Source organism: Coregonus clupeaformis, chromosome 1, assembly GCF_020615455.1.
Source record: "Coregonus clupeaformis isolate EN_2021a chromosome 1, ASM2061545v1, whole genome shotgun sequence".
NCBI lineage: Eukaryota > Metazoa > Chordata > Actinopteri > Salmoniformes > Salmonidae > Coregonus > Coregonus clupeaformis.
Window position 1 is genome coordinate 52,347,194 of NC_059192.1, and position 121,896 is coordinate 52,469,089.

General features: G+C 42.3%; 2 protein-coding genes across 3 annotated transcripts; both read right to left on the reverse strand.

Moving 5' to 3' along the window:
* Window positions 1-14,006: 14,006 nt before the first annotated feature.
* Window positions 14,007-31,909, reverse strand: LOC121570550 (sialin-like). The gene is made up of 11 exons (XM_041882027.2): window positions 31,533-31,909; window positions 24,534-24,727; window positions 23,814-24,047; window positions 23,551-23,638; window positions 23,023-23,109; window positions 22,516-22,634; window positions 18,633-18,794; window positions 18,412-18,541; window positions 18,021-18,168; window positions 17,735-17,825; window positions 14,007-16,007 (listed from the first exon to the last, which is right to left on the reverse strand). Exons 1-11 carry the CDS (start codon window positions 31,609-31,611, stop codon window positions 15,855-15,857), a joined length of 1,485 nt encoding a protein of 494 aa, XP_041737961.1. The 5' UTR covers window positions 31,612-31,909; the 3' UTR covers window positions 14,007-15,854.
* A 13,317-nt stretch (window positions 31,910-45,226) lies between these two features.
* On the reverse strand, window positions 45,227-118,665 carry LOC121585973 (ras and Rab interactor 2). Of its 2 annotated transcripts, XM_045221844.1 has the most exons (12): window positions 118,326-118,665; window positions 105,938-106,024; window positions 84,522-84,622; window positions 81,916-82,126; window positions 80,091-80,202; window positions 78,113-78,185; window positions 66,832-66,923; window positions 58,718-60,274; window positions 52,447-52,755; window positions 47,272-47,403; window positions 46,774-46,937; window positions 45,227-46,674 (listed from the first exon to the last, which is right to left on the reverse strand). In XM_045221844.1, the coding sequence occupies exons 2-12, from the start codon at window positions 105,983-105,985 to the stop codon at window positions 46,219-46,221; spliced, it is 3,255 nt and encodes a 1,084-aa protein (XP_045077779.1). In that variant the 5' UTR covers window positions 105,986-106,024; window positions 118,326-118,665; the 3' UTR covers window positions 45,227-46,218. The 2 variants fall into 2 exon arrangements, with proteins under 2 accessions (XP_045077779.1, XP_045077771.1); XM_045221836.1 differs by lacking the exons at window positions 105,938-106,024; window positions 118,326-118,665 and adding an exon at window positions 94,566-94,648.
* Window positions 118,666-121,896: the final 3,231 nt, after the last annotated feature.

Genomic DNA, 121,896 nt, shown 5'->3' on the forward strand with positions numbered 1-121,896 from the left:
TTACTATCCTTAGGTAGGGGAATAACTTTTGCTTCCCTCCAGGCCTGCGGGCACACACTTTCTAGTACGCTTAAATTGAAGATATGGCAAATAGGAGTGGCAATATCGTCCGCTATTATCCTCAGTAATTTTCCATCCAAGTTGTCAGACCCTGGTGGCTTGTCATTGTTGATAGACAAATCGCCTTACAGCATGTTAGTAATACAATTAGCCAGACTAAGCAAAAAACATACGCTGCAGCCCATTGGTCAATTTGGGATCCCCAACTTCCAAACAGGGATTTCAACCAAGTTGCAAGCGTCCACTCTAGCTGTGGGGAATTGTTCTTAGCCACAGTAGCAAAGTATTCGGCAAGATCAGCAACATTAGAGTACCGATCTGGGACAAAAGTGCAACACATCTCCAATTATTGCACAAGTTACCCCTTGACCTGCCAAAAGATAGTCAAGAACCTCTCTATTTTGCAGAGCCAACTTACGCAAATCTTTTAGGTCCCCATTCAATTGTTCCAGGTCATTTCGAGTAGCATTGCCAATTTTCTCTATGTGTTTAGAGATATCACGAATTTGGTCTAGGGCACATGCAACTCCATACCCAGGGAAAAACACACCAAAGAACCTGGAGGCAGGTGCTTGAGTGTGAGTGATGTCAGCCAGAGACCTCTTATCTCTCCTCATTACATGAGGTTTGTAGTCTCTAAACAGAGCCTTTAGATTCTTGTCATTGTTTGAAACAGTTCTCATAGCTGCCACCACAAACCCAACAGTACAAGTACCAATTCAGGGTAAGGCTATAGAAAGCCATCTTACCACACAACCAATAGGTGCCATTTGGGGCTCCTCTCAAAGGGATAAGAACATTATAGACTGAAATACCAGAAGTAACAGGTATTCACCCAAATGATGATCTCCTTCTCCTCTAATACACCAAATGGCTGTCATCACTACTGCTACTGAAATGGGTGTGAGTAAACTATTATCTGGCCTAGCAAAAGATGGTGGGCCTGTGTGGTTGTATAATGCAAAAAAACGTCATGGGGTCAGGGTTACGTGGTATCTCTACTACGAATGGTACATCCATTTGCATAGTCAATTTTTACCCCTATGGGGAACTCCCACAAGTGGTAAACCTGCTCCTACCTTAACTGCGCCACTCGGGAGAGTGGAACAGATTGTCCTCATGGTTATGAGGGCCCAGCAGGGCTCTCCTTCTCCGATGACCATCTACTTCTGGGCTACTACTCTGGGCCTGTGTTGGTCCCTTTGGCTCAGGACTCATCTCACCCTCTGTCAGGTTTCCTACAAGAGGACAACCTACTGTTCTTATTAGCCCTCCTGTGCTAATGCACAGGAGGGCCACACTGCACCACCGTAACTGGCGAGGCCCCATCTTCTCCTGGATCAGGAACTCGTCTGCAGTGCGACACGTGGATCCAGGTATCTCTCTCAGCATTGTTCTGCAAACACAGTAAAACCTACTGTACACCTATATTTATTTACAAGATCCACCATCCCTCTTGACTCATGGTCTTGAGCATGTGACAATTTGGCAAGGAATTGGAAAGTACAACGGGGCATGGCAGGTCCCTCTATTCTTCCACAATGTTCCAAAATCATGCACTACACTAAACGCATATCTACTTTCAGTGTAAATGTTAACAGAGCTGTCCTTTCCCAAAATGCAAGCTCTAGTCAAGCCAAATAGTTCTGCAGCCTGGGCAGATAAGTGTGAGGGGAGTCTAGCACTCTCCACAATGGTTCCCCTTTTTCATTTCTCTGAGCAGACACATCTACAAAAAACTCAAAGTCTGAATTGTCTAATGGGTTGTCTCTCAAGTCCAATCTAGGGCTACAGTCAACTTCAATAGCTAAGCGACAGTCATGGTCTTCACCAGCATCTGCTGTAGGGAGATGAGTTGAAGGGTTAAGAATTTGACATTGTTTCAGAGTAACATGGGACATTGTCAACAGAATGTTCTGATAGTCTAGCACTCGCAGTTGTCAAATGAGCCGTTCTTGCCTGTGTAATAATTGCGTACACAGCATGTGGCACATGTACGGTTAGAGGAAATATTGCCACAATATCAAAACATGCCAAAACAGCCTCAGTAGCAGCCGCTACCGATCTCAAACAGGAAACCATTCCCCTGATCACAGTATCCAGTCTTTTAGAATAATAACCAACAGGTCTATATCCCACCCCATGATACTGTGTCAAAACTGCGGACATAAACCCACCCGTCTCCGAAACAAAGAGATGGAAGTGTTTAGTATGGTCTGGCAAACCCAAGCAAGGGGTAGACATGAATGTTTGTTTCAATTTTACCAATGCCACCTCAGCCTCATCAGTCCAGACCACAACTTCACTCGCCTCCATCTTTCTCCCATAAATACAATCCTACAGCGGTTGAACGATCTCTGCATAGTCTTTCAACCACGGACGACAGTAACCAGCCACACCCAACAAAGACATCATGTGCTACTTGGTAACAGGTTCAGGCAAAGGTTTAATTGCCTCTAATCTATCTTTGGAGAGGGCGCAAACCGCAGAAGTAATGTCATGACCGAAATATTTAACGGAGCTCCGGCATAATTGCATCGTACTGGGGGAAACTTTGTGACAATTTTCTGCCATAAAAATCAACAATGCCCGAGTGTCCTCGGGACATTGTCCTGCCCTCACTCTAGCCTTCTTCTAAGCCTAGTTCTATCCTTCTTCTAAGACTATGGTACATTTCTAAATTTTTAGGTTTAGTTTTATTTCTTTATTTTTTTATACAAATTCATTTAAATTGACTAACTGAAATTCAGTAGACGTGTCCCTCAGAGGTTCGCAGATCAGGTATCTGTCTTTGGTCAGATTGGAATTTCCCTCACGCCTTTACACGGAATGCGCCACCGGTGTTCCCTCGCAGACCTTCACTGGGATGCTCCACAGGTGGAATCACTGATCCTGTTCGTTGATGCCAAGAATGTGGTGGAAATTCAACACCAGGGACACCTCTTTATTATCAGTCAACTGGAGAGGTTACAACAAACACACATACAAAGTACAAGTCTGCCACAAGCTCCGCCAGGGCGGTCCCTTGAGTCCTCTTATATACTGCTACACAAAAAAGCTACATAGGCATGCATGTTTCATAGGGTTGGTTCCTGCAGATGACTGGCTGTTATCGTGCAGCCTCAGAAACTGAGCAATGTCTCCGATCTTAACTTCCACAACATATTCTGGGCGTTCTGCCAATTGGTCTGAGGAAGAAGTCACCTGCACGAACCAAGATAGGGTGAGAGAAGATGCATACCGTGTACATTCAAGGCTATCTCTTCAGACTATAAAATGTTCCCTTACACCCTCTTTATACTTCTATTGCTAAATTTTTAAGCTAGGACAGCCGGGAGGTGTGGTGCCCCAGTACAGTAGGTGGTGGTAATGCACCATAACGTTGGATGCCAACCTCTGATAAAACCCACAGAAGAAGAAACGGTGAGGGTGAGGTGCTTTGAAGAGCCAGGGGAGAGCAATGGCGGAAGGGGAAGTATTGTGCGATTCTGTTGGCGTGAGTCAAGTTGGTGAGAATGAGTGGACGACGGTGAAGAAGAATGGAGCTAAAAAGGCTAAAGTTGGAAATGAACAGCAGTTTATTGTTGGAGTGCGATTCACGAGCAAGGATGATTTTTTTGTGACCCGTTGTCAAAGATAGTGAAGGACGAATTGGGAAAAGTGGAATCGGTCAGAGTGAACAGGAGTGGTATGATGCTGATTTTGTGTTTGTCAAAAGAGCAAAAGGAGAAAGCTCCGTGGCTCTACAAGCTACAAAAACCACTGCAGTGTTTCAATTGTAAAAGGTTTGGACACATGGCAAGTGTTTGCAAAAGGAATACATAAAGTGCCATGCAAAAGTATTCATCCCCTTTGGCGTTTTTCCTTTTTTTGTTGCATTACAACCTACAATTTAAATTGATATTTATTTGGATTTCATGTAATAGTCCAAATTGGTGAAGTGAAATGAAAAAAATAACTTGTTTCAAGAAATTCTAGAAAATAAATAACGGAAAAGAGGTGCGTGCATATGTATTCGCCCCCTTTGCTATGAAGCCCCTAAATAAGATCTGGGGCAACCAATTACCTTCAGAAGTCAAATAATTAGTTAAATAAAGTCCACCTGCGTGCAATCTAAGTGTCACATGATCTGTCACATGATCTCAGTATATATACACCTGTTCTGAAAGGCCCCAGAGTCTGCAACACCACTAAGCAAGGGGCACCACCAAGCAAGCGGCGCCATGAAGAACAAGGAGCTCTCCAAACAGATCAGGGACAAAGTTGTAGAGAAGTACAGATCAGTGTTGGGTTACAAAAAAATATCAGAAACTTTGAACATCCCACGGAGCACCATTAAAATTGAAAGAATATGGCACCACAACAAACCTGCCAAGAGAGGGCCGCCCACCAAAACCCACGGACCAGGCATGGAGGGCATTAATCAGAGAGGCAACAAAGACACCAAAGATAACCCTGAAGGAGCTGCAAAGCTCCACAGCAGAGATTGGAGTATCTGTCCATAGGACCACTTTAAGCCGTACACTCCACAGAGCTGGGCTTTACAGAAGAGTGGCCAGTAAAAAGCCATTGCTTAAAGAAAAAAATAAGCAAACACGTTTGGTGTTCACCAAACGGCATGTGGGAGACTCCCCAAACATATGTAAGAAGGTACTCTGGTCAGATGAGACTAAAATGGAGCTTTTTGGCCATCAAGGAAAACGCTATGTCTGGCGCAAACCCAACACCTCTCATCACCCCGAGAACACCATTCCCACAGTGAAACATGGTGGTGGCAGCATCATGCTGTGGGGATGTTTTTCATCGGCAGGGACTGGGAAACTGGTCAGAATTGAAGGAATGATGGATGGCGCTAAATACAGGGAAATTCTTAAGGGAAACCTGTTTCAGTCTTCCAGAGATTTGAGACTGGGACGAAGGTTCACCTTCCAGCAGGAGAATGACCCTAAGCATACTGCTAAAGCAACACTCAAGTGGTTTAAGGGGAAACATTTAAATGTCTTGGAATGGCCTAGTCAAAGCCCAGACCTCAATCCAATTGAGAATCTGTGGTATGACTTAAAGATTGCTGTACACCAGCGGAACCCATCCAACTTGAAGGAGCTGGAGCAGTTTTGGCTTGAAGAATGGGCAAAAATCCCAGTGGCTAGATGTGTCAAGCTTATAGAGACATACCCCAAGAGTGCAGGTTAAGTGTATAAAACATTTTTCTTTTCGAGGTGAAGAGGATTATTTAAGATACTGTTTGAAGAAGTAGGGTTTCAGATGTTTTCGGAAGATGGGCATGGACTCTGCTGTCCTAGCTTCAGGGGGAAGCTGGTTACACCATTGGCATGCCAGGACAGAGAAGAGCTTAGACTGGGCTGAGCGGGAGGGCAAAGAGACCTGAGGTGGTAGAACGGAGTGCTCGGGTTGGGGTGTAGGTTTGAGCATAGCCTGAAGGTAGGGAGGGGCAGTTCCTCTTGCTGTTCCGTAGGTAAGCACCATGGTCTTGTAATGATTGCGAGCTTCAACTGGATGCCAGTGGAGTGTGTGGAGAAGCGGGGTGACATGAGAGAACTTGGGAAGGTTGAACACCAGGCAGGCTGCTGCGTTCTGGATAAGTTGCATGGGTTTGATGGCACAAGCGGGCAGCCCAGCCAACAGCGAGTTGCAGTAGTCCAGATGGGAGAGGACAAGTGCCTGGATTAGGACCTGCGCCGCTTCCTGTGTGAGGTAGGTTTGTACTCTACGGATGTTGTAGAGCATGAACCTGCAGGAGCGGGTCACTGCTTTGATGTTTGCAGAGAACGACAGGGTGTTGTCTAGGGTCACGCCAAGGTTCTTTGCACTCTGGGAGGGTGACACTGTGGAATTGTCAACCGTGATGGAGAGGTCTTTGAGTGGGCAGGCCTTACCCGGGAAGAAGAGCAGTTCCGTCTTGTCGAGGTTGAGCTTGAGGTGGTGGGCCGACATCCAAGTTGAGATATGACAGAGCCGAGTGACTTGGTGTATAGAGAGAAGAGGAGAGGGCCTAGAACCGAGCCATGGTGGACACCATTAGTGAGAGTATGTGATGCAGACACAGATCCTCTCCCCGTCACCTGGTAGGAGCAGCCTGACAGGTAGGATGCAATCCAAGAGTGTGCATAGCCTGAGACGCCCAGCCCTGAGAAGGTGGAGAGGAGGATCTGATGGTTCACGGTGTCAAAGGCAGAGGATAGATCTAGGAGGATGAGAACAGAGGAGAGAGAGTCAGCTTTGGCAGTGCGGAGAGCCTCCGTGACACAGAGAAGAGCAGTCTCGGTTGAGTGACCCATTTTGAAGCCTGACTGGTTAGTGTCAAGAAGATCGTTCTGAGAGAGATAACAAGAAAGTTTTGGAAAGAAAGTGTTTTGGAAAGAAAAGAAAGAAGGGATACAGATCTATATTATTCGACGTCAGATGAGTCGAGTGTTGGTTTCTTGAGGAGGGGAGCAACTCGGCCATTTTGAAGTCAGAGGGGACGCAACCAGTGGTCAGGGATGAGTTGATAAGGGAAATGAGGAATGGGAGAAGGTCTCCAGAGATGGTCTGGAGAAAGGAGGAGGGGATGGGGTCGAGCGGGCAGGTTGTCGGGCGGCCAGACCTCACTAGTCGCAGGATGTCATCTGGAGAGAGAGGGGAGAAAGAGGTCAAGGCGTAGGGTAGTTCTGTGTGAGTGAGACCAGTGGACTCAATAGGCTGAGTGAAAGAGTAGCGGATGTCGTCAACCTTTTTTTCAAAGAGGTTGACAAAGTCATCCGCAGAGAGGGAGGAGGGAGGGGGTGGATGATAAAAGAGGGAGGAGAAGGTGGAAAATAGTTTCCTAGGGTTAGAGGCAGACGCTTGAAATGTAGAGTGGTAGAAAGTGGCTTTAGCAGCGGATACAGAGGAAGAGAAAGTAGAGAGGAGGGAGTGAAGGGATGATGGGTCCTCCAGAAGTTTAGTTTTCCTCAATTTTCGCTCAGCTGCCTGCAGCCCTGTTCTGTAAGCTCGCAATGAGTCACTCAGCCACGGAGCAGGAGGGGAGGGCCGAGCCGGCCGGGAGGAAAGGGGACAGTGAGAGTCATAGGATGCGGAAAGGGAGGAGAGTAGGGTCGAAGAGGCAGAATCAGGAGACAGAAGGGAGAAGGATTTAGCAGAAGGGAGCAATGATAGGATAGAAGAGGAGAGAGAGAGCGAAGATTGCGACGGCGCATGACCATCTGGGTAGGGGCTGAGTGGTTAGGGTTGGAGGAAAGGGAGACAGAAAAGGAAACAAAGTAGTGATCAGAGACCTGGAGGGGAGTTGTAGTGAAATTAGTAGGTGAGCAGCCTCTAGTAAAGATGAGGTCAAGCATATTGCCTGCCTTGTGAGTTGGAGGGGATTGGGAAAGGGTGAGGTCAAAAGAGGCAAGGAGGGGAAAGAGAGAGTTGGAAAGAAATTAATCGAAGGCAGACGTCGGGAGGTTGAAGTCGGCAAGTACGAAGAGTGGTGAGCGATCCTCAGATAATTAGCTTATCAAGGTGTCAAGCTCATTGAAGAACTCTCCAAGGGCACCTGGTAGGCGATAGATGACAATAATGTTAAGCTTGAGTGGACAAGTGACAGTGACAGCATGGAATTCAAATGAGGAGATGGACAGGTGAGAGAAAATAGAAAATCTCCACTTAGGAGAAATGAGTGTGCCACCACCACGACGACCAGATGCTCTCGGACTATGAGAGAAAACATAGTCAGATGAAGAAAGAGCAGCAGGAATAGCAGTGTTCTCTGGGGTATTCCATGTCTCCGTCAGGGCCAAAAAGTCAAGGGACTGAAGGGTAGCATAGGCTGAGATGAACTCAGTGTTCTTGACTGCAGATCGGCAGTTCCAAACACTGCCAGAGTGTCACGCCCTGGCTCTGGGGACTCTTAAATGTTGAGCCAGGGTGTGGAGTTTCTATGTCATATTTTCTATGTTGTGTTTTCTAGATCGTGTAGATCTATGTTGGCCAGGGTGGTTCCCAATCAGAGGCAGCTGTAGCTCGTTGTCTCTGATTGGACACCATACTTAGGCAGCCGTTTGGCACCAGTCTGGGTGGGATCTTGTTCCGTTAAGGTTTGTTTTGTGTAACCTAGGACTTCACGTTTCGTTTGTTTGTTGTTTTGTCGTGAGTCAAGTACTTAATAAAATGTACGCTTATAACGCTGTGCCTTGGTCCGTATCTTCCATAAACGATCGTGACACAGAGACCGGAATTCCACATGGGTTGTGCGCACAGGGTACACTAAATTAGAAGGGTTGCAGCCAAGGGGTGGGGAGCGTCTGTAAAGCCTACAGGGAGAGGTGCGAACAGGTATAGAAAACACACACATAGTAGACAAAGCTACAATAGAGCAAAATTAGATAATCAGTAAATAACTAGGTAAGATACTCAAGTGAGAGTATCTTGTGGGGGGAACAACATTCCCAAGTTCCCTGTAAGGGTGAAGGAGGTCATAGTAGCTAGGATCAGGGCTATCGAGCAGGTCTTTTATGTGGAGGCAGTACAAATAGCTGAAGGAGCGAGTGGAGTAGAGATGGTAGTGGATGCCCCACAGCCTGTAGTGAATGTCGTTCATAAAAGGGATCCTGAAATACTACTAGTTAAGATGGACTTTGTTGCGTTTATTGCACAAGTGATAAATTGCAAAGGACAAATTAATAAAAAATTGAAGAAACTTTATTGTGAAGGCGTAGAAAATATTTTGGTATCTCCAGGACTTCACGGCTGAAACAAAGATGAAGATGTTCCCCCTCTCATGCTCCTGAGCCTGTGTAGGGATGTGAGTAGACATTTGAAATCCGACTGAAGGAGTACATTTTTTTGTTTCCATGTTTGCTTTTGGAATATTTGGAGTATGATTTTTCACCCTTCCCCTGTAAAAATGTTAAAGTTTCTCAGTTTTCACCCCATCCAGTAGGTGGCGGCATGCACCTCTAACGTTTGTTTGCGGACCGCCATAATAACATAGAAGAAGAAGAAGGCGAAGAAGAAGAGGCGGTGAGGACGACAACAGTAGACATGCAGGAACAAATGGGATGCTCAATGGGCGTGAACCTATTCAAGTAAGTCTATACATCTTGAAAATGTTTTAAAAAACAATGTACAGCAGGCCACTGTGTGTAGGCTAATGAGCTGCTAGCTAGCTAGCCAACTTTACATATTATAGCTAAGTGAAATATCATCAGCTACCTAACTTCATATTATTAGCTTGTTATCTTGATGTAGGCCTATTTATCATTGTAAATTAAAAACACATGTTCCATATGCATTTGTAGATAAAAGCAATGGAAGAGGGTGAAAGGATTTGCTGCTCCAGCTGTCAGAAAAGGGGAGTAGGTGTACTAGTTAGATAGGGTTGTGGGATGACATTATGAAAATATTCTCCAGTTCTAGTCCTTAGAGAGGAAAACTATGAAGACAAAGAGAGATATAATAGTCAGGGTTGTCTAATTGTAATATAATGAAGCCTGTTTCTTTGTGATGTTGTCTGTCCACAGATATGGAGAGCTGCGAAAGCCTGTCTGAACATGAAGAGGTCCCAGTGAATGTCCCAAGAGACATCCTTGTATGCCATGGGTTGTATGTGTACTTATGTTAGCAAATGTTGTTTACAACAAGACAGTTAAAAGTCACACACAATGTAGGCTACAAACTTATTACAACTGGAGCAAGCCGATCCTGCTCCTGGAGGTATGCTGGGTGTGCAGGCTTCTGTTCCAGCCCAAAACTAACACACCTGATTTAACTTATCAAACCTAATACGTTGATAATAATGTGTATTATTGCCGGGCAGGAATAGGTCTGCTCACCTAGTAGATCAGGGAGTGGAGCGAGGTTGGCCACCTCTGGTATTGACTATTTTTTGTTCACCCGAAATTATGCTTTAGTAATAATAGCTTACTTACTAACATTTTACATTTTAGTCATTTAGCAGACGCTCTAATCCAGAGCGATTTACAGGAGCAATTAGGGTTAAGTGCCTTGCTCAAGGGCACATCGACAGATTTTTTCACCTAGTCGGCTCGGGGATTAGAACCAGCGACCTTTCGGTTACTGGCACAACGCTCTTAACCACTAAGCTACCTGTCTAACATTTACAAACGAGTTAGCTTATTTGTACATTTTGAAATTATATGTTGATTAATTGAAGTGTTCAAATATGTTTTAAAATGAACTAGTGTTAACCCTGTCAGTCCCGAGACCCCAGCAATAATCGGCTTTTCATTTATCTGCATGTCCATCCCTTATATTTAGCCTCACAATGAAGTGTTTTACCATTTTCTTTTCAGGACAACCAGGGCTACAAGTAGAATACAAAACAATTTGACATGAATAGTTATATTCATGAGTTCTATTGACAAATGTCAATAAATAAGGTCCGCCAAAGCAAAAACCTGAGCTAGCTATATGGTCTCAATTTAAAATGATACCAGTAGATATGAGGCTAACCGTAAGCCAGATTTTTTTGGACATTAAATTGTTCAGTGCAAATCCAACCCTTGTATTCTAGGTACAGTACTGTAAATAAATATAAGGAGCTGACAATTTATAGGGTAAATAAAAATGTTGAAAAGGAGCTTGGGGCGCGTAATTCTAACTCGTTTATTTGCTGAGAATGATTTTAGAATACAAGGTCAATGGCATGGAGGAGGATTGCAGAGATTTTTGGTGTTGACAATGGGTGAAGAGAGCTTTGCACAATGTTTGCAAGTCAAAGCCACAATTTCCATCACCTAAAGTACCCATTAATGTGCATTTTACATGTAGGCCTATTTATTTTACAGGAAGTGAGCTATAACACAGGTATCATGAAAGAGCCATAAGCTATAATATATGAGAATCATGATGTTAAGATACCATAATTCAATTGCTAGCATATTACATTGGAAATTCATGCCCGGTGTTTCATTTACAATGTTGTGTGTGTTACTGGTGATTTATATCCTTTGGTGGACTAATTTAATTTAATTTAGTCAACAGATTCACAAATGGTGGCTTTGATCACAGTTTTGAGGTTTAGATTGATTGAGGTTCATAGCTAGCTAATAGCACAAGCAAACATAGTTGTGCAAATCTCTCTTCACCCACCATCAACACCAACAATATCTGCAATCCTCCTCCATGCCATTGACCTTCTGATTTTGTCTGTATTCTAGCAAAGCGACATCATATAGAATTGGAAAACCAGACACAGCAATGATTGGCTTTCCACCATCTTTTTTGGTTTTCCTAATGGCAGGCGGAACTATGTTTCATGAACGTAAGATTTCCAAGCAAACATACAGTACCAGTCAAAGGTTTGGACACACCTACTCATTCAAGGGGTTTTCTTTATTTTTACTATTTTCTACATTGTAGAATATAAGTGAAGACATCAAAACTATGAAATAACACATATGGAATAATGTAGTAATAATAAAAGTGTTAAACAAATCAAAATATATTTTATATTTGAGATTCTTCAAATAGACACCATTTGCCTTGATGACAGCTTTGCACACTCTTGGCATTCTCTCAACCAGCTTCACCTGGAATGCTTTTCCAACAGTCATGAAGGAGTTCCCACATATGCTGATCACTTGTTGGCTGCTTTTCCTTCACTCTGCCGTCCGACTCATCCCAAACCATCTCAATTGGGTTGAGGTTGGAGGATTGTGGAGGCCAGGTAATCTGATGCAGCACTCCATCACTCTCCTTCTTGGTCAAATAGCCCTTAGACAGCCTGGAGGTGTGTTGGGTCATTGTCCTGTTGAAAAACAAATGATAGTCCCACTAAGCCCAAACCAGATGGGATGGCGTATCGCTGTGGTAGCCATGCTGGTTAAGTGTGCCTTGAATTATAAATAAATCACAGACAGTGTCACCAGCAAAGCACCCCCACACCTCCTCCTCAATGCTTTACGGTGGGAAATACACATGCGGAGATCATCTGTTCACCCACACCGCGTCTCACAAAGACACGGCGGTTAGAACCAAAAATCTCAAATTTGGACTCCAGACCAAAGGACACATTTCCAACGGTCTAATGTCCATTGCTCGTGTTTCTTGGCCCAAGCAGGTCTCTTCTTATTATTGGTGTCCTTTAGTAGTGGTTTCTTTGCAGCAATTCGACCATGAAGGCCTGATTCACACAGACCCCTCTGAACAGTTGATGATGAGATGTGTCTGTGACTTGAACTCTATTAAGCATTTATTTGGGCTGCAATTTCTGAGGCTGGTAACTCTAACTTATCCTCTGCAGCAGAGGTAACTCTGGGTCTTTCATTCCTGTGGCGGTCCTCATGAGAGCCAGTTTCATCATAGCGCTTTATGTTTTTTTGCGACTGCACTTGAAGAAACTTTCAAAGTTCTTGAAATGTTCCGTATTGACTGACCTTCATGTCTTAAAGTAATGATGGACTGTCGTTTCACTTTGCTTATTTGAGCTGTTCTTGCCATAATATGGACTTTGTCTTTTACCAAATAGGGCTATCTTCTGTATACCCCCCCTACCTTGTCACAACACAACCGATTGGCTCAAACGCATTAAGGAAAATAAAATCCACAAATTAACTTTTAAGAAGGCACACCTGTTATTTGAAATGCATTCCAGGTGACTACCTCATGAAGCTGGTTGAGAGAATACAAAGATTGTGCAAAGCTGTCATCAAGGCAAAGGGTGGCTATTTGAAAACTCTCAAATATAAAATATATTTTGATTTGTTTAACACTTTTTTGGTGACTACATGATTCCATATGTGTTATTCATAGTTTTGATGTCTTCAGTATTATTCTACAATGTAAAAAAAATAGTAAAAATTAAGAAAAACCCTTGAATGAGTAGGTGTCCAGACTTTTGACTGGTAGTGTATGCTCCTCACCTGATTGGTTAACGGCAGCTGTGGCCACGTGCAATTTGCATTAAGTAGAGCAGAGCTGAACTTGTTCTACTGCTTTGCTAGTAGGGTTCTCACCGCTCGCTGCTCACCTTCCCACAATCCCATGCACATTGTTCCGCGTTCCCCCTTCGAAAATGAATGGGGGCGGGACTTTATCTGACGAATTCAGAAGTGGTGAAAACGATATGTTATCAAGTACCACTTCCTCCCGATTCGGCCCATACCTGGAGCGAACTCGGGACATTTTCCTTACAAGCACACGTGACTGCCCTCCTGAAGCGTCTTACCAGTCGGCACCAAGCAAAAAACTAGCTATTCTCTGGCGCAAGTGGGGACACTTCAGGCTGTGGAGAAGTTTCACACATCCCCATGTGCTACACTTGCATGCAGAGCAACTCTTACAAGCACCATATATTTTTTTTTACAACTACAAAACTTTTGTAGCTAAATTAGTGACAAAAGTCGAGTGCGCAGATTCGACATCGGCAAATGTAGTTCTGCTTCACAGAAGATTCATCAGTCGCAAGTTCAGTGAATGAGTTGCATTCATTCTCAAATTGAGTTGCATTCTTGCAAATCTTATTGAATTTATTCACATATCAAGTGACATGTTTGCAAGTGTTGTTGGATTTATTTCCACATCATGTTGCGTGCTCGCGAGTTCTTGCATTTATTCACAAAAGCAGGAAATGTTCTTTAATAAATGCAAAATACGCTCAGCCTCATTGTAAAATGTGTAGAAGAGCATGATATTAGCTATAAAATTGCACATTTTCCTCTTTGCCCCATGGCAACATTTGGAGAATTGTTGGAAGTTAGCGGTCCCCCCCCCCCCAAAAAAAATCCTAAATTATTATTTTGTATTTTTGGGGTGGGGAGGGGCTGCGAAACTGCGGTATGCCACAGAGTCCAGCAATATATGACTGCTCTCCATGTTTTTGCACAGCAGGTACATGAGCAAACATTATAGCCATACCCTGGTTGGCTTTAGAATGACCCCAAATGAACCACTACCTGCTGTCAGTAATTAAGGGCTAAATGAAGAGTCAAGACACCATGCATATTCAATACGATTTCATTAAAATGTTTTATTAATATAAACTTTTACATTGGTCATTGACTGAAACAAATGGTTGAAATACGTGCTGTTCTTTATTTTGCTTTTTCTTTCTAAAAGATCAAGCATCAAATTCAGCCTGGTATGCCAATATTCACACTTAAATTAAATGTCCCATATTGATTACTTTGAGGTGTACAAACCTTATTCAGAAACAGACCATTTGAGGTCTCTCATAAACATAAGAAGTACAGTTCCTTTAGGTGAGGGAAACAAAGCCTGTGCAATAAATATCGCCCTCACAGAAATTGGCCATAATAGTAATATACCATGATTGACATAGTATGTAGTGTGTAAAGAATGTTGGTGTGCAGAATTTATCTGATGAAAATTTTTTAACATTATCTTAAAAATAAAATAAAAATAAGTAGCTAAGTCCCTTAAACTCCTTCATTGTAGTTGGACCAGCAAGTGACCATAAAACACAATTGATCAGTAACAAAAAACAATTTATGACATTTGCATGGTAGACCGATTCACACAGGGAACACTGCTGTTTGTATCTGTTTTCTGTCACGTATCGATTAGATGAGATATATATTTTTTTTTATATACTGGGTTGATGATGGTCATAGTCCTATACACTCTAGCCCAGTGGTTCTCAACCATTTTTGAACTGTTGCACACCTTGATGGGCAGAAAAATCTGTGGCACAAACTTCTCCTAATAATTTATTGTGTGGTAATGACCTCCATCTCATCTAATCCATACTGTAAATCATCCATTTTCTGTGACAAATATTTTTCATAGATTAAATAAGGTTTATTTAAAATATTTTCATAGTTTCTTACTCATTATGGTTAATTTGTGTGTAAACCTTCAAGAGCGTACCACAAATCTCCAATAGAAACAAAAATGTAGGCTAGCTCTGGTAAAATAGGTCTTACTTTTGAACAAAAAGGTATAGAGACAAGTGGTTTTCTGCATTGTAAAATGTGCAACCACAGACACAAAAGCCACTCTGTTTTTTTCTATGGCAGAGACTGTGGTACTGTTAAGCCTAATCTAATCTAACCTAATGGTTCTCACAGGCTAAGTAAAATGATTCAAATTATAAATGTAAAAACAGATCCATCGCACCAGACTTGAAACAACAATACAGATGTAACCATCTGTGCCATTCAATGGATTTCTGATGGATTTTCTTTGTAACTGCACTGGTGCTCAAGTCAAAATCCCACTTTTTTTTTATCACCAGTTGAAAACCACTGCTGTAGCCATCACAATAAGGCACAAGCGGAAGGCCAAAAAAATGAGTTTCTCACAAGTAGAGAAACCCACCAGTGGATGAACTGCACTTGGATTCTATCCTCAGAGATTGTGCTCTTTCAGTTGGCACTAACTGTGCTACATACAAGATCCTTAATTCATATGGCTTCTTGTTTTTTCTGAGCATCTAGCGGAGGAAGCAACAAATTATGACTAAAAGTGGAAATGGTACTTGTCTGATGTCAGTCCATGTAAGACTTCATCAAATGTAAGTGATTTTAGGCACGAGAGTCCACTAAATCAAGCGCAACCCCCTACCTGTAAACAAAGTAAAGAACTAAAGGGGTTATCATATCACACAAAAAGGCCCCACATAAAGAGTAATATCAATATGATCATTGATAAAAAATGTACTTATCATACCCATTATATTGGTCTACTTACCAAAAATAAACATTAAAATCTTAAAACGTTTTCTTTACAAGGCTGTTTTCCCAATAGCATTGTGCGTAGAGCATCTGGGTTAAGACTGACACAGGAAATTGTGCCATGGCTGTGAGTCCATTTTGGTCCACAGGGGGTCACCCTTTGTCCCCCTCAGCTGCCTTGGGTATGGGGATTGTGGACACCCAGGGTTGAATCTCGCCTCGGCCAAACACAGTATAGAAAGCTGCTCCGAACAGGTTGATCCCAGCAGAGATGTAGAACACTGACTGCCATTCCTCTATAGTGTTCTACAATAGGAAGCAGAGGCATCTGTGAGCCCAATGAAGTAGGTTGAAGTTGCTCCTACCTAAACACTGGTCTAAGGTCAGTGTTGCCTTGTTCCCCATAATACTAGTTAAGGATTTGATGAGGGTATCTGATCTGATCCTAGATATGGGATAACTAGAAACTTCACCCTGGTCTCAGAGCATTTTGTATTATTCTGTACGTAAATCTGAGAACTCCATTTAGTATGGATGTCCATCACCCATTTCGAATGATATGTTACGAATTTCAATTCGTATCATATGTTACGATTTTGCAAAACGTTTCATATATGTTACAAATTCTAGCTAGGTGGCTAACATTAGCTAGCTGGCTAACATTAGCTAGCTGGCTAACATTAGCTCGGCTAAGGATTAGGGGTATGTTTAGAAGTTAGGTAAAAGGGTTAAGGTTAGGGAGGGCATAACATTTACTTTTTGGTCCACCAGCCACTGTGGCAGGTAGATATAAAAAAATCTACCAGCCACTCAGATTTTTTACCAGCCCAAATAAAATAAAATAAAATAAAATAAAATCTGCTAAAATTACACCAACAAAACACCAAAAAAACGGATGAGCATACTTTGTAATGTTTAGAAAACAATACAATGTTTTACTAGTAAGAAGTAATGTGGTACAGTATATTGTTAATTTCATTTTTTGTGACCCGAGTCTTTTAAGCAAAATATCACAGATGAGACAAACATTTTCACCTGCCCCTTTTACTGGCGGGAGGTTACCGTGGTAGCGTGACTCGAGTCATGTTTGTGCCTGTGAGATTGAGTCTGACTAGTAGAAGCGTTGTCTTCTCTTCCCTAGCAGTTGAAACTCAAACATAGAAAAAAACCTAGCTTGTAAACAAAACAATGTAAATAGCCAAGAAACACAAGGACAAAGTCTCACTTCAGAAGAAATTAGTTTCAAGTAAATTAGACCAACTTTTATGCCTGTGCGCAGCGCTTCTAAAAATGAATCTTTCACTCAGCTCTTCATGTGCGCACAGCCCACAGCCAGGCAGTGTTGCAGCGCGAGGTGGAATAGGCTATAAAGGATTTGTACATCTTTGACTTTGTGAGATTAATTTACCAACTATGAAACAAAACGGCAGAAATACCTTTTACTATAAATGTGATCATACTTGACTATTTTTATTCACAAATGTGAGTGAAATGCTCGCACTGTGGAGCCCTGACCACACGCCAATAGACATTTTACCCGCCAATGCCAAAATCTACCCACATTTGGCAGGTGGCGGGTGTTAATTTTAGGCCCTGAGGTTAGGGGAAGGGTTAGCTAACATGCTAAGTAGTTGTAAAGTAGCTAAACATTGGTAAATATTTGAAAAGTTGCTAATTAGCTAAAATGCCAAAGATGTCTGTGAGGACATTCGAACTCGCAACCTGCCATCCACCCCGACCAACCACCCTACTTTCGTTTTTGCCTTAAGTAACCATCTGTCTTATGTAACCATACCAAACGTAACATATCATACTAATTTGAGTGTCACGGATTTACATTTACTATGTTACGTCTAGTCTATGAGACCAGGCTGGCAACTTTTACCTGCATCCTGAGCCCATCATGTCTTAAATTTAACTTTGCTACACTTACAACAATCATGAGTTTTGAAAAGTGTTTTATGATACTGTACTTTCATTATCTGAAAGATATTAAATGAAAACAGATATACGTGATAAAAACAGATTCTTACATGTTTGGTCAGGGCTCTTGCTATGACTGGTCCCACCATACCAGGTATCGTGGCAAAGGAGTTGGTGATTCCCAACAAAATTCCAGCATAACTAAAAGGGAAAAGGAACATTCACACAGATTTTAGACAATTACACACATCTCACAACAAGACAATAATTCAATGGCTATTACTCTGTTATAACCATTTTACTATGCTATTTCTAAGTACATTCCTGGTCATTTCTCTCTCAAAAAATTAAGTGCTACCATAGTAACAGTATCAATAGTGATGAGCAGTATCTTACGGGGGGGCAATGTCGAGGTGATTGATGTTGAAGCCGGAGGCTACGAATCCTCCCAGGGAGGAAGAGATTGTGAGGAAGGCAACTGCCAGGATGTAGTTACAGCCTGTATATCCAGCAGCCACGATGAACACCGCCGGCCCAATCATACCTACATACACCCACCGAATATGGTAAACATAGGATACATGGATGTACTAGATTTATCCAAATATAGAGGTAGAGGTCAAGTGAGATACAGCTAGAAGATAGAGACAGTGTTGGTATTTGAATGTGTTTGAATTTGTGGATTGTGAGCATGTCTTGTGTGAGCATGAATGTATGTGTGGGTGAGTGTGTATGTGTGCTCATCTGTGAGTGTCTCTCTCTATCCCCTTATAATGCTGCTCCTCACCTATGAGACTGAAGGCCTTCCTGACGACCACAGTGCGGTAGAAGTTCTCCCTCAGGTAGTCAGCTAGCTGGCCCCCCAGCACAGCCAGCAGCACACAGCCGATGTAGGGCAGAGCCGACAGGGCACCGTTCTAACAGGGGACCACATACAACAAACAACACTGGGTTAATGACAGAGACTGTGTGGGTGGGTGTGTGACCAGAACAAGCATATAAACTCACCTCTTTGATACTGAAGCCCAATACATCATTCATGTATGTGGGCAGCAGAGTGAGTAGTGTGTAGAAGGTCCAGTTGTAGGAGAAGTGAGCCACCACTATGGCCCACAGCGGCATGGACTTCAAGATGGACCCCCAGGGGATGTGGTCCCCCGTCGGCGACATCTGAAAAAGAGAATATCAAAGATGGCCATCTTAAAATACCACTAGACTTGCACATGTGAAATATCACTTTTATCACAGGCTTATTTGAGTGTGGCTGAGAAAAGCGCTTTGTGGATGTTTGGCTAGAAACACTTTTTTTTTCAATGTCTCAATGTCTGCCAAGTGTTGTACAACAAATGTGAAGTAAAAATATAATACAAGTTATGTGATCGCAGTAAAAGGCTTGCATATAACAGGTTGCATATACAGTGGGGGAAAAAAGTATTTAGTCAGCCACCAATTGTGCAAGTTCTCCCACTTAAAAAGATGAGAGAGGCCTGTAATTTTCATCATAGGTACATGTCAACTATGACAGACAAATTGAGAAAAAAATTCCAGAAAATCACATTGTAGGATTTTGAATGAATTTATTTGCAAATTATGGTGGAAAATAAGTATTTGGTCACCTACAAACAAGCAAGATTTCTGGCTCTCACAGACCTGTAACTTCTTCTTTAAGAGGCTCCTCTGTCCACCACTCGTTACCTGTATTAATGGCACCTGTTTGAACTTGTTATCAGTATAAAAAGACACCTGTCCACAACCTCAAACAGTCACACTCCAAACTCCACTATGGCCAAGACCAAAGAGCTGTCAAAGGACACCAGAAACAAAATTGTAGACCTGCACCAGGCTGGGAAGACTGAATCTGCAATAGGTAAGCAGCTTGGTTTGAAGAAATCAACTGTGGGAGCAATTATTAAGAAATGGAAGACATACAAGACCACTGATAATCTCCCTCGATCTGGGGCTCCACGCAAGATCTCACCCCGTGGGGTCAAAATGATCACAAGAACGGTGAGCAAAAATCCCAGAACCACACGGGGGGACCTAGTAAATGACCTGCAGAGAGCTGGGACCAAAGTAACAAAGCCTACCATCAGTAACACACTATGCCACCAGGGACTCAAATCCTGCAGTGCCAGACGTGTCCCCCTGCTTAAGCCAGTACATGTCCAGGCCCGTTTGAAGTTTCCTAGAGTGCATTTGGATGATCCAGAAGAGGATTGGGAGAATGGCATATAGTCAGATGAAACCAAAATATAACTTTTTGGTAAAAACTCAACTCGTCGTGTTTGGAGGACAAAGAATGCTGAGTTGCATCCAAAGAACACCATACCTACTGTGAAGCATGGGGGTGGAAACATCATGCTTTGGGGCTGTTTTTCTGCAAAGGGACCAGGATGACTGATCCGTGTAAAGGAAAGAATGAATGGGGCCATTTTGAGTGAAAACCTCCTTCCATCAGCAAGGCCACTGAAGATGAAACGTGGCTGGGTCTTTCAGCATGACAATGATCTCAAACACACCGCCCGGGCAACGAAGGAGTGGCTTCGTAAGAAGCATTTCAAGGTCCTGGAGTGAAAGTCCGTGTTGCCCAGCGACAGCCCCAAAACATCACTGCTCTAGAGGAGATCTGCATGGAGGAATGTGCCAAAATACCAGCAACAGTGTGTGAAAACCTTGTGAAGACTTACAGAAAACGTTTGACCTGTGTCATTGCCAACAAAGGGTATATAACAAAGTATTGAGAAACTTTTGTTATTGACCAAATACTTATTTTCCACCATAATTTGCAAATAAATTCATTAAAAATCCTACAATGTGATTTTCTGGATTTTTCTCCTCATTTTGTCTGTCATAGTTGACGTGTACCTATGATGAAAATTACAGGCCTCTCTCATCTTTTTAAGTGGGAGAACTTGCACAATTGGTGGCTGACTAAATACTTTTTTTCCCCACTGTAACAGTGTTCATAAAAAGTTAGTTCCTCCTGTTGAGATTGTTGTAGCACCAAATAGTGTGCCAGTTTACACTGGTACTGTACGGAGGACAAAAATAAATACAAAATTGCTGTACATACATGACCAGTCAAAAGTTTGGACACACCTACTCATTCACAGGTTTTTCTTTATTTGTATTATTTCTACATTGTAGAATAATAGTGAAGACATCAAAACTATGAAATAACACATATGGAATCATGTAGTAACCCAAAAAGTGTTAAACAAATTAAAATATATTTTAGATTCTTCAAATAGCCACCCTTTGCCGTGATGACAGCTTTGCACACTCTTGGCATTCTCTCAACCAGCTTCACCTGGAATGCTTTTCCAACAGCCTTGAAGGAGTTCCCACATATGCTGAGCACTTGCTGGCTGCTTTTCCTTCACTCTGCCGTCCGACTAATCCCAAACCATCTCAATTGGTTTGAGGTCGGGGGACTGTGGAAGCCAGGTAATCTGATGCAGCACTCCATCACTCTCCTTCTTGGTAAAATTGCCCTTACACAGCCTGGAAGTGTGTTGGGTAATTGTCCTGTTGAAAAACAAATGATAGTCCCACTATCACTGTCCTGCTGTGGTAGCCATGCTGGTTAAGTGTGCCTTGAATTCTAAATAAATCACAGACAGTGTCATCAGCAAAACACCCCCACACCATAACACCTCCTCCTCCATGCTTTACGGTGAGATCATCCGTTCACCCACAACGTGTCTCACAAAGACACGGCGGTTGGAACCAAAAATCACCAATTTGGACTCCAGACCAAAGGACATATTTCCAACGGTCTAATGTCCATTGCTCGTGTTTCTTGGTCCAAGCAGGTCTCTTCTTCTTATTGGTGTCCTTTAGTAGTGGTTTCTTTGCAGCAATTCGACCATGAAGAGCATGGCGTTTGCAACGCCAGGTTTGTGGGTTCGATTCCCACGGGGGGCCAGTATAAAAAATAAATAAAATATGTATTCACTAACTGTAAGTCGCTCTGGATAAGAGCGTCTGCTAAATGACTAAAATGTAATGTAAAATGTAAATGAAGGCCAGATTCACACAGTCCCCTCTGAAAAGTTGATGTTGAGATGTGTCTGTGACTTGAACTCTGTTAAGCATTTATTTGGGCTGCAATTTCTGAGGCTGGTAACTCTAATGAACTTATCCTCTGCAGCAGAGGTAACTCTGGGTCTTCCATTCCTATGGTGGTCCTCATGAGAGCCAGTTTCATCATAGCGCTTGATGATTTTTGCGACTGCACTTGAAGAAACGTACAAAGTTCTTCCGATTTTCAGTATTGACTGACCCTCATGTCTTAAAGTAATGATGGACTGCATTTTCTCTTTGCTTATTTGAGCTGTTCTTGCCAAAATATGGACTTGGTCTTTTACCAAATAGGGCTATCTTCTGTATACCCCCCCTACCTTGTCACAACACAACCAGTATGAAAATGTATGCACCCACTAACTGTAAGTCGCTCTGGATAAGAGCGTCTGCTAAATGACTAAAATGTAAAAATGTAAATGTAACTGATTGGCTCACAAATTAACTTTTAAGAAGGCACACCTGTTAATTTAAATGCATTCCAGGTGTCTACCTCATGAAGCTGGTAAAGCTGTCATCAAGGCAAAGGGTGGCTATTTGAAGAATCTCAAATATAAAATACATTTTGATTTGTTTAACACTTTTGGTCACTACATGATTCCATAGTTTTGATTTCTTCATTATTATTCTACAATGTAAAATAGTAGTGTAACTGGTAGTGTAACTTCACCGCGTATATGACCACTGTATTCTACATTTATGTACTTAATGTTCATGAGCCTGACACAACCATAGTCTGTTTACAAAGAGATTGGGCCTTAGAGATAAAGTTCAGACACTACAATTCCCAGCTGCTTTTGCAACATACCTCCTTATTCAGGGTAGAAGTGATGTAGAGTCTCTCCTGTTCTGAGATCCGCGGATGTGTGCTGGGAGTGTTACTGACAAGGAGCGCCCACAGGATGAACCACACAATCCCCACAATACCTAAACACACACACAGACACAGTCAAATAATGCACTAATGGTCAATAATGCACTACCTGTACGTTTCTCTGGATAAGAGCGTCTGCTAAATGACTAAAATGTAAACAGACACACATGGACATGCGCACAAGCTTTGCTTGTGACATGCACTTAAATTCCCCCCAATTATATTTACCACTAACTGTTTTCCACTTTATGTTCCCTAAAAAAGGAATGCATTAAGGAAATAGTGTCTGTATTCATTGCATTGCATGAGCAAAGAAAAAACTGTCTCTCCAGACAAAACTGCACAAAGATGACACTACGGAAAACCTGTGTGTGAAATGGTTCAAATGCTGAAATGCCCAGTTTCACATCTTCTCTGTTTCAAACCCTCTGCCGGCCTTACCAAATATATAAAAGACCCAGGTCCAGTCGAGGTAGAAGCAGATCTGACCAGACAGGGGAAGGGCGACCACGGTACCCAGCTGAGCACCTGGAGAGAGGAGTTTTTTATTAAGTTGCCTTGTGAAGAAAATCACCTCACAGTTCGCCTAATTTCAGTTTATGTGACAAAACAAGCACTGTAGAGAATCATTGTACCATCTAAACCACTGTGAAATATATTTTCAATAACCAACAATATTGTATTTTCAGCTGTTTGAAGCTGGTGTACAAAACCTAAAGTAAAAGTAAAATTAAACTTAAGCACGGGAAGCATCGAAATAGCGCACATATAACAGCTCTACCGCTACTTAGACTTGCTTTCAATGAGAATGACAGATCTATAACTCACATTTCTATGTGAATTTGGTCAGGTCGCCCAAAAAGTTATATATTGTAGCTTTAAGAAAGATAATATGGTACACATGTAAACATGAGTGAGTCCCCAGAATAAGAAATGTTGTGTGTGCAGGGTGGGGTAGGTGTGCAATACCAGTGTAAGCGATGGTGAGCAATCGGCTCCTCTCCATTGGTGGGGCCCAAGATGCCCACATGGCGTGCATGGCTGGAAACGTCACTCCCTGTTGACAAACACAAAAATATCCCTGGTTACGACTGGACACAGACTCAGGACACACTGAGAAGTAATCCGATTAACATTGCAAAGGAACTACTTTAAAACATATATATGTAATTAGAGGTTCTCATGAGTACTTAACAGAGCTTATAGTAGTCTTGCGTGTACAAACACAATACCTCTCCGATGCCCTCTAGCACTCTGACAACGATGAGGTAGCCTGCGCCCATGTCGGCAGCCACGGGGGTGAGGAGGGTGAAGACTACAGTTCCCAGGATTCCTAGGCCCAGCAGCCATTTGGCCCCATACTTGAGTGCCAGGTAGCCCCCTGGGATCTGAGTCAGGATGTAGCCATAGAAGAAGGAGCCCAGGATCCAGCCCTGGGTCTCAGAGTCCCAGTTGTACACACTGGCCTACCAGACACACACAAACACACAGATAATCCTTACGTCTGACAAGAGCAAACAGGAGAGTCAACAGTTATGTATGCTCATTTTAGTCATTTAGCAGACGCTCTTATCCAGAGCAACTTCCAATTAGTGAGTGCATAAATTTTTCATACTGGCCCCCCATGGGAATCGAACCCACAACCCTTGCGTTGCAAGCGCCATGCTCTACCAACTGAGCTACAGGAGGGCCATCATGTGGTGTTGTGATTAAGCGTTACAGTCACAGTGAGGTTGTGTAATGTGTGCAGTCATAGTGGTTGCAGTATTACATTATTACTTACAATGTGGTTGTGTTTAGTGCGAGTAGGGGTGGTGGGACTCACAGTGTGGTTGTGTTTGGGGTGAGCAGGGCTGGGGTGCTCACAGTGTGGTTGTGTTTGGGTTGAGCAGGGCTGGGGTGGTGGTACTCACAGTGTGGTGTTTGGGGCAAGCAGGGCTGGTGGTACTCACAGTGTGGTTGTGCTTGGGGCGAGCAGGGCTGGAGTGTGCAGGACACACTGATGTGCTGGTGTTGCCGCTGGCGTCTGTGTTGTTAAGCATGTCAACCATGGCAACGCTGAGGTTGACCCTAAGGGCATAGGCCACAAAGAAACCATAACAGGAGAGCAGGGACAGACCGTACCTCGACGAGCAGCACGCAGGGGCTGAGGGAGAGAGGGAGGGGAGAGATAGAAGGAGAGGGTGGGGGGGAGACCAGAGAGTTGTAAAATGCCATAATCCATTGGAAATGGACCAGGCACAGTAAAATATCACAATAATCAATTATTATTAAAGATGTTGTATTGTCACATTCACCTAATGTTGATCATAGAGGATCAACATAATACTATATACTCGTTGTTGGGGTGGGATTGGCATGGGGTGTGGGGGGTCTGTGGGTGGCTTTTGACAATTAATTAGGATTCCTCAAGTCTAATTCATATTGTTAGAAAAACAGTTTGGTCCAAATCAAATGTTAGGTACTATATTTATTGAATATTATATGAATCCTATAAAATGGCCAATTTGGGTGCAATTACCTTCACTTCTCACAGGTGAAATTATATTTCAACAAAATAATGTTGCGGGAATGCTAATCTTATCTGTTTCTAACGACAGAAACAATTCCAGCACAATCTGAGATGGCGGGTGTCGAAATCCTCTTTCTTGTGTTTGTTGAGGTGGAACGAACCGTGAACTAATCTTGGCATAAGACCAAGGTATGAAAACATCTGACAAACTTTGATTTCGAAGTGAACTTTGACTTTAAAGTTTCTTAACTAGCCCTAGCTGATGGTGATGCTTTCTTTCCATCAGCTGATTTTTGTCAACAAAAGGTACAGTGGCTTGCGAAAGTATTCACCCCCCTTGGCATTTTTCCTATTTTGTTGCCTTACAACCTGGAATTAAAATGGATGTTGGGGGGGTTTGTATCATTTGATTTACACAACATGCCTACCACTTTGAAGATGCAAAATATGTTTTATTGTGAAACAAACAAGAAATAAGAAAAAAAGAAAAGAAAACTGGAGCGTGCATAACTATTCAACCCCCCAAAGTCAATACTTTGTAGAGCCACCTTTTGCAGCAATTACAGCTGCAAGTGTCTTGGGGTATGTCTCTATAAGCTTGGCACATCTAGCCACCGGGACTTTTGCCCATTCTTCAAGCCAAAACTGCTCCAGCTCCTTCAAGTTGGATGGGTTCCGCTGGTGTACAGCAATATTTAAGTCATACCACAGATTCTCAATTGGATTGAGGTCTGGGCTTTGACTAGGCCATTCTAATACATTTAAATGTTTCCCCTTAAACCACTCGAGTGTTGCTTTAGCAGTATGCTTAGGGTCATTGTCCTGCTGGAAGGTGAACCTCCATCTCAGTCTCAAATCTCTGGAAGACTGAAACAGGTTTCCCTCAATAATTTCCCTGTATTTAGCGCTATCCATCATTCCTTCAATTCTGACCAGTTTCCCAGTCCCTCCCGATGAAAAACATCCCCACAGCATGATGCTGCCACCACCATGCTTCACTGTGGGGATGGTGTTCTTGGGGTGATGAGAGGTGTTGGGTTTGCGCCAGATATAGCGGTTTCCTTGATGGCCAAAAAGCTCAATTTTAGTCTCATCTGACCAGAGTACCTTCTTCCATATGTTTGGGGAGTCTCCCACATGCCTTTTGGAGATCACCAAACGTGTTTGCTTATTTTTTTTCTTTAAGCAATGGCTTTTTTCTGGCCACTCTTCCGTAAAGTCCAGCTCTGTGGAGTGTACGGCTTAAAGTGGTCATATGGACAGATACTCCAATCTCCGCTGTGGAGCTTTGCAGCTCCTTCAGGGTTATCTGTGGTCTCTTTGTTGCCTCTCTGATTAATGCCCTCCTTGCCTTGTCCGTGAGTTTTGGTGGGCGGCCCTCTCTTGGATGGTTTGTTGTGGTGTCATATTCTTTCCATTTTTTTTTATAATGGATTTAAAATGGTGCTCCGTGGGATGTTCAAAGTTTCAGATATTTTTTTATAACCCAACCCCGATCTGTACTTCTCCACAACTTTGTCCCTGACCTGTTTGGAGAGCTCTTTGGTCTTCATGGCGCCGCTTCCTTGGTGGTGCCCCTTGCTTAGTGGTGTTGCAGACTCTGGGGCCTGTGTAGCTCAGTTGGTAGAGCATGGCGTTTGCAATGCCAGGGTTGTGGGTTCGTTTCCCACGGGGGGCCAGTATGAAGAAGAAAAAAAAAAGTATGCACTCACTAACTGTAAGTCGCTCTGGATAAGAGCGTCTGCTAAATGACTCAAATGTACTTTCAGAACAGGTGTATATATACTGAGATCATGTGACAGATCATGTGACACTTAGATTGCACACAGGTGGACTTTATTTAACTAATTATGTGACTCCTGAAGGTAATTGGTTGCACCAGATCTTATTTAGGGGCTTCATAGCAAAGGGGGTGAATACATATGCACGCACCACTTTTTCGTTATTTATTTTTTTGAATTTGTTTTAAACAAGTTATTTTTTTCATTTCACTTCACCAATTTGGACTATTTTGTGTATGTCCATTACAAGAAATCCAAATAAAAATCCATTTAAAATTACAGGTTGTAATGCAACAAAATAGGAAAAACGCCAAGGGGGATGAATACTTTTGCAAGGCACTGTACACCCACATTGCTAAAATAAAATACAGCCACGTTGCTAACTTCACCTAGCACCCAGGCTACTTCATCAGAGCCTTGGGTAAGAAAAGTTGTGAGGCACCTATGTAGCCTCGCAGGGGAGTGTCCCACTAGCCATACCAATAATAAATGTCAATGGGCTGATCAAATAAGTAAATCAGTCGATCCAAAAGGTCTTAACGAACAGCTACAGTGCATTCGGAAAGTATTCAGACCCCTTGACCTTTTCCACATGCTGTTACGTTACAACCTTATTCTAAAATGGATTAAATAGCTTTTTCCCCCTCATCAATCTACACACAATACCCCATAATGACAAAGCAAAAACTGGTTTAGACATTTTTGCAAATGTATATATATATATATATATATATATATATATATTTACATAAGTATTCAGACCCTTTACTCAGTACTTTGTTGAAGCACCTTTTGGCAGCGATTACAGCCTCAAATCTTCTTACGTATGAGGCTACAAGCTTGGCACACCTGTATTTGGGGAGTTTCTCCCATTCCTCTCTGCAGATTCTCTCAAGCTCTGTCAGGTTGGATGGGGAGCATCACAGCCCAGCTATTTTCAGGTCTCTCCAGAGATGTTAGATCGAGTTCAAGTCCGGGCTCTGGCTGGGCCACTCAAGGACATTCAGAGACTTGTCCCGAAGCCACTCATGCGTTGATTTGGCTGTGTGCTTACGGTTGTTGTCCTGTTGGAAGGTGAGCCTTCGCCCCAGTCTGAGGTCCTGAGCGCTCTGGAGCAGGTTTTCATCAAGGATCTCTCTCTACTTTGCTCCGTTCATCTTTCCCTCTATCCTGACTAGTCTACCAGTCCTTGCCGCTGAAAAACATCCCCACAGCATGATGCTGCCACCACCATGCTTCACCATAGGTATGGTGCCAGGTTTCCTCCTGACGTGACACTTGGCATTCAGGCCAAAGAGTTCAATCTTGGTTTCATCAGACCACAGAATCTTCTTTCTCATTGTCTGAGAGTCGTTTAGGTGCCTTTTGGCAAACTCCAAGCAGGCTGTCATGTGCCTTCTGTGGCTTCTGTCTGGCCACTCTACCATAAAGGCCTGATTGGTGGAGTGCTGCAGAGATAGTTGTCCTTCTGGAAGTTTCTCCCATTTCCACAGAGGAACTCTGGAGCTCTGTCAGAGTGACCATCGGGTTCTTGGTCACCTCCCTGACCAAGGCCCTTCTCCCCCGATTTCTCAGTTTTGCCGGGAGGCCAGCTCTAGGAAGAGTCTTGGTGGTTCCAAACTTCTTCCATTTAAGAATGAAGGAAGCCACTGTGTTGTTGGGGACCTTCAATGCTGCATAAATGTTTTGGTACCCTTCCCCAGATCTGTGCCTCGACACAATTCTGTCTTGGAGCTCTACGGACAGCTCTTTCGCCCTCATGGCTTGGTCTTTGCTCTGGCATGCACTGTCAACTGTGGGACCTTATATAGACAGGTGTGTGCCTTTCCGAATCATGTCCAATCAATTTAATTTACCACAGGTGGACTCCAATCAAGTTGTAGAAACATCTCAAGGATGATCAATGGAAACACAATGCAGCTGAGCTCCATTTTGAGTCTCATTGCAAAGGGTCTGAATAGGTACAGTGGGGGAAAAAAGTATTTAGTCAGCCACCAATTGTCCAAGTTCTCCCACTTAAAAAGAAGAGAGAGGCCTGTAATTTTCATCATAGGTACACGTCAACTATGACAGACAAAATGAGAAAAGAAAATCCAGAAAATCACATTGTAGGATTTTTAATGAATATATTTGCAAATTATGGTGGAAAATAAGTATTTGGTCAACAAAAAAAGTTTCTCAATACTTTGTTATATACCCTTTGTTGGCAATGACACAGGTCAAACGTTTTCTGTAAGTCTTCACAAGGTTTTCACACACTGTTGCTGGTATTTTGGCCCATTCCTCCATGCAGATCTCCTCTAGAGCAGTGATGTTTTGGGGCTGTCGCTGGGCAACACGGACTTTCAACTCCCTCCAAAGATTTTCTATGGGGTTGAGATCTGGAGACTGGCTAGGCCACTCCAGGACCTTGAAATGCTTCTTACGAAGCCACTCCTTCGTTGCCCAGGCGGTGTGTTTGGGATCGTTGTCATGCTGAAAGACCCAGCCACGTTTCATCTTCAATGCCCTTGCTGATGGAAAGAGGTTTTCACTCAAAATGTCACGATACATGGCCCCATTCATTCTTTCCTTTACACAGATCAGTCGTCCTGGTCCCTTTGCAGAAAAACAGCCCCAAAGCATGATGTTTCCACACCCATGCTTCACAGTAGGTATGGTGTTCTTTGGATGCAACTCAGCATTCTTTGTCCTCCAAACACGACGAGTTGAGTTTTTTACCAAAAAGTTATATTTTGGTTTCATCTGACCATATGACATTCTCCCAATCCTCTTCTGGATCATCCAAATGCACTCTAGCAAACTTCAGACGGGCCTGGACATGTACTGGCTTAAGCAGGGGGACACGTCTGGCACTGCAGGATTTGAGTCCCTGGCGGCGTAGTGTGTTACTGATGGTAGGCTTTGTTACTTTGGTCCCAGCTCTCTGCAGGTCATTCACTAGGTCCCCCTGTGTGGTTCTGGGATTTTTGCTCACCGTTCTTGTGATCATTTTGACCCCACGGGGTGAGATCTTGCGTGGAGCCCCAGATCGAGGGAGATTATCAGTGGTCTTGTATGTCTTCCATTTCCTAATAATTGCTCCCACAGTTGATTTCTTCAAACCAAGCTGCTTACCTATTGCAGATTCAGTCTTCCCAGCCTGGTGCAGGTCTACAATTTTGTTTCTGGTGTCCTTTGACAGCTCTTTGGTCTTGGCCATAGTGGAGTTTGGAGTGTGACTGTTTGAGGTTGTGGACAGGTGTCTTTTATACTGATAACAAGTTCAAACAGGTTCCATTAATACAGGTAACGGGTGGAGGACAGAGGAGCCTCTTAAAGAAGAAGTTACAGGTCTGTGAGAGCCAGAAATCTTGCTTGTTTGTAGGTGACCAAATACTTATTTGGGGGGGGAGTAGTAAAGGTCCTGCCCTTACAAAAAAGATAGCAGTTTTGAAACTGCAGTAAAAGTGCAGTAACTGCAGTCAACTGTGGCATTTTGGACACAGTAATTGCAGATAAACTGCAGTTGAACTAAAGTTATAATGCAAAATTACTGCATTACATTTTCCATTTTGAACCTAGTATTTTCAACATACTGCAGTTATACTGCACTCTAACTACAGTTATACTGCAGTGTACTGCAGTTATACTGCACTCTGACTGCAATTTGTTTTGTAAGGGTGTGAGCTACTTGTGAAAAAATTATTGTTTTTAATAAAATACATCAGATTTTTCAGGGGGTGCTGCAGCACCCTCAGCACCCCTACATCCCGCTGCTATGTACATAAGGCTCATTCACTCCAGAGCAGCGTTAGTGCCGACTTTTCGGGGTTAGTCCCAGAAACATGATGCCAAAATAGCCAGTGTGAAACTGGGGCAAGAACAACACCTAGAATGCTCACTGTCCAATCAGAAAAGCTGCACTGTCACTTAATTTACATATGCTCGTGATGACTGTAATGCGTTCTGTACATTATTTTGATAAGTAAATGCAGAACTATTTCCAACTGAGGACAAAAAAACAAAATACTTTCATCCTTGCTAAAACGTTCGTTGCTATGAATTACAAAAATGGTTGCTATGCAGGATGGCAAACGTCTTCTCACTTAGCCAACTTGTAAAGCTACAAACTCTTCAACTGGAAGGGCAGCAAACGCGCCATTTTCGTCTGTTTTCATAGCTTTTCTATTGACATTTAATTGGGTATAACCATTATAATAATGTTTAATGATTTCGCCTGGATCATAAAAGTTGTTGTCTCGTTCTTGCACATCATTCTGACAGGAGCGAGGTCGAATTTCAAAAGTGAAACATTGTTTACGATGTCAGACTGGCAGTCAGCAAAGTTTATACAAACCATCACTGTTGGAAATCAAATGCTAGGGCAAGAGGTCATGTGTTAATAAATGTCTTATTGCTTTGCTTATAACATTGGTTGCGTGTCAGAGATAGAATGTTGGTTGCATGTGTTTGTCCGTTAGCCCAGGGCTTTGGAATCAAAGTGTGTATTAGCCCAGTGCTAAACCTTAGCCCAGGGGTAACAAATGGCTAAGCTATTTCAGGGCCAGTCTAGCCTGGGGCTAAGATTAACGATGCAGTGTGAAAAGGCCTATAGACGGCTATTTAGAGAGTACAAAGTCAGATTGCTTCAAGCAGCTGTTTCAGCACGCACTCACCTCTTTCAACTTTATCATCTTGTCGACTGAGCAACAATGGTCGTTCTTGGTCATCGGTCTCCGATGCATATCGGTCCATTGCACATCAGAGTTCAATGTTTGTTGTACGAATGGACGGCAACTACGGAGTTGTCATCCCCTGTTCATTGCAGTCAAGTCAGCATTGAATCACGAGAACTGTGAGCAGTAGTTTTGATGGGAACCCACTGTGGTATGAACCCTTGGCGAAATTTCTGCCTCGTTCATGTGCCTATCGGAACTAGGAAACTGACATTTCCGACTTGGTAACTTGTTGTATTTATACACGTGCTGCGTTCAACAAGTTAGCAAGTCGAAAATGTCCGAGTTTCCTAGTTCCGACTAACACGAGAACGTGGATTTCCTTCCGTAGGAAGGCGGTGCCAAATTTGATGAATATCCATGAGTCTCGACATAGAACCCGTCGGGTGATTAATTGAGCCTTCTTGGGGGTGTGACATCACTCTGAGCCCTTACCAAAACATGGCAGACAATTTCTCTCGCTTCGGATCTGAAATCAGTACAGTAGTAACCACCAACTTCAATGACAGTTAACATAACATTTAAATACGAATCAGAAATTCCTGCGCCCCAATGATATTGTCACAGAGGAGGGCTTGCTAGCTCAATAGTGTACAACTGCAGCCCACAATTCTGGGCGTTCCTGCATGTGGGCATTCCCCCTCACATTCTCAAACATGTAACTGATGAGCTGTGAAAAAAACACACAAAAAACATTTTGTAGTTGTATTCGCATTTGCAAACTTGTAAGTTAATATTTGTGAGCAATAATTGCATTTTTACACCTACACGTGTAGATTTTGCACGTTTAGAGTTTGGGCAGTACTTTAGCGCCCTACCATGACAAAAATATTTGTAGATGTTCAAACCAGTGGCAGTTGGTGCCATTTAAGAGGGAGGACGTTAACCTCCCCCCCCAAAACAATTAAGAGCATGGCCTTATTTCTATTACAGCATTTTGGATGACTGTCATTCATATTCGATTCACCCAGCTCAATGTAACATCGATAGGTTTAGGCTACTACATGATACTCTAATTTTCCCTATACCCATTTGTATTTGTATTTATTATGGATCCCCATTAGCTGCCGCCAAGGCATCAGCTACTCTTCCTGAGGTCCAGCAAAATTAAGGCAGTTATACATTTTAAAAACATTTCAATACATTCATAACAGATTTCACAACATATTAAGTGTGTGCCCTCAGGCCTCTACTCTACTACCACATATCTATAACACAAAATCCATGTGTACATGTGTGTATAGTGCATATGTTATCGTGTGTTTGTATGCATGTGTCTATGTTTGTGTTGCTTCACAGTCCCCGCTGTTCCATAAGGTGTATTTTTATCAGTTTTTTAAATCTAATTTTACTGCTGGAATGAGTTACTTGATGTGGAATAGAGTTCCATGTAGTCATGGCTCTATGTAGTACTGTGCGCCTCCCATAGTCTGTTCTTGACTTGGGGACTGTGAAGAGACCTCTGGTGGCATGTCTTGTTGCTACAACCTAGCCTACGTAGGTGCACAGGTCGAGAGAAATTAGAGTAATCAAGGTGACAGACAATGACACATTCATTACCACCTTGCACACTCTTACCTGCATCTAGCTGATCTAGGTTGTAATCATTAGTCCAACAGTTGCAAACGAGAGTTTCTATTGGACAAATTCAGGTCTGTTTATCCCAGTTGCTTTTCGTTTGCTTCTGTTTAAAAAACGTTAACAGAATCGGTGGAATGAATACACCCCTGATCACACGCAAACACAGAACTAGCAGCCACATATAAACCGCCTGTTTCACTTTGCTTGTTGTATATATATATATATATATATAATTCCTTCTCGCATCTACGCTCTCTCCTCCTCTCACCTTTTCCCTTCGCTTGTGGACTTCAGTGCACAACACAACAGCTGCCTGTGACCAGGTGAAAAAACCTTTCCAAGCCAAACGTTCATACCATAACAGATAACCGCTACACACAGCTTACATAGTTTTCACCATATTAACATCATAGTCAACATAGCTACTAGAACTAATGCGTTAGTAAACCCACTACAATCATGCAGTAGTGTACAGAAAGCAGTTTTGCAGTTACACAGGCGGGCCCCGGTGGCAATAAATTAATTTTAAAAAAAAGTTTACTTTGACATGGAAGCTTTCCAGTGTTGGATAGCCATAGCCAGCTAGCTAACATAGCATCCCTCTCTGAACCGGGTGTTGGAGTAGGCTAAACTAGCTAGCTCCATTTGCTAGCTTAGTAAGTGAACGTGAAAGTATATATATATATATATATATATATATATATATATATATATATATATATATACAGTACCAGTCAAAAGGTTGGACACACCTACTCATTCAAGGGTTTTTCTTTATTTTTACTATTTTCTACATTGTAGAATAATAGTGAAGACATCAAAACTATGAAATAACACATTTACATTACATTGTAGTCATTTAGCAGACGCTCTTATCCAGAGCGACTTACAGTTAGTGAGTGCATACATTTTCATACTGGCCCCCCGTGGGAAACGAACCCACAACCCTGGCGTTGCAAGCGCCATGCTCTACCAACCGAGCTACACGGGGCCGAACACAAATGGAATCATGAGATTCTTCAAATAGCCACCCTTTGCCTTGATGACAGCTTTGCACACTCTTAGAATTCTCTCAACCAGCTTCACCTGGAATGCTTTTCCAACAGTCTTGAAGGAGTTCTCACATATGCTGAGCACTTGTTGGCTGCTTTTCCTTCACTCTGCGGTCTGACTCATCCCAAACCATCTCAATTTGTTTGAGATCGGGTGATTGTGGAGGCCAGGTCATCTGATGCAGCACTCCATCACTCTCCTTCTTGGTAAAATAGCCCTTACACCGCCTGGAGGTGTGTTGGGTCATTCTCCTGTTGAAAAACAAATGATAGTCCCACTAAGACCAAACCAGATGGGATGACATATCGCTGCAGAATGCTGTGGTAGCCATGCTGGTTAAGTGTGCCTTAAATTCAAAATAAATCACAGACAGTGTCACCAGCAAAGCACCCCCACAACATAACACCTCCTACTCCATGCTTTACGGTGGGAAATACACATGCAGAGATCATCCGTTAACCCACACTGCGTCTCACAAAGACACGGCGGTTAGAACCAAAAATCTCAAATTTGGACTCCAGACCAAAGGACAAATTACCACCGGTCTAATGTCTATTGTTCGTGTTTCTTGGCCCAAGCAGGTCTCTTCTTATTATTGGTGTCCTTTAGTAGTGGTTTCTTTGCAGCAATTCAACCATGAAGGCCTGATTCACATAGTCCCCTCTGAACAGTTGATGTTGCGATGTGTCTGTTACTTGAACTCTGTGAAGCATTTATTTGGGCTGCAATTTCTGAGGCTGGTAACTCTAATGAACTTATCCTCTGCAGCAGAGGTAACTATGGGTCTTCCATTCCTGTGGCGGTCCTCATGAGAGCCAGTTTCATCATAGCGCTTGATGGTTTTTGCAACTGTACTTGAATAAACTTTCAAAGTTCTTGACATTTTCAGTATTGACTGACCTTCATTTCTAAAAGTAATGATGGACTGTCGTTTCTCTTTGCTTATTTGAGCTGTTCTTGCTATAATATAGACTTGGTCTTTTACCAAATAGGGCTATCTTCTGTGTACCCGCCCTACCTTGTCACAGCACAACTGATTGGCTCAAATGCATTAAGGAGGAAAGAAATTCCACGAATTAACTTTTAAGAAGGCACACCTGTTAATTGAAATGCATTCCAGGTGACTACCTCATGAAGCTGGTTGAGAGAATGCCAAGAGTGTGCAAAGCTGTCATCAAGGCAAAGGGTGGCTATTTGAAGAATCTCAAATATAAAATAAATTTTGATTTGTTTAACACTTTTTTGGTTACTACATAATTCCATATGTGTTATTTCATAGTTTTGATGTCTTCACTATTATTCTACAATGTAGAAAATAGTAATAATAAAGAAAAACCCTTGAATGAGTAGGTGTGTCCAAACTTTTGACTGGTAGTGTGTGTATGTATGTATGTATATATATATATATGTATATACACACAGTGGGGGGGAAAATTATTTAGTCAGCCACCAATTGTGCAAGTTCTCCCACTTAAAAAGATGAGAGAGGCCTGTAATTTTCATCATAGGTACACGTCAACTATGACAGACAAATTGAGAAAGAAAAATCCAGAAAATCACATTGTAGGATTTTTTATGAATTTATTTGCAAATTATGGTAGAAAATAAGTATTTGGTCACCTACAAACAAGCAAGATTTCTGGCTCTCACAGACCTGTAACTTCTTCTTTAAGAGGCTCCTCTGTCCACCACTCGTTACCTGTATTAATGGCACCTGTTTGAACTTGTTATCAGTATAAAAAACACCTGTCCACAACCTCAAACAGTCACACTCCAAACTCCACTATGGCCAAGACCAAAGAGCTGTCAAAGGACACCAGAAACAAAATTGTAGACCTGCACCAGGCTGGGAAGATTGAATCTGCAATAGGTAAGCAGCTTGGTTTGAAGAAATCAACTGTGGGAGCAATTATTAGGAAATGGAATACATACAAGACCAATGATAATCTCCCTTGATCTGGGGCTCCACGCAAGATCTCACCCTGTGGGGTCAAAATGATCACAAGAACGGTGAGCAAAAATCCCAGAACCACACGGGGGGGACCTAGTGAATGACCTGCAGAGAGCTGGGACCAAAGTAACAAAGCCTACCATCAGTAACACACTACGCCGCCAGGGACTCAAATCCTGCAGTGCCAGACGTGTCCCCCTGCTTAAGCCAGTACATGTCCAGGCCCATCTGAAGTTTGCTAGAGTGCATTTGGATGATCCAGAAGAGGATTGGGAGAATGTCATATGGTCAGATGAAACCAAAATAAAACTTTTTGGTAAAAACTCAACTCGTCGTGTTTGGAGGACAAATAATGCTGAGTTGCATCCAAACAACACCATACCTACTGTGACGCATGGGGGTGGAAACATAATGCTTTGGGGCTGTTTTTCTGCAAAGGGACCAGGACGACTGATCCGTGTAAAGGAAAGAATGAATGGGGCCATGTATCGTGAGATTTTGAGTGAAAACCTCCTTCCATCAGCAAGGCCATTGAAGATGAAACGTGGCTGGGTCTTTCAGCATGACAATAATCCCAAACACACCGCCCGGGCAACGAAGGAGTGGCTTCGTAAGAAGCATTTCAAGGTCCTGGAGTGGCCTAGCCAGTCTCCAGATCTCAACCCCATAGAAAATCTTTGGAGGGAGTTGAAAGTCCGTGTTACCCAGCGACAGCCCCAAAACATCACTGCTCTAGAGGAGATCTGCATGGAGGAATAGGCCAAAATACCAGCAACAGTGTGTGAAAACCTTGTGAAGACTTACAGAAAACTTTTGACCTGTGTCATTGCCAACAAAGTGTATATAACAAAGTATTGAGAAACTTTTGTTATTGACCAAATACTTATTTTCCACCATAATTTGCAAATAAATTCATAAAAAATCCTACAATGTGATTTTCTGGATTGTTTTTTCTAATTTTGTCTGTCATAGTTGACGTGTACCTATGATGAAAATTACAGGCCTCTCTCATCTTTTTAAGTGGGAGAACTTGCACAATTGGTGGCTGACCAAATACTTTTTTCCCCCACTGTGTATATATATATATATATAGGCACACACATATACACACACACACAGTTGAAGTTGGAAGTTTACATACACTTAGGTTGGAGTCATTAAAAATCTTTTTTCAACCACTCCACAAATTTCTTGTTAACAAACTATAGTTTTGGCAAGTCGGTTAGGACATCTACTTTGTGCATGACACAAGTAATTTTTCCAACAATTGTTTACAGACAGATTATTTCACTTAGAATTCACTGTATCACAATTCAAGTAGGTCAAAAGTTTACATACACTAAGTTGACTGTGCCTTTAAACAGCTTGGAAAATTCAGAAAATGATGTCATGGCTTTAGAAGCTTCTGATAGGCTAATTGACATCATTTGAGTCAATTGGAGGTGTACCGGTGGATGTATTTCAAGGCCTACCTTCAAACTCAGTTCCTCTTTGCTTGACATCATGGGAAAATCAAAAGAAATCAGCCAAGACCTTAGAAAAAATATTGTAGACCTCCACAAGTCTGGTTCATCCTTGGGAGCAATTTCCAAACGCCTGAAGGGACCACGTTCATCTGTACAAACAATAGTACGCAAGTATAAACACCACGGGACTACGCAGCCGTCATACCGCTCAGGAAGGAGACGCGTTCTGTCTCCTAGAAATGAACGTACTTTGGTGCAAATGAATCCCAGAACAACAGCGAGGAACCTTGTGAAGATGCTGGAGAAAACGGGTACAAAAGTATCTATATCCACAGTAAAACGAGTCCTATATCGACATAACCTGAAAGGCCGCTCAGCAAGAAAGAAGCCACTGCTCCAAAACCAGACCACGGTTTGCAACTGCACATGGGGCCAAAGATTGTACTTTTTGGAGAAATGTCTTCTGGTCTGATGAAACAAAAATAGAACTGTTTGGCCATAATGACCATCGTTATGTTTGGAGGAAAAAGGGTAAGCCTTGCAAGCCGAAGAACACCATCCCAACCGTGAAGCACGGGGGTGGCAGCATCATGCTGTGGGGGTGCTTTGCTGCAGGAGGGACTGGTGCACTTCACAAAATAGATGGCATCATGAGGAAGGAAATTATGTGGATATATTGAAGCAACATCTCAAGACATCAGTCAGGAAGTTAAAGCTTGGTCGCAAATGGGTCTTCCAAATGGACAATGACCCCAAGCATACATCCAAAGTTGTGGCAAAATGGCTTAAGGACAACAAAGTCAAGGTATTTGAGTGGCCATCACAAAGCCCTGACCTCAATCCTATAGAACATTTGTGGGCAGAACTGAAAAAGCGTGTGCGAGCAAGGAGGCCTACAAACCTGACTCAGTCACACCAGCTCTGTCAGGAGGAATGGGCCAAAATTCACCCAACTTATTGTGGGAAGCTTGTGGAAGGCTACCTAAAACGTTTGACCCAAGTTAAACAATTTAAAGGCAATGCTGCCAAATACAAATGGAGTGTATGTAAACTTCTGACCCACTGGAACTGTGATGAAAGAAATAAAAGCTGAAATAAATCATTCTCTCTACTATTATTCTGACATTTCACATTCTTAAAATAAAGTGGTGATCCTAACTGACCTAAAACAGGGAATTTGTACTCAGATTAAATGTCAGGAATTGTGAAAAACTGAGTTTAAATGTATTTGGCTAAGGCGTATGTAAACTTCCGATTTCAACTGATATATATATATATATATATATATATATATATATATATACATACAGTGTGGAGAACAGGTATTTGATACACTGCCGATTTTGCAGGTTTTCCTACTTACAAAGCATGTAGAGGTCTGTAATTTTTATCATAGGTACACTTCAACTGTGAGATACGGAATCTAAAACAAAAATCCAGAAAATCACATTGTATGATTTTTAAGTAATTAATTTGCATTTTATTGCATGACATAAGTATTTGATACATCAGAAAAGCAGAACTTAATATTTGGTACAGAAACCTTTGTTTGCAATTACAGAGATCATACGTTTCCTGTAGGTCTTGACCAGGTTTGCACACACTGCAGCAGGGATTTTGGCCCACTCCTCCATACAGACCTTCTCCAGATCCTTCAGGTTTCGGGGCTGTCGCTGGGCAATGCGGACTTTCAGCTCCCTCCAAAGATATTCTATTGGGTTCAGGTCTGGAGACTGGCTATGCCACTCCTGGACCTTGAGATGCTTCTTACGGAGCCACTCCTTAGTTGCCCTGGCTGTGTGTTTCGGGTCATTGTCATACTGGAAGACCCAGCCACGACCCATCTTCAATGCTCTTACTGAGGGAAGGAGGTTGTTGGCCAAGATCTCACGATACATGGCCCCATCCATCCTCCCCTCAATATGGTGCAGTCGTCCTGTCCCCTTTGCAGAAAAGCATCCCCAACGAATGATGTTTCCAACTCCATGCTTCACGGTTGGGATGATATTTTTGGGGTTGTACTCATCCTTGTGGATTTTAGACCACAAAGCTCTATTTTTCTCATCAGACCACATGACCTTCTCCCATTCCTCCTCTGGATCATCCAGATGGTCATTGGCAAACTTCAGACGGGCCTGGACATGCGCTGGCTTGAGCAGGGGGACCTTGCGTGCGCTGCAGGATTTTAATCCATGACGGCGTAGTGTGTTACTAATGGTTTTCTTTGAGACTGTGGTCCCAGCTCTCTTCAGGTCATTGACCAGGTCCTGCCGTGTAGTTCTGGGCTGATCCCTCACCTTCCTCATGATCATTGATGCCCCACGAGTTGAGATCTTGTATGTAGCCCCAGACCGAGGGTGATTGACCGTCATCTTGAACTTCTTCCATTTGCTAATAATTGCGCCAACAGTTGTTGCCTTCTCACCAAGCTGCTTGCCTATTGTCCTGTAGCCCATCCCAGCCTTGTGCAGGTCTACAATTTTATCCCTGATGTCCTTACACAGCTCTCTGGTCTTCGCCATTGTGGAGAGGTTGGAGTCTGTTTGATTGAGTGTGTGGACAGGTGTCTTTTATACAGGTAACGAGTTCAAACAGGTGCAGTTAATACAGGTAATGAGTGGAGAACAGGAGGGCTTTTTAAAGAAAAACTAACAGGTCTGTGAGAGCCGGAATTCTTACTGGTTGGTAGGTGATCAAATACTGATGTCATGCAATAAAATGCAAATTAATTACTTAAAAATCATACAATGTGATTTTCTGGATTTTTGATTTTTTAGATTCTGTCTCTAACAGTTGAAGTGTAAATATGATAAAAATTACAGACCTCTACATGCTTTGTAAGTAGGAAAACCTGCAAAATCGGCAGTGTATCAAATACTTGTTCTCCCCACTGTATGTATATATATATATAAATATATATATATATATATATATATATATATATACACACACACAACGAAGTATAGCTAGCACTCTCTCGCTTCTCCATAATTTTGGAAGAAATTAATTTGTTCAAAACTGTTCAACTATTGTCTTTCTCTCTGAGTCAGCTACTCACCACATTATATGCAATGCAGTGCTAGCTAGCTGTAGCTTATGCTTTCAGTACTAGATGAATTGTCTGATCCTTTGATTGGGTGGACAACATGTCAGTTCTTGCTACTAAAGTTCTGAGAGGTTGGAGGACGTCCTTCGGAAGTTGTTATAAATACTGTGTAAGTCTATGGAAGGGAGTGAGAACCATGAGCCTCCTAGGTTTTGTATTGAAGTTAATGTACCCAGAGGGGGACAGAAGCTAGCTGTCTTCCGATTACATCATGGTGCTACACTACAGCGTGCTGCTGAGGCTACTGTAGACCTTTTATTGCAAAACAGTGTTTTAATCTATTATTTGGTGACATTTTAATATATTTTGTATAGTTTTATCTAAAAAGTATAATTTTATTGTTTCACTTTTTTTTTCTTCTGAAATTCACTGAGGATGGTCCTCCCCTGAGGAGCCTCCACTGGTGCAAACAGCGATTTGCAAGCAAGGAGACCGAGAGAGAGCAGGAGGGTCGTCATTCGTCACTAGTTACCACAGCCACAATGTCATAAACCTTGCCTATTTTATGGAGTCAAATTCGATTCAAAAGTCAAACTGGCACGAGATGGCGCATGCGAGCAAGAGGAAACATCATTGCACTAGCAAACACTTCAGTGGAGAGAGAACAAATGTGGTCGAGCGAGCAGAGGACGGGTCCCGCAAGCGCAGGCCAGCGTGGTGCACGCAAATTAAACTTGAGCTTGCGAGTGTGACTTTGAGCGAGCAAAACTGCATTGCTGGCACACAGTTCCCCTGAAGACATACTTAGTACATGTCAAGACTCAGAAATTACTGCACTCTCAAAAATACACGGCGTCCCCACACCGATGTCCACTCCCTCTCACACCAATTTTCCAGTTTGATCGTCAAAATTAATTTTGCTCTCGCAACTGGTTGTCACTAGTTACCACAAACTCAGTCATAAGGCCCGCCTACTCGACCAATCAGATGAGGGAGTGTGTTGACGCGTATGCCGGCTCGCGGGACCTGTCCTCTGCTCGCTCGACCACATGTTCTCTCTCGACTCGTTTGCTTGTGCAATGATGATTAATCTTGCTCGCACGCCATCTCACGCCAACTTTTGAATCGGATTTAAAAATCAGCAGAATGTCGGCCTAGTTCCATCTCGCACCATACTCTCCCTCTGCTGGCCACTGGGCTTCTTCTCCTCACCATATTTGATGGGATGTGGAAATTCCAACTGGATGCTTCAGATTTATACATCCGGTGAAACATCTGACTCCTTGTTCTATCTGTGGCGCCATTGAGTCCATCACCATTTTGAAGTAGTCCATTTTCTTATTCTACTACTTCTGAGTTGGCAAACAAACTGAAAGGGTGCACACTGCCACCTAGTGTCGTTTGAACAGGTATAAAAGCAAAGGTTGGTGATTTACTGCCACCTGGAATGTTTGTTCACAAGTATAATTCATTGGCTGATCCTTCCTGGTGACCTGGATGGAACTATGTGATCCTTCCTTAACCTATATATGAAGTCCCACCCAGTTAACTACTTCAAAATGGTGAAAGTCCTCGATGGTGCAGCCCATGCGAAAACGGGCTTTTGGCCACTAGAATCCTCTATCTCTATGATCAGATCACAACTCTGGGGATACATTTGGTTGAGGTCATTCATTTCAATTAAAGAATGGGAAAATCATCACTTAAAAGGTAGACTCAGCGAAATGATGTTGCCACGACAACACTGGAGCTAGATATGAGTAAGATGCAACACTTCGCGCTCACACAGCGACACACAGTTTATGCGCATGCGCACGAGTTTTCTTCAAGCTGTTCACTTCAAGCTGTTCACAGCGTGGTAGCCAGGCACCAAAATAGCAGAGAGGTTGAGCCTCACACATCAACACTCTTAGTTGTTGCGGAAATTGACCCACTATGCTGTTTACTTTATGCATCTAAATTACTTTTTTCAAATTCTAATAGTTTGAAATGGAATGGATCAGAGCATATTGGCTCGAAACTGATGCTGACCCTAAAGGACCAAGCCAGAATTAAAACAACACATTTCTGTTGAATCAGAGTCCTACTGGAAACTTGTAGGAGTAGAAATTACAGTTCACACACACAACAGACTGTATGTCTCCAATGCGTGAGGGTGTACTGTTTACACACACACACACACACACACACACACACACACACACACACACACACACACACACACACAAACGGACCGATGGTAATAGTCATGACCAAAATGTATTGAGTGCAAAATAATATAATTCAATGATGCACAGACAGCATAGGAACATAAGGACATGTCTTGTTGATCTGGGACAACTGCAATATGACAGACATGGAAAAAGCCATCTGTGAAAAATCCCAGCACAGATACATAAATACTAACATTTGTATCATTTAAACTATCTTGTTAGAGTAGCAATTGTATTAGAGTACAAGTCTATCAAAAAAAGGATAACACCTATAATAGTTTAATATATAGTTCAATATATTTGAACTAACATTATAAGCTACATAGTGTTTCTAACAACCATGCTCTGGCTACTCACAACCTTTTCTCTCAATCACATTTCCCTCTACAGCACCAGCAATGCCCAAGTTTACATTTCATAATATAAACATTAAAGTACTGATTCAATAGAATATCATTTGTTAACATTATTTGTGTTAAGTTAAAGAACATTACAGCCTTAGTGCCTTGCAAAAGTATTCATCCCCCTTGGCGTTTTTCCTATGTTGTTGCATTACAACCTGTCATTTAAATGGATTTTTATTTGGATTTCATGTAATGGACATACACAAAATAGTCCAAATTGGTGAAGTGAAATGAAAAAAATAACTTGTTTCAAAAAATTCAAAAAAATAAATAACGGAAAAGTGGTGCGTGCATATATATTCACCCCCTTTGCTATGAAGCCCCTAAATAAGATCTGGTGCAACCAATTACCTTCAGAAGTCACATAATTAGTTAAATAAAGTCCACCTGTTTGCAATCTAAGTGTCACATGATCTGTCACATGATCTCAGTATATATACACCTGTTCTGAAATAGCCCAGAATCTGCAACACCACTAAGCAAGGGGCACCACCAAGCAAGCGGCACCATGAAGACCAAGGAGCTCTCCAAACAGGTCAGGGACAAAGTTGTGGAGAAGTACAGATCAGGGCTGGGTTATAAAAAAATATCAGAAACTTTCACAGAGCACCATTAAATCCATTTTTTTTTTTTTAAAGAATATGGCACCACAACAAACCTGCCAAGAGAGGGCCGCCCACCAAAACTCACAGACCAGGGACCAGGCAAGGAGGGCATTAATTAGAGGCAACAAAGAGACCACAGATAACCCTGAAGGAGCTGCAAAGCTCCACAGCGGAGATCAGCACCACTTTAAGCCATACACTCCACAGAGCTGGGCTTTACGGAAGAGTGGCCAGAAAAAAGCCATTGCTTAAAGAAACAGATAAGCAAACACGTTTGGTGTTCGCCAAAAGGCATGTGGGAGACTCCCCAAACATATGGAAGAAGGTACTCTGGTCAGATGAGACTAAAATGGAGCTTTTTGGCAATCATGGAAAACGCTATGTCTGGCGCAAACCCAACACATCTCATCACCCTGAGAACACCATCCCCACAGTGAAGCATGGTGGTGGCAGCATCATGCTGTGGGCATATTTTTCATCTGCAGGGACTGGGAAACTGGTCAGAATTGAAGTAATGATGGATAGTGCTAAATACAGGGAAATTCTTGAGGGAAACCTGTTTCAGTCTTTCAGAGATTTGAGACTGAGATGGAGGTTCACCTTCCAGCAGGACAATGACCCTAAGCATACTGCTAAAGCAACACTCGAGTGGTTTAAGGGGAAACATTTAAATGTATTGGAATGGCCTAGTCAAAGCCCAGACCTCAATCCAAATGAGAATCTGTGGTATGACTTAAAGATTGCTGTACACCAGCGGAACCCATCCAACTTGAAGGAGCTGGAGCAGTTTTGGCTTGAAGAATGGGCAAAAATCCCAGTGGCTAGATGTGCCAAGCTTACCCCAAGAGACTTGCAGCTGTAATTGCTGCAAAAGGTGGCTCTACAAAGTATTGACTTTGGGGGGCTGAATAGTTATGCACGCTCAAGTTTCCTGTTTTTCTGTCTTATTTCTTGTTCGTTTCACCCCAAAAAATATTTAGCATCTTCAAAGTGGTAGGCATGTTGTGTAAATCAAATGATACAAACCCCCAAAAAATCTATTTTAATTCCAGGTTGTAAGGCAACAAAATAGAAAAAATGCCAAGGGGGGTGAATACTTTCGCAAGCCACTGTATTTTATTAATGATTCAGTTCTACTTCTCTTCTCATTCCTTTCCCTTCTCTTTCCATCTTTTAAATCTGCATCCTCACAAATCTGCATCCTCTCATACTCAACGCTTTAAATCTTACCAGTCAAGAGCCTAAACACACACAAGTTTGTGTGTGTTTGTGTGTGTGCAGAATCTCAGACCAGCTTGAGAATCGACACACAAAATTTCACAAGGCAACTTTTAATATTATTTCAGTAGTACAATATTTCATGACCTTGTCGGAGATTTGATGGTGGTACCGTACACCAAGCCAGTCAATCACATATCTTATGATCACACACGGCAGTGATGACCTCGATTAACTAAAGAGGGAAGTACAGTATTATATCATATCTCCTGGATAATCAAAAAAACATTAAGTTCATCATTTCATCACTGGCAGACATGCCTGCTCCTAACATTTTACTTTAACAAAGAAAAGCAATGATACAACATTAATTCCATAAAAACACACAATGCAGTTTACCAGCAACTGCAACAAGTAATTCATAATAGAAGTATCACCCAGATAAAATAATTGCTGTATATTTGCTATAAAGACTGGTAGGCTCTTTTCTGCCTGAAGAGGCACATTTTCAGTCTGAAGAAAAAGTTAATGGACTGAACAAGTACATCACTAGACGGGAACCAATGCAGATAAATGTTAACTGATATCAGATCTGTGGATAGGGTTTTCCCTTTACTTATCCTATGCTTCACCACTAGGAGTAACAAACCAAAAACTGACCCTGAATCTGCACATTCAGACACTTTTGGAATATGACCACAGACTGACTGTCTGTGTCTGTAACAAGACTATTTCAAAACCTTTATCCATCTTTTTTTCGAGTTGCGTTTGCCCTCACGTGTGCTCCTCGTGTGCCATGTCCCAAAAGTTTACAAATAGAGCTGCAAAATAACCCCATCTGTCACATTTCCTTCCCTCTTTCTCTCCTTTCCTCCTGTACTCAGACAAAGCTTTACACTTAGAGGATTCCCTGCAAGAAAGAAGAATCACCAAAAGGGGAAGTTTTTTTTGGCTGAGCTCAGCATGACTCAGCTTAACCCAGTTAGGCCCAGTTCAGTCCAGTTAAACACAGTTCGCCAAGTTTTGTTGGGGTACAGTAAGAATGACGGTTGTCCAGATGGGGGGTTTCAACTCTCCAGCCCTGTAGTCTCAGATAGATATGGAGTTGCCATTGTGCTGGTTGGGGGGTAGACTGAGGCTGAGACTGGGACCCAGGTTGAGATTGGGCTGGGGGTCAGAAGGGGTCAAGGCCACACCATTAAAGTTGGGCTCAGATTCTGTGGTAAGTGTGAAGTTGGACTGGGGATCAAACGAGGTCACGGGCAGGTCATTGAGGTTAGCCACACGACAGAAGACGAAGTGAAAAGGTGTGGCCTGGGGTCGACTGTGGAGCTCAGCTTTGATCTTCTGGGGGTGTGTGTCGGGGGCTAGTTGCTGGCATGAGCCCTCAGTGAGCAGGATTAGGGTGTAATTCTCAGGGTCGGGAACTTTAAACTTGCAGGCGCAGATCTGGCAGATTTCCTCAGTGGTGGCATAGGGCTGCACCTGCAGGGTTTTGGCCGTGCAGCCGCTGTCCAGCTTCTGGAGCGCTACTCGCAGGTAGTTCTGAGGAAAATTAAAAAGATACTGTTGTTTAGCAGATGCATTTATTCAGGGACTTAGTTATGCATCCAGTGTGTGTGTGTGTGTGTGTGTGTGTGTTACCTGGAAGTCATCGACGGAGGGCACAGTGCGCTGCGTGGTGCGGCGACGGTGCCACTGGTGGAGTGTGTTGCGTGTTTCAGAGCTGAGTACACAAGCTGCTTGCTCCTCTTGGAAGTTCCTGATGAGGGACATGGCTCCGTATGCACTGGTCAGGTAGTACCCACCTGGAACAAGACAGGAGAGAGAGAGGAGGGTCAAACATCTCTGCAGCATGACACTGCTACAACAGCGGTCAATAACACTGACAATCAAGATTTAGTTTAGTTTATTTGAACATTACGATTGACAATAAAATGGTTGAAGGGAAAGTTTAGTCATTAGTCATTTAGTCATTTAGCAGACGCTCTTATCCAGAGCGACTTACAGTTAGTGCATACATTATTTTATCGAACCCACAACCCTGGCGTTGCAAACGCCATGCTCTACCAACTGAGCTACATCCCCTAGTTAGGAAGGAAGGAAGGAAATACATGTAAAGCAGATAGGGGTGTGCTGTACCTTCTCCATGGAGCAGAGAGGGGTCCAGCAGCTCCATCATGTAGAGGATCTCGTTGTCTAGTTGAGGCATGTCACACTGGGCCAACACATAGGTCAACATGGGCAGGAAGTCATCTGCCCCATACAGATGACCTGAGACACACACAGCATTGATATTAGCTATCATCCAGAAGGCGAGGTCAGTACAGGTGCATCAAAGCTGGGACCGAGAGAAAGAAAAACAACTTCTATCTCAAGGCCATCAGACTATTAAATAGCCATCACTAGCCGGCCTCCACCCAGTTCCCTGCCCTGAACTTAGTCACTGTCACTTGCCGGCTACCACCCGATAACTCAACCCTGCACAGAGGATGCTACTTTATGTACATAGACATGGAACACTGGTCACTTTAATAATGTTTACATACTGTTTTACTCATTTCATACCATCATACCGTATTCTAGTCAATGCCATTCTATTCAACAATTGCTGTATATATACTATTCTATCCTATGTATTCTACAGATATGCTAAACATTCTATCCACATAATGTCCAAAATGTCTATACATCCCATCACACACATATACAGTTGAAGTCGGAAGTTTACATATACAGGTAAAAGTCAGTAAATTAGAATATTTTGAAAAACTTGATTTATTTCAGTAATTGCATTCAAAAGGTGTAACTTGTACATTATATTTATTCATTGCACACAGACTGATGCATTCAAATGTTTATTTCATTTAATTTTGATGATTTGAAGTGGCAACAAATGAAAATCCAAAATTCCGTGTGTCACAAAATTAGAATATTGTGTAAGGGTTACATTTTGAAGACACCTGGTGCCACAAACTAATCAGCTGATTAACTCAAAACACCTGCAAAGGGCTTTAAATGGTCTCTCAGTCCAGTTCTGAAGCCTACACAAACATGGGGAAGACTTCAGATTTGACAGCTGTCCAAAAGGCGACCATCGACACATTGCACAAGGAGGGAAAGACACAAAAGGTTATTGCAGAAGAGGCTGGCTGTTCTCAGAGCTCTGTGTCCAAACACATTAATAGAGAGGCAAAGGGAAGGAAAAACTGTGGTCAGAAAAAGTGTACAAGCGATAGGGATCACCGCGCCCTAGTCAAGATTGTGAAAAAAAAACCCATTCAAAAATGTGGGGGAGATTCACAAGGAGTGGACAGCTGCTGGAGTCAGGGCTTCAAGATCCACCACCAAGAGACGCTTGAAAGACATGGGTTTCAACTGCCGCATACCTCGTGTCAAGCCACTGTTGACCAAGAAACAGCGCGAAAAGCGTCTCACCTGGGCTAAGGGAAAAAAAGAGCTGGACTGCTGCTGAGTGGTCTAAAGTCATGTTTTCTGACGAAAGCAAATTTTGCATTTCCTTTGGAAATCGAGGTCCCAGAGTCTGGAGGAAGACAGGAGAGGCACAGGATCCACGTTGCCTGAAGTCTAGTGTAAAGTTTCCACCATCAGTGATGGTTTGGGGGTGCCATGTCATCTGCTGGTGTCGGTCCACTCTGTTTCCTGAGATCCAGGGTCAACGCAGCCGTCTACCAGCAAGTTTTAGAGCACTTCATGCTTCCTGCTGCTGACCTGCTCTATGGAGATGGAGATTTCAGGTTCCAACAGGACTTGGCGCCTGCACACAGCGCAAAATCTACCCGTGCCTGGTTTACGGACCATGGTATTTCTGTTCTAAATTGGCCAGCCAACTCCCCTGACCTTAGCCCCATAGAAAATCTGTGGGGTATTGTGAAAAGGAAGATGCAGAATGCCAGACCCAACAACGCAGAAGAGTTGAAGGCCACTATCAGAGCAACCTGGGCTCTCATAACACCTGAGCAGTGCCAGAAACTCATCGACTCCATGCCACGCCGCATTAATGCAGTAATTGAGGCAAAAGGAGCTCCAACCAAGTATTGAGTATTGTACATGCTCATATTTTTCATTTTCATACTTTTCAGTTGGCCAACATTTCTAAAAATCCCTTTTTTGTATTAGCCTTAAGTAATATTCTAATTTTGTGACACACGGAATTTTGGATTTTCATTTGTTGCCACTTCAAATCATCAAAATTAAATGAAATAAACATTTGAATGCATCAGTCTGTGTGCAATGAATAAATATAATGTACAAGTTACACCTTTTGAATGCAATTACTGAAATAAATCAAGTTTTTCAAAATATTCTAATTTACTGACTTTTACCTGTACTTAGGTTTGAGTCATTAAAAGTTTTGGCAAGTCGGTTAGGACATCTACTTTGTGCATGACACAAGTAATTTTTCCAGCAATTGTTTACAGACAGATTATTTCACTTATAATTCACTGTATCACAATTCCAGTGGGTCAGAAGTTTGCATACACTAGGTTAACTGTGCCTTTAAACAGCTTGGAACATTCCAGAAAATGATGTCATGGCTTTAGAAGCTTCTGATAGGCTATTTTACATATTTTGAGTCAATTGGAGGTGTACCTGTGGATGTATTTCAAGGCCTACCTTCAAACTCAGTGCCTCTTTGCTTGACATCATGGGAAAATCAAAAGAAATCAGCCAAGACATCAGAAAAAAATATTGTAGACCTCCACAAGTCTAGTTCATCATTGGGAGCAATTTCCAAACGCCTGAAGGTACCACGTTCATCTGTACAAACAATAGTACGCAAGTATAAACACCATGGGACCACGTAGCCATCATACCGCTCAGGAAGGAGACGCGTTCTGTCTCCTAGAGATGAACGTCTTTGGTGCGAAAAGTGCAAACATTGTTATGTTTGGAGGAAAAAGGGTAAGGCTTGCAAGCCGAAGAACACCATCCCAACTGTGAAGCATGGGGGTGGCAGCATCATGCTGTGGGGATGTTTTGCTGCAGGAGGGACTGGTGCACTTCACAAAATAGATGGCATCATGAGGAAGGAAAATTATGTGGCTATATTGAAGCAACATCACAAGACATCAGTCAGGAAGTTAAAGCTTGGTCGCAAATGGGTCTTCCAAATGGACAATGACCCCAAGCATTCTTCCAAAGTTGTGGCAAAATGGCTTAAGGACAACAAAGTGAAGGTATTGGAGTGGCCATCACAAAGCCCTGACCTCAATCCTATAGAACATTTGTGGGCAGAACTGAAAAAGCGTGTGCGAGCAAGGAGGCCTACAAGCTTGTGGAAGGCTACCCGAAACATTTCACCCAAGTTAAACAATTTAAAGGCAATGCTACCAAAATCTAATTGAGTGTATGTAAACTTCTGACCCACTGGGAATGTTATGAAATAAATAAAAGCTGAAATAAATAATTCTCTCTACTATTATTCTGACATTTCACATTCTTAAAATAAAGTGGTGATCCTAACTGACCTAAGACAGGCAATGTTTACTAAGATTAAATGTCAGGAATTGTGAAAAACTGAGTTTAAATGTATTTGTCTAAGGTGTATGTAAACTTCCGACTTCAACTGTATATATAGAGTACCAGTCAAATGTTTTGGACACACCTAGTCATTAAAAGGGTTTTTCTTTATTTTAACTATTTTTTACATTGTAGAATAATAGTGAAGACATCAAAACTATGAAATAACACATATGGAATCATGTAGTAACCAAATAAGTGTTAAACAAATCAAAATATATGTTATATTTGAGATTCTTCAAATAGCCACACTTTGCCTTAATGACAGCTTTGCACACTCTTGGCATTCTCTCAACCAGCTTCATGAGGAATGCTTTTCCAACAGTCTTGAAGGAGTTCCCACATATGCTGAGCACTTGTTGAAAGCTTTTCCTTCACTCTGTCGTCCAACTCATCCCAAACCATCTCAGTTGGGTTGAGGTCGGGTGATTGTGGAGGCCAAGTCATCTGATGCAGCACTCCATCACTCTCCTTGGTCAAATAGCCCTTACACAGCTTGGAGGTGTGTTTTGGTCATTGTCCTGTTGAAAAACAAATGATAGTCCCACTAAGCGCAAACCAGATGGGATGGCGTATCGCTGCAGAATGCTGTGGTAGACATGCTATTTAAGTGTGCCTTGAATTCTAAACAAATCACGACAGTGTCACCAGCAAAGCACCGCCACACCATCACACCTCCTCCTCCATGCTTCAAGGTGGGAACCACACATGTGGAGATCATCCATTCACCTACTCTGCGTCTCACAAAGACACGGTGGTTGGAACCAAACATCTCCAATTTGGACTCATCAGACCAAAAGGACAGATTTCCACCGGTCTAATGTCCATTGCTCGTGTTTCTTGGCCTAAGCAAGTCTCTTCTTATTATTATTGGTGTGCTTTATTAGTGGTTTCTTTGCAGCAATTCGACTATGAAGGCCTGATTCACACAGTCCTCTGAACAGTTGATGTTGAGATGTGTCTGTTACTTGAACTCTGTGAAGCATTTATTTGGGCTGCAATCTGAGGTGCAGTTAACTCTAATGAACTTATCCTCTGCAGCAGAGGTAACTCTGGGTCTTCCTTTCCTGTGGCGGTCCTCATGAGATCCGGTTTCATCATAGCGCTTGATGTTTTTTGCGACTGCATTTGAAGAAACTTTCAAAGTTCTTGAAATTTTCCAGATTGACTGACCATGTCTTAAAGTAATGATGGACTGTAATTTCTCTTTGCTTATTTGAGCTGTTCTTGCCATAATATGGACTTGGTATTTTACCAAATATATATACCACCCCTACCTTGTCACAACACAACTGATTGGCTCAAACGCATTATGGAAAGAAATTCCACATATTAACTTTTAACAAGGCACAGCTGTTAATTGAAATGCATTCCAGGTGACTACCTCATGAAGCTGGTTGAGAGAATGCCAACAGTGTGCAAAGCTGTCATCAAGGCAAAGGGTGGCTACTTTGAAGAATCTCAAATATAAAATATATTTTGATTTTTTAACACTTTTTTGGTTACTACATGATTCCATGTGTGTTATTTCATAGTTTTGATATCTTCACTATTATTCTACAATGAGTAGGTGTGTCCAAACCTTTGACTGGTACTGTATATACATTAGCAAACATTTCTAAAATCCTGTTTTTGCTTTGTCATTATGGGGTATTGTGTGTAGAAAAAAACAATGTAATTAATTTTAGAATAAGGCTGTAACTTAACAAAATGTGGAAAAAGTCAAGGGGTCTGAATACTTTCCGAAGGCACTGTACGTGTGTTACTATGTACCTGATTTGTCCTCCATGATGGTATAGATGAGTTTACACACGCGCAGCAGCATGGTCACCTTCTTCTCAGGTGAATAGAGTTTACACATGGTGTGGAACTTGTGCCGGATTTTCTCTATGGCAACTGGATCTGGAGGGAAGGCGATGGCCACGCCCATTTCCTGGGGCTGCCGGGCCTTGGCCAATGAGAGGTTCTCCTTGAGCTCCTGCCACACCCCGCTGCGGACCTGGAACTCCTGGAGGGCCGCCCCCACCACACCTTTCAGGGGCTTCAGGACTATCTTATGCATGGCCTTCTCTAGGACATAGTCTGTATGGGGGAGAGCGGGAGAAAGATACTATTATTTTAACAGCAAATACTGAAAAGGCACCATCCATCTGTATGATGAATGAATTGCTGAAGTCTTACTAGATTCCTGGTAGCAGTAGGAGTGGGATTCAATCCATATCATGTCATCAAGACATTATGTAGACCTCAGCTTTTACAAGTTTACACAAAGAGACTGGCTAATAGGAGCCATGGTATCATAATACACACAGGATTAATGCAGAGAGGGAGTCCAAACCACAGAGCTGAATAAGCCCCACAGAGAGAGATAGTACTGACTGTGCAGTTGAATGGGGCAAACTCAGCAGGATTATACAGAAGATCTGCAGACTGAGCCACAGCTTCCTCCAACACTGAATTTTCAACACCCACTTTTCTTTCTTTCCTTTCCCCTGTGGCAGATTTTGTCAGGGGTGAGTCTCTAGTCCCAAGTTACGACTCAGTCTCAGAATGTGTGTATCAACAAGTCTTTCTTCCTTGTTCCGTAAGTCAAGATAAGCAACACATTTCCTTGTAGGTGTTACATCACTGTATCATTATCAAAATTATTTTCCAGTAAGCAGTATAACTAACCAACTGGTTAAACCAGACTTGTGACACTTCACTGGCAATCAATCAGATTTCAAAGCACACACATCAACTTGGATAGCACCCTGTCATCTTTTATGAAGTCAGCCTCTCTCCGTCTCTGCACGGAAAAGACAGGGAAGGGACAGAGGTAGAGCAAGCCTGGTACCATATAGTTCTGTTAAAGTGGTTAAAAGCCCTGGAATGCAGTGCCAGCATTTCAAGACCTCAGGCCTGCAGTAGGGCTCAGCGCATGTGTTTCCCAGCGGGAGCACATATGTACACACGCACGCACGCAAACTTAATCCCCCGTGGCCTTGTTTCTCCATTTCCGCTGGAAAGTACGGTAGCCTCCAGCTACCGTACTTCCTTACATACTGGTACTGCTCATAACTCTTGTCATTAGGACTGTGGAATGTAATAACATGTAACCATGGAGTGTTAGCATGTAATCCTGTATTGTAGGCCTACTAATGCAGTTGTTAAACCGGCCTAAGTGAGGGAAAAAAGTATTTGATCCCCTTCTGATTTTGTACGTTTGCCCACTGACAAAGAAATGATCAGTCTTTAATTTTAATGGTCGTTTTATTTGAACAGTGAGAGACAGAATAACAACAACAAAATCCAGAAACACGCATGTCAAAAATGTTATAAATTGATTTGCATTTTAATGAGGGAAAGAAGGATTTGACCCCCTCTCAATCAGAAAGATTTCTGGCTCCCAGGTGTCTTTTATACAGGTAACAAGCTGAGATTAGGAGCACACTCTTAAAGGGAGTGCTCCTAATCTCAGTTTGTTACCTGTATAAAAGACACCTGTCCACAGAAGCAATCAATCAATCAGATTCCAAACTCTCCACCATGGCCAAGATCAAAGAGCTCTCCAAGGATGTCAGGGACAAGATTGTAGACCTACACAAGGCTGGAATGGGCTACAAGACCATCGCCAAGCAGCTTGGTGAGAAGGTGACAACAGTTGGTGCGATTATTCGCAAATGGAAGAAACACAAAATAACTGTCAATCTCCCTCGGCCTGGGGCTCCATGCAAGATCTCACCTCGTGGAGTTGCAATGATCATGAGAATGGTGAGGAATCATCCCAGAACTACACAGGAGGATCTTGTCAATGATCTCAAGTTAGCTGGGACCATAGTGGTCCTCTGTAGCTCAGCTGGTAGAGCACAGCGCTTGTAACGCCAAGGTAGTGGGTTCGATCCCCGGGACCACCCTTACACAAAAAAAAAAATGTATGCACGCATGACTGTAAGTCGCTTTGGATAAAAGCGTCTGCTAAATGGCATATTATATTATTATTATTATAGTCACCAAGAAAACAATTGGACTGAAATCTTGCAGCGCCCACAAGGTCCCCCTGCTCAAGAAAGCACATATACAGGCCCGTCTGAAGTTTGCCAATGAACATCTGAATGATTCAGAGGAGAACTGGGTGAAAGTGTTGTGGTCAGATGAGACCAAAATCGAGCTCTTTGGCATCAACTCAACTCGCCGTGTTTGGAGGAGGAGGAATGCTGCCTATGACGCCAAGAACACCATCCCCACCGTCAAACATGGAGGTGGAAACATTATGCTTTGGGGGTGTTTTTCTGCTAAGGGGACAGGACAACTTCACCGCATCAAAGGGACGATGGACGGGGCCATGTACCGTCAAATCTTAGGTGAGAACCTCCTTCCCTCAGCCAGGTCATTGAAAATGGGTCGTGGATGGGTATTCCAGCATGACAATGACCCAAAACAGACGGCCAAGGCAACAAAGGAGTGGCTCAAGAAGAAGCACATTAAGGTCCTGGAGTGGCCTAGCCAGTCTCCAGACCTTAATCCAGTAAAAAATCTGTGGAGGGAGCTGAAGGTTCGAGTTGCCAAACGTCAGGCTCAAAACCTTAATGACTTGGAGAAGATCTGCAAAGAGGAGTGGGACAAAATCCCTCCTGAGATGTGTGCAAACCTGGTGGCCAACTACAAGAAACGTCTGACCTCGGTGGCAAAACCCTTGTTGGCAATCACAAAGTACTAAGTCATGTGGCGCAGTGGTCTAAGGCACTGCATCGCAGTGCTAGCTGTGCCACTAGAGATCCTGGTTCGAATCCAGGCTCTGTCGTAGCCGGCCGCGACCGGGAGACCCATGGGGCGGCGCACAATTGGTCCAGGGTAGGGGAGGGAATGGCCGGCAGGGATGTAGCTCAGTTGGTAGAGCATGGTGTTTGCAATGCCAGGGTTGTGGGTTCGATTCCCATGGGGGGCCAGTATGAAAAAAATAAATAAAAAATGTATGCACTCGCATACAGTCGCTCTGGATAAGAGCGTCTACTAAAATGTAAATGTAAAATGTTGCAGAGGGGTCAAATACTTATTTCCCTCATTAAAATGCAATCAATTTATAACATTTTTGACATGCGTTTTTCTGGATTTTTTTGTTGTTATTCTGTCTCTCACTGTTCAAATAAACCTACCATAAAAATTATAGACTGATCATGTCTTTGTCAGTGGGCAAACGTACAAAATCAGCAGGGGATCAAATACTTTTTTCCCTCACTGTATGGCTTATAGGCTATAGCACATGCTAGATGTGTAAATGCTTTAGTAGTGCTGGGAATTGCCAGGGACATCACAATACAATATTATCACGATACAATCACAATACTTAGGTGCCGATACCATATGTATTGCGATTCGATACTGTGATTTCGATGTTCCAAACATATTGCTCACCATATGTCTGCTGCAGGGACAAGAGAGAGCCATGAGAAAACAAGTTTTGATCGGTCATGGGGAAAAAAGTGCTGAAAATGAATCGGCTCCCTATTTAAAAAGAAGATGGAGAACAAGGTATGAAGGAAAAATACTGGAGTTCTGGTACAGCCAACTAGCTTTAAAATAATATTGCAATATTGTCAAAACTATACGATATATTGTCAGAAAGTTATATCCCGATATGTAACTGTATAGATTTTTCCCCCATCACTAGTCTTTAGAGAAGTTGGGAGGTCAATGTGTGTTGACCCTATGTAAACAGTATTGCTTCTGTCCCTCTCCTTGCCCCAACCTGGGCTTGAACCAGGGACCCTCTGCACACATCGACAATAGTCACCCTCGAAGCATAATGAACTATTGCTCCACAAAAGCCCAGGTTGGGGCAAGGAGAGGGAAACAACTACTTCAAGGTCTCAGAGCGAGTGACGTCACCAATTGAAACGCTACTAGCGCGCACTGCTAAATAGCTAGCCATTTCACACCGGTTACACCTACAGTAAGTAAGTGATGAGTGGTGTGGTATGGTGTGACAGAGCGGACAGATAGAGACACAGAGGCGCAAGCCCACTTAGGAATGAGTTATCACCAGCCAAGGTCACACACTTATTTATGGGGGGGCTACTTTCCAACCACACAAACGTATGCAAACATGCAGTTTGTACTATCTAAGAGGGCCCTTCCACTTCCAATAAACATCCTCCCACAAAAACATCCTCCCTCGCCCCTAATCTCACTCAAAACATCCTCCCTGCAGAGCTTCCACGTGGACCTGAGTTATGTACTGTTATGTACAGGCAAGTAGACAAACAGGCAGACAGAGCTGGAGAGGAGAAGTGAATCCATTCACACATCCCACACTGATCGTGCCACCAGTGACATATAGCCTCAATGTGCGTCAAAGAGCAGCAAACACACACAGTGCAAACATTCCATTTGGAATTGGGCAATAACGTCTCCCTTCCGCAAACTCCTCACAAACAGAGCTTCAAAACATTATATTGCTCAACTTGGCACTGAGCATAGAAATGAAGGCAATAGAAGGAAAAAAACTGCTATGTTGGTTAAAGAGACAAGGGTCCCCATTCTCCTCTCTCCATGCTCTTTCCTCACACACCCAGAGACATATGCGACTGTTGTCAACACAGTAAGAGAGGGAGAGAAAAAGAGGGAGAGAGATTTAGGGGCTCGCAATAAAGGTTTTATCTGTGATTGGAGGAGTGGGAGAGATGGAGAGAGGGATAGAAAGAGGAGAGCGAAGAGAAGTAATGGTCACATGGGAGAGGGTGCCTACATGGCAAACAGCCACTGAAGCACATCTGGAGAGACAATTCATTCAGCTAAACTGAAAACACTTTCTGCTGCTACAAATACATTGCGAAACAACTCCGATATCAAACACTGCAGAAAAAGTAATTGTGATGTAGCCTATGAAATTCTTAGATTAGTTGTCAATCAAGAATATTTAAGAAACCAGAATGATTTACTGTCTTTGTCTTAAAGAGTGACATCACTCTGATGATTGTTCCTGGCAAACAGGAGAATGGTTGTGCATGGATCAAAGATGCCTCCCATGTGTGTTACTGCTTCACAATATTCTGTCTTCTTCCCCTGCCAACGCTTTCCAAAGGACCAGTGGGAACAGGTTAGTTCATGTTAGCTAGTTCACAGAATTATCCTCTAGCCGAAAAAGGCTTTGTTTTCACTGTTTACAATTTGAGCCAGTTTCCAACCCCAATAATGCCCACACATGAATACCTTGGCCTATTTTTAAGCCCTCCCCTAGGCAGGTGTTTGACATGCCAGTGTTACAAAGAACTGTAAATTGGTTCAGTACACATCACTGCATTCTGTATCAAAAAGTAGGCTGGCCCTCTTTGAAGTCTCGTAGATCGATGCATTGCACTCTTCTTGTTTATAAAGCCCTTCTGCATGAACTTTCGCCGTACCTTACTTCATTGTTGCTTACAGAGATGTATGAGATACCAGACCCGGTATCGGGGATGGCTAACTCTGGAGATCCCTTCCATCTCCACTGAGTTACATAAATCTGCTTTTAGTGTTTTTGCACCTTACTTGTGGAATAATCTCCAAGGCTCTCTAAAATTGGATGAATTGGTGCCTCTACGGCAATTCAAAAGTCTGAGGACCTTTTTAGTGAAGAATGTGTTTGTTTTCTATGATTATGTTTTGCTTTTCGTGTATATATTGGTGTAGATTTGATACAGGACTTCCCTGTCAAAATCAAGGTACAAAAATATATAATCCTGACCACAATGGCCAGCTCACACACACATGCGTACAGACTTGCATACTGAGCTGCTCTCGCCCTGTCTATAGGCATACACAGTCTTGTCCAGTTTGTATATTTTCATATCTGATAGTTTAATATTTTCATTAGCTGTTTGGTTGTGTCAATGTCAACTAATTAACCATTTCAAAGATGACAATGGAACAACTTCGAAGTTCAACGTACATTTTTACTGTGACGTCTAGCAAATTAGCAACTAGCAACAGTTAATCAACATTAATTGGTCTGATATACAACATTTCTGCTACTATTTGACAACATAGAAAACACACATATTTGCACACACCCCTCCCCACTCACCGATTTGGTCCTCTGGGATGAGTGACTCGATGGGGGGCTCCAGCTCAGAGCTCTGCCGCAGGTAGCTCTTCATCTGGGTGATAAACTGGCGTAGCGTCTGCAGCAGCTCCAGCCCTGAAGTGTGGCACTGCCAGGCCTGGCTGCCCCCTCCCTCCTGCAGGAAGCTCAAGTAGTCCTGCACTAGGCAGCCAAAGTATGAGCCCTTATCCCTGGACAGCTCCAGGACTCTCTGTATGGCCCGTTTCTCAGGGGTTAGGAGGGAGTTGAACATTCCACTCATCTTACGGAGGTGGCCCCTGAGGGCCCGCTGGATGACCATGGCCCCGGCACTGGCTCGCCGTTTGGTGCGCTGCCCGGGAGGGGTGAGGGTCAGGTCCTGGTCTTGGTCGTTCTCCAGGCTCACGCCGAAGTCCGCTTCGTCTTCGTCATCATCGTCTTCCTCCATGCTGCTGTAGGGGTGGGTGAGGAGGGGCAGCACCAGGTTATTTGTGGTGGGTGGGCTGGGTTCAGGGAGTGGGGGGAAGAAGCCCTGGGACAAGTCTACTGAGTCAGTGGAGGAGTCGGTGGAAAGGCTCATGTCGCTCAGGCGCTGGACGCAGTCCCCTTCTCTTCCGCCTCTTCCACTTCCTCCTCCTTCCTCTCGGCGGGAGCGGGCTTGGTCTTGAGTGGACGGACTGTTTCCCTCTGTGTTGTCATCGGGGGTGATGGTGTTTCTCAGAGACAGCTTAGCCAGACTGAGAGATATGGCATTCTCAATAGTCTGGTCATCGAGAGCAAGATGGCAGTCGACGTCACTTGGGGAGGGGAGGGACAGGGGGATGGAGATGGGGGCACTGATGCTGAGCTTCTTGGGAGGGGTGGATGAGAGGAAAGAGGAAGAGGAGGAGAGGAAAGGAGAGGAAGGGCTGATGCTGAGAGAGGAGCCCAGGCGGGAGAGAAGGCTACTGCCCTTCTCCCTCTCTCCTCCTTTCTCCCTCTCTCCCACCCTCTCCGGCTCTTTGGGCGGGTTGATCCAGGATATTTTATCAGGCATGCTGTGCTGGCGTTGAGGGGAGGCAGGGCGAAGGGGGGCACAGCAGGGAGGTGGGGGGCGAGGAGGTGGCGGGCGGGAAACTCTGTTAGCCAGGCTCACGCTCACACTTACACAGCTGTTATGATGCTGGGGGCTGTTGCCAGGGCTATCACTCTGAGGGCTGTCGCTATGGGGTTGAGGGCTGTCGTTAAGTTGCTCTGGGTTGCTGGTACAGTGCTGTTGTTGTACTTGTACAGTTGTAGCTGTAGTTGTACTGTTGTTGTTTAGGTGATGGGGGTTGTTGTGGCTGGTGGAGGAGGGAGGGGTGTGGTTGCCCCCCTCTGGGTGGTGAACCTTTAGGAAAAGGGGGTTGATGAAGCAGAGAGCCCTATTGGACTGGGAACACTCCAGCTGGGACGGGGTGCGGGTGACCAGGGGTGTGGAAACGGATCTCTGCCTCAGGCTAGGTGATTGGTCGTGGGTGGTTGTCCTGGACAACCAGGAGACAGAACTCCTCCTACGGCAATGTTCAGAGTCACAGAATCCTGCAGGAGAGAGAGAGGATCAGACACTAAAACAGCAACATTACTGTAACATAACACTAACTTTACATTAACATCATGCCAATATTACGGCAACATTACCTAACTCACAATAAAATTACTGGTCAAACGCTGTCGGAGTCATCCTGATATTACACAACAGCGAAACATCAGGGTAACATGATACTGTAATATAATATCAACACAAAGTAACTGTTCTACATTAAATGGATAGTTCAGGATTTTGGCAATGAGGCCCTTTATATACAGTACCAGTCAAAAGTTTGGACACACCTACTCATTCAAGGGTTTTTCTTTATTTTTACTATTTTCTACATTGTAGAAAAATAGTGAAGACATCAAAACTATGAAATAACACATATGGAATCATGTAGTAACCAAAAAAAGTGTTAAACAAATCAAAATATATTTGAGATTCTTCAAAATAGCCACCCTTTGCCTTGATGACAGCTTTGCACACTCTTGGCATTCTCTCAACCAGCTTCACCTGGAATGCTTTTCCAACAGTCTTGAAGGAGTTCCCACATATGTTGGCTGCTTTTCCTTCACTCTGCGGTCCAACTCATCCCAAACCATGTTAATTGGGTTGAGGTCGGGTGATTGTGGAGGCCAGGTCATCTGATGCAGCACTCCATCGCTCTCCTTGGTCAAATAGCCCTGGAGGTGTGTTTTGGGTCATTGTCCTGTTGAAAAACAAATGATAGTCCCACTAAGCCCAAACCAGATGGGATGGCGTATCGCTGCAGAATGCTGTGGTAGCCGTGCTGGTTAAGTGTGCCTTGAATTCTAAATATATCACTGACAGTGTCACCAGCAAAGCACCCCCACACCTCCTCCTCCATGCTTCACTGTGGGAACCACACATGCAGAGATCATCCGTTCACCTACTCTGCGTCTCACAAAGACACAGCGGTTGGAACCAAACATCTCAAATTTGGACTCATCAGACCAAAGGACAGATTTCCACCTGTCTAATGTCCATTGCTCGCGTTTCTTGGCCCAAACAAGCCTCTTCTTATTGGTATCCTTTAGTAGTGGTTTCTTTGCAGCAATTAGACCATGAAGGCCTGATTCACGCAGTCTCCTCTGAACAGTTGATGTTGAGATGTGTCTGTTACTTGAACTCTGTGAATTTGGGCTGCAATTTCTGAGGCTGGTAACTCTAATTAACTTATCCTCTGCAGCAGAGGTAACTCTGGGTCTTCCTTTCCTGTGGTGGTCCTCATGAGAACCAGTTTCATCATAGCGCTTGATGGTTTCTTTCAAAGTTCTTGAATTTTCGGATTGACTGACCTTCACGTCTTAAAGTAATGATGGACTGTCGTTTGAGCTGTTCTTGCCATAATATGGACTTTTACCAAATAGGGCTATCTTCTGTATACCACCCCTACCTTGTCACAACACAACGGATTAGCTCAAACGCATTAAGGAAAGAAATTCCACAAATTAACAAGGCACACCTGTTAATCGAAATGCATTCCAGGGGACTACCTCATGAAGCTGGTTGAGAGAATGCCAAGAGTGTGCAAAGCTGTCATCAAGGCAAAGGGTGGCTATTTGAAGAATCTCAAATATAAAATATATTTTGATTTGTTTAACACTTCTTTGGTTACTACATGATCCCATATGTGTTATTTCATAGTTTTGATATCTTCACTATTATTCTACAACGTAGAAAATAGTACAAATAAAGAAAAACCCTGGAATGAGTAGGTGTGTTCAAACTTTTGACTGGTACTGTACTTCCCCAGTATAAGATGAATTTGTGGATACCATTTTTATGTCTCTGCATTCAGAAGTTGCTAACATACTTTAGCGCAATGACTGGAAGTCTACAGGAACAGCTAGCATTGGTTCGCGAAACTACCTGTAACTTCCTTCATATTGGAGCAGATCAGTGGCGACCCGTCATTCAGGGCACCTGATTTGAGCCCCACCTGTTCAGCTAAATAAATATGTTTTTCATGTTATTTTCGTATTAATACGGGTCACGTCAGTTTTCAAACAATACAAATAAAAATAAATCATTGAGTTAATAAAGCCGCATACAAACATGGTCTCTTTTTTGCTTTCTTGAGTAAGGCGGGGGGGGGGGGCTTTACTTGGCTCATCGCGCTCTAGCGACTCCTTGTGGCGGGCCGGGCGCCTGCAGACTGACTTCGGTCGTCAGTTGAACGGTGTTTCCTCCGACACATTAGTGCTTCCGGGTTAAGCGGGTGGGTGTTATGGAGCGCGGTTTGGCGGGTCATGTTTCGGAGGACGCATGACTCGACCTTCGCCTCTCCCGAGCCCGTTGGGGAGTTGCAGCGATGAGACAAGATCGCAATTGGATATCACAAAATTGGGGAGAAAAAGAGGGGTAAAATACAAACAAACAAAAAAATTATAAACATTCAACATTGGCCATGCTGTCAATCCAGCATGACTTCTGCCACGTTCAAAACTGGAAACTCGGAACTCTGGAAAAAAACGAGCTCTGACTGGGAAAATAAGTTTTGAACGGTCATCCAACTCAGAATTGCAAGTCGGGAACATTACATTACATTTTAGTCATTTAGCAGACGCTCTTATCCAGAGCGACTTACAGGAGCAATTAGGGTTAAGTGCCTTGCTCAAGGGCACATTAACTCGGGCCTCTTTCTAGAGCTCCGACCTGAAGATCACTGACGTCATGATTTGACCTTGTTTTTTTGTTTTTAGAGTTCCCAGTTGTCTTGAAAGCACCATAAATCCAGAGAATGCCAGACTTTGATGGCAAAGTTTGATGACTAAATTTGCCCACAAAGGACCGCCGCACAACAAGGTGAGTCCATAAATGTATTGTATGCTGCTGTATAAATGATGTAATATGCCAGGGAGATATGTATACTGTAGCTATGTTAGTAACCAATGTGCCTCACCCTAATAATTTGGTCCCTTTCCCATTCTTAATTTCACCTTCTGTTCTGACTTGGTGGTGAACATGTAGCCTATAACCTATTTTAGAGAAATGGCATAATCGAATATTGTAAGAGCTTTCATTGTCTGTTTATATGCCCCCTTTATTTATCCTACGGTTCTGACTTGGTGTACAGGGACAATACTGTAAGAACAGCCCATGTTCTGAATTCTGTCGCTGTACATTTCAAAAGTGCTGAACAAATAGTTATATTGACTACGTCCGTCCTAGCTCGCTCATTAATGTCTTAATCGAAATTACAGATTGCCTCTTATCCGCTCGTCGTCCCCTTATGCCATAGTTTGTACATCTCAATTGTCAGTAGAAACCACATTTGTTTAAGCAAGTCAGCCATATCAGCTGAAAGTGTTTTGCTGCCAGTCAAGGATCTGCTGATAGCCAGGTGTAGCAGTGGTAAGGTGTTGGGACTGCTGTTGGGACTCAGCTGTTGGGACAGCTTTATGTAGGTCCTAACAGTTTGTGTGCACCGTTTGTCACTGTCATAGTGCAATTAATGTATTGTTTAGTGTTGTGTTGTGGGCATGCATTTTTTTTTTTTATGTTTGAGTTTGCCCCACCAAGATTTACATGCTAAAATGTCCACTGGAGCAGATACATACAAATTGAATGGTATCGAGGAGTTAATCTGACTCTGGGGAAGTAGATAAATCCTGAACTATCCCTTTTAAATCGAGGCTACAATAGCCTGATATTAACACTGATGCAGCTACTGAGAAGAAGTAGACACAACAATGTCAATACACATCAACATAACACCATCGAGTCAATTAAGCTACTGTTATCATACCACGTTGCCAGTGCCTATTAGCTACATCACAAGAACATTGTTGCAAATAAATACAACCATACCGGCATAATGCCAAAACAGAAACGTTCCAATCAGTACGATATAACCATAAAGGATTTACGAAGAACATCGCTGGACACTACTGTACACAGACACCGACTTAGCAACCAAAGCCATATACCAAAACAATGATACTCTATGACAGAACTAAACCTACTGCTATATGAGACACGTCCAACTGAAGTGCTCATACAACAGAGCTGTACTAGACAGACTCTATAGAACAATAAAAGACAAAGCCGTACCAGACACAGCCAACGGTCACATCACAATGTAAGAGCAGAGAAACATTGACTTACTGTACTCACATCAATTTACAGCAGACAAAGACCAGCTCCGATTTGAGCTTATCGTAGTTTTACTAGTGTGAGAACTTTAGAGCACACTGCTGCCTCTGTCCAGCCTTGCTGTCTTGTCTCACACACTGACTATGTTATGACTCACACATGCTAAATGAGTACGTAGGGGCTGAATGTCAACAAAGCATTCTCTCCTCCCCCAGTCACTCCCTCACTCGCGCGCCAGCTCTCAGTCAAGGTTTTTCCTACCCCACTCCTCCTCCAGACTTATTTTTCTTTGCTGTTTTTCGTTATTCTTTCATTAAGCAGCTCTTAGTTTTCTGAATCAGTTACTTTTACAGTCAATTTTTGTTCGTCGTTATTGTTTCATTAAGCAGCTCTTCCGTTTTCTGAATCGGTTACTTTTACAGTCCATTTTTGTTCGTTGTCAACGATAGCACAGTGATATTTCTGATAAAAGTTCTGAGAAGACGTGTCAGCAGCATACCACCCTGCATCCCACTGCTGGCTTGCCTCTGAAGTTAAGCAGGGTCGGTGCTGGTCAATCCCTGGATGTGAGACCAGATACTGCTGGAAGTGGTATTGGAGGGCCAGTAGGGGGCACTCTTCCCTCTGGTTTTAAACGGCCTGTGTGGCATCCATATGAGTCAGAAACATTAATTCTAGGTGTCAAAATTGACTACAATGTGTAAATAGGATAGGATAATTTTGGTCATAAAGTCTCATCCAAAATGGAGTTTGGCAAGTGAATACGTCATGTGGGGGTTGTTTTAGATTACAATTATATCAACAATTCATGCCCTCTTTTGCCTATTAACACGTGGTGGCACCACATTTTCTGGGAAAAGACTGGGCAAGTTCGCTTTGCATGGCCAGGTACCCCGGGCAGGCAGGCACCTCTCCTTAGGAAGACCAATGGAATGGTTTTAAAGGAGCAAACCCACCCACCGGCAAATCGGGCCATGCGAAACTAATTTACCAGACAACACAGTGTATCTTTGGCAGTAGCTTAATCTGCAATGCACATATTGATCGGAAAATAGTTACTCTAGTGAAAATGGGCTTCCGTAAAGTTGTTAAACAATCAGATGGCCAGGATCTGGATTACATCCAACTCTAGACACACGTTCAAACGTGGAGACTGTGCCTGGTGTTGTTGATGACAGCGAGTTGGTTACACTAGCTAGCTAGCTAGCTACATTATTTGATAATCTTGTCTCACAGGTAACACACCTGAGGCACTGGGAGGGTGTGGCCTAATGAGGAAATGTTCTGGTCTAAAACTGTCAGCTGGGAAAATCTAGGGTGAGCTGAGGACTATGAGGCGAGCGAAACCTGAAATACAGGCAGCTGATGACAGAGTGAATAAATACTGCCAAAGTTCAGCCTCTTGGTAAAGAAAGAGAAATGTCTGCTAATGGTTCACTGCTTGAAAAACGTATTTATCAAGCATCTGCTAGTATGTCCAGCTACTGTGCACTTCTTTTTCAATCAAACTCATCTTCTGCTGGTCTGTTAACCAGACAAATGGCTGAATAGACAGACAGAATGAAAGAAAGTATACTTTCTCTGAAGCATAGATTGACACAGCCCCACTGTATTGAATCAGACCCATGTCACAGGTACGGTTACCGATCCAGACGTCATAACTCAGCACTGGTGTCTTTTGTTATGTCCAAAGCCATATTTTAGTGACGCGACATAGCCTACCTACACACGGCTCATCGAGCATGGTCACCTATATGAACGTCATTCAAATCCATGTGAACCTTCACTGACGCGCATCTACCTCAACACACAGACAAACCCAAGCATTGTTTAAGTCTCAATGCAGTCTCCTCATGTTCATCAGAGGGAAAAGCTACACAGTGGGCCTGTTGTGTGTGAAGATCACTCGAAACCACACCAAAGGAAGTATGTTATCAAATCAGTGTGTCAACAAGGCTAGTATAGGCCTATACATTGGCTCTTTCAGATGCAGAGCGAAATTACAGCTTTGGCACAGAGAGCACATTGCACAGTGACTGAGTTAGAGGTCTAAGACCACAGTGAGGCCTACTCAGGGTTCCAGGGCTCCAGTGCTCCCCTGATCATGTGCCCAGCCAAGCAGCACTGATTTGGGCCTCAGAGAGGCATTGTTCCTATGGGTGACTCATGGAGCCATGTCATTTTGGGCTTTTACTAATTTAACTTGGAGAAAGTGGTTAAATGTGATTTACAAGAACAGCCTAAGGAAGAACATTTGCTTGGTTTTAAACAGAACGCATGTGGGATTAGACCTAAGGTACTCACAAAACTTTTCTAAAGCGACTACAGTCAACTAGCAGGTAGTCAATGACCATCCAGCTACAGAGTGAGGTTACACTTTTAATCTTCATGCTTCAGATATGCATTATCGATACTGTACATTTGTATCAGTCTAGTGGACACTCACCTGCTCCTAGCTTGGCCACCTCCTCCAAGTCTGTTGGCGTCCTGGCTGCAGAGATGGCTTCAGGAAGCTTTAGAGTGAATGGCAAGACATCCCTAAGAGAGAGGCAGACAAGAGTCAATATGTGAGATGAATGAGAGAGATAGAAAGAAAGAGATAGAAAGAGGGAATTAATCCCTGTCCCTGCTGTGAGTCATTTCATTAGGGTGACCAAACAGCCCTTCCATAACTAGTGTTTGTCGTGAGTGAGTGAGTGACTGACAGACAGACAGACAGACAGAGCGAGCCTTCAGAAAATATTCAGACCCCTTTACATTTTTCACATTTTGTTATGTTACAGCCTTATTCTAAAATGGATTAAATAAATACAAATCCTCAGCAATCTACACACAATACCCCATAATGACAAAGTGAAAGGTTTTTAGAAAGTTGTGCAAATGTAAACAAAAAAAAACAACAAAAACTAAACTTTGCTATGAGACTCACAATTGAGCTCAGGTGCATCCTGTTTCCATTGATCATCCTTGAAATGTTTCTACAAATTGATTGGACATGATTTGGAAAGGCACACACCTGTCTATATAAAGTCCCACAGTTAACAGTGCATGTCAGAACAGAAACCAAGCCATGAGGTCGAAGGAATTGTCCGTAGAGCTCCGAGACAGGATTGTGTCGAGGCACAGATCTGGGGAAGGGTACCAAAACATTTCTGCAGCATTGAAGGTCCCCAAGAACACAGTGGCCTCCATCATTCTTAAATGGAAGAAGTTTGGAACCACCAAGACTCTTCCTAGAGCTGGCCAATCGGGGGAGAAGGGCCTTGGTCAGGGAGGTGACCAAGAACCTGATGGTCACTCTGACAGAGCTCTAGAGTTCCTCTGTGGAGATGGGAGAACTTTCCAGAAGTACAACCATCTCTGCAGCATTCCACCAATCAGGCCTTTATGGTAGAGTGGCCAGACGGAAGCAACTCCTCAGTAAAAGGCACATGACAGCCCACTTGGAGTTTGCCAAAAGGCATCTAAAGACTCTCAGACCATGAGAAACAACATTCTCTGCTCTGATGAAACCAAGATTGAACTCTTTGGCCTGAATGCGAAGCGTCACGTCTGGAGGAAACCTGCCACCATCTCTACGGTGAAGCATGGTGGTAGCAGCATCATGCCGTGGGGATGTTTTTCAGCGGCAGGGACTGGGAGACTAGTCAGGATCGAGGCAAAGATGAACGGAGCAAAGTACAGAGAGATCCTTGATGAAAACCTGCTCCAGAGCGCTCAGGATCTCAGACTGGGTCGAAGGTTCACCTTTCTAAAGGACAACGACCCTAAGCACACAGCAAAGACAATGCAGGAGTGGCTTCGGGACAAGTCTCTGAAGGTCCTTGAGTGGCCCAGCCAGAGCCTGGACTTGAACCCGATCTAACATCTCTGGAGAGACCTGAAAATAGCGGTGCAATAACGCTCCCCATTCAACCTGACAGAGCTTGAGAGGATCTGCACAGAAGAATGGGAGAAACTCCCCAAATACAGGTGTGCCATGCTTGTAGCGTCATACCCAAGAATAATCGATGCTCTAATCACTGCCAAAGGTGCTTAAACAAAGTACTGAGTAAAGGGTCTGAATACTTATGTAAATGTCGTATTCCCTTTTTTATTTTTGTATACATTAGCAAAAATGTGTTATTATGGGGTATTGTCTGATTAAAACAATTTAATCAATTTTTGAATAAGACTAACGTAACAAAATGTGGAAAAAGTCAAGGGGTCTGAATACTTTCCGAAGGCACTGTATGTATGTATGTATTTATATACAGTACCAGTAAGATGTTTGGACACACCTACTCATTCAAGGGTTTTTCTTTATTTTTACTATTTTCTACATTGTAGAATAATAGTGAAGACATCAAAACAATGAAATAACATGTGGAATCATGTAGTAACCAAAAAAGTGTTACTTATATTTTAGATTCTTCAAAGTATCCTTGATGACAACTTTGCACACTCTTGGCATTCTCTCAACCAGCTTCACCTGGAATGCTTTTCCAACAGTCTTGAAGGAGTTCCCACATATGCTGAGCACTTGTAGGCGGCTTTTTCTTCACTCTACGGTCTAACTCATCCCAAACCATCTCAATTGGGTTGAGGTCGGGTGATTGTGGAGGCCAGGTCATCTGATGCAGCACTCCATCACTCTCCTTCTTGGTCAAATAGCCCTTACACAGCCTGGAGGTGTGTTGGGTCATTGTCCTGTTTAAAAACAAATGATAGTCCCACTAAGCGCAAATCAGATGGGATGGCATGGTAGCCATGCTGGTTAAGTGTGCCTTGAATTCTAAACAAATCACCTACAGTGTCACCAGCAAAGCACCCCCACACCATCACACCTCCTCCTCCATGCTACACGGTGGGAACCACACATGTGGAGATCATCCGTTCACCTACTCTGCGTCTCACAAAGACACGGCGGTTAGAACCAAAAATCTCAAATTTGGACTCATCAGACCAAAGGATAGATTTCCACCGGTCTAATGTCCATTGCTCGTGTTTCTTGGCCCAAGCAAGTCTCTTCTTATTATTGGTGTCCTTTAGTAGTGGTTTCTTTGCAGCCATTCGACCATGAAGGACTGATTCACGCAGTCTCCTCTGAACAGTTGATGTTGAGATGTGTCTGTGACTTGAACTCTGTGAAGCATTTATTTGGGCTGCAATTTCTGAGGCTGGTAACTCTAATGAACGTATCCCCTGCAGCAGAGGTAACTCTGGGTCTTTCTTTCCTGTGGCGGTCCTCATGAGAGCCAGTTTCATCATAGCGCTAGGTTTTTGCGACTGCACTTGCAGAAACTTTCAATGTTCTTGACATTTTCGGGATTGACTAACCTTCATGTCTTAAAGTAATGATGGACTGTCGTTTCTCTTTGCTTATTTGAGCTGTTCTTGCCATAACATGGACTTTTTCCAAATAGGGCTATCTTCTGTATACCACCCCTACCTTGTCACAACAACTGATTTGCTCAAACGCATTAAGGAGGAAATAAATTCCACAAATTAACTTTAAACAAGGCACACCTGTTAATTGAAATGCATTCCAGGTGACTACCTCATGAAGCTGGTTGAGAGAATGCAAAGCTGTCATCAAGGCAAAGGGTGGCTACTTTGAAGAATCTCAAATATAAAATATATTTTGATTTGTTTAACACTTTTTTGGTTACTACATGATTCCATTTGTGTTATTTCATAGTGTTGATGTCTTCACTATTATTCTACAATGTAGAAAATAGTAAAAATAAATAAAAACCCTGGAGTGAGTAGGTGTGTCCAAACTTTTGACTGGTACTATAAATAAATAAATAAGAGCGAGCTAGAGAGAGAGTGAGCGAGCATTAGTAGGGTCAAGCACAGGCCAAGAGGCTCAGCACCCCACCCTGTTTCTTCCTGTGTCTCAAATAACTTTTACAAGTCTGAAGTTTGTAAACATTTCTTAAGCTCTAATTGACTAAGACAAACATAATCATGGCAACAAATGTAACCAACATCGTTCAGAGAGCAGAATCAGGCTGCTATTCACAACAGAATTGAGATCTTATAGCCATGCACACATTTGGCTCAAAGTCAGTCAAAATACTGTACACTCGAAGTTCATGATCATCTTCGACCCCTTGTGTTTTGTTTTTGCGGTTTTGTTCCTGTCTCCATATGTAAACACAAGCTACAGACAGTACAAGGCCTGTCTTCTTCCTCATAGACAATTCCTGCTTGTCTCCCCCATGTTGATTTGTGGCCTTGTCATGTTGCCATTCACCACCACCAGACAGGAATATGTTTTCAATCAAGCACAACCTCGAAGTTTTATCCAAGATTATTAGCATAGCTTGAATAGCCTCGAGTTTCAAAAGAAAAGGCCTTTCGTGACCCCTTGTATACAAACCAAACCAACGTAAAAAATGGTAGTGCTGAGCGATAAGTGCTTTTTGAGGACTGTTCGGTTAAAATAATTACGGTTTTCGATTTCTATGATTTTTTTTTTACACATTAAATGCATTATGAAATAATGACAATAAAATGATTAGAGCTTTTTAATGGAAATTCCAAAGCCAAAAATAGTGAACATCAATTGCCAAAACATTGAAAATATTCCATTGTCTCTTTCAGGTCCACATAGCAAAATAGGAAATTACTATGAAATAATAAAATATTTCAGTTCTGTACATTACTTAGTTTTATTTGATGACTTTATAATTTTTCATTCCTTAAAGTAATCTCATCTCTGCTCAGGCAGTAGCAGCCAGCCAGCCCAGCCTGGTCTCATTGACTAGATGTAACATAGGAAACGTAAATCCGGGACACTGAAATTTGTATGATATGTCACGTTTGGTATGGTTACATAAGACAGATGGTTACATAGTAGGGTGGGTGGTGGGTTGGGGCGGGTGGTTGGTTGGGGCGGGTGGGTGGGCATCTAGCAACCCAAAGGTTGTGAGTTTGAATCTCATCATGGACAACTTTAGCATTTGAGCTAATTCACTACTTTTCAACTACTTGCTAATTTTTAGCTACTTTGCAACTACTTAGCATATTAGCTAACCCTAACCCTTTTAGCTAACCCTTCCCCTAACCGTAAGCCTCTAACCTAACTCCTAAATTTAACCTTAACCCCTATCCTAGCTAACATTAACCACCTAGCTAGAATTTGTAACATATCATACGTTTAGCAAATTCGTAACATATCGTACGTTTTGCTAATTCGTAACATATTGTACATTATGCAAATTTGTAACATATAATACGAATTGTAATTAGTAACATATCATACTAAATGGAGTGTCTCGGATTTACGTACAGAATAATATGAAATGCTCTGAGACCAGGTTGGCCAGCCAGACAACCATCTAATGTCTCTCTGTACTGTACTGTCTTTAGTCATCCTAGGCTAGACTGCCTAAGTATGCTGGAGAGCTGTATTACAATATTTGTACTACTTTTTCAAAGTAGATAAGGCATACTTTCACGTACTGTCTCGTGTTGTCTACATTCCTCTCACATGCGGCGGCGTATGCGTAAAAGTGTATCCATCTCTGTCCGAGCCAGAAAAGAACAGGCGCAATGGATGATGGTCATTGTAGTTAATTCAGTAGCGGTGCGTGGGTAAAATCACTGGGGAAGCCAAGCCAGAAAAAAAAGGTCATATTACAACCTATGTGTTGTGATAATTGCGTTGTTTGCGCTATAACCTGTTAGTTCATATGCCTTGCGGCCATGATATATAGGCCTAAGGCCCGAGACAATAAGAAGACAGTGGCAGAATAAATTCAACCACATTTGTTTAATCACAAAACCGGAGCGCAACCTCTGTCCGGTGAAGTCCACAAAGCATATAGCATGTAACAAACAGTTACAATCAAGTTGATATTTCTGACATTTTCGAACCACTAAACAACTATTGCTTTAGAACCATGGAGAGTTACCGCAAGTCGCAAAGAAAACAGGAGCTGCCTCCATTATTCCAGCACCATTTCAGCTTCAACATCATCAAATCACCTATGCTTAGTCTAATACAGTGACAACTTAAAAATACCAAAAACTATTTAGTCCAATCAACATAAGCTAAATATGATGTGGCTGTCCATGTTTCTGATTTCTGTGTGCGTGCGCATTTGTGCAATTAGAAAAAACATGTTGACTCACCCTACTTTTAGAGAAAAGCCAATGCCATCCTCTCTTTCATGTTGACGAAATGGTCTATCACTCTGTCATACACTATATAGTTTTTGTCTTAGGCTACCTGGCTAAAATGCTTGCTCGCTAGCCTAACTTCCTTCCATGGGCAACGTTAGCTAGTTAACATTAGCCTTCTACATCTAGCTACATATTGAACTTCCATCATCTCAGGCCATGGGCACAATGTATTAATTAATGGTTGTATCAGAATCACTATTATAATCATTGGCCAGTACGGAGAATTAAGTAAAACGACAAGTCCAAAACCCTATCTCCATCCATGGCTAATTTAGGAAAGGGCCAATTTTAGCTAGCTAGCTTGCCACTGGAGGACAACAACACAACAGGTTGCAACAATTCAAGTTGTTTCTGTCAATGACGTATGCTCTCAATGTAATTTGATAGAAGTGACGACAAATCCAAACTGGCTTCCCTTGACACTTTTTTGGTGCACCAGGACCATTCACTGTTGAGCTTGACCAAATGCTCGCTGGCTGCCCTTGCATTCAATGCTATGGGGGACAGCAATGTCATTCTATTTTGGACCAGACAGCATCAGATAGATGGCCTACACATACATAGACAGAGGGGCACTGTTTCGCTCGCTCGGATGCTTTCTCCGGTGAGACACTGTACATGCAGCCTCTTGCGAATGTAAGGAAAATTATGAAACACGGAGAGACGAAAGATGCATGTTTTTTTCTTGGTAAATTTTTTTGGGAAGCCTGGCTTCCCTTGGCATCCATGAATACACGCCACTGAGTTAATTAACATGTTTCTGCGCTGAAATAGCTGAAATATTTGCTTAAATGAAAACTACAGCTCCCTTCAACTCTATGGAGGACTAAAAGTGCCACAATTAAATAAATAAATACACCATTAAATAATTACTTAAATGTGTCATTAATTAATTAAAATTAGAATTAAATACATAAATGTGTTATTAAATGTGTCATTAATTAATTCAAATACCGATTCATTTTATGTAAAATACATATATAATAATTTCACTATTTACATTTACATTTCATGGTCCTGCGTTGGAGTGCTTCCTGAATTACTTAAAACTGTCAAACTGACCCATCAAAAGTTGGTAGGCGGAACCTAACGCCTGATTGGTTACCCTCTGCATCAAGCCAAGACAAATCAATTCCGGATAATGGATTGATGCAGAGCTACTGAACACATTCCAATACACTGGGTGGCGCTATTCACCTCTACGTTGGTTTAGTTACACGGTTAAACAGAACTTTCATTGCAACGGCTAAAAATCAAGAGAAGACTCGGTCCTGCTAGCCCCAATGTTGAGACGCTGTGTGAGGTGCAGGACAAAATGTCTAAAAGTTACCTTCTCGGCTCGCCTCAGCTCGCTTGGAACCTCGACTGAGCAGGTGCTAAAAAAAGTATATGTTAGCAGGTACCAGGTACTTTTTTTCGTAATGGAAAACCAAAAAAGGCGAGGCGAGTAGGTACCATGTAATGGAAAAGCACCATTAGATTTTGAAGAAGTGTAATATCGTTACATGGTAAGTTTAGTCTTTTCCTGGTTTCAAAGGCTGCATTACAGTAAAGTGATGTCATTTTCTGAACTTACCAGACTGTTCTAGCTGTTCTATTATTTGCCTTTTACCACTTAGTCATTATATCCACAATATGATAGTTATTTATCCGAAATCTAAATGTGGAAGATATTTTGTGAATGCACCAATTGTCAACCTTACAATATCGTTGCAATATCGACATCAAGGTGTTAGGTCAAAAATGTGATATTTGATTTTCTCCATATTGCCCAGCCCTAATGTCAATGCATACACAGTTCAGATGAATTGACACAAGTTCAGTGTCTTTGAAAACATTAACACACTGTGCAGTAGTTGACTTTTTTTTCTTCCATTTACTAAAATCAAACTGTTCTGCACCTTCAGTGCTAACAGTACAGCATTCATGTTAGTCATTCTGTGGACCATAATGAGACAGGAAGCTTCAAAGAAACAGCTTTTTTTCCTTTCTTTTAAAAGGAAAGTAAACTTTCAGTTTTTCCTTGCTTGTTCTAACACAACAAATAAAAACATGGGTTGGACATCAGTCTAAGATTCTTGATAACACTTCCACAGTCTCTACATATAGTCTAAGTGCATCAGTAACAGAAACTCCTGGAGCTGGCAAAATTGCAACCTCTTCATCTGAGAGCTCACGGGCCAGCTGAACCTCGGGGACTGACACAGTGCCTCGATGAAGGCAGTGAGGTCCGTTCCAATCGATCCCATATTCTTCAGGGAACCTGAATGGATGACAAGCATAATCAGTCTTGTACTTAAAACTAGTTTGACATGTCCTTACACAAGATTGTTATTTTTGGTCACCAAGGCAGTGAGAAATGAAATGTTACTTATTCAGTTTTTTAAAATAATACAGCTTTGCATAGTATGCACTGTAGAAACTACAGCTCACAGGTTGATCTTTAAAAGCTCGGGAGATTTTAAAGAGACAATAATCTATAGTAAATGTTTCATTTAAAGTATCACATTTAGCACCATTTTTTTCTCCCATAATTCCTTTGGGGAAACAATTTTAAGAAAGTGTTTAAAGTTCATTGTTAACCTCAGTAGGATCCTCCTCAGGGCCTTGCTCTCTGTAACTTCTCCAGAGTTGCTGTGGTGACTGATTCCTTTCAGTTCTAAGACCGTGGAAGTTCCAAGCATCTCGAAAAGAGTCGAGGCTTTGCTGAACCAGTGGAAGGAAAATCCGGTGCAGAGCGAAAAGATGGACTTCATTGTCTGGATTCAGTGTCTCCTGATCTTCCAATGAAGTAAAGATCTGATAGAAGAGGTCCAGGGCATGTTCATAAACATCTCTCCACATCCTCTCTATTCTGTGTTTAGGATAAAATTGAGAAATTGTTAATTTATGACATATGCTAAAGTACATTCAACTAGTATGTTAGTTGTGTGAGCCTAGTTGCCAAACATATTTCTTTACCGCTGATTGTGGACACTTCTGCCTGTGATGTGTGAATTCCTGTCGGTACCTCTGCTTCTGATCATGAATTCTGCTACATCTGCATTCTCCCCCCTTTGTCAGACCGTACCCTTGATGGCAGCCCATACTGCTCAACAGCGGCGATAAAGCTCTGTAAGACCGTATGAGCTCTATTATTGCCGGCCACAGTCAGGTAGACCACTAAACGACTGAATCCATCCACCCCACCGTGGACAACAAATCTCCACCTGTTGCAAACACATGAAAAAATATAACTTTATTGTATAACAATTGTAATGAAACATATAGAAAGATGCATTGTTTATCTGCTAATATCACTGACCTGATAAGCTTATGGTGGCCATCTATATGCCACAAAGAGTTTGGGCCAGGAACAAAATACTGCCGTCGCCTTAATACACGCAGCCTCAGACGTCTCATGTAGACTCCCTCTGCATTGACTCTGCGTAAAGACTCTTGCAGTCTTGAGACTGAGGGGAGGAATTTAAAATGAATAACCACACACTCACTGGCTACTTATTTTGAGGATATAGTGGTGTCATAATAAAATAAATAATGTGTGTAAAACAGTCAACTATTACAGAACCACCACAGCTTCAAAAATGTACTTTACTGTCAGATATTGTACATATACATACATACATACATACATATATATATACACATATATAAAAATTATATATACATATACATATATATATATATACACACATATATATATACATATATATACACAGATAGACAGATAGACAGATAGACAGATAGACAGATAGACAGATAGACAGATAGACAGATAGACAGATAGATAGATAGATACCACATGCTCGAACAGAGATGACCTGAGATTTTTTGCCTCCTATGATATTTTGCTTTTCTATGATTATATTATACCCTTTACAGCAGGGGCACATCCGGACAGCTGAGAATATTACTGTCAGATATTGTTCCACCTCTATTAAACAGGAGGCTAAAAATCACAGGACATGTCTATCCTGATGATACAAGTCAGCCGTCCTGAAATGTGTGTTTCTCTTCACATTTCTTCTACACATTCTACATCTCAGAGGCGATGTCTTTCCATAAGCGGGCTTCCTTCACCTTTCAAAGGGGCAGAGCTCCAAATTAAAAATACATTTAAATAATGCCCATATTATTATCTACTCACTTGGAACATGCAAACCTCTTGCATTCAGGTGACCACGCATTAGCTTGTAGCCGGTGTTTGGATGACTTCTGTGAATTTTACTTACAATACGGTCTAACTCCTCATCATTCACAGCTGAATAGAGATCTGTCTTTCTGTACAAACAAGAAAAACACAACATCAAGTAATGTTACCTTAAACGTCATATTCTTTCCGAGTGTATGAGAGCAGCAATTCATAAACAGAAAACTCATGAATTTAGTGTAAATACCTTAAACTGTATTGTTGCATGCGCCTCCTGATGGTCCTCTTTGACACACCGAACATCGCTGCAATTTGAACTGCGGGAACTCCACAAAGAAGTTGATGCTCCAGAACTGCACTCGGTATGTCAAACGCCAAACGCCCGGTCCCTGTGTGTGTTGGGCCTGAAGTGCCCTGGTACCAGAGAAGCGGTGGACAACTTCTTCTAGATTTGCAATCACTCTGTGGTCGATATCTTCGTCGGAAAGTGCGGAAATGACTCCAACAACTTCAATAAGTTCCTCTGCTTTACTAGCTACATGCTCTGGGTCAGCAGGTCCTGCTTCTACATCCTCTGCTAAGTTTAAAATGTCTCTAACCAACTCCCTGGAAAGTTCACGGAGATCCTCCATTGTCTCTATCCAGGTTGGCCTACTCTACTTCAGACCAAAGCAATGGATCAGACTAGATTCGCGTTAGCCCCGCCCACTGACTTTGATGGGTCAGTTTGACAGTTTTAAGTAATTCATGAATCACTGCAATGCAGGATCATGAAATGTAAATGTAAATAGTGAAATAATTATATATGTATTTTACATAAAATGAATCGGTATTTGAATTAATTAATGACACATTTAATAACACATTTATGTATTTAATTCTAATTTTAATTAATTAATGACACATTTAAGTAATTATTTAATGGTGTATTTATTTATTTAATTGTGGCACTTTTAGTCCTCCATACAACTCAGCGTCCCACATAGTTCGACTTAAATTCTCTCATGAATTGTTTGATTTCTCTATAGAAAAACTGCGTGTTGGGCTCACAAAAAAACAGAACTAAATGTAATTGAAGTAATTGAGCCGATGTCAGTAAATTAGTTGTTTAATACCCCCCCCACCCCAACAAAAAAAACGACATTTTGGTTAATTGCTCAACACTAGTAAATGGAATTGTTATAGTGCAGACTAGACTGACATTGATCGTTTTTGAAGAAAACAGTGCAATAGTCTCATATAACATTAACTGATGAGGTGGCCAGTAAATGCCATTCTCTGAACTTTAACTGATTCATGGTTCTTTCAGTAACCTCTGGGCTCCATGTGTTTGTCTTCAAAAGGAATAGGTGATTTATAGCTGGGATGTGAAAGGTACAGTTTTTTGGTGTGTGTGTGTTACCTGCTGATGCAGCAGAAAGCCACAAGACGGAACAGGTCTGCAAAGCTGAGGCCCGATCCCTCCAAGGAGAACGCTGTGGAGACATTTATATTTAAGGAACCATGAGACATTTCCATAGGCTATTCCCATAATCAGAACAACAGCAGGGCAACATTCCTAGATGAGAGAAGGAGTGATGTTTTCACTTGGGAACTACAGTGACATACCATACACACACAAGTAGCATTATCGCGAGTAGTTAACTTATCACTGTTTCCCAATGTTTTTCATTCCATTATGGTCTACTGAGAGACAACTTTGTAGAAAAACTGTTGCTCACACCTTTGGGTCACTCTACTAAGACAATGGAGTACACATCTGGTGCCTTGCTGGTTCATTTGCCAAGGCATGAAGAGCCAGACACAAAGGCAACTGTATACAACAAGTCTTTAATAACCCATAAACCTGTCCCAGATCTGGAAAAGAGGGATGGACGAAGACAGAGAATTTACATTTTAATTGAGATTGGGTTATGCAGGAAGTGATACAAAGATGAAGAGAAAGAATGAGGCAGAGCGAGTGAGTGAGGGGGAAAGATAATGTGGATTCACATTTAAGAGGGGAAATTGGGGAAGTGGGTTAAATCCAGACATATCAGCTAGCTGCAGGCCAGCGAGCCGAGAGCAGTCCCCATCTGCACACTCTGAGCTCCATTACTAATGCTTAACTTGGACGAACTCTGAGCTTGAGAAGAGCAACAGGATGTCAAAGTCTGCTGTGCAATGTGAAAACATTATGTCCACATTTATATACAGTACTCTACATTTGCAAATTTCTAGCATGGATCCTTGACTGTTGCTGCATCAAACAGTACTCAAGTTAGTGGAAAAAACGGACTTAAGATCAGCATCTTTACTGAACAAAAATATAAAAACGCAACATGGAACAATTTCAAATAATTTAATGAGTTACAGTTCATATAAGGAAATCAGTCAATTGAAATAAATACATTCGGCCCTAATCTATGGATTTCACATGACTGGGCAGGGGTGCAGCCATGGGTGGGTCTTGGAGGGCTTAAGCCCACCCCCTTGGCAGCCAGGCCCACCAACTGGGGAGCCAGGCCCAGCCAATCAGTGTACATATGGACAACGTCACCACTCTCCAACAACATGATTGTTCCATAGCCAAACAATGCCCAGTTAGCTGCCTAGCTCAGTGAGGCTTTTTTCAGGAGAGAAGTAAGTGTTTTCCTGGCAGGCTGGCATGGCTGAGTGTGCCTACACCTAGTACAACCGTTTACAGAGAACCAGAGAGCAAGCTGCAAAAGGCCATCACAAGTACCAGGCTACATCACATTAAGAAAGAAACCATACAAAATACCTGGTCAGCCATTTTCTGGGACAACACCCAACAAATAGCTTAAATCAGATTGTTCTATTCAACCCAAGAACATCAAAAGAGAGGCAGCTATATAAAGCCTGGTTTAAGAAGTGAATCTTTGTGTGACTAAACTGCATAACACATACCTACGTTCACTAGGTAAGTATTGGGAAATAGGCTTGGGGAAACTCCCAGTGCTCTCTGCATCGACCTCACGAGTAGAGAGAGAATAATGTTGAGGCCCAGGTAGAGAAACGCCACATACTGTACTGTGACAGAAACACGTCAACACTGGTGTTGATTTAGAAGGGGGAAAAACCCAAGGGGAAATTAGAGCAAAAGGGATATAATAGATTCAAATAGAACATTCAAATGATCAGAGGAAAAATTATTTTTTTGTGTGTTGAGAAGCTAATAATTGAGAAGATTAGAATTTGTATTTGTATTTATTAAGGATCCCAGCTACTCTTCCTGGGGTCCTGCAACATCAAAGCAGTTATATACAATTTAAAATATTACATTACATTATATTTCATAACACTTTACCCAATACATATGGGGATACATTTGGATGATAAAGATCCATAATAGATAGGAATTAACAGGCCGTGCTTACTGTATTGACACTCCGTCACAGGGAAATTTTTGACGGGTGTCTCAGAGTCCTGGTGCATCCGCAGAGAGATCACCTTCCTCTGCAGGGTAGTCGACTTTCTCACCAGAAACGTCTGCAGCCAGGGGGAAAAAGCCCATTGAGAAACACAGACATCAATAAAAACGTATTTTGCAGCTAGTTCCAAGACCAAGGAGCATTATAGGAACATTTGATTTTTTCCATTTCCATCCTGGCCTTAGGTACCGTGAAAGATACTAGCAGCTGAGAGCGGAGACTAAATTTGTGATGACCTTGTATGTTTGTGATGACCTTGTAAGTGAGGATCACAGATAAGTAGGCAATACTCCAAGCACTGCTTTGTACACAAAGATGTACCAGTGCATCAGCCTTCTCATAGGAAGAGAGGGCCACTTCACCATGTCATATATACTGAGTGTACAAACCATTAGGAACACCTTCCTAATATTTAGTTGCACCCCCTTTTCCCCTCAGAACAACCTCAATTCGTTGGGTCCTGGATTCTACAAGGTGTGGAAAGCGTTCCACAGTGATGCTGGCCCATGTTGACTCCAATGCTTCCCACAGTTGTGTCAAGTTGGCTGGATGTCCTTTGGGTGGACCATTCTTGATACACACGGGAAACGTTTGAGCGTGAAAAACCCAGCAGCGTTGCAGTTCTTGACACACTCAAACCGGTGCGCCTAGCACCTACTACCATACCCCATTCAAAGGCACTTAAAAATGTTGTCTTGCCCATTCACCCTCTGAATGGCTCACATACACAATCCATGTATCAATTGTATTGAGGCTTAAAAATTGTTCTTTAACCTGTCTCCTTTCCTTCATCTACACTGATTGAAGTGGATTTAACAAGTGACATCAATAAGGGATCATAGCTTTCGTCTGGATAATCTATGTCATGGAAAGAGCAGGTGTTCCAAATGTTTTGTACACTCAGTGGTTCTGGGGTACGCGAGGGTTCGGCATGGGGGGCGCAGGGGGTCCCTAAAGGAACTCAGTCCAGCGTTCAACTTACTCCTGAAAGTTGCAAAAGTGTAAGTAAGCTGAGTAAAAAAGTGTGGGAGCACCTGCTATAGATCACAGTGATGGGTGAGTGGTCTTGCCTTTGTTATAAATTTAAGCGCCCCGTGATACAGTGTCTAGTATCTTAAGGGTGCTGGCTGAGGCTTGCGTCTAAACAATACCACTATAATCTCTATTGACACACCCACCCGTCAATCTAATGAACATAGAAAAATCCCCATAAAAATCGGTCAGTTTAAGCTAGAGATGTTTCTTGCATGGGCCGTATCGCAATTCACCGCATCTGCCTATGTTGGCCTTCCGCATCTGCGTTGGAAAGTGGCAGAGCTACAGCGCTGTTTGTCAGACCAGGAGACATCCTGAAAATCGGTCTTCTCATGAAACGTCTGTAGTGTCCGAACGGTTTGGCCTACTAACTAATATGACCCCTCTATGGAAAGGGGAGACTGCCATTTGGCGTGCAGCACGTTGGCAGTGCTTGCTGTGACTTGTAGTGCAGCGCATTACAGGTGGTATGGAAGCGGGCCAAAATGAATTGAAATGTGTCATGGGCTGGATTCGGCCTGTGGGCCTTGTGTTTGCCACATGTGACTTGAGCCACTCCTGTGTCACAACTCCTGTGTCACAATCAGTTCTTCTGAGAATGAAAAAGAAATGGAATGACAATGGCCAATCAGAGGAGGGCGTTTCACCTTACATTCATATAAAGTGAACCCGCAGTTTGACTATCTGTAATTGATTGAATTGGGTCCTGTGACTAGGTGAGTGCATCTGGTCTCACCCCAGTGGGCTGTGGTTGCAGTTTGCATGTGGCTTCTGCATGGCTCAGTCCCAGCTGCAGCCACACAGCGTGCGTTTGCACCAGCCTGTCCAGCACACTCATCCTTCTATGCAAAGAGTTGTAGCCCGAATCCCTCGCTCCAGCAAGCCCCGCCCTCACGCCAACACAGGGAGGAGCCTGTAGGAACAGACCTCCCACCTCCCTATCCAGCCTGAGAGGGAGAGAAAGGAAGACCAAATTAGAAATAAACCATTTAAATCCCCTATTTGTTTACTGATAGTGGTATCCACACGTACAGACACATGCATGCACACACAGAAAACTATTCACGCGCAAGTGCACACACACACATAATAAAAACTAGAAAGTAATACATCAGCATGAGAGCCAATTAGTATTATTGAGTTGAATCATAGTTATAAATGGATTTCAATACTAATAATAGAAAAGCATAATGGCCCAGGTAATTCAGTACTTCAGTGTAAGACACATGTACCCAACAACTTCTAATAATGAAATGACTCAAAGCAAGCACGCCTACGGAGGCCCTTATACATCACCACTCATACTTCTTCAGAAAGGGGTGCTTTTTCAATTCAACAGAAACTGCTTCAACATCCTATCTGGGCTCAACAGACTGCTAGCGCCACTGATATTGACTAATCACCATTGGTGTGAATATTTAGCAATCTTCATATGAGGCTGAAATGGGTATATTATTATACACTGAGTGTACAAAACATTAGGAACACCTGCTCTTTCAACAGGTTGACCAGGTGAAAGCTATGATCCCTTATTGATGTCACGGGCCATATTGAAAAAAACGATGAATTCGCGGGCCAGACATAGCCCATTATGTTTTCTTTTTACAAAAAAAACGTGCATACAACTGCTAGCCAAACTGGCCATTGTTTTATTTGAAAAAATATGGCCCTTTATAATGTCCATAGGACATAGCATGCTGTATATAGCATTTTAATGAACGAGATGGAGACCCGCACACTGTCGAAAAAGAGGAATAAATCTATATAGCATTAACATATTAAAACAAAATAAGAAGCACTCAAAATGTGTTGTAGCCAGCCAAGGCTACTGCTCAACTGTTGCTGTAGTAGGCTTACATGTTTCTCATTTGCATGGTGTTTTGTTGCAGGTTTAGTTTTTTGGTTATTCATTGTCAAGCTTTAAAAACCGAAGCCTGCAACATTTTAGTAGCCTAGCGAGGACTGTGACACGTGTCTACACAATTTCCTTCTGCTGCGAGCTGTGAACGGGACACACTAAAGCAGCGCAATTGACGTTGAATTCACCGATGCGAGCGCAACAGGCTGTAATTTCATAACATAGAGGACTCAACTGTTGACTCACTTACACTCGCTTGTGTGTCCGATTGTACGTTAGTAGTAATTTATACCCGCGTGTGAATCCTATATCATATAACTTTTTGACAACCAAGATGACATTTTTTGTAGGCTACAGCAATGACCCGTTGGAATCTAAACTTGGCATGGACATTTAGCCAACACATTTAAACTTTCGGTTTGGTAGAAGATTCGGTCAGTGCCATTACTGACGATATATTACAGTGCACTGGCTGGCTCATGTGTGAGGGGTGTGTGTGTGTCGCAATGCACTGCCATTTGGCGTGCAGCACTTTGGCAGTGCTTGCTGTGACTTGTAGTGCAGCGCATTACGGGTGGTATTACGGGGGCCAAAATTAATTGAAATGTGTAATGGGTCGGATTCGGCCTGTGGGCCTTGTGTTTGACACATGTGGTGTAGATGAAGGGGAGGAGACAGTTGCTCAACAGTTTCTCGTGTGTATCAAGAATGGTCCACCACCCAAACGACATACAGCCAACTTGACACAACTGTGGGAAGCATTGGAGTAAACATGGGCCAGCATCCATGTGGAACGGTTTCCACACCTTGTAGAGTCCATGCCCTGACAAATTGAGGGTGTTCTGAGGGCAAAAGGTGTGCAACTCCATATTAGGAAGATGTTCCTAATGTTTTGTACACCCAGTTTAATCTACATGTCATTATGCACCTAATATCAGGTAACCTGTAACCCATTTTTTGTAACCCATAATCTAATTTACACAAATATGCTTGGTGTTCACTTTGGAAATCCCTGATACGCTTTCCACCGTTCCCTCTGACATCTGGTCAACACAATGACATCATGAAACTGATCTACCTGAATGACCAGAGCACACTATCCCCACTTGCTGGTGGACACTGGAAACTACAGAACTCCAATCAACGTTACTCAAACTGACACTCATCATCATCATCATCATCCTCATTAATCTTTCTCATCAAACATCCAGTAACAATGAATTCAACATCTGTTATTACAAACTGAAAGTGGTCTGAAAGGGAATTCTACTCGTTCCTCAAGGAAACAATCACTGTTTTAATGTCTTCCTCCTTTTCCCCTCCCTTTAACATGCACAGCTAACGTTAGTTTTACATCAGCCCATGAAAAGGCTGAAGCAAGTCTGCTCATCGTACCACTACTAGAGTAAACGGATGGACAGACAGATGGACAGAAATAACAATTTTTTTAGTCAGTTTGTCTGTCGGTTTTAACACACACTTACCCCTGTAGTATTACAGGCTCTGGGTCTCCCTCTGCTACCTCAGCCTTTTGCACCATCTCCTTCTTCAGATTCCCGATCTCCCAGACAAACGAGTCGATCAGCTATAGCACAGAAAGACAGGAGGACGAGTCGATTAGTGACGAGGGACAGAGAGAGGGAGTAAGAGGCAAACAAGTTGAGAATGTGTGTGTATATTTATTTTTGTCCCTGACATTTAATTTGTATGTATATATATATATATTATATATCTATCTCGACTGAGTCGTCTGTTCTTTCGAGTAATTGATTGTTTGAAATGTTAAAATGTGTATTTTTCCATATAGAATGTGTTTTAATACAATCAATTATATACACTGAGCTTGTCTGATGCTTTAAGTGCACTGTTTGATTAAATAATTAAGACACACAAATAACTGAAGAGGGAGCCCGACAGCAATTGATTTAGAGTGTCAACTCTGTGGATTTGGAAACTAGAAGTGCTCCTGAGTAGAATGGGCCCCCCAATAACTTTAACACAATCGTACCACTCTCCCTCAGTTTAAGTTTTATGTCCCAATATAAAAATAGCAAAACATTTAAAATGATCGAGTGGCAGGCTGCGCTGTGTCAGCACAATGGACAGAGCGCGCTGCAGTGTGTGTAGGGGGGCTATGGAAAGCCACTGGGCGGTTAGGTATGACTCCTTTGGGTTTCCATAAAAAGCAGGGAAAAACACTTCTGACCTCTGTGGTAGGCTAAGTGAATAACTTCACTCAACTTTGTCTCACGTCCCACCACTACAGAGTTTAATTAGCTGCTTAGCTAGCTGTAAAAAGCGTTAGTGTTGTAAGCCTTAGTTTATTTAGCTAACTCGAATCAGCTAATCTGCCACGATGGATATCAGAAACTGGCTTGGCCAAAGTACCCAAACAAAGGAGAAGGAGAGCGATAAGCATCAGCATCAAACCAGAGGGCCGCCGCCAAGCCCAGCAGAGATGATGCTGCCGAGCTCCAGCTATCTCCACGTGCAGAGCCTACCCACCCTTCCACAAGCACCGCCAGGATAATGGCTCTACAGCCACCTCTACCTCCGACTGTTCCTGATGATCTTGGAACAGAGGAGCCAGCCCAGATTAGCCTAGAATCCCACCCTAGGCGCAGGTTCTGTCCAAAAACATTAATTTAATAGCAACAACTGGTTCATAGGAAGAGAGTGGCTGGAATACTCGGTTACAGCAAACGCGGCATTTTGTTTCCCATGTCGAAAGTATGTGTTGGGTCCAATGCTAACGCAGACAATGCTGGGTATTCTAACTGGAAGAATGCTATTGATAGTACCAAAGGATTTGCTACGCCCGCATCAAGCAAAGAGCATTTTAAATGCACTGCACTGTTGAAAGAAAGATTTGTTCAAAGTGCTATGGGAACATCAGGGTCAACACTTGTTTATAATGTGCAGCTGGCAAGAAATTGCATGTATTTGCCGGCGATTGTGGACATTATCGAGTTCCTTGTTTCAAACCAGCAACCACTGAGGGGAACATTGGATGCAATAGAGTCAAGAGGGGCAGTGGATTTTTTTGGGTCTATGATGGAATATACTCGCCGAAAAGACAAGGAACTTGCCAATGTGTTTAGCACCATACCCCGCAATGCCACATACACATGACACGATATTGAAAATGAAATCCTAGGGCTCATGAGTGAGATTGTCACTGAGGAAATAGTTAAAGAAGTCGGAGAATCTTGGTACACATTGAAGGTAGATGGGACCAAGGATCCTAATGGATGTGAAAATAGAGAGAGCCATGACTTTCTATCTATGAAAAAGATGAAACCACTGCTGGATCTAAGCAAAGCCGATTTGGTGGAAGCTGAGTTTAGTGTCGCTCGCCAGTTTTTGCAGACTGAAATCGCCCGCTCTGGCTCCAATGAGGACAAATGGACCCCACTTGATATCCTGCAATGCTTCTCTGGGCCCCTCTCCGCTATGCCGACCGTGCTTACTGCACTGAAACATGGACTGACTTTTGGGGCGTCCACAGCTACATGTGAGAACTCATTTTCCACCTTTGACAAACGTGTTCAGTCAGCACCGAAGAAGCATGTTACACCCGAGGAAAGCTCAACTAGTACAACTGGCATTTGAGGGGGATCTTACAAGATTCCGGGGAGAATGGAATGATCGATTACTCAGGAAGTTCCACAGAAAATCAAGGAGCTGGTTGTTGTCTAGCTGGTTGTTTTTTTATCAAAATCTTGCTTTGGAGTGTAGGGCGCTGTCCATGTTGCTGATAGAGCGCATCAGCGATTTCGTGCCATTGAACCTGTCACTTCTTGGTCAAAAGCATTTGAACGTATGTTTATTGTGGTATAGCGTGACATAAGCAAAATTCAATAGAATTCCAATGCAAGAATCCAAATGACGCCCCTGGGTATAGCTACATATCGATATGTTTCTTACATTTTACATTTTAGTCATTTAGCAGACGCTCTTATCCAGAGCATACTTTTTTTTTTTTTTACATTAGTTACAAGCGAGATGGGTGGGACGAAAGTAACAATGTAAACTGATGTTGAAAACTTAGTAATTGACTTGAGCATGTTTTAGTATATTTATAATTATATATCAAAGGGGGCCTGTCTCTGACACAAAATGTTTCCATAAGGGTGAGATGGGAGGCATGTGTTAGAGCTAATTGATTGTAAACTACTGCCCTATGACACTGTCTTATAGCTTCACTGTTTTTATATCATTATATTCTCTCAATATGTTTTGCATCATTACATTCACTTGAGTACGAATGGGTTGCTTCTTCTCAAATTGCTCTTTGTGTACGAGTCCGGATAATTAACAATGGACTGAGTCAGGCTGCAAGAATGTATACTCCCTAGTCTCAAAGCTTCTCCTGACTGATAAGTAGACCGGGAGATGCAAAGGTTCCGTACTCGGGTTGGGACGATAACACCACCTGCCTAGCCACAGAGATGCATTGTATATCCTAGACTCTGGGGGGGTCTTGTCTGGAAAGAGGGTACAAATATATGTGCGTGTATAATAATACTTTGTCTTTGCAGCTGTATGACCCTGAGTGGTTTAATACATCTAGCCTGAGCTTTCTTCGGACTCCGACTGGAATTTGTACCAGAATCTTAGAACCTAACACTGATGACCTGGAATAAAATAAAAACATTTAAGCACATGCCATTGTCTCTAGTTGATATTGCTTTTATAATGTTAACAAAATAGCAACTTGACTGAATGTTTGAAAATTGACATCATTAGAACTATGCCTTAAGCAATTCACTTGAGCTTATAATCAACAGGTTAGTGGTTAAAAAAACACTATGATTCTGTGGGTCAATTACCTTTTGTCAAGCCATAGAAATGTGATAAACATGATGAGTTTGCCGTTTGTGAAGAGAATAAAGACAGTTATTTTATCACGACATGCGGAGCGCCCATGACAAGGACAGCTGGAGCACACCTGATTGGTAGGGCTAAGCATGAATAGTCATTGATAAATGGTGAAAAACATCTCCTACTACATTCCCATTAAAGTGAGATGAGAAAATGATGGTTACTATAGCTATTATGTGATCCATTTTAGTCTGATTGCAAAATATTGTGGTTGTTACTTTAGTCCCAAGGTTGTGTTACTCCCGCCCAGCTGGCAGGTACAAAAGTAACGTTGCGGTAGTTATGTTCTCGGTCTATTTAAATTTCAACTCATTTACCCTAGAAATGACATATATAATTGGTTTGTCATAAAATATGGTGTCTCTAGCTCTATCGATGTCTGAGTAATTAGGAAAACAACAAAAACGAATGACTTTCGGCCCTGTTCTCTCCTATAGGAGCGAGCGCTGCGTGCGTATTATGCGTAACAAACAGGTGCTGTTGGATTACAATCTTATTTTTTTTTAAACAGCAGAATTTGTGAAACTGCTTTATCCGACATGAGGCTTGGAACTCACTGAATCAGTAGGCTATTAAACAAACACTCAAACAGGCAACAGAAGCAGGATCTGTGTTAATTCTGTAGATACAGTGCCTTCAGAAAGTATTCACACCCTTTTTCCACATTTTGTGTTACAGCATAATTTTAATTTGGATTAAATTTAGATTTTGTGTCACTGGCCTACACACACACACAATACCCCATGACAATGTGGAATTATGTTTTTAGAAATCTTTACAAATTACTAAAAAATGTAAAGCTGAAATGTGAGTCAATAAGTATTTAACCCCTTTGTTATGGCAAGCCTAAATATGTTCAGGAGTAAAAATGTGCTCAACAAATCACATAATAAGTTGCATGGACTCACTGTGTGCAATAATAGTGTTTAACACGATTTTCGAATGACTACTTAATCTCTGTACCCCACACATACAATTATCTGTAAGGTCCCTTCGTCCAGCATTGTCCTTTCAGAAGAACAACAACCTAAAACACAAGGCCAAATATACACTGGAATTTGATTACTAAGACGACATTTAATATTCCTGAGTGGCCTAGTTACAGTTTAGACTTAAATCTGCTTGAAAATGTATGGCAAGACTTAAAAATGGCTGCCTAGCAATGATCAACAACCAACTTGACAGAGCTTGAAGAATTTAAAAATTGTACAATCAAGGTGTGCAAAGCTCTTAGTAACTTATCCGGAAAGACTCAAAGCTGTAATCGCTGCAAAGGTGATTCTAACATGTATTGACTCAGGGGGTTGAATACTTAACTAATTAAGATATTCCTTTTTTATTTTTCATTTTGTATTTGACAAATGTTAGAATATTTCTTCCACTTTGACATTAGAGTATTTTGTGTAGATCATTGACAAAATACTACGATTAAATCCATTTTAATCCCACTTGCTAAAACAACAACATTGGAAAAAGTCAAGGGGTGTGAATACTTTCTGAAGGCCCAGTATATATGGATGATTTATAAAGCCAGGAACATTTAACAGTTAGGCTACTGATTAGCCTATAGGCCTAATTAAGTTGGGGTTTCCTCTCTCCTCACTTTTCTTAGACAATTAAGGCATGGGCTGTTTCCTTGTCTCCTCACTCCGCTGCTGCCTCTGCCACAGGAGACTGCTAAGGGGAGGACGGCTCATAATAAATGTCTGGAACGGCGCGAATGGATTAGCATCAAACACATGGAAACCATGTGTTTGATCCCATTCCACTCATTCCGCTCTAGCCATTACCACAAGCCCGTCTTCCCCAATTAAGGTGCCACCAACCTGTGGCCTCCACCACATTTTTCTCAACACTAATATGCTGTTTAACTTTGCTTTTATGCACATAGCAACATGGTCTAGGGAAAGGCACCAATTCAACGGCGCACTGAAGATTATGTTTCAGAACCTCTGACAGCGACTGCTATCAAATGCGGGAAAAAGCGCATTTGTTATAAAAAAATCTTATTTTTTTATGCTTTGCACCATTGTTCTTACGTAATATAACCATATACAATTTCAGTAGCACGTCTCAGAGTGATGGACTGTGCCATCCCCACGGCCTCCACAATGGATTAGTCCACTGAGAGAGGCACAAATCAGACAGGTGTCTTGTGCGCCATGAAAAAAAACTAAAACAATTTGCCACTGTTAAACAAATAAAATCTCAGTCGACCAACAGCCTATCGACCAAACAGTCCACCAGTCGACTAAATGGAGTCAGCCCTAGTCACCTCCCAGTGTGTGTGTCAGAGGAGGCTGGTGGAAGGAGCTCTAGGAGGACGGGGTCATTGTAATGGCTGGAATGGAATAAATGGAACAGTATCAAACACAAAAATATGGAAACCACGTTTGACTGTTCCATTTATTCCATTCAAGCAATTGACCCTTTATAACCGTTTAACTGCGTCCTTTTCTGTCACTCTGTAGCAGAAATATCCAATCAGGACACGTTAACACACAACCAGCAATTTAATTTCGGTTATTAGTTAATGTACAGGCATATTGCCATATTTTGACTATAAAATGATTCACTGAATCTCAGAAGAGCCACTTCCCCTTTACGGACTGACCAAGACGACAAGGAAAGAGAAACAGAGAAAAGAAAAGCAAGACAAAATGCCCATTAATAGACAACAAACCAGAAGATACTTGCATAACAACCTCTAACCTAAAACATCTAACACTATTTGCTTATGGTCTTGCCTACGCCTAGCGAACAGTTTTTTAAATTATATGAGAAAAAAATATTCAATTTTATTTGGAACGGCAAGCCAGACAAAATTAAAAGAGCATATTTATATAATGAATATGAATTCGGAGGACAGAAATTATTAAATATTAAAGCATTAGACCTATCACTAAAAGCTTCAGTCTTACAAAAGTTATACTTAAATCCGAACTGGTTCTCAAGCAAATTAGTAAGATTGTCTCACCCAATGTTCAAGAAAGGCCTTTTTCCCTTTATTCAGATTACAACCTCACACTTTCAGTTATTTGAAAAGGAAATAATCTCCCAAATGTCACTATTTCTAAAACAAGCCATAGAAAGTTGGTTGCAATTTCAATTTAATCCTCCAGAAACGACAGAACAAATAATGCAACAAATATTGTGGTTAAATTCAAATATACTAATTGACAAAAAACCTTTATTTTTTGACAGAATGTTTAAAAAAAGGTATAATCTTTGTAAATGATATCATCGGTAGGACTGGTGGAGTTATGACGCACATGCAGCTAACAAAAACATATGGAAATGTCTGCTCTACCCAAAATTACAATCAAATAATGGCAGCATTACCGCAAAAATGGAAGAGGAAAGTGGAAGGGGGAGAAAGTAAGGAACTTGTCTGTCGGCCTTGCATTAAAGAACATAATTGGTTAAGGAAAACTGTGATAAATAAAAAAATATATCAGTTTCACTTAAGGACCAAAGGATTGACAGCCGTCCCATATAGATTGCAAAATAGTTGGGAAGAGATCTTTGATGTACCGATCCCATGGCATAGTGTTTATGAACTGACACGCAAAACGACACGGATTCAAAAATTAGAATCTTTCAATTTAAATTACTATATAAAATCCTTGCTACCAATAGAATGTTATTTATATGGGGGATACAATCTTCCCAGCTCTGCAGATTTTGCTGTGAAGAGACGGAATCATTGGACCATTTGTTTTGGTTCTGTCCATTTGTAGCTTGTTTTTGGACACTGGTCCAGGAATGGCTAAAGGATTGCAATATTTACCTGGAACTAACCTTGCAGATAGCATTACTGGGTGATCTGAAAAGTCATAGTCAATCAATCAATAATATAATAATACTTTTAGCAAAGCTGTTTATTTTTAACTCTCAATCTGTAGAAGCAATGAGAATAGAAAGGTTCAGAATTATTGTAAAACATCACAGCACGGTTGAAATATATATGGCAAATAGAAATCCGATATGGATGGTGTTAAGAGATAGATGGGAGGTATTGAATAGAGTTGAAGGATGGGACTAATAACAAATAACAACAAATAATAACAAAGATAGCTAATAATGTAAAGCATACTGTGTCCATAATAAGTATATAGGCTGTATGTTGGGAGCTTTTGGGAAAGAGCACAGTTAGAAAGATATGGCATATAGAAGCAAACCGGATGGACATCATGAAAAGCGATCGGAGAGGTTGAGAGTAGAAGTAGTTCAGGAGCAAAAAATTAATAAATAATAATAATAATAATAATGATATATATGTATGTATGTAAATGTATATATATATGTATATATATAATAGAATTATTGTAAAATTAACTGTGTCCATAAGGTGTAGATAGTAAGTATAGACCGGAAGTAGAGACCTGGGCATTGTTGTTCACTAATTTACTCCAAGTAGGGAAAGGATGGTGGGGTTGAAAAGTAATAAAGGGGAGTATATATATAAAAAAAAAAAAAAATATAAAAAAAATGGGGGATTGGAAGTGATGCAGACAATTACATTGATAGAAGATACAATCTATCTGCAATATTAAGCTGATCCATTCCCCCCCCCCAAAAAAAAATAAAATAAATAAAAATAAAAATAAAAAGTTTGTCACAATTCCTGACATTTAATCCTAGTAAAACTTCCCTGTTTTAGGTCAGTTAGGATCACCACTTTATTTTAAGAATATGAAATGTCAGAATAATAGTAGAGAGAATGATTTATTTCGGATTTGATTTCTTTCATCGCATTCCCAGTGGGTCAGAAGTTTACATACACTCAATTAGTATTTGGTAGCATTGCCTTTAAATTGTTTAACTTAGGTCAAACGTTTCAGGTAGCCTTCCACAAGCTTCCCACAATAAATTGGGTGAATTTTGGCCCATTCCTCCTGACAGAGCTGGTGTAACTGAATCAGGTTTGTAGGCCTCCTTGCTCACACACGCTTTTTCAGTTCTGCCCACAAATGTTCTATAGGATTGAGGTCAGGGCTTTGTGATGGCCACTCCAATATCTTGACTTTGTTGTCCTTAAGCCATTTTGTCACAATGTTGGAAGTATGCTTGGGGTCATTGTCTATTTGGAAGACCCATTTGCGACCAAGCTTTAACTTCCTGATTGATGTCTTGAGATGTTGCTTCAATATATCCACATAATTTTCCTTCCTCATGATGCAATCTATTTTGTGAGGTGCACCAGTCCCTCCTGCAGCAAAGCACCCCCACAGCATGATGCTGCCAACCCCGTGCTTCACGGTTGGAATGGTGTTCTTCGGCTTGCAAGCCTTCCCCTTTTTCCTCCAAACATAACGATGGTCATTATGGCCAAACAGTTCTATTTTTGTTTCATCAGACCAGAGGACATTTCTCCAAAAAGTACGATCTTTGTCCCCAAGTGCAGTTGCAAACCATAGTCTGGCTTTTTTATGGCGGTTTTGGAGCAGTGGCTTCTTCCCTGCTGAGCGGCCTTTCAGGTTATGTTGATATAGGACTCATTTTACTGTGGATATAGATACTTTTGTACCTGTTTCCTCCAGCATCTTCACAAGGTCCTTTGATGTTGTTCTGGGATTGATTTGCACTTTTCGCACAAAAAGTACGTTCATCTCTAGGAGACAGAACGCGTCTCCTTCCTGAGTGGTATGACGGCAGCGTGGTCCCATGGTGTTTATACTTGCGTACTATTGTTTGTACAGATGACCGTGGTACCTTCAGGCGTTTGGAAATTGCTCCCAAGGATGAACCACACTTGGAGGTCTACAATTCTTTTTCTGAGGTCTTGGCTGATTTCTTTTGATTTCCCCATGATGTCAAGCAAAGAGGCACTGAGTTTGAAGGTAGGCCTTGATAACATCCACAGGTACACCTCCAATTGACTCAAATGATGTCAATTAGCCTATCAGAAGCTTCTAAAGCCATGACATCATTTTCTGGAATTTTCCAAGCTGTTTAAAGGCAAAGTCAACTTAGTGTATGTGAACTTCTGACCCACTGGAATTGTGATACAGGGAATTATAATTGAAATAAACTGTCTGTAAAAAAAAAAAAAAAAAAAAAAAAAAAAAAACATCTAACACTGATACTGACGTTTACTAGGAGAAATAAACAGCCATGCAAAACAAAGTCCAAACCAGTCAACTCCAGTAGAGGTCACTGTTTCAAACATGAATACAATGAACTGAGCAGATTTCACACCACTGTGAAATCGGACTGGACTCACACGCACCCCAGAGCCCATCCTAGCACCGCTGAGTCTGTTCTTCTACAGCCTTTCCTTGCTCCTACAGTGGCTTTTCATTTCCACAAATACTCACAGGGTTGTTATAGTCTAACCCTAACTGAACCCCAGTCAGCAAACCACACGCACCCAAGCACTCACTCACACACGCAATGAAAACAAACACACACAGCACTGGGTCTGCTTGTCCCTCTCCAGCTCACTGCCAAGACACAGACAGAAAATAGAAAACTGACAATGTAGCTTTAACCCATTCTTAACCCTAGAATCCAAAGGATTTAGACAATACAACAGTTGCTGAACAACCACATTTTCCATGCATAAGCTAATGTACATCAGCTATTGAGGTAAATTACTTACAATAGCTCACTATATCTGTACAGTGTAAATATCTGCTTACCTTGAAAGTGTAAAATAATAATAGGTAAAATAAGCAAAATTCTAACATCATTAGTAAAGAAATAAGACCACAGTTTGCCAGCAGTCACTTCTGGGTGTTTTCATTTCATATGAGGCGATAAATGTCTTCCTGAAAATCAAAAGTGATGTGATTGCTCAATTACATATACATGGATGCGCACACATACACACTCACAAGCACGAGTGTCACTTGTTCCATTTCCCAATACTATAACAAAAAAGGCCCGTTTTTTAATATAGAATAGATGTTGTGCAACTTGGTTCAGCTGCTCTAGCGCAGGGTAGAGGGAGTCAAAGAACATAGTGAAAACCACAATTCTAAGAGTTTCCAAGAGCACAGCAAATTCCTTTCCTCCTGCACTAGGCAGCAGTTATACAGGAAGACAGTCAGTATGACACATTTACCAGAAGTTCTGCAACTGGCCTCCATGTTGGCAACAAATGCCCCATAAGATATAAGTAAAACTTGCATCCACACATCTAATGAGATGTTTTTTTAAGGAGATTTTAAAGGCCAGTGAACTTGCACTCTCCTTCAGTATTTCATTGTTTTTCCAATGACAGATACCGTGTGAAATGAAAGAGAGACCAAGAGAAGGGATACACAAAGAAGGACCGGTATGTGCCGGGATTCGTACCACGCAGGAGGTAGAATCGTACATGTGCTGAGGGTTGTGGCCTTAACAAGATCACCACTCAGGCACTCCAATTAGTTTTTAAAAACCAAGGGTAATGCAGAATGTGGGCTCTAAAATATAGAGCATGGCTATATTCTGAAATAAAACATTTCACATGAATTTAACATTAAATATATTATTATGAATATCTCAAAAGTACCATTTATGATTTTGCTAATTACACAACTTCCCCAGGCTTTTATAGCCTATCGGCTATAACACGGAAAACAATGTTTTGTAATAAATGAACTGTGATTTTGATTAAGCGGGGAAAATAACAGTTTTTCAGTTAGGGATGTTTCTTAACGTTAAGGATCCCAACTTCGTCTATTTGATACAATATACTCTTCAAAACACATAACATTTCCACAGTGGGCTCACTGCTACTTTTGTAGAAATTATACATTTTAATACATAGAAATGTACATTATAGGCCATTAACTAATCACAGTAGGATTGCACTTTCAGCAAATCACCAGCAAAGGGAGTTCCCTTTTAATAAATTTTTCCATTCACTGGGTTGGTAGTGCTCATAAAATATATCATAAGCAGCAGAGAGCCCACTCTGAAAATGTGATGTAGTCTAAAGTGTTAATGTTGAATAAATTGATGCATAAAATTCTAATTCAGAATGTAGCGATACTCCATATTTTAGAGCACACTATTAGCCTAATAGTGTGCTCTAAAATATGGAGTATCGCTACATTCTGAATTACAATTTTATGCATCAATTTATTTTGTCCCTAGGAGTATAATGACACCAAGGTGTTGTCTGCATCATGTACGGTTAACAGATCATTGGTCTTACAGGGGGCATGTGAAGAGCCTATACATGGTTTGTGTTACAAATGTAAAAAGTATATTAAACATCCTTCCTCCCAATGAAGTTTATGTTAGAATTGCCAGAACAATCTGACATAACAAAAATATTTTCAGGCTATGGCATAGAATCACCAAGTAAGAGAATAAGATGTGGTTGGCTTTTTCTCTACCTCTTAGGAGTTTTATAAGGAAAGTCTGATGCCTGCTGTGGCCAGTGTTGGCTAGACTGGAGTTGACTAGCATAATGGCATAGCATAAAATCAGGGGCCAGCTCCATATAGATATACAGCGCATTCTGAAAATATTCAGAGCGCTTCACTTTTTCCACATTTTGTTACGTTACAACCTTATTCTAAAATGGATTGAATAGTTCCCCCCCCCCCTCATCAATCTACACACAATACCCCACAAAGACAAAGAACGGAAAAAAACGGAAATATGACATTTACATAAGTATTCAGACCCTTTACTCAGTACTTTGTTGGCAGCGATGACAGCCTCAAGTCTTCTTAGGTATGACGCTACAAGCTTGGCACGCCTGTATTTGGGGAATTTCTCCCATTCTTCTCTGCAGATCCTCTCAAGCTGTCAGGTTGGATGGGGAGCGTCGCTGCACAGCTATTTTCAGGTCTCTCCAGAGATGTTCGATCGAGTTCAAGTCCGGGCTCAGGCTGGGCCACTCAAGGACATTCAGAGACTTGTCCCGATGCCACTTGTCATGGTTGTGTGCTTAGGGTCGTTGTCCTGTTGGAAGGTGAACCTTCGCCCCAGTCTGAGGTCCTGGGCACTCTGGAGCAGGTTTTCATCAAGGATCTCTCTGTACTTTGCTCCGTTTATCTTTGCCTCGATCCTGACTAGTCTCCCAGTCCCTGCCGCTGAAAAACATCCCCACAGCATGATGCTGCCACAATCATGCTTCACCATAGGGATGGTGCGAGGTTTCCTCCAGGCGTGACGCTTGGCATTCAGGCCAAAGAGTTCAATCTTGGTTTCATCAGACCAGAGAATCTTGTTTCTCATGGTCTGAGAGTCCTTTAGGTGCCTTTTGGTAAACTCCAAGCGGGCTGCAGAGATGGTTGTCCTTCTGTAAGGTTCTCCCATCTCCACAGAGGAACTCTGGAGCTCTGTCCGAGTGACCATCGGGTTCTTGGTCACCTCCCTGACCAAGGCCCTTCTCCCCTCATGAAGCAGACCTATTTCACGCTATTGCTTGAAGCAAAACTGGAACAAAAAAGGTCTGGTTCTCTGGTTTCGTCATCTCTGAAAGACTAAATACCGCTGCCCTGTGTGTCTGATCAATCAATCAATCAATCAATCAATTTTATTTTATATAGCCCTTCTTACATCAGCTAATATCTCGAAGTGCTGTACAGAAACCCAGCCTAAAACCCCAAACAGCTAGTAATGCAGGTGTAGAAGCACGGTGGCTAGGAAAAACTCCCTAGAAAGGCGAAAGCCTAGGAAGAAACCTAGAGAGGAACCAGGCTATGAGGGGTGGCCAGTCCTCTTCTGGCTGTGCCGGGTGGAGATTATAACAGAACCATGCCAAGATGTTCAAAAATGTTCATAAGTGACAAGCATGGTCAAATAATAATCAGGAATAAATCTCAGTTGGCTTTTCATAGCCGATCATTAAGAGTTGAAAACAGCAGGTCTGGGACAGGTAGGGGTTCCATAACCGCAGGCAGAACAGTTGAAACTGGAATAGCAGCAAGGCCAGGCGGACTGGGGACAGCAAGGAGTCACCACGGCCGGTAGTCCCGACGTATGGTCCTAGGGCTCAGGTCTCTCAGTTGGCTTTTCATAGCCGATCATTAAAGAGTTGAAAACAGCAGGTCTGGGACAGGTAGGGGTTTCGTAGCCGATCTTGGTGAATCTTGGTGAATGCTAAGGCTGCCCTCATTCAGCCCAGCTGAACAGTAAGTGTACATTTGACAAGCGGATGCCCATACATGAGTATGTTCTAAAGGTCTTTAGCCTTTGAGCTATCCCCTTTTTCACCCCCTTCATTTGTATCACACATACAGTGGGGAGAACAAGTATTTGATACACTGCCGATTTTGCAGGTTTTCCTACTTACAAAGCATGTAGAGGTCTGTAATTTTTTATCATAGGTACACTTCAACTGTGAGAGACGAAAATCCAGAAAATCACATTGTATGATTTTTAAGTAATTAATTTGCATTTTATTGCATGACATAAGTATTTGATACATCAGAAAAGCAGAACTTAATATTTGGTACAGAAACCTTTGTTTGCAATTACACAGATCATACGTTTCCTGTAGGTCTTGACCAGGTTTGCACACACTGCAGCAGGGATTTTGGCCCACTCCTCCATACAGACCTTCTCCAGATCCTTCAGGTTTCGGGGCTGTCGCTGGGCAATACGGACTTTCAGCTCCCTCCAAAGATTTTCTATTGGGTTCAGGTCTGGAGACTGGCTAGGCCACTCTAGGACCTTGAGATGCTTCTTACGGAGCCACTCCTTAGTTGCCCTGGCTGTGTGTTTCGGGTCGTTGTCATGCTGGAAGACCCAGCCACGACCCATCTTCAATGCTCTTACTGAGGGAAGAAGGTTGTTGGCCAAGATCTCGCAATACATGGCCCCATCCATCCTCCCCTCAATACGGTGCAGTCGTCCTGTCCCCTTTGCAGAAAAGCATCCCCAAAGAATGATGTTTCCACCTCTATGCTTCACGGTTGGGATGGTGTTCTTGGGGTTGTACTTATCCTTCTTCTTCCTCCAAACACGGCGAGTGGAGCTTAGACCACAAAGCTCTATTTTTGTCTCATCAGACCACATGACCTTCTCCCATTCCTCCTCTGGATCATCCAGATAGTCATTGGCAAACTTCAGACTGGCCTGGACATGCGCTGGCTTGAGCAGGGGGACCTTGCGTGCGCTGCAGGATTTTAATCCATGACGGCGTAGTGTGTTACTAATGGTTTTCTTTGAGACTGTGGTCCCAGCTCTCTTCAGGTCATTGACCAGGTCCTGCCGTGTAGTTCTGGGCTGATCCCTCACCTTCCTCATGATCATCAATGCCCCACGAGGTGAGATCTTGCATGGAGCCCCAGACCGAGGGTGATTGACCGTCATCTTGAACTTCTTCCATTTTCTAATAATTGCGCCAACAGTTGTTGCCTTCTCACCAAGCTGCTTGCCTATTGTCCTGTAGCCCATCCCAGCCTTGTGCAGGTCTACAATTGTATCCCTGATGTCCTTACACAGCTCTCTGGTCTTGGCCATTGTGGAGAGGTTGGAGTCTGTTTGATTGAGTGTGTGGACAGGTGTCTTTTATACAGGTAACGAGTTCAAACAGGTGCAGTTAACACAGGTAATGAGTGGAGAACAGGAGGGCTTCTTAAAGAAAAACTAACGGGTCTGTGAGAGCCGGAATTCTTACTGGTTGGTAGGCGATCAAATACTTATGTCATGCAATAAAATGCAAATTAATTACTTAAAAATCATACAATGTGATTTTCTGGATTTTTGTTTTAGATTCCGTCTCTCACAGTTGAAGTGTACCTATGATAAAAATTACAGACCTCTACATGTTTTGTAAGTAGGAAAACCTGCAAAATCAGCAGTGTATCAAATACTTGTTCTCCCCACTGTACATTGCACGGACATGGAGCCATCTGCTCGTATTATCAGCTTTTTGTCTATTTTGCCAATCTGGCTGCGCGTAGAGTGCTTTCTAAACAGTATCTCTCCCACTGGATTGTGAAAGCTATTCCCTTGCCGTATAACAGCAAGGGGCAGGGGTTACCTAGCGGGGTGCCGCACTTATTCCACCAGGGGAATGGCAGCATCATAGGCATTATTGAAGGACTTATCTGTTAATGATATCTGTGGAGCAGCCAGTTGGGCATCTCCTCACTCTTTTGTGAGGTTCTATCGCTTGGACGTCACTGCTCCCAGTGTGGATCACTGTGTGCTTACTGCAGGGACAGAAGGGGGGCACTAGGCAGCACGCCTTCGTGCACTATACCCAGGCTTCCGCATCTTGTGCAAGTCGGAGTGTTGGGTGGTCTGTCGCAAGCCGTTGTCAATTGCTATTGCTGTGGTCGTCTTGGGGCGTGATTGTATGGGAGCAATTCCACGATAACAGAATGACGCTGAGACTCCAATTTTTCATTTAAAAGTATGCCAAACAAAAACCATTTACTGCAAAGTTAAACAAAGTCGACTGCAAAGTCGACAAAATCATTGTCATGTGGTTAATCAAAATTCTATAAATATCCTATAAAACACATCGATTACGCATGGCCTGTCTGCAACGAACTTGAAACATTGCATCAACTATTAACTTGGGTCAGGCCCAAAGCTTGCGCTAGTGAACTTGCAACATTGTATAAAATATTTCCAGCGCCAGTGAGCTCGGGACAGACACAGCTGTAGGCTATTTGCGCAAGGGATAAGAGGCAGGACCTCACCAGAGCGGAGTACCGATACCTAAAATGTTCTACTGCTTGAGCTCCTGTTCCTCTTATAGAATATTAGCTCAAAAAGTATTGTGGAGCTCCTGCACCTAAATATAAACAGTACCCAAAATGAGTAGCGGAACCTATTTCAGTCCAAGTCAAGCACTGATAAGAAGTAATCAGGTAGGCCTATTTTATGATGTTTCCACTGGATCAGAGCATGACATTTTTCCCTTTCACACTGAGTGGTTATCGAAAGGGAGAGAGCTGGAAAGATTTTTCAAATACATTGAGGAACGATTGTCATTCTCAATGGATGTAAAAACAGACCTTGTTTGCTTGCTGATTGAGGTTAAGAAAACATCACTTTGAGAAGCTCCACAACTCATTAGTGGTGGTGCGTTAAGCCAATCAGAAATACTATCAGATCCCCAACTGTGGGACCTTATATAGACAGGTGTGTGCCTTTCCGAATAATGTCCTAACAATTGAATTTACCACAGGTGGACTCCAATCAAGTTGTAGAAACATCTCAGGATGATCAATGGAAACAGGATGCACCAGAGCTCAATTTGGAGTCTCGTAGCAAAGGGTCTGAATACTTATGTAAATAAGGTATTTATGTTGTTGTTTTTTTGGATACATTTGCAAATATTTATAAAAACCTGTTTTCCCTTTGTCATTATGGAGTATTGTGTGCAGATTGATGAGGGGAAAATATTATTTAATCCATTTTAGAATAAGACTGTAACGTAACAAAATGTGGAAAAGGTCAAGGGGTTTGAATACTTTCCGAATGCACTGGAGATAGATACACAGAGACAGGTGCATAGATCTAGATAGATAGATGCATAGATCTAGACGCATAGATATAGATAGATAAATAGATACAGAGATAGATGCACATATGCATAGATAGACCGATACATACAGTACATAGATAAATTTGCTACTGCTCAACTAAAAAAAATCTCGGTCAACCAACAGCCTATCGACCAAATAATCAACTAAATCGGGGTCAGCCCTAGTAGAAATGGTAGGATAATTTGGCATTCCACATGACAAAGGTTGCCAACTCCTCGTGTAGCCCATTACCGGCAACTTCAGGAGATTAATGGCACAATCTGCGAAAGCCAGCAGGAGTGAGAGGAGGATGATCGGGTCAGCTTAAGGTTTTTTTCTTCTGGTTATCCTGATATCTGGCTCACTCGAGTGATTTGTGTCTTATTTCATCAAACAGTGCACTTAAAGCATCTAACAAGCTCAATGCATATAGTTGATTTTTATTAAAATACATGTTTTAAAATGTTGACCAATCGATTCAGTCGACCAAGATTTTTTGGGGTCGGGGACAGCCCTATAGAGCACAGTAGAGTACAGTACAGCACAGTAAAGTAGAGTTCATTACAGTATAGCTCAGTCCAGTACAGTAAAATACACTACTCTAGTGTACTTTACTGTATTGTACTGACCTCTACTTTTAATTTACTGTACTGTGCTGTCCAAACTTGAAACGGACTTCTATGATTGGTTCAGATTTGGACTAAGTCGCTCTGGATAATATCCTCTGCTAAATGACTCAAATGTAAATGTAAATAAAAGAGGGAGCTTATGGGTAGGTGCCAGTAAGAGCCGGGAAAGGTGACTTTAAAGGAATAATCCACTCAAAAAGTATATTTTGGAGAAGAGAAAAAAATTATATTGGTCCACTGCTGATACAGTCCCAAAATATTTTGCATGTCAGCAATCAAGTTTTCAATATATAGGACTTTCAAAAAGCAAATTGTAAACTTCCACATCTTCATGATGATGCGTTCTGCATCAAATGATGCATTTTGCATCTTCATTATGATGATGATTCCTGGAGACAGGGATCGAGAGAGGGAGGAGTTGTCCAGACTGTTTTCAAACGCTTGCTTTGACCACCACACAACAGAAAGAGAAAGAAACAGTTGAGCTGAACATTACAGTATGCCAGTGGAGTGGATGAAAGTAACAGGTGTGGTTTGTGACTACTATGAATTCCCATTGTAGCCAATTCAATTGCAGTCAATTCTGTTACAGATATTTTTAGTCATCCTGTTAACGATTTGGTAACAGAATGACACGTTTTAATGACTTTATAAACCAAATTGTTATCAGTAAAAACACTCCCTAAATTGGTAGGACTACCTTCACTTGTTTCTTCTGTGAACTTTCATTATCCTCCCGCTTACAAAATATCTTAAAGATATGTGGGTTTTTGGTAACAGAATGACAAGACACTATCCAATATTTCTTAAACTTATAGAAGGCAAATAAGTTCTGCAAAACTAAATAAATGTTGATATTAGTTGTCAGGGGTCTTTACTTCAACAGTGTTTTGATGCATTTCTAATCCCTTAAGACTTTTTCTACCAGATGTTTTCTAAGACCCCTTTTCCATCTGTTTGACCAGAAATCAAAGCCTTTAATAATTTGTAATTTTTTGTCTTGAAAATTGTTGAAAAAAACATATATATGCCTTAATTTAAAAAAAAGATAGACTCTTAGCTTTCATTTGACACCAAGTTTAATGTGCTCCTATGAACGTCGCATTAGTGCTCATGGGGCTTTTTACATGGATATGCCCATGTCCCCATAGCTGTGTTGTACCGAGTAAACTAACTGAAAGGGAACGTAAAGTTATGACTAGGGCTGTGGTGGTCATGAAATTTTGTTAGCCGGTTATTGTCATGCAAAATCATTTAAGGAAGTACACTACATGACCAAAAGTATGTGGACAACTGCTCGTCGAACATCTCATTCCAAAATCATGGGCATAGTTATGGAGTTGGTCCCCCCCTTTGCTGCTATAACAGCCTCCACTCTTCTGGGAAGGACTTCCACTAGATGTTGAAACATTGCTGCAGGGACTTGCTTCCATTCAGCCACAAGAGCATTAGTGAGGTCAGGCACTGATGTTGGGCGATTAGGCCTAGCTCGCAGTCAGCGTTCCAATTCATCCCAAAGGTGTTTGATGGGGTTGAGGTCAGGCTCTGTGCAGACCAGTCAAGTTCTTCCACACCGATCGACAAACCGTTTCTGTATGGACCTCGCTTTGTGCACGGGGGCATTGTCATGCTGAAACAGGAAAGGAACTTCCCCAAACTGTTGCCACAAAGTTGGAAACACAGAATCGTCTAGAATGTCATTGTCTGCTGTAGAGTTAAGATGTCCCTTCACTAGAACTAAGGCCAGCCCGAACCATGAAAAACAGCCCCAGACCATTATTCCTCCTCCACCAAACTTTACAGTTGGCACTATGCATTGGGGCAGGTAGCGTTCTCCTAGCATTCGCCAAACCCAGATTCGTCCGTCGGACTGCCAGGTGGTGAAGTGTGATTCATCACTCCAGAGTCCAATAGCAGCGAGCTTTACACCACGCCGAGACTTGGCATTGCGCATGGTGATCTTAGGCTTGTGTGCGGCTGCTCAGCCATGGAAACCCATTTCATGAAGCTCCCGACAAACAGTTATTGTGCTGATGTTGCTTCCAGAGGCAGTTTGGAACTCGGTAGTGAGTGTTTTTACACGCTACGCGCCTCAGTGGTCCCGTTCTGCGAGCTTGTGTGGCCTACCACTTCGCGGCTGAGCCGTTGTTGCTCCTAGACGTTGCCCCCTAGACGTTGTTTGATGTGATTTCCGATTGCATTTGCATTGATGTCAGAGTGGTTAGACGGACAGTAGAGCCCTGAGTACCAGGCTATTAGGACCTGATGGTCATTAGCATGTTGGGTACTACCAAAGCATGTCCAGAGTGCATAAAAGGAGATTACCGTGACTCAACAGTCACATGGAATTTGACTGCGGTCATGATTCATGACTGGCAGTAATACGGTCACTGCAACAGCCCTAGTTATGACTATAACTACTGTTCCCTGAAGGAAGGGAATGAGGTACAACAATTATTTCCCACAAGCCACCCTGTCTATGCTCGGTGAAGCAAGGTAGTGAATTGAGGGAATGAGACTATAGCCCCTGATTTATTCACCTGTGCGGGGCTACCCATGGGGCAGAGTTCTAATTGGCCTGGTCAGGCGTGATTGTAAGGTTCCTCAGATGAGCTTGTGAGAGTGTGACTCGCCCATAGCTGTGTTGTACCTTGTTCCCTTCCTTCAGGGAACAGTAGTAATAACTTTACGTTATTATTGATGTCAGCACCATATGTATTTGGACATCTCTGTACTCCAGTATTTTGAATTTGAAATCAAATGTTTCATGACATGATATACAGAATGTCACCTTTTATGTGAGGGTATTTTCATACATATCTCATATTTTAGATATAAAAGCACTTCATGTTTCTAGTCCCCCCCATTTGAATAAATATATGTTTTAGCTTCACTGTCCAAATACATATGGTAAGGACTGTTTATAGCCTTTCATCTTTCTCTTTGTATGTGAAGCCACATGAACAGGAACTGATTTATGACTGGACTGATAAGACTCAGGTTGAAGTCAGACAGATTCCTGGAATATCAGTCTGAAGTGGACCTAGTGATTCTATTCCTATTTCCTCATTCTCCTCTCTATTCTCATCTGCCCTCGTCTTTCTTCTTGTTGACATCTCATCCCCCTTTCTCTTCTTCCCTCCTTCCCTGCTATCAAACATCAGCCTTACTGTAACTCCTATTGAATGCACAACCCCATCAGAGCCTTTGATTTACTATCTGAAATGAATGGCTTCAAAGTGTGAGAAATTGACTGGTCTCAAAATAGAGGGTGTGTTCTATGCACACAGTTCATTAGAGAGTAACCTATATCCCATTCAGAGTGAGGATATATAAAGCGTTGATTTGGAATCAGTAGATATTCTACCCCTCTTCACAAAAACTGAGGAGAGGTGTGGTGGTAGTATGGAGTGTGCAGGTCTATAATTACTCCCCCCCACCCCACACCCTGAAGCATTTTTAGGCTAAAGAGGCTCGCTAGCTAAGCAGGTCCCAGCACATAACCAACCCCCAGATCTATTGAAAGAGGAGCTTCACTGAGTTCACAGCTTAAATTTGGTTGATGTTGTTACTACAGAGACATAGGAGGCTCGAACCCACAGCTCAGAGACAAATTATCGTAAGCCACAACTTATGGAGTGTATTTATCATAAATCTGATGCATGGACATTGAGAGGCGAAAATGAAAGAACATGGGGACTTGTTTATTTCAATAACATAACTAACCCCAACTTCCTCTCAAATAAGTATCAGTTGATGAACTTAATAGACAAAACAACTAGAACAGGCCGTTACAGACACAGATGGACATACTGACAACGACAGAACAAAAACCACAAGGACAGTTTCAAAAAGGCTCCTCCCTCTCTCCTTCTCCCGCTTGCGCCCCCATAATTAAAATCTTCTCCCTCATTTACTCCCCCTTCCCTCCCTCCCTCCCTCCCTCCATACCTTGAAGTAGTTCCCTTTCGTCTCCTCGCTGGGTTTGATGGTGGACATGCTATCCTCCTGTCCTTCGTCGTGCCTGTGTGTCTGTCTCTGCGGGGGAGAAAAATAATATAATTCTCAGTCCTGTAGGCTACACTCCAGCACAGCCCAGTACTGTCTAGTTAGTATATCCCAGTAAAGCCCAGTTCAACACAATATAACCCAGAACTATTATTTTTGAATGCAAAGATAAATACATTTTTCGCTCTTCTCACTAATGGCAAATGATTACATCTTGTTATTATATTTAGCTAGGCATACCTGTTCTTTTGTTATGAATAAGAGTTAGCATATTTTCCATTTGCACAAGGCTACTACTAAGCTACTTTTGCCTTCTTGCAATGCAAGACTTCAACCACTAGAAAATGTGTGCGCGCATTGGTCTAAAGTTTGCGGGAAGATAAGCACATTCTCACGTCAAGTTTAGTTTTGATAAATGCCAACTTTTACTGGCGCACGCATGTTTTGGGGCATATTTTGTGCGTACACAACGTTTATAAATGAGACCCCAGCTCTCCAGCCCCGCAGCCCAGAGAGAGCAGGCATGTGAATAAAACCCATCATCACTGTGTCTATCTGAAAGGACTACAGTCCCTCTTTCTACATTGATGTTTTGTATCGTAACTGTAGGAGACTACTTCAGTCTCAGACCTGTCTATCTAGTTGTAATAGCGCCTGCTAGTGGCTACTGTTTGGGGTTAAAAGGTGAACGGGTAGTTTTGCTTTTTTTGGAAACCAGGAAAAACACCTGCAGCTCAGGCCCTACCCAGACTAGCTTTGATCTGACAGCCAGGACTAGGGCTGTACAAACATACATTTTCTGACTTTCTCACACACATCCACACTCTCTCGGTTTCCGGGTCTGTGACCAGACCACTGTTGTCAATCATTGCACGCTGCAGTATGGACTCTCCAGCTTCTGGGACAGAAAACCCCCACTGAAAGAACAGGATTAGATTTCCAGGTTATGGTGCGTTCCTCAGGAAATACCAGAGGAGAGCGAGGGAGAAAGGGAAAGAGGGAGTGGAGGAGGTTCGGTTGGCTATTAAAGGTATTTCCTGAAAAGCACCAACAGCCAGTGAGAGATTTGACTCAGTTCTTTCATTTTTATGTCTCTTATGTTGTTGTTGCTCTGAAACATCCCCATGTTTTTCCATCTTTTCATGTGAAAATATGTATGCATGTGTGTGTGTGTGTGTGTGTGTCTCACACACACTGTACAGACATGCAAAAAGCATTAAAACAAACACACACTGCAAAGGGCCGGGTAAACAGGAAAGCTCCTGCGGTTGACATTTGAGGCAAAATAACCTAGAGTGGTAATTACAGTAACAAACAGAATCACTGACTCAGAGCCGTGCATGGGTAAATAAATGACCAACTAAACAGAATGAATTAAAAAACAAAACAGGCCTAGAGTTTTTCTAGGTTACGTCACAGTGTCAGGAAAAAACAACCCTAGTTATAGCAAAGCACAATTCACTGCCAGGGTTGCTGTCTATTCCAATTACATTCAGTCAATTCAGAAGTGAATCAAATAATGGAGAATAAATGGCACTTATTATTGATTGCTAGTGTTGATGGCATCAAAAGGTAGGAACCTACACTGAGTATACCAAACATTAGGAACACCTTCCTAATATTGCGTTGCACCCCCTTTTGACCTCAGAACAGCCACAATTCGTCGGGACATGGACTCTACAAGGTGTCGAAAGCATTCCACAGGGATGCTGGCCCATGTTGACTCCAATGCTTCCCACAGTTGTGTCAAGTTGGCTGGATGTCCTTTGGGTGGTGGACCATTCTTCATACACATGGGAAACTGTTGAGCGTGGAAAACCCAGAAGCATTTTTAGTAATGGCGCAGGAGGGGATGACTGCCGTTTTACGGGCTCCTAACCAATTGTGCTATTCTGTGTGTTTTTTCCGCATTGTTTGTAACTTTTTCTGCCACAGTCTCTAATGGCCGAAAAGAGCTTCTGAACTTCAGAATAGCGTTTACTCACCTCGGACTGGACAAATCATTTTTCTTTAACGAATCGGAAGCTAAATATTTACGGTTCCCCCCGGACCAGGCCCAAATCCCAGTCATTGGCATGAAGAGGAGGCGCCGATACAGGGGGCGCAGATCAGGGTGCTTGGTGAGAATTTGTCGGCGAGTGGATAATCCGCCTTTACCGTCTGTCCTACTGGCGAACGTGTAACCACTGGAGAATAAACTGGATGAGCTCCATTGGAGTCTATCCTACCAATGGGACATTAAAAACTGTAATATCTTATGTTTCACCGAGTTGTGGCTGAACGAGGACATGGATGATATACAGTTGGCTGGGTTTTCAGTGCATTGGAAAGACAGAACAGCAACCTCCGGTAAGGGGTGGTGGTCTGTGTGTCAACAACAGCTGGTGCGCCATCTCTAATATTAAGGAGGTAGAGGTAGAGTACCTCATGATAAGCTGTAAACCACACTATTTAACAGGGGTTTTCATCTATATTTTTCGTAGCTGTCTATTTACCAGCACATACTGATGCAGGCACTCAGACCGCACTCAACGAGCTGAATAAAGCCATAAGCAAACAAGAGAATGCTCACCCAGAAGCGGCGCTCCTAGTGGCCGGTGATTTTAAGGCAGGAAAACTTTAATCAGTTTGACCTCATTTCTACCAGCATGTCACATGTGCAACCCAAAAAAAACCACAAAAAAAACATCTAGACCACCTTTACACCACACACAGAGATGCATACAAAGCTCTCCCTCGCCCTCCATTTGGCAAATCTGACCATAATTGTATCCTCCTGATTCCTGCTTACAAGCAAAAACTCAAGCAGGAAGTACCAGTGACTCGCTCAATACGGAAGTGGTCTGATGATGCGGATGCTAGCCTACAGGACTGTTTTGCTAGCACAGACTGGAATATATTCCAGGATTCATCCGATGGCATTGAGGAGTATACCACATCTGTCACAGGCTTCATCAATAAGTACATCAACGACATTATCCCCACAGTGACCGTACATACATGTCCCAACCAGAAGCTATTGATTACAGGCAACATCTGCACTGAGCTAAAGGTTAGAGCCGCCGCTTTCAAGGAGCGGGACACTAATCCGGACGCTTGTAAGAAATCCCGCTATGCCCTTTGATGAACCATCAAACGGGCAAAGCGTCAATACAGGACTAAGATTGAATCCTACTACACTGGCTCTGACGCTCGTCGGATGTGGCAGGGCATGCAAACTATTACGGACTACAAAGGGAAACTCACCCACGAGCTGCCTAGTGACGTGAGCCTACCAGACGAGCTAATTGCCTTCTATGTTCTCGTCAAGGCAAGCAACACTGAACCATGCATGAGAGCACCAGCTGTTCCGGACGACTGTGTGATCACGCTCTCCGTAGTCGATGTGAGTTAGACCTTTAAACAGGTCAACATTCAGGGCCACAGGGCCAGACGGATTACCAGGACGCGTACTCAGAGCATGCGCTGACCAACTGGCAAGTGTCTTCACTGACATTTTCAACCTCTCCTGACCGAGTCTGTAATACCTACATGCTTCAAGCAGACCGCCATAGTCCCTGTGCACAAGAACGCCAAGGTAACCTGCCTAAATTACTACCGCCCTGTAGCACTCACATAGCCATGAAGTGCTTTGAAAGGCTGGTCATGGCTCACAACACCATCATCACAGAAAACCTAGACCCACTACAATTCGCATACTGCCCCAACAGATCCACAGATGACACAATCTCCGTTGCACTCCACACTGCCCTTTCCCACCTGCACAAAAAGAACACCTATGTGAGAATGCTGTTCGTTGACTACAGCTCAGCGTTCAACACCATAGTTCCCTCAAAGCTCATCACTAAGCTAAGGACCCTTGGACTAAACACCTCCCTCTGCAACAGGATCCTGGAGTTCCTGAAGCCACCAGGTGGTAAGGGTAGGCAACAACACATCCGCCACGCTGATCCTCAACACGGGGGCCCCTCAGGGGTGCGTGCTTAGTCCCCGACTGTACTCCCTGTTCACCCACGACTGCGTGGCCACGCATGACTCCAACACCATCATTAAGTTTGCCAACGACACAACGGTGGTATGCCTGATCACTGACAATGATGAGACAGCCTACAGGGAGGATGTCAGAGACCTGGCAGTGTGGTGCCACAACAACAACCTCTCCCTCAACGTGAGCAAGACAAAAGAGCTGATTGTGGACATCGACGGGGCTGTAGTGGATCGGGTCGAGAGCTTCAAGTTCCACATCAGTAACAAACTATCATGGTCCAAACATACCAAGACAGTCGTGAAGAGGGCACGACAATGAAAAATGTGGCATTGGTCCGCAGATCATCAAAAAGTTATATAGCTGCACAAGAGAGCATCCTGACTGGTTGCATTACCGCTTGCTATGGCAACTGCTCGGCATCCGACTGCAAGTCACTACAGAGGGTAGTGCGTACAGCCAAGTACATCACTGGGGCCAAGCTTCCTGCCATCCAGGACCTCTATACCAGGCGGTGTCAGAGGAAGGCCCTAAAAATTGTCAAAGACTCCAGCCACCCTAGTCATAGACTGTTCTCTCTACTGCCGCACGGCAAGCGGTACCGGAGCGCCAAGTTTAGTTCCAAAAGGCTCCTTAACAGCTTCTACCCCCAAGCCATAAGACTGCTAAACAGTTAATCAAATGGCCACCCTGACTATTTGCATTCACCCTCTTTTTTACTCTGCTGCTACTCTCTGTTTATTACCTATGCATAGTCACTTTACCCCTACCTACTCTTTGTTTATTACCTATGCATAGTCACTTTACCCCTACCTACTCTCTGTTTATTACCTATGAATAGTCACTTTACCCCTACCTACTCTCTGTTTATTACCTATGAATAGTCACTTTACCCCTACCTACTCTCTGTTTATTACCTATGCATAGTCACTTTACCCCTACCTACTCTCTGTTTATTACCTATGAATAGTCACTTTACCCCTACCTACTCTCTGTTTATTACCTATGCATAGTCACTTTACCCCTACCTACATGTACATATTACCTTGACTAATCTGTCTGTACCCCTGCACATTGACTCGGTACTGGTACCCCCTGTATATAGCCTCGTTATTTGATTGTGTTACTTTATTTTATTTTATTTATTTGTTTGTATTTTTGCTAATATTTTCGTTCTTAAAAAAAAAAATCTGCATTGTTCGTTAAGGGCTTGTAAGTAAGCATTTGTATTTGGCGCATGTGACATATAAAATTAGATTTGAGGGTTGCAGTTCTTGACACAAACCGATGCACCTGTCACCATACCCCGTTCAAAGACAGTTACATTTTGATTCACCTGGTCAGTCTATGTAATGGAAAGAGCATGTCATGGAAAACATGTTCTTAATGTTTTGTATACTCAGTGTATATGAACTGCCAAATTACTTCATACCCACTAGACTGGCCTCTTACGCCTGAAAGGATACATCTGTGTAAGGACCTGAAATACTCGCACTAGGTCCCAAGCAACCACCCCCACTCCACCACTCACACACAAACATTTGAACTCTCCTGTACAAAGTCCCTCTGTGCCAAAGAATACCCACAGCCAATCCCTTTCTGACCCTCTCCTCTCTCCCTGAGTGCTTAAACAGGTGGAACCACAAGGGGTCTGCCGCAGCCCGGGGACTGACTGCTGATGGAGACAGACATGTGAGGTCACAGGCTGATTGACAAACACAGACAATCACTAGGAGTCAAATTATGTCAGACAGAAATTGTCTAACACTAAGCATAACAGTGACCAACCCCAGTCCTTTACATTATATTTGAGAATAGACATGCATGCATTCATGTACAGACACATGCACAAGAGCATACACGTGCGGTAACACACAGTTCATGTGGTAGTATAGGTTGTACAGTAGAAAGAGAACAGAGTAGCAATCTTGAGTTATGGAGTTCACACAGTTCAAGTGGAGGAAGGCGGGGCTTACACAAACACGCTCTCTGAAACACACACACACTTGGTGTTTCTGCTCAGTGATCTATATCTGTCATTTTCAAGGAATTAACTTTTTTAGAAATGTGATAGGATAAGTCCACATTTAGCGAGGGAGAGGAAGAGGGGCCTCATTTATATTTTTTAAGTAATTGAACAAGTTTAATATTTCATGTAAAATGTTTAGGAAGAATAAGACAGTGGGATAATCAACATGTTAGAGATGTGTTTGATGATGTGAATGTGTATTGGTGCGGTTTGTATTTCCATTATAATTGAGATGTATTTCCCCCCCACCGTTTTAGTTGAGTTCTGTCTCAGAATTCTACAACATTAAATCTACAGGTAACTGCCAAAATAAAGGAAACATGAACATAAAGATTCTTAATAGGGCGTTGGGCCACCACGAGCTAGAACAGCTTCAATGCACCTTGGCATAGATTCCACAAGTGTCTGGAACTCTATTGTAGAGATGCGACAACATTCTTCCACAAGAAATTCTATAATTTGGCGTTTTGTTGATGGTGGTGGAAATCGCTGTCTCAGGCGCTGCTCCAGAATCTCCCATAAGTGTTCAATTGGGTTGAGATCTGGTGACTGAGACGGCCATTGCATATGGTTTACATCATTTTCATGCTCATCAAACCATTCAGTGACCACTCGTGCCCTGTGGATAGGGGAATCATCATCCTATGGGGGCATAGCCATGGTAGCCAAAAGAATGGCCAAAAGAATGGCCAGCCCAGCATTTTTATACATGACCCTAAGCATGGGATCTTAATTGCTTAATTATCACAGGAACCACACCTGTGTGGAAGCACCTGCTTTCAATATACTTTGTATCCCTCATTTACTGAAGTGTTTCCATTATTTTGGCAGTTACCTGTATATGATGTCCTCTATAAATAAAAACGGAAATAAAGCAACAATGGGTTAATTCTGGATAATTATTGTGTGTTGGAGTGTCAACGCTTGGGGCCAAATGTGGCTCCCTCAAAGAGTCACATTCAGCCTGTTTCCACTTGGATTAGGTATGTGTGTCCCTGCTTGCATAGGAGGTCTCAGCCACTAAGACTCACAGGAATCACACACACACACACACACACACACACACAGACAAGAGGGAGTTATCTTAAGACAGTGGTTGCCCTTCTAAAGTTCTAACGACACTACCAGCTATCAAAGCATCCCACGTAACACCCTACAATCTCAACTCCACACCCAACTCCCTGCACCTCTCTCCACACCGCAAACTGCTGAGCTTTGCATCTCCAGCTGTATTTCAGTAGGGTTGGATAAAATAACACAGTGAAGGGGGTCTAACAGCAGGCTTTAACTCAAAAGCTGCTTGTTTGTCCCCACCAAAATGTGAACTGACTGGTTCTTGCTCTAACAGCAACAGATTTCCTGCACTGGCACATCTACAGTAGTAGTTAGTTGGGGCTAGCAGACAGATGGGTGCGGTGAATACTACTACAGGTTTATTGGTTGTACTGTTGTCATGGCTTGTTATGGTAGGCTTTATGCCAAACTCCTTATGACACCATTTATGGCTACTATTCTCAGAGGTCGAAGTGTTCTCCCTCTCCTTCAGAACTGAATCCTAACTTGAGATTCGAATGTGAAACTCCAACTTCTGACCAAGTCTCCCATAAAGGGTGTTTTTTTGTAGTAGTATATCTCCTAGGCTTTCTGTGGTTGGAGTCTGAAGTGATGACAAGCATTTCTCTATTGGTGATCTGCACGCAACCACAGCAGACTTCTGGGGGAAGAAACTGACAGGCAAAATAAAGAAAACTACAGCCAGTTACAATATGGTAATGGGGAGAAATCATGCCTTGGACAGTAATATAGGGCTGAGTGTGCATGTTTTGGGGGAGCAGGTTACTCCTAATAACTGGTCTAGGGCAGATATGTCAGAATGTTATAGGGCAACAGTGACAGGAACAATGATAGAAGACAGCTAGCTACTGTATATTATGCTGTTAGAGACATGCATATTCAATAAGGTGTACATTATTTTCTAGTTGTTTCACCAATGGCACACGCAATATGTCATTGATTCAATTATTAAGGAAATACAGCCTAACTACATCTACAGGCCAATTATCTATTCCACACTGAATTTCTTCTAAGGATTCATTCCAATATTTGAAACGTTGTGGTTAGTTACCTTGCCATTGGCCAACTGAGTACACCCCAAGAGCACACACCTTGGCTCCAACTGCTCCAAGAATACCCACAATCCACTGCTAAGCTACACTGTAACCTTGACAACATGTGACATAGAACAAATCGCCCCTGCAGGAAGCTTTGACCACAGGGATCCTGCTAGTCTGTAAAGGAGAGAGGGGAAAACGAACTATTGGCTAAGTAATAAACTGCCAGTCTTGGCACACTTCTTCAAATTCTAACCTGTGACTGAAGTTCTACGTAACAACACCAGTCTGTTTTCCCCCAAAGCTAATTTTAAGCATATTAACAGATTTCAGAGCAGACTGGAAAACTGGCACCTTAGTATGTAATTAACAAAAAAGGTCACTTTTGCTGTGATGAGTGTGATAGGAGGAGTCAGGCGCAGGAGGGTAATCACAGAATGCAGAGTTTATTCCGTCGTACACAAATAGCGCTGGATAGCGACAAACGAAACAGGCAAAGCGGAAATATCTACCCCGGCAATAACAAGGTACGAGTAGCTCCACCGAGCTACACTACTCTCAAGAATAAACAATCACCCACACGGACAAAGGGGGTAGAGGGAACACTTATACACGGACTAATGAGGGGATGAGAACCAGGTGTGTGTAATTAACAAGACAAGACAAATGGAATGATGAATTATGGAGCAGCAGTGGCTAGTAAGCCGGTGACGACGAACGCCGAAGCCTGCCCGAACAAGGAGGGGAGGCAGCCTCGGCGGAAGTCGTGACATTTGCTGAGAAAGTGAGAGGTGGTAAAATAATGAAAACATGTTTTGAATCTAGTTTGGAAATCTACCAACTGAAGATAATTTTTTTATCAGAAACTGGAATGGTTGAACACTAGAACAGAAGTAATGCAGAAATTGAACCACTTGTTAGATCAAACACTCACCTGAAGGCTTATCAGTAAGTCCCTCTTATGACTCACCCTGCTGAACAGAAAGCGAACCTCCCAGTACTGAGTCAATGAGCTTGCACCTCTATAACTCCTTTGTATTCTCCATACTTACTCTGGATTCATATGGTGAAATAAAACACAGCTGATCACTTAGAGGCGATTTAGAGGGCGATGAGAGGGTAAATTGGGATAAGTACACACTATCTATATACTATTTCTATGATAAGTAAAAGTTGGTTAGAGCTTTCTTAGGCATAGGTCTTCATACCTCTTACCATAAAGGCCCACTACAATAGGCCTACTTCAATATTCCAATGTACAGTAGGCTATACACAATCCAGCCATGGTTCATGGCAACACACAGTATTGAGAGTCCCTACTCCCTAGAGTGAATTGCACAGAATATAAGTGAGCACATGGAGTTGGCTACTGTTTCAATTTACGTTTACAATATCGCTATCCCTGACCGAAGTGTCTCGTCGCTCGCTACATTGTATTTCTCTATCGAAGCTGAGACAGCGGGCAACAGGTGGTGAATAAGCTATTGCGAGGGTTAGCCTACTTTCTAAATGTAATCTGTTACAGTTGCTAGTTATCTGTCCAAAATTGTAATCAGTAACGTCACTTTTCAACCTGTTCTCAGAGCATTTTGTATTATTCTGTATGTAAATCCGAGACACTCCATTTAGTATGATATGTTACATTTCATATGGTATGTATTAATTTGTGGATGTCCATCACCCAATTCGTATATGTTACGAATTACAATTCGTATTATATGTTACAAATTTGCAAAACGTATTATATACATCCAGAACAATGAGCTAATGAGGCGCGATTTCGCCTGGCATAGAAAATTTACTCACTCGTCAGGACATGGTTGTTCAGAGGAGCTAGCCAACAACACAGCTACAGTAACACAATCACTTCAAACTGAAGCTGGAAAGACTGCAAATTAGCTGTGTTTCGTTTTACCTTTTTTCAATTTACCTTTTTTTGTATATATCCATAAAAATGATGCCAGCTGATTCATGATTTCGACTGGCTGAGAAACGCTGCTTGTCTGTCTCGTCCCGACCCGTTCATTACTATGGGAAAGCTGGAGATCAAATTTCAATATTGAAACAATCTTGCAAATGTCGGAGACAGACAGCAAGGTTTATGCAAATCTCCGCTGTTGAAAATGAACTGTTAGTCTAAATGAAAATGTGAGATAATGTCTAGATGCTTTTTATAGTGGAGATCAAGTTTAAATTGCCTGGCTGGGCTGATGAGACAGTGGATTGTGCAGTCAGATGGAACAGAGTAAATAGGCATTTAAACGTCATAGCCAGCGGTAACTTGTGGAATAGACACCGGCTGGAATGTGGTTTTAACCAATCAGCATTCAGGATTAGACCCACCCGTTGTATAATAAGAATTATAAACTGGGTGGTTCGAGCCCTGAATGCTGTTTGGCTGACAGCAGACCGTATACCCCGGGTATGACAAAACATTTATTTTTACGTTGGTAACCAGTTTATAATAGCAATAAGGCACCTTAGGGGTTTGTGGTATATGGCCAATATAACACAGCTAAGAGCTGTATCCAGGCACTCCACGTTGCATTGTGATTAAGAACAGCCCTTAGCCGTGGTATATTGGCCATATACCTCACCCCCTCGTGCCTTATTGCTTAATTCTAACTAGGTGGCTAGCATTAGCTAGGCTAGGGGTTAGCTTTAGGGGTTAGGGTTAAGGTTAGAAGTTAGGTTAAAGGGTTAGGGGAAGGGTTAGCTAACATGCTAAGTAGTTGCAAAGTAGCTAAAAAGTAGCAAGTAGTTGAAAAGTTGCTAATTAGCTAAAATGGTCCGTGATAAGATTCGAACTCACAACCTTTGGGTTGCTAGATGTTCGCATTACATGCCCGACCAACCACCCTACTTTCGTTTTTGCCATACCAAACGTACCATATCATACTAACTTGACTGTCCCGGATTTGATTTTACTATGTTACATCTAATCTACGAGACCAGGCTGCACTTTAGGATTACCCAAACTAAGTAACAATCTGATTACTTTTGGATTACTTTCCCCTTAAGAGGCATTAGAAGACAAAAAAATTAACCATCAAACACATTTGGTGTGTCATCATAGTGGTCTCTGACTTGTGGTCAGACTTGTTTAGGTGGAACAAATTTTAAATGTGTCTTTTTTCAATGCTGAATTGAATGTCATTTAGAAAAACAGAAAGGTGTCAATGTTTTTTTTTTAAGTACATCAACAACAAAAAAAAGTAATCTATTAGGCAATGGTGTAAAGTACTTAAGTTAAAATACTTTAAAGTACTACTTAAGTAGTTATTTTGTGTATCTGTACTGTACCATTTATATTTTTGCCAACTTTTACTTCACTACATTCCTAAAGAGAATAATATTATTTTTACTCCATACATTTTCCCTGACACCCAAAAGTACTCTTACATTTTGACAGGAAAATGGTCCAATTCACACACTTATCAAGAGAACATCCCTGGTCATCCCTACTGCCTCTGATCTGGCAGACTCACTAAACACAAATGCTTCATTTGTAAATTATGTCTGAGTGTTGGAGTGTGCCCCTGGCTATCCATCAATAAAAAATACAAGAAAATTGTGCCACCTGGTTTGCTTAATATAAGGAATTTGAAATGGTTTATACTTTTACTCTTGATACTTAAGTACATTTTAGCAATTCCATTTACTTTGATAGTTAAGTATATTTAAAACCAAATACTTTTAGACTTTTACTCATGTAGTATTTTACTGGGTGACTTTCACTTTTACTTGAGTCATTTTCTATTAAGGTATCTTTACTTTTACTCAAGTATGACAATTGAGTACTTTTTCCACCACTGCCATTAAGTAAATATGTAGTTTTTCAAAAGTATGTAATCGGATATATTTGTATTATTGGCAATAATTTATTGCTGGTAACGTAGCAAACTGATTACTTACCGTTTCTTTGTAATGAGATTATATGTAACTGAATGTAATCAGTTACTCCCCAGACCATTTATGAGATATTCCGTTTCTATCCAAACAGAAGGATAAGTGGGAACTATTTTCGGGGACAATACTTCTGTGGGCTAAAATAACTGGCGACCATAAATACATAGGGCCTATTGCCTACTTTAAAAATATGCCGTTTAAGATTTACGGACAGGCTTGCTGGCATGGAAATTGAGAAATAAATTGAGAAAGATTATATCGGCAATGCTGCAAACTGTCAACACAATGAAAACATACCTCTTTCAGGCGTACCCAGCCGGCAGAATTGAGCTCCTAAACCGACAACCCTGATGTATGTTTACAATTGCCTGCCATTGTGATGTAAAATATGTAACTTTTATGTCATTCAAATGACGGAGTATTCATAGTTCGTCGTAGAAGTTGGGCTCCGCTCCTTTCCCGAGTCGGCTGCGTCCATGATTTGCCCTAGGTCCCGTCTTTCCTTCCTGAACAGTGCAATGCGCATTCGACCTCTCAGGTAACAACAGCAAGATAATTTAAGTAAAATCAGTGCTGGCTTCACGTCACGTGTCTTCGCCTTGGATTACTTGCGCAGGGGTACACCCCGTTTTGTTGGTATGGTGTTCTGTTTTCTAGCAAACGTTTAAACTTGTTCTTGTGTATGTGCAGGCGCATAACTTGCGGGGGACCATGAGCCCCTCCAATATTAGAGACAGGTACATTTGACCCCCTCAATAATATACCAAAATTAAAAAAATCCCACTGTAAAGCGCCATGCAGCTACTGGCTTTCCATGTCTTCTTACACCACACAATGCTACTAAAATCATCATTTTATGATTGGATCCATCCCGCTGCCAATTATGCTTTTGGTTTGGTCCAGTCCTCAGACGCCATGATTAGTGAAGGGAAAAACAGTTGAGCAAGGCTAAGGAGAATGGAGAAACTCACAATATCTCCTCTCTTTCTCTCTTTTTAACAAACCCTCTAATCTGTGAGCTAACATGGAACAAATAAAAGAGTACAGTCAAATGTAACATTGTATATTCATAAGCACGAATAAGAATTATTTAGAAAATTATATTTTTTTAAATGGAGAAAGTTTCTATTGAAAATGAAGAAATGAGCATCTCGTGTGTGAATGCTAATTCTCAAAACGAGTGATAATTGGTAACGGTTATATTGGGCTCAATTTGGAGAGTTCAAATACAACTTTGGCAGTATTATAAACCTTAAAATATATAGTTTCTAGTAGGCTACACAATTAGAGAAGGGCTGTTTCTATTAACCTCAGGCAGTAGGCTCAAGCAACCCTGTTTCTCTCCCCAGTCAGAGGCAGTGGCTGTCTCTCCAACCTGGACTCAGGGGTAGACATAACTTAGTAAAAGTAAATCCAGGGGACTCCAACTAGTATGATATGTTACATTTTGTATGGTATGTATTCATTTGTGGATGTCCATCATCTTTTTCGGATGAAATGTTGTGAGTTGCAATTCGTACATTATGTTACGAATTACAATTCGTACAATATGTAATGATTTTGTAAAACGTATGATTTGTTTACGAATTCCAATTTGCTGTGACTAAAGTTAGCTAGCTAGGTGGCTAACACTAACGTTAGCTAGGTGACTAACGGTACATAGGCTAAGGGTTAGGGTTAAGGTTAGGATTTAGGTAAAAGGTTAAAGGTTAGGGTAAGGGTTAGCTAACATGCTAAGTAGTTGCAAAGTAGCTAAAAAGTAACAAGTAGTTGCTAAATATACAAAACAAAAATATAAACGCAACATGTAAAGTGTTGGTCCCATGTTTCATGAGCTTAAATAAAAGATCCCAGAAATGTTCCATACGCACAAAAAGTATATTTCTCTCAAATCATGTGCACAAATTTGTTTATGTCCCTATTAGTGAGCATTTCTCCTTTGCCAAGATAATCCATTCACCTGACAGGTGTGGCATATCAAGAAGCTGATTAAACAGCATGGTCATTACACAGGTGTCCTTGTACTGGGGACAATAAAAGGCCACTCTAAAATGTGCCATTTTGTCACACAACACAATGCCACAGATGTCTGAAGTTTTGAGGGAGCGTGCAATTGGCATGCTGTCTGGAGGAATGTCCACCAGAGCTGTTGCCAGATAATTGAATGTTAATTTCTCTACCATAAGCCGCTTCCAACGCTGTTTTAGAGAATTTGGCAGTACGCCCAACCGGCCTCACAACCGCAGGCCAAGTGTAACCATGCCAGCCCAGGACCTCCACATCCAGCTTCTTCAGCCGCGGGATCATCTGAGACCAGCCACCCGGATAGCTGATGAAACTGTGGGTTTGCATAACCAAAGAATTTCTGCACAAACTGTCAGAAACCGTCTCAGGGAAGCTCATCTGCATGCTCGTCGTCCTCACCAGAGTCTTGACCTGACTGCAGTTTGGCATCGTAACCGACTTCAGTGGGCAACTGTTAACCGAATCCATGGCGCCGGAGGAGATGGCTGCCATTTTACGGGCTCCTAACCACTTGTGCTATTGTGTGTGTTTTTCTGCCACCGTCTCTTATGACCGAAAAGAGCATCTGGATATCAGGACAGTGATTACTCACCTCGTACTGGACGAAGATTTTTCTTTAATGAGTCAGACGCAAAGGATTTTCTTCAGACACCCAACAAGGCCCAAATCCCCTTCATTCGCATGAAGAAAAGACAGAGATATCGTGGACGTAGGTCGGGGTGCCTTGAAAGGATCCGACGCCGAGTGGGTAATCTGCCTCTACAATCAGTCCTATTAGCCAACGTACAATCATTGGATAATAAAATGGATTAGCTCCGATCAAGAATATCCTACCAGCTGGACATTAAAAACTGCAATATCTTGTGTTTCACCAAGTCATGGCTGAACGACAACATGGATAACATACAGCTGGCGGGGTTTTCGGTGCATCGGCAAGATAGAACAGCTGCCTCCGGTAAGACAAGGGGTGGCGGTGTGTATATATTTGTAAATAACAGCTGGTGCACGAAATCTAATATTAAGGAAGTCTCGAGGTTTTGCTCGCCTGAGGTGGAGTATATCATGATAAGCTGTAGACCACACTATTTACCAAGAGAGTTTATCTATATTTTTCGTAGCTGTCTATTTACCACCACAAACCGATGCTGGCACTAAGACTGCACTCAACGAGCTGTATAAGGCCATAAGCAAACAAGAAAATGCTCATCCAGAGGCGGCGCTCCTAGTGGCCGGGGACTTTAATGCAGGGAAACTTAAATCCGTTTTACCTAATTTCTACCAGAATGTTAAATGTGAAAACCAGAGAAAAAAAAACTAGACCACCTTTACTACACACACAGGGACACGTTAAAGCTCTCCCTCGCCCTCCATTTGGCAAATCTGACCATAATTCTATCCTCCTGATTCCTGCTTACAAGTAAGAACTAAACCAGGAAGTACCAGTGACTCGCTCAATACAGAAGTGGTCAGATGACGCAGATGCTAAGCTACAGGACTGTTTTGCTAGCACAGACTGGAATATGTTCCGGGATTCTTCCGATGGCATTGAGGAGTACACCACATCAGTCACTGGCTTCATCAATAAGTGCATCGATGACGTCGTCCCCACAGTGACCATATGTACATGCCCCAACCAGAAGCCATGGATTACAGGCAACATCTGCACTGAGCTAAAGGGTAGAGCTGCCGCTTTCAAGGAGCGGGACGCTAACCCGGACACTTATTAGAAATCCCGCTATGCCCTCCGACGAACCATCAAACAGGCAAAGGGTCAATACAGGATTAAGAATGAATCGTACTACACCGGCTCCAACGCTCGTCGGATATGGCAGGGCTTGCAAAC

What these genes read in the sequence shown, in the direction of transcription:
- LOC121570550 (XM_041882027.2), bottom strand. Translation starts at nt 31,611, where the DNA reads ATGGACCGATATGCATCGGAGACCGATGACCAAGAACGACCATTGTTG. An exon ending in GCCCCAAGCACAACCACACT is followed by an intron (nt 24,048 to 24,533) that starts GTGAGTACCACC and finishes TGTGTCTGGTAG; the next exon opens with GCCAGTGTGTACAACTGGGA. An exon ending in TGGGCTTCAGTATCAAAGAG is followed by an intron (nt 18,542 to 18,632) that starts GTGAGTTTATAT and finishes GTCCCCTGTTAG; the next exon opens with AACGGTGCCCTGTCGGCTCT.
- LOC121585973 (XM_045221836.1), bottom strand. Translation starts at nt 94,616, where the DNA reads ATGATGTTAGAATTTTGCTTATTTTACCTATTATTATTTTACACTTTC. An exon ending in TATTATTTTACACTTTCAAG is followed by an intron (nt 84,623 to 94,565) that starts GTAAGCAGATAT and finishes TCTGTGCTATAG; the next exon opens with CTGATCGACTCGTTTGTCTG. An exon ending in CATCCCAGAGGACCAAATCG is followed by an intron (nt 52,756 to 58,717) that starts GTGAGTGGGGAG and finishes TCCCCCATACAG; the next exon opens with ACTATGTCCTAGAGAAGGCC.